Source organism: Eleutherodactylus coqui, chromosome 10, assembly GCF_035609145.1.
Source record: "Eleutherodactylus coqui strain aEleCoq1 chromosome 10, aEleCoq1.hap1, whole genome shotgun sequence".
NCBI lineage: Eukaryota > Metazoa > Chordata > Amphibia > Anura > Eleutherodactylidae > Eleutherodactylus > Eleutherodactylus coqui.
In genome coordinates, this window is record NC_089846.1 from 140,185,567 (window position 1) to 140,329,745 (window position 144,179).

Genomic DNA, 144,179 nt, shown 5'->3' on the forward strand with positions numbered 1-144,179 from the left:
ACACATGCAGTTTTTGTAGCAGACTTGGTTCCACTTTGTAGTTTCAATCAGTTGCACAGCCAGCTATTGACTATATATACCAAGCCAAAAAGGAGTGACATGGCACTTGTAGGGTCGGCCCTCATGGTGGCTGCACACCACAGGAGGTTCTCTGCTTGGCCTTTTCTTTTTGAAGGGGCAGGAATTCCAGTGTATTCCTATTCCTTCACAGGCAAGGAAGCAGAGAGTCTGTCTAGATGGAAAGACTAGAAGGACCACCATGGAAGGGCTTGAGTACCGATCAGAGGTTCATTTCTTCCTGCTCCCAGGCCAGCACCTCACAGGGGTCCCTTGGCCCTGCTCACATTGAACTGGTCTCTGGGTCGTTCCAGCAGCACCTCGGTTGGTAATCTGCTTCATGGAAACACTGAGTCCAACCTGCATCACACGTGATTTGTGGCCTTCCTCCTGGATTTGGCAGCAGCTCTGTGTGGCCTCAGAATGGTGGAAGGATACAGCAGGCAGTAGCCGTACTCTGCAACAGTGGCTGCATCACAGGAAGTGAGCCGTGTCCAGGAAGCCGTCCCTGTTAATACGTTTCAATGCACACAGGAACAGCAGCTGCAGCCCAGATTAGATGGGCAGGGCAGCGCCAAATGGGTATAGATCTTACTCTGTCCTGCTCATCCATCAGAGAACCCTGCTGCGGCTTATGCTGCTCATGTAAGTGTCCCCTAAACTGTTATGTCAGTCTTTAAAAATGGCAGGTCTTAATACAGCAACTATTCTGTTCAGCCAGATGAGGACTCTTCCTAAACCACCGGCCATAAGAGCTACATGAGCCAGAACTGGCAAGTACCAATTGGCTTGTTTCTAGTCTTTGTTACAAGGCTTGTGGAAAGGTCTCACATTGACTTATAGGAATGCTGCCTTCTAGTTACCCTTGGGGCGCTATCGCACAGAATGATTTATTGTTTCACAAGCGACAGACGGCGGGACCTGTACCAGCGAATAAGAACGACTCGCGTTAAACCGAGTGATCAGCGGAATGAGCCAACCATTTTATGCTTGCATGAAACAAATTATAAGGGAACACATTAATTCAATCATTGGCAGTCTTTACACTGAGCAATTATTCCAATGGGAGCGATGCAGTGATTTATTTTCCCCAACTAGAATAGCTCCATGTAAAGGCGCCCCCTATGGCTGGCTGGTGTATAGAGTCCCTGGAACTACTTTTGCATTTTCTTCTTTTCCATGGAAGTGGTTATGGTCTTCAGTCTCTTCACATCCTTTAGTGCTCTTCCCAAATAGGAGCTTCCCTGACCCGCGGCACAGGCCCCTCACACGGCTGGCTTGGTTATCTATTGCAGGTTGGTGAGATACTGTTTCTTCTGAGGTTCTAGATAGCTTAAGTGGAGAGAGACGCAATATGAAGATTGAAGATGTCCAGGAACACTTCATTTAAGAACGAGATGTTCGGCAGCCTCTGGATGAGGAAGAGAAGTGTTTTCTGTTATTGATTAATCTTGAAGCTCATCCAGGCAGCGTGGGAAGAAGCAGGAAAGAAAAAACTTTACATTCCATTCCAAAAGAACTTAAAAATCATCTTTAATCCGGAAGACACTAAAATTATGGGAAGACATTCCTAAGTTTGACATCCGATGCTAAAGGTCTCCAAGAAAACTCCTCCTCTCAAACATCTCGGTTATAGATCCCACAAATCCAGTAGCCTACGAGGCCTTGGAGCCTTTCTAAACCCAAACATTACTGCCGCTTTACCAAGTCAGAACACAAATAGAAGATGATTGACACTATTCTATAATTACAGCCTTATTGTCGGAGGCTTACAATGGAGAGAGACTTGGCAAAACATTAGGTGTAAGCGGTGATGTATTGTCTTATCTTCTCTACATCCCATCCAGCACATCAGACGAGGAAGCCAAGAGTCACGTCTGCAGTAGGGTAAACTGGCCAGGCATCTCATCAGATCCATAGGCGAACTTCCTGCCGTGTTCTCTTAAGCCCGTCTTGTATACGATTTTAGAAAAATTGTCTACATGCCTATTACATATAGACAGTCTATTGATTTGTGCTGGCGTAATTCTGGTTTGGCTCATCTCCAAATATTGGCCAGATCCCTAGGAAGGTCACACGACAGCTAAGAAACCGTTAGAGGGGTTTTCCAGGCAGCACCAATGCCAGGGTACACCAGCATTGCCGTGGTAGCCACTGATCCAACCTGTGTAGGGGTTGGTGCTTGTAATTGTAGGTGCAGCTCTCATAGAAATGCATGAGGGCTGTGACTGCATTTACAACTGCAGCTCCCATTGATCTCAGAGCTGCGTCTGCAATTAAGAGCACCGGCCTCTACATGGGTCAGAGCTGCGGTTTTCACTCCGATCCTGGAACTGACGGCAGGTGCTACCTGGAAACATTCTCGAGAAGACTTCAGGTAAAGGGTTTTTGGAAGGGAAATTAAAGAAAAAAAATCCTTAGGTCCCGCAATTAGTCAAAGAAGGGAACAAAATGGAATTTGAATCTCTTCCCCCAAGGAAGGTATATAGTAACAAATTACTAATCGGTAAGCTACTATAATGGGGGGGCCATTGTACCAGTGTTAAAGCCAGAACTATTCCAGGGTCGTCAAGGAGCTGTGACGGGGGTGAAAACCAAATGGTACATTGGGGGCTAGAAAAAATATCGGGTATCTCAACAAGTGGGTAAATTATAGAACATTTAAAAAGGTGGACCATCAACCCGAAGGACTTGTATTATGTACCAATACATGCAAAATATCTTAAAGTTGCAATCTTATAGGATTCTACTGTTCATCATTGACCGTTTCTATGCCTCCCATCCATGATTATGGCGGCCGCCTTCACGAAGCAATGGCTCCTCACCATATATTATATCTGAATGGTCTTTTAATATCAGATTCTTCAGAGATGCTGCAGGAACAGCTAACTTATGATCTAAATCTCCTAGAGCCGTAGGGATGGATAATAAATCTGATCTGATTCCAGACTCGCGGGAAAAGTTCTTAGGAGTGCGCTTAGGCCCAATGTCCACGGGCAAAATAGAATTCGCAAATCCAAGCGGGTGTCCTGCACACATGATCCGTGCCCATAGGGAATCATTGGACACCCGCAGGTAATTAAATACCTGCAGATCACACGTGTGGAAAAACCCCCGCAGCGTGCTCCAATTTGTGCAGGTCTCCTGCGGCTTCCATTGAAGCCGTCCGGTCCCACGGCACAACCGCAGCTGTATTTGTGTTGTGCTGCGGGAAAGCAGGAGTTCAAAGGAAAAAAAAAAAAAAAGCTGTGCATGGCGCATACACGCTGACGGCAGGCCAAGCACATCCGCCGGGCCGAAGAAAGAAGATCCGGCCGTGTCGGAGGAGAGATCTGTCGCATCACACAAATATTGTAAAGCCCCAACCTACGGTGCGTTTTTTAGAAAGTCCCATTGACAATCGAGTGAAAAAAACGTGCAAGAAAAACGCAAGTGTGCCGGAGCCCTGAGGGAGACCACGAGTATCTTACTTCTGCATTGTCAGTTCTATGAAGCCAATTTTGTTCCTGTCCACTCTAATTATAATTCTCCTTTCCGTATGGAATCCTCATCGCAGCTCCCTAAGGCCTCTCTCACACGAGCGTATATCAGCCACCATTTTCACAGCCGGCCGATATATACGCCACGATCTGATGTGCTGGATTCCAATGCATCAGATCACATGGCCGTATTCCTGCAGCGTAAAAGCTCCCGCCCGGGCCAATATAGCGCCGGACGCTTTCACACCAAGCTGAAAAGATAGCCCTGGAACTATCTTTCAGGGCAGAATACGTCGAACGCTGCATGGGCTCCCATGGGAACCAATGACAGCGGCCGGTGAAGGGAGGTGGGAGGAAGTTTAGCAGCGTGACTGCTAAACTCCCTCTGCTCTCCTCCCCCCGCCGGCTGTTTGCAACGGGATGGGGGGGAGCTGCCGGGAAGAGGCAGGTGTTTAGCTCTGCCCCTGTTCCCCCCACTTTCATTGCAAGCAACCGGAGGGAAGGAGAGAGGAGGTGAGCCGGCGAGGGGGAGGCAAAGGCATTGCGGCCTCGAGGTATATGCGCCAGGGCCCGTGCCATCTGAACAGGTGCACAAGCGTTAGATTTCTGCGCCCGTTCACACGTTTTTATGGCACCGATGGGTGCACATAAAAACTCCTATGGCCGTGTGAAAGAGGCCTTAAAGGTGAGGATGTTGATTCCCTACAGGGTAAAGCATCCCTAGATTGGTGGATAATTCCTTCTGAATTCCAGTTCCTTGGCATTTGTCCCCCCATATTCTCATGGTAACAGAAGTGAATCATCCAGGCTCGGGTGCTCACGTCGAAGACCAATATCTCCAGGGATCCCAGTACCACAAATACCAGAACAGGTCTCCCAATTACAGAGAATTGAAGCTGTACTTGGAAACCTTGAATGGGCTCACCTTAGACTACAAGGTGCTCACCTGAAAGTTATATCAGACATCAGGGAGGTACAAGATACCCACTGCTTCAGGCCCTTGCCTTCAACATGTTCCATTGGACAGAGAGACCGGTCCTTTCCATTTCAGCTGTACGTATAAAAGGGAGATAATCGAACAGAAGACTTCTGGGTTGCCTAAAACTTCACTCGGGAGAACGGTGCTTAAACCAGGAAGTGTTCTTCCAACTTGGTCACAAATCGGGACCTTTCCAGGTAGATTTGTCATAAGACAGAGCATAAAACGGAAACTTGTCTGGAAACTAAAGTTTTTTTCTAATATCTAGTTTCTTCAGTTGGGACTTGTTAAATATCGAAGTATCTGCTTTTAGTAGCTTTTTAAACTATTATAGCAGCAACCCTTCAAATTAGGCCAGCTCCTCCATGGGCTTAGTCCTGAATGGAGTAAGGGGAGGTTCATTTGAACAATTAACAGGGACAAGCATAAGAATGGTCTCTTCAGATGATAGTCTTAGTTGCTATAACAGTCAGAAGGCTTGAGAAGACAAAATAACGTCTGCCTAAAGTTGTCTCCCCTTCCCATCTTGGTCAGGAAATTATTCTTTCCTGAACTTTTACAAATCCAAAGAGTCCTGAGGAGTATATATATATATATATCACACTGGAGATGTCAGAAGGACCTAGAGGAAGAGCCTGGACCTGTTATCCAATTTACAGGGAGAAAATAAAACCACTTGCAAGATGGGTGAGATCTTCCATTCCCGAGGCATACAAAGTGCAAAGACTTCAGTATCACAAATTAAAGCCCATTTAACAAGAAGTATATCATCCCCGCAAGAAGGGCTGACGCCTTGTTAGAGCTAATATACAAGGTTGCTACTTGGAGCAATATTCACACCATTACTAAACACTGGAGACTAAATATAAGAGCCAATCAGGATTTAGCCTTCGTCAAAGAGTCCTTCAGGCAATTGTCCCTCCCTAAGCTCTACTAATTTAGTGCTACTCCTGTGTGCTGCCATGAGGGATGACCTGGAAAGTAAGAATGAGACTAACCGGTAATTGTATCCATCATGACAACACAGTATCTCCCCCCTAGGATTTATTAATAACTTAGAACAGTAAATACGTAAAAACATCCATATTGGGGTGGAAATTGACAAAGCGCGTGTGTTTTAGTGCACCTCGCAGATGTTCCATGTGGGCACCATTGGTGGCACTGCAGATGTCAGGTTGGTAGTCAGGTTCTGCCCAGACGCGTTCCAGCAGTTCTTCTGATGTTGATTCCACTGCAGCGGAGATGCGATGTTTTAGGTCGTCCGGTGTCACCAATGGCGCCCCCATCCAACATCTGTAAGGTGCATTAAAACTTGGAGTTCTTCTATCTTTTCATGCCAATTCATGTATGAAGAAATCAGCTTTGGCTTTGGCACCGTTCTGTTTTAATTGCCCCGTATGTGAGTGCTTATTCTCTAGATGGTGACATCCAACATTCGGTGGCAGTAGGGTCTATGGAAATGTTTTTAGACTGCAATATCTTAATGTAGCCTGAAGGGAGATGCAGTAGTCTATATGGTGGAACTGCTATTATTGCTACTCAGCGTCACATTTACTTTAAATGGTCCCCAAACCAGTCGATTTTTGGAAACCGTGGTGGTCTGGAGTCATGCCTTTCAGTGTTATAAGATGAAGTCAAGTGTTCTACAGTATTCCTATCTCTGCCTGGCCAAGATCACAGAAACAACAAAAGCTACCCTCTTTCCATAACCCCTATAGAAGTCAATGTGAGTCACAGAAACGGTGCAACTGTTTCTGTAATCTTGGCTACTTCAGCATTCTCAGTGACCGTTTCATCAAGCACAACGGGGTCTATCTATAAAGAGATACATCTTCCACCCCTTGGACCTGCACCCATCAGACATTTATAGCATGTTTTGCAGATATGCCATGAACAAAGGTATTTCTCAGACATGGCTGTCAGAACTGATGGCGCTTTGGGGTCCTAATAGTAGGTATATGCTGGCGTAAAATGCAACATTAAACCTTTTGCAAGAACTTCTGCTTGGTTCCAGCACCCTCAATGCCCCAAATAATCCCGAAGAAACATCCTATAAAAAGCCCTCTCAATACTGCACCGCCACTCCGTTCAGTCACTTGTCTACGATTCACCCAGTAGAATGGATGCCGCGTCTTTCACCTCACTTGCCCTTTCCAGACGTCCTGCAGACAGCAATCCTACTGGGAGAACAGGTGCAGACGAAACCTGACAATAGTACTAAGGCATTGTGACTCCCCGAAGACACAAGAGTCCAGGAGGATCCCAATCCGGTGCCAGCTCCTGTGTGTTCAGTACTTAATGGCAAATTTATCTGCTTCCCTTGAAGGTTTCCTCGCTGTTCTGGACTCGGAGCAGCTGTGTGTGGAAATGACAAGATGCCAAAATAGTTTGTACTTTGTTTTCAGCAACTGCTCACTGGCTTAAAGAGAAACTACTTAGTGCACTTCAAACTATGCATGGAAGCACACATGGCTGTGGTCATACTCTTACTGCTGCCCTTGTTTAGGTAGACCAGAGGTGCCGGCTGTCCGTATGGCTGCTAACTAGCCTGATGTTCCCTGAGTGACATACTAAAGCCCTCGTTACACCTCTTCCAGGATTGTTCTTGGTTGCCTGCCTAGTTTGGACCTCTTGGGTTATTCACTACAGTGAGGTCTATTTGCCGCCATACGAGGTGTCACCCAGTGTCTTCCCAGGATAACTACAAAAAGATTAAAGGGGTTTAAAAAATTGCCGTAGAATGTTGTGAAAAAGTCCTAGACTCCTTCAGTGGCTCCCGTCCGGCGCTGGACTCTTATTTCCTGCTGCACCAAATGCAGAAGAAGCTGCCATAGTAGAGCCACTGCTGAAGCCTGTGATTGGCTGAGTGGTCACATGTCCTACAAATTGCACATGATCGCAGCTGGCTGCTTCCACGTTTGAAGCGGTGGGGAGCCAATCAAGGTGAGTATTTTCCTTTCACAATATTCCATGGCTATTCTGCCCCCCCCCCCCCCCCCCCCAACCCCAAAGTCCCAGAAAGCCCTTTAAAGAGTGACTGCTCAGCTGAAAAGTACAGGACTTTAAGTTTCTTGTTGTTTTTTTTTTAAGTAATCCTTTAACCCCTGCAAGTGTGAATTTTCTTAAAAGAAAAGAATTGTAAGGAGTTCAAACTTCTCTGTTTGTTTGGAAAGTGAATTAAAGCTCCTCTTGCGTCGCAATATTTGTTGAAAGGAAACTCTACAGTATCGGCCGCACATTTCAGTTTTGCCGTCACCTGCACGGAGAATCCTCTTAAACTCTCCTTCAGACTGGCATAGTGCCTTATGGGAAAAACCACCAACCATAGAACATATAATGTGTCTTTAGGGAGGGAAACAAAAACATCCTGGACCCAAGACAAGTGAGGAAAAACACCACCAAATACTTACTTCACACTTTCTCTTGACCTTCTGACCACAGCGTATCTGCTGCAAGAAATGTGGCATTTAGTCATAAAGTGGTTCACAATATTGATGGCCTTTCCTTTAGGATCGGTGGGGTCGGCCTCCCTGCACCAGCTGTCTGAAGAGTCACTCACTAATGGGACAAAGCTGCAATACCCGCACCGCTGCTGCAAACTATACGGCATGCAGGCGTACAGAACAATGAAGAGGCTACTGCGCTCACCGGGTGCCACAGCCCCTTCAGATCAGCAGGACTCCCATATATATGGTGATTCAAAAAACCCACTTAATATAAAGGTGCAGGGACTCCTGTGTTCTGCCTTAGGCTGGGTTCACACGGGACGAACTTGCTGCGGAATTTCCGTGCAGAATGCTCACACAGCCGGACGCCCGCAGCTCCTAATCCCGGAATAAGCCAGCGAAGTGGTCGGGATTTTGCAAAAATCTCGCCCACACGCTCCATCCAAGTCGTTGCAGCCAAGCCGCGCGGAAAAAGACGCAGCATGTCAATTCTTTTTTCATTTCCACAGGGGAAATGCAGGCCGCGGGTTTTGAAGCTGCGCTTATCCCGTGGATATCTTGTGGATTTTCAGTGCGGTCATTCCCGAGATATCCGTGTGATTTCCGCCCCGTGTGACCCCAGCCTCATAGCTCTGCCGTGTGCATGGGGCCTTAATGGGAATCTAATACTCAGCATCAAGCTAAAGTAATGAATAAATGGTGGAAAGGATGCGGAGTGGCAATATGTAATCACATCCCTGTAAAACAGCCGTATGGATTTGATATGTGTCCATTGGTGATTTGTTCCGGATCTGATGCCACTTCTGTAGGGCTGAGACCTCCATGTAAGATGTGTAGATATTGCTGTGAACTACCAGCCAGCGGTGTGTGCGGCCGCTGTGTTCCCTCTTTCCTGCTTGCTCCAGGTATGTTGCCCTAATTTCTAATGACCACTTACCTTAGGTGCACGGTCGGCTCCAGCTGTATTTGGGCCCTTTGGGGAACGTGGTCGCAGTCGGCCATCGTCTATCCAAGTATTACCAAAGAAATGCAGAAAAAGCCAGCAAAAAGGGATTCTTTTATCTCAACATGTATAAAATGTTACATAAAGAGGTCACAGTTCCCACGCATACACGTTTTGGGACAGAAATGCCCCTTTTGAACCCATTGCATATTTTCCCTTAGTTTTAGCATTCTTATGTATCAAACTTCAGACTTTAAACAGTCAGATACAAGATTTAAATCCTCAGTTTCTTCCCTCCCTCAACTTACTACAACATATCCACTAGGTGGCGCCAGGAACCACAGGATACCTACACAGGAGCCCAATAGTCTGGGTGCCTGGGGTAATCACTATTAGGTTTGTACGCAGACCTGACGTCCGGACATGACAGAAAATAGAGGAATTATAGTTGTCGATGGATATTTGGGCATGTTAGAATTCATTGATTTTATGCAGCTTCAACTCTATATACAGCAAAAACTGAACCTCTCAAAAACTGACCTCCTGGTGTATCCGAGCTCCACTAACCGCCCTCATCCTGACATCTCAGTGTGTGGCACCATAACTCCCAGCACGCCCGCTGCCTTGGGGTCATATTTGACCCCCGATTTCTCCTTCACCCCCTACATCCAATCTCTGGCCCGAACATGTCAGCTGCACCTCAAGAACATCGCAAGAATCCGCTCTTTTCTCACTGTGGACACGCTAAAAACGCTTACTGTTGCCCTCATCCACTCTCGGGTCAATTACTGCAACTCGTTGCTGATCGGCCTCCCCTGCACCAGACTCTACCCTCTCCAATCCATCCTGAATGCGGCAGCCAGGCTCATCTTCCTGTCCAGCCGCTACTCGGACGCCTCTGCCCTGTGCCAGTCACTGCACTGGCTGCCCGTTACATACAGAATTCAATTTAAACTCGCCACCTTCATCCACAAAGCCCTCCACAGTGCAGCGCCCCCTATATTGTATCCCTCATCCACAGCACAGCGCCCCCTATATTGTATCCCTCATCCACAACGCAGCGCCCCCTATATTGTATCCCTCATCCACAGCACAGCGCCCCCTATATTGTATCCCTCATCCACAGCGCAGCGCCCCCTATATTGTATCCCTCATCCACAGTGCAGCGCCCCCCTATATTGTATCCCTCATCCACAGCGCAGCGCCCCCTATATTGTATCCCTCATCCACAGCACAGCGCCCCTCTACATTGTATCCCTCATCCACAGCGCAGCGCCCCCCTATATTGTATCCCTCATCCACAGCGCAGCGCCCCCCTATATTGTATCCCTCATCCACAGCGCAGCGCCCCCTATATTGTATCCCTCATCCACAGCACCGCGCCGCCCTACATTGTATCCCTCATCCACAGCGCAGCGCCCCCTATATTGTATCCCTCATCCACAGCACAGCGCCCCCCTATATTGTATCCCTCATCCACAGCGCAGCGCCCCCCTATATTGTATCCCTCATCCACAGCACAGCGCCCCCCTATATTGTATCCCTCATCCACAGCAGAGCGCCCCCCTATATTGTATCCCTCATCCACAGCGCAGCGCCCCCTATATTGTATCCCTCATCCACAGCACAGCGCCCCCCTATATTGTATCCCTCATCCACAGCACAGCGCCCCCCTACATTGTATCCCTCATCCACAGCGCAGCGCCCCCCTATATTGTATCCCTCATCCACAGCGCAGCGCCCCCCTATATTGTATCCCTCATCCACAGCGCAGCGCCCCCTATATTGTATCCCTCATCCACAGCACCGCGCCGCCCTACATTGTATCCCTCATCCACAGCGCAGCGCCCCCTATATTGTATCCCTCATCCACAGCACAGCGCCCCCCTATATTGTATCCCTCATCCACAGCGCAGCGCCCCCCTATATTGTATCCCTCATCCACAGCACAGCGCCCCCCTATATTGTATCCCTCATCCACAGCAGAGCGCCCCCCTATATTGTATCCCTCATCCACAGCGCAGCGCCCCCTATATTGTATCCCTCATCCACAGCACAGCGCCCCCCTATATTGTATCCCTCATCCACAGCGCAGCGCCCCCCTATATTGTATCCCTCATCCACAGCGCAGCGCCCCCTATATTGTATCCCTCATCCACAGCGCAGCGCCCCCTATATTGTATCCCTCATCCACAGCACAGCGCCCCCCTATATTGTATCCCTCATCCACAGCGCAGCGCCCCCTATATTGTATCCCTCATCCACAGCACAGCGTCCCCCTATATTGTATCCCTCATCCACAGCGCAGCGCCCCCCTATATTGTATCCCTCATCCACAGCGCAGCGCCCCCATATATTGTATCCCTCATCCACAGCGCAGCGCCCCCCTATATTGTATCCCTCATCCACAGCGCAGCGCCCCCTATATTATATCTCCATCCACAGCACCGCGCCGCCCTACATTGTATCCCTCATCCACAGTGCAGCGCCCCCCTATATTGCCTCCCTTATCTCAATCCATCACCCAGCATGCGCCCTCCGCTCTGCTAACGAAACCAGACTGACCTACTGACTGCAACCTCTGCTAGCAGTAATCAGCCACCCCCTGCAGTCACACCGATTCCGCCACTATACGGCCTGACCATTGCTTATGTGTATGGCACCCCTCACTCTCCACCTCGCCATACCGTGCCCATCTCCAGCCCCTCTACCTTCTGTATCCCCCCATTATCTGTAGTATGTAAGCTCGTTGGAGCAGGACCCTCACCCCTATTGTCTCCATCAGCTGATTACTATGTAACCGCGGTCTTGTTCTATAAGCGCTGCAGAATCTGTTGGCCCTATATAAATAAAGGTTATTATTATTATCACTATATTAGATACTTTGAATATCTTTTATAACTTTATTACTTTTACTATTTATTGAATGGCCTGTATCGGATTCAGCCTCATTGCATTGATATTTGTATCCCAATTTTTTAGTAACTATGCTTTTTTTTACAAATAGAACACAAGTGATCCCTTAATCATTTATTTCGTTTTTTTAGCATACTTGTATCTTTACTTCTATGAATTTCCTGCCATCCAACTATAAATTCTCCATGTGAGTAATTAATTACATATTTCAAACGGCTCTTCTTCAGCAGATCAATTCTATATGATTCCGCCCATGATGTTAGCTGTAATAGTAATCCATTGCGGGGGTGTCCCTGGTTCTCATGACAACCAGAGACTCAACTACACCAGCTCAGCAGACATCATGTTATATACATGACCTGGCCACGTTTCTACCCTTGACATACACCCCACATCAACGTAGTGTACGCCCTGAATAGGTGACTTGATCACATGACAACTTTCGCAGTACATTCTGTACCGATCTGGTACACGTCCTCAGCGGGATGCCATCACTGGCCTCTGTCACTGCCGGCGTGAATGTGCGCCATACCAACGTGGGGCTGTCTGCACAACTTGGCTGCTTGATCTTAATGGCGATCCTGTGTTCTGCGTTATTGTAATAATCTGTGGTAGCTTACACTAAAACCAGCAACAGATTGCAGAAGCCAGGAATATTTAAATAATACCTGCACTTTCATTTCGGAGCGCTCTTGCTCCGTCGCCCGTTTTCGGCTTCTTCAGACAGCTGAAGACAGCTGATATACAGTGCTATATGAGGCTGTCTTCAGCTGCCAGAAGGACCAAAAAATGTCCGATGGAGCAGGAGCGCCCAAAAGTGAAAGTGCAGGTACTCTTTAAAGAGAGACTAACCAATCAAAACCTCCTCAAATAAGCCTGAGCTGCAGCAGTGTGGTCAGCTGACCCACTATAACTTATCAGGTGTGAGACAACAAACAGCAAGTAACAATAAACTAGAAGACAGGAGATGATAAAACAGCAAGACAATTCCTACTGATGGTACTGGCGCCTGTGACAGATCCTCGTCCTGTTTTTTGGATGTTCCTCAGATTTGGCCCATAATTTTAATGAAGGATGACCTCACAGAATCCATCTGTAGCTTCTTCTTAGCTCCTTTGTTCTCCTTTACCTCCCCGATTTGCTTCTTGCACACAGAGCCCTATATAATTGTAGCTTCCAGCTGTGAAGGATGTATCTGGCTGACTACAGCTGAATTGTAGAGAAACCTAAATTACATGGATACAAACCAAGCCACTGTCAGAACCTTTCAATGTCTTCTGCAAGAGATCTGCTTAAGATATTACACATCGTGGGAGCATACTCAGGTCTATGACCGTGTTCACCAGCCTATAGACTGCCAGTAAGCACTGCTGGCCGACAGTCACTGTAAATCATACCAATCAACATTATCAAATAAGTCGGGCCCTCACAAACCACATCCTGATGATCCTGGCCTCAGACTAGCCATCTCCTGAAGAATCACTGCTAAGATGAAACCAAGAGTCTTCTGTGGTCATATACTTGGGATCGATCATTCAACCATAATCAGGGGTATTAGAAGATGTTTATCACTACCAGACAAGACTCTTTAAAACCTGAAACCCAACCCAAGACAACATAAATAAGACGTGATGCTGAATTCCTGCAACCTTTCCTACATTAGATACATGGCGCCTTCTGTTCACGACTTCAAATGGGTTTCAGAACTAGTATTTAAGACCTTGTCAGATGGCAATGGCGTACATTAGAATCTAGCTACTTCACTTGACTTGTCTGAGCTCCTTGCATGCAGCCTGACTGCCTTCTAGTCTGAGATTCTCCTATTTAAGGAGACCCATTATGCCTCTCTAGGGTTTTGTCCCTCTGAGCAGGGCCACTTTAATCATAGGTCAAATAGTGGACTTACACCAGTCCCCGTGGAAGTAGGGACCCCTACCTGCAGCACTCCAACGGCTTGAAGGAGGCCACAAATACTGGTGCCCATTAGTTTGGTAAATCTGGTGAGAAAAATAAAAACACAAACTCACCTGTTACGCTTCTTATGTTGCTCCATCTTACTTTCAAATAGACTGGCGCTTGTAATTTGCAGAAAACCACTGCTAGTTGCATAAGGCCTGCAAATAATTCATAGTGGCCACACTGAGACCGCTAACACGCACTGTGTGTATTTGCTGTTTTCCTGTCCAACTAAATAAGCCACAATCTCTGGGCGTCACGATATGTGAGAACAGAAGGCCACACGTTACAGCTTGTAGATTTGCTGCAGCGTAACTGAATTCCACTCACCCCACTGCTAGCTGCATAAGGCCAGGAAATATACTGTAGTGGCCAGACCGGCGACTTTGAACAACATCTGAGGCCACACACCGTGAACTGCAATATTTCCCACATCGAAGCATAATTTGTCTGTCTGCTATATACGGTGACTGCATATACCCTATCCCAATGACTGTTTCGTATAGGCATATAAACATGAAGCAGCTTCTATCTCTCTTCCATCAATTAGAATACTGTAGTGTACAGACGTTACTGGATGGTCTATGTAGTCTTGTGCCTCTGTGTCTTGTCAATGTGTTCCATGTGAGTGAATATGACGGGTATTGCAGAGCTGCAGCACTGAATGGGTTACAGTCTGGGTTATGTCTGGAAAAGTATCTATTTGTTTGTTGTGTTACCTTGTTTTATATATGTGGTTGCAAGGTGCATGAGTGAGGAGAGTGGCTGTTGGAGTTTGTTTTGACTGGTTCTATTCGTCTGTCCGTCCTTATAGACTCCAGCCTGCACTCAGACACCTTTAGTCTATGTGTAGAAGTTATAGAGGAGGCTGAACAGATGGACTACTGATACCGTGAACCCCGTCCTTCTTCCCTGCAAGGAGTGCAAGGTCCCGCCGTGCAGTGTGGAGTGCCATCCTACTACCCCATGAGTGTAGAGGAGCGTTAGATTGTCCTCGGTATATATACATAGAGGGGAGGTAGATTCTCCTCAGTATATACACACAGAGGTGAGGTAGATTCTCCTCAGTATATACACACAGAGGTGAGGTAGATTCTCCTCAGTATATACACACAGAGGTGAGGTAGATTCTCCTCAGTATATACACACAGAGGTGAGGTAGATTCTCCTCAGTATATACACATAGAGGTGAGGTAGATTCTCCTCAGTATATACACATAGAGGTGAGGTAGATTCTCCTCAGTATATACACATAGAGGTGAGGTAGATTCTCCTCAGTATATACACATAGAGGTGAGGTAGATTCTCCTCAGTATATGCACATAGAGGTGAGGTAGATTCTCCTCAGTATATGCATATAGAGGTGAGGTAGATTCCCCTCAGTATATACACATAGAGGTGAGGTAGATTCTCCTCAGTATATACACACAGAGGTGAGGTAGATTCTCCTCACTATATACACATAGAGGTGAGGTAGATTCTCCTCACTATATACACATAGAGGTGAGGTAGATTCTTCTCAGTATATACACATAAAGGGGAGGTAGATTCTCCTCAGTATATACACATAGAGGTGAGGTAGATTCCCCTCAGTATATACACATAGAGGTGAGGTAGATTCTCCTCAGTATATACACACAGAGGTGAGGTAGATTCTCCTCACTATATACACATAGAGGTGAGGTAGATTCTCCTCAGTATATACACATAAAGGGGAGGTAGATTCTCCTCAGTATATACACATAGAGGTGAGGTAGATTCTCCTCAGTATATACACATAGAGGTGAGGTAGATTCTCCTCAGTATATACACATAGAGGTGAGGTAGATTCTCCTTAGTATATACACATAGAGGTGAGGTAGATTCTCCTCAGTATATACACATAGAGGTGAGGTAGATTCTCCTCAGTATATACACATAGAGGTGAGGTAGATTCTCCTCAGTATATACACATAGAGGTGAGGTAGATTCTCCTTAGTATATACACATAGAGGGGAGGTAGATTCTCCTTAGTATATACACATAGAGGGGAGGTAGATTCTCCTCAGTATATACACACATAGAGGGGAGGTAGATTCTCCTCAGTATATACACATAGAGGTGAGGTAGATTCTCCTCAGTATATACACATAGAGGTCAGTTAGCTCCTCCTCAGTATATACACATAGAGGTGAGGTAGATTCTCCTCAGTATATGCATATAGAGGTGAGGTAGATTCCCCTCAGTATATACACATAGAGGTGAGGTAGATTCTCCTCAGTATATACACACAGAGGGGAGGTAGATTCTCCTCACTATATACACATAGAGGTGAGGTAGATTCTCCTCAGTATATACACATAAAGGGGAGGTAGATTCTCCTCAGTATATACACATAGAGAAGCGTTAGATTGTCTTCAGTACCGGTAGAGAGTTGTCAAGTTTGTTCGTGAGGAATTGTCCGGGACCAGAGAAGCACAGATTACGTGGCCTGTGAAAGTCCCTCCGTTCTCCCGTGTTTTCCTGTCTGTCACATCACGTGTTCTTTTGCACCACCTGTCCTGCCGGTGGATGTTAGACGTGGACTGTACTGAAGTTACCTAATCCCCGCTGTCTCCTAGGCTGGGGCCCACTCCTTGGACGCTGCAATACCCTTTAAGTTCTGTTAAGTTATAAAAAAGCTTTCATACCAGCAGCAATATATCCTCTGTGGAATATCTGTCCCTAACAACAGACCACGTGTTGTATAAGCATACGAATGTGATGCAGCTTCTCTGTCCTGTGCTTCACTGTAAAATGGCCACTGTTTACGCTGAGCCTACATTATATACCACTAGATCATGTGATGCAAGGGTCCAATGAAACTGCTGCCCATATACAAGGTGCAAGACACACTTGGTGACATCAAAGTGCCCTGGCTTCTGATTGGCTGCACTCTGCCCTCTGCAGGAGGCCTTTGGGGAAGTTTGATTTTTGTCAAAAATTGGGTTGGACTTGCCTGATTTAGTTTGGCGATTTTATCACCCGGCCGATCAAGACAAGATACACCAAGTATGACGCTTTACACTGAATATTCACTATACACTGCAGGTAGAAGACCAGCAAACAGTGGGTTGCCTAACTGAATGCTTAAAAACAGGCGAGTACTTGTCCCATATGACACCTGATGTAAGGAGACATTCCTGAGTACTTACACATCACATCACAGCCCGGACGCAGGTTCCCACCTTTATATGTAAACTTTCCAAAAGAGCAGAAAAGGGACAACATTCAGGAGATGAGAATCTGAACAGTAAAAACGGACCTACTGTGGAACACGACCACCGTATTAAATGGCCAATGACTCGGATTTTATATGACGGCCCGTGCGCTAACTAGAAAAAGGGCAATCCACTTTATTTAAATGACGATTTTTGCAGAAAAATCACTGTAAAATGCTGGCCACGAGTCGTCTTCCTTCCATCTAATTTGCTTTCCACTACCTGTTGCCAGGTGAAGTCTATTTCTAGTAAGAGATAAGAAGATGGAGAACAGGAAGTGAAAGAGGGTGAAGACTCATGCTGCCCATAGAAGTGTAGAGAGAGTAGCGGGACAAGAAAGACAGAAGTGGAGACTCACACCGATGCCGCCTATAGCTAATAGTAACTGATTGTTTCTTGTGTTATAGCTACTCAAAATAACATCTTTACTGCTCAGTACTCTCTGGACGGCAGGAGTAACAAACAGAGAAGTCCTGAACCGTATAAGACCCGATATATCACTGGAGGGCAAGAGGGCCGGACTCAGGCTAAAGCAGGGCAAGAGGGCCGGACTCAGGCTAAAGCAGGGCAAGAGGGCCGGACTCAGGCTAAAGCAGGGCAAGAGGGCCGGACTCAGGCTAAAGCAGGGCAAGAGGGCCGGACTCAGGCTAAAGCAGGGCAAGAGGGCCGGACTCAGGCTAAAGCAGGGCAAGAGGGCCGGACTCAGGCTAAAGCAGGGCAAGAGGGCCGGACTCAGGCTAAAGCAGGGCAAGAGGGCCGGACTCAGGCTAAAGCAGGGCAAGACGGCCGGACTCAGGCTAAAGCAGGGCAAGACGGCCGGACTCAGGCTAAAGCAGGGCAAGACGGCCGGACTCAGGCTAAAGCAGGGCAAGAGGGCCGGACTCAGGCTAAAGCAGGGCAAGAGGGCCGGACTCAGGCTAAAGCAGGGCAAGAGGGCCGGACTCAGGCTAAAGCAGGGCAAGACGGCCGGACTCAGGCTAAAGCAGGGCAAGACGGCCGGACTCAGGCTAAAGCAGGGCAAGACGGCCGGACTCAGGCTAAAGCAGGGCAAGACGGCCGGACTCAGGCTAAAGCAGGGCAAGACGGCCGGACTCAGGCTAAAGCAGGGCAAGACGGCCGGACTCAGGCTAAAGCAGGGCAAGACGGCCGGACTCAGGCTAAAGCAGGGCAAGACGGCCGGACTCAGGCTAAAGCAGGGCAAGACGGCCGGACTCAGGCTAAAGCAGGGCAAGACGGCCGGACTCAGGCTAAAGCAGGGCAAGACGGCCGGACTCAGGCTAAAGCAGGGCAAGACGGCCGGACTCAGGCTAAAGCAGGGCAAGACGGCCGGACTCAGGCTAAAGCAGGGCAAGACGGCCGGACTCAGGCTAAAGCAGGGCAAGACGGCCGGACTCAGGCTAAAGCAGGGCAAGACGGCCGGACTCAGGCTAAAGCAGGGCAAGACGGCCGGACTCAGGCTAAAGCAGGGCAAGACGGCCGGACTCAGGCTAAAGCAGGGCAAGACGGCCGGACTCAGGCTAAAGCAGGGCAAGACGGCCGGACTCAGGCTAAAGCAGGGCAAGACGGCCGGACTCAGGCTAAAGCAGGGCAAGACGGCCGGACTCAGGCTAAAGCAGGGCAAGACGGCCGGACTCAGGCTAAAGCAGGGCAAGACGGCCGGACTCAGGCTAAAGCAGGGCAAGACGGCCGGACTCAGGCTAAAGCAGGGCAAGACGGCCGGACTCAGGCTAAAGCAGGGCAAGACGGCCGGACTCAGGCTAAAGCAGGGCAAGACGGCCGGACTCAGGCTAAAGCAGGGCAAGACGGCCGGACTCAGGCTAAAGCAGGGCAAGACGGCCGGACTCAGGCTAAAGCAGGGCAAGACGGCCGGACTCAGGCTAAAGCAGGGCAAGACGGCCGGACTCAGGCTAAAGCAGGGCAAGACGGCCGGACTCAGGCTAAAGCAGGGCAAGACGGCCGGACTCAGGCTAAAGCAGGGCAAGACGGCCGGACTCAGGCTAAAGCAGGGCAAGACGGCCGGACTCAGGCTAAAGCAGGGCAAGACGGCCGGACTCAGGCTAAAGCAGGGCAAGACGGCCGGACTCAGGCTAAAGCAGGGCAAGACGGCCGGACTCAGGCTAAAGCAGGACAAGATGGCCGGACTCAGACTCACGGATTTTGGCCATGTAAAGCGAGAAGAGTCACTAGAAAAAACTGTAATGTTTGGACAGATCAGTGGCAAAAGAAGACCTGGGAGCTCGCCTTTATGGTCACCGAGGGTCAGGAACGACTAAATGGCTAACAACAACAACTTCTTTAGTGGCAATCATTATATTATTTCCCTGCGTAATAAAGATAGAGAACAGAATTTGCAGTTTCTCCGTGTGCAGTAGATAGGAGACATCATAGCAGCAGTCTCCACACCCCAGTTCAGAGGGCAGTGAGAATTAGAGATATAGCCTGCAGAGGAGAAAAGTGCTGATAAATGCAGAACACAAGTTATATAATGGCCAGAAGGAGTGTTATTCCTCATGTACACCTGACAGTGTATTCTGAAAAGTCATCTAAAAATCAGGGAGGCTTTAAAAAGATATTTCCATCTCAGCTTTTCATGGCTGAAATGGGAAAACCTGACCCTCTACTTCTGACCACTTGTCAGAAACAGCCGAGTGCTTCAGCCGAGTGCTGTTTCCGTAGCTCTCATTGACGTGAATGAGAGTTACGGAAACAGTGTTGCACGGCGCACTACACTGCTTCCTACGCTTTTTCCATATCTTTTTTATTTTCTGTTGGGTTCCTTTATTCTCGTATAATTATATTAACTTCAGGGGGTGCAGGGGTAGAGGTCGTATGCAATAGTCAGGGTGGAAGGTGTGGGGGGGCCATAGGGAGGGATGGGAACTAGGTCAAGGGATTTGGTATGCCTTCCTGAAGAGGTGCATTTTTAGGGCGTCTAAAATTTTGTGCATTGGGAATTGTCCGGATGCCTTGGGGTAGAGCGTTCCAGAGGATGGGTGCTGCTCTGGTGAAGTCCTGTAGGCGAGCATGTGAGGTTCGTATTACAGGGGTGTTTAGTCTGAGTGTGTTAGCCGATCGCAGTGAGCAGGCTGGGTGGTGTACGGACAGGAGGGAGGCGATGTATGGTGGCGCAGCGCCATGCAGAGCTTTGTGAGTGAGGTAGAGGAGTTTACATTTAGTTCTGCAGTGGATGGGCAGCCAATGCAGCGACTGGCAGAGTGCAGAGGCATCTGAGTAACGGCTGGATAGAAAAATGAGCCTAGCTGCTGCATTTAGTATGGATTGGAGCGGAGCGAGTCTAGTGCGGGGAAGCCGATGAGTAGCGAGTTGCAGTAGTCAAGCCGGGAGTGGATGAGGGCAACCACGAGTGTCTCTAGCGTGTCCGTGTTTAGGAACAGACGTAGTTTAGCAATATTTCTGAGGAGCATGTGGCATGTTTGGGCCAGAGATTGGATGTGGGGGGTAAAGGAGAGGTCAGAGTCCAGTGTGACCCCAAGGCATCGGGCATGCCGTCTGGGGGTTATTATGGTGCCAGACACTGGAATGCAAATGTTGAGGGAAGGTCAGTTGGAAGGCGGAAAGACGAAAAGTTCCATTTTAGAGAGGATAAGTTTGAGAAAAAGGGAGGACATAGTGTTAGAGACAGCGGACAGACAGTCAGTGATATTTTAGAGGAATGGTCCAGAGATCTCATGAGAGGAGGTGTATAGTTGGGTGTCGTCAGCGTAGAGATGGTATTGGAGGCCAAATTTGTGGATGGATTGTCCAATTGGGTCAGTATAGATAGACAAGAGAAGGGGACCAAGGACTGAGCCCTGGGGTACCCCAACAGCGAGAGGAAGTAGAGATAGAACCAGCAAAGGAAACACTGAAAGAGCAGTCAGAGAGGTAGGAAGAGAACCAGGAGAGAGCAGTGTCCTTTAGACCAATAGAGCGGAGTATACTGAGGAGGAGGTCGTGGTGAACAGTGTCAAATGCAGCGGAGAGGTCAAGGAGGATTAGTAAGGATGATATTATATATATATATAATATATATATATATACATACACACTATATATATATATATATATATATATATATATATATATATATATATATATATATGTGTGTGTGTGTGTGTGTGTGTGTGTGTGTGTGTGTGTGTGTGTGCGCGTGCAAGAATGCAGTGCAAAACAGAAGGAAAGAAAGGAAAGGAGATGTCAGTCAGCTGCACAGACACTACAGAGAGACTGTCAAATCGGTGTGTGTGTGTAGCAAGAAGGCGGCTGAGCAATTGCCTGATGCTCAGCCTGGGCCCGTTCAACCCAGGAGTCCTCTGTACTACTGCTGAGTACTGAGAGAAAGGAGCGCTTATCAGCGAGAAGATACGGAAATGAAATTGAGTGTTTTACCGGTGGAAATAGTGAAAGGACCTGCAGATAACTTGGACTGTGGATTGTTCCAATGCCCGTGAGTTCCACTGAGATAGAAAGTCTTGTATGCTGTGATTACTACTATAGTTATCAAGTTTATTGAGAAGTTTAGTAAATTGACAAGATCCACCGTTTCATGGTTTTGTTCCAAAATATACTCTTCTAGTGTTGGACTATATTATTCGTCTACAAGATCCATTCCAGTAGAAGGAATGCTGGCGTCACGAGTGACAATTGAACTTAAGGTAACTTCCGGTTACTATCCCTGTGATCTCCCCCAGCAGCCACGTGGTCAGGTCCCAAGCTACCCTCAGGGGAGGAGATGTTAGAGCCCTGTGACAAGGTTAACATCTCTACCCGGTGTCTCCTTGGCTGTGGCCCTGCTCCTCGGATGCTGCAGGTCTGCTGAAAAAACGCTAGTGTGAACTCACCCTTAGACTGACATAACCGATACGCCATTACCTACTAACACTGGTCATTGACAAATGTCGCTCCCTCCTCCGTGTTATTATAGGCTACCGTGGCTACTTTACTAAAAGTATTTTATAATTTTTTTTAAATTAATAACAATAAGCAACATTGTAATAAAACATTACTGGCCCTTTAATAAATGACACAATGATCACAGTGACTCTCAGGTCGGCCCCGGTGGAGACCACAGAACTTGCTGCTGCCATTCTTACCAATGTTCTGAGATGAGAGTCCCGGAGTGCGAGATCCAGAGGAAGGCGAAGAAAACCCCGAGAATTCTACCTCAGGGGAAAAAAAAAATTCCTTCCTGACCCCAGACGTGGCGATCGGCTGTCACCCTGGATCTAATCTGTCCTGCTGCATATTGCTGGATATCTGTGTATAACTGTAATCTCAGAGGAGCCTGTAAAAAAGACGAGATATTGTACAGCCTATTATTATACATATTGTACAATCTGCTCTTGGGACATCTGCAGCAGTTTTAGACATCAAGTCAGTAATTTCATGTCCCTTACAAGGTCGTCAGAAGCGCCATTTGTTTTATGCTCCTAACGAATGAAACAAAGAATTGAGCGTATTAAAACCCAGTGTTAGAACATTGGACATCGGCACCAATTCCGACATCGTGTTAATGACGCCAAGTGCCTTACGAAGTCATTTTAGCGCTATTTTATGCTCCTAACAGCTGAAACAAAAAATTTAAGTTTATTAAGGCTATTTAAAATAGGGCCAAGGACACACGGACAAACTACATTAACCTCACTGATATTATTGTGGGACGAGGGTGGGAACGCAGATCACTAAACATAAAGCATAGAGAACCCAGACGGACATAAAGAAGAGGAAATCTGATGCGTGGATTCCTCCAATATCAATCAGATCCACTCTTTTAGCAGAAAGGATCAGGGTCTGACTTAGGATCTGCAATCCGCAGTATTGGATAACAGTCATGAAATCTCTCTTGCTGATGATACATTCACAATCAATAAGGCAGCGCTCCAGAGATTGGGCTGGATAATTCAATACAATGCCAATCTCTCAATGATAGAAGGATAGGAATTAGGAGGTAAAGATGTAGTTTGACTCACCCCGAAGTACCGGGGTCTCCCTTGGATTAGGGAGCTCCGGTACGCCCACAGTCCTGGTAGGCAGAAAGGAGTTCACAATGCTGGTCCAGAAGACATCCAAGCAGGAGAGCCCCAATGGGAACCCAGGATACAAGTATGCCGGAGAGAAAGAACAATGCAAGCAATCAAAGCCAAAGAATCCCAGCGCTCCAGTATGTAAAACACAATATGGAAACTAAGAACTTACTTCACAAGGTGCACCCCTAATCCCATAAAGTATGTAGAGTCCACGTTCCGGAGGGATATGTAGATGTCCAATCTTGTTATAGTACCAATCTTTCTATTCCAGATACACTTACAAACAATACAACGCGTTTCTGCTCTTCAGAGAGCCTTACTCAAGTACATCTTAATACTTATTTATAAAGTAAGTTGGTTCGTGGTTCAACGCGTTTCCCTGCTCTTTCAGCAGTTCATCGGGAACCTTATGAACCTTCCCTGGATCAACCGAGAGATGGTAAGTACTACCACAATAAGGTGGGAAAAGTCTGACAGACTATGTACATGACTGAACCCAACCTGTGTGGTTTCTGAGTACCTGGTTTTATTAGGCAGTTAAGCTGGTGAGCAATTCTTTTAAAGGGTTCCTATTTGCAGTACTTATCAAATATAATGGGAATACCCTAAATTTCTTGATTCCCTAGATTAACGCTGCGTACTTCTCATATAGATCTCCATGTTAGTTGGTTTGATCTCAATAGAGATACGTGCCAAGATACAGAGTTTGCCTAGAATGGCTAGAGCACACAGACAAGCTTCAGCCACATTGGAAAAAGCCTGTCAGGAGTGTTCTAGGACAGGGTAGAATCAAGGGCTAGCTTCAGAGCAGATAAAGCCTATAGATACTCTGTAACTGGTGCGGTGTCCGAACCGGAGGCCGGCCGTTGTGGGGGGCATGGGGAAAGCAAGATGGATGTCACGGGTGGCTCTGCAATCTCTCCTGACAATGGCACACAAAGTGGCCTAGCTCAGTCGCACAGAGTGGAACAGGTACAATAGCTATAACAGTTTGTTTTAACGGTGTTGTCACGTGACGCCAGTACCTTTGTGGAGTGAACTCCAGTTGATTGTGTTAAAATAATTGAAATGAGTCCGTGTAGCTTTGTTGCAAACCAAAGATACAGTTTACCTTTGGTTCGTAACAAAGCTACATGGACTCATTTCAATTATGATGAAAATGATGAAATTGTAACACAGAGATCCAGTTGTAGCATCTAGAACAGGTGTATCTGTTTCCCATAGCAGAGAGCATAAGAGCCCAGACAAGATAACTAGGAAAAAGAGTTTACGCTTGCACAGGAAGGAGTAGTATTGTATAGCAAGAGAGTATCAGGACACGAGAAGTGCAGTTGCTGGGAGAGCAGAGTCACTAGTGGGGTCAATAATGGGCACTATAACGGAGATGGGACACAAAGAGCATGGCATTATGTAAAAGTAGTGTGGCCAAGTGAAAAAAAACGCCATTCTACCAATGCTTTTCCCTGTTTCCTTTGTTCAAAATTTGGGAGATATGTAGTTATATAATGCATAGAGAGATAATAGTTATCTTATGATTTTATTATGGAGTTACTACATACCAGAAATAGCTCTTCTATCTTTATACATCCACGTTGGGCCAATGGACTGCAAAAAATAGACACTCTGCTTACAACAAAATGTCCCCACTACAGTTTTCTGGTCCTAAAAAGCTATTTTATAGAAGAGACAACTCTCAACTTATTCTAAATCGTGGTAACCATGAGGCATATGCAGCAATTGAGCACCTCTCCTGGAGAAGACTGTGCAAGACCACCACAACCAGAAGAAGACAGATCAAGGTTAAACAGCAGGAACATGGAACAGAAGAGATGGCATGGCTTGGCACCTCCAAGGCTAAACAGAAGAACTGGCTTGGTACCTCTGAGTCAAACAGCAGCTAGCAGGAGGCTCTCAAGATGAGTGGCTGTGTATGGAAAGAGTATTTTTGCCTGTAACTCATATTCAGAAACTTAGAGGTATCTTACACCAGGCTTACTCAGAAAAGCATTCCTAAAACATGCTGTAATGGACTTGTACACTGCACACACCTGTTTGAGAATCCGGATTACAACTTTGCTTCACAACACTTGACAATATGGCTATAAAATGTCTCATTGGATATTATTAGTAGAAATATCCTGTAGCGTCATCCATGGTTTATACATTCATTGCAGACAAAGGCAGGGAGTCCTCCATGGAATGGTGCTGAAGTCTATTGAGCTCTGTGGGCCGATGAACATCGACTCTGTCCCCACCTCAGATTGATTGGCCACAAACCAACTGGGATGGATGCTAAGCAAAATATTGTTTTGCTTTTCAGTATCTTGCTGATACACTAATTCGTCTTTTCAAGGCATGTAACCAATGTCAGCCCACTGCAGGAGAGGGAAAATGTACTTTATTAACAAGCATACGTGCTGCACAGCATGCACATCTCCCTCAATCATTATCGAGGATAAACAGGAGACTTGGTGCACTTTGTGGGTTGGGCGGGTATTGTTGGAGACTATGCTAATATTGAGCTCTGTGCAGCCTTTTAACCTGCTCAGAACTGTCTGAAAAGCGCATAAAATGCTACCGTATAAAGGATCACTAACTGATTAAGTATTATTCAGGGGAAAAAGGGGTGACCAGTGCTGAGCGAGAGCTGCTGGTAACACAACTGTTAGAATACAACACCGAAGTCATCAGGCATAAACCAAGTAACAGGCAACCTGACTGTTGGGAGTGAACACCAAAAAGCCAGAGGCAGTGTGAGGTGTTTTGCTCTTGGAGCTAACGCTTTGGTGACATGCACCACATTTTATATATATATAAAATTCCTGAAGAACAGGAGAAGTCCCAGAAGATTGGAAAAGGGCAAATGTTGTCCCTATCTTCAAAAAAGGGAAGAAGGTGGATCCAGGAAACTACAGGCCTGTGAGCCTGACTTCTATACCAGGAAAGAACTCTGAACAGATTGTTAAACATCATGTATGCAAGTACTTGGGTGAGAATGGAGTAATTAACCAGAGCCAGCATGGGTTTGTAACAAACAAGTCTTGTCAGACTAATCTAATTTCCTTCTATGACAGAATCACCGACTGGGTTGATCAGGGAAATGTGGTGGATATAGTATATCTTGGCTTTAGTAAAGCATTTGACAAAGTATCTCATCCCATACTCATTGAAGAAATAACCAAATATGGGATTGATAAGGCAACTGTTAGGTGGATTCACAATCGGCTGAGTGATCGTACTCAAAGAGTGGTCATAAATGGCTGCACATCAAAGTGGAAGAATGTATCAAGTGGGGAACCACAAGGCTCTGTCCTGGGCCCAGTGTTGGCCAACATTGTTATAAATGATCTGGAGGAGGGAATTGATGGGAAACTGATCAAATTTGCAGACAACACAAAGCTAGGAGGGATAGCTAACACTAGGGAAGAGAGAGAGAGGATTCAGAAAGATCTAGAAAAGCTTGTGGGCAGCGACTAACAGAATGGTATTTAACAAGGAGAAATGCAAAGTCCTACATCTGGGTGAGAAAAATGAAGAAAACAGAATGGGAGGAATTGGGCTAAGCAGCAGTACATGTGAAAAAGACCTGGGTATACTAATAGATCACAGACTGAACATGAGTCAGGATTGAGTGGCCCCTGGGAAAAGGATCAATTGGAAATTTCTCTAGTTAGACGGGTGAAGGTGTCAACCAGTGTAAATTTGAAGTGCACAACTGAGATGAGGGATAGGCATAGGCCAGTCAGATGGGGGTGATAGCGAAGACAGCAGTCCTGGTGGCAGAGGTACATTCAGGGATGCTCCCTGGTGAAGCTTTTATCAGAGGCCCCCAATTTAATGGACATGTATGGGTGAGGTGATGAGCGAGACCACATTACTCCAATTACAATGCTCCAACAACACGAAATAGTGATGTGTTGAGCAGCTCCTACCGTATGGCTTCTTATCAGCATAGTTGGCTAGTGAGATGTTAGACTTCCTCTGCTGCACTCTTGTGATGGCTTAGCCTTTATGTGCAGACTCTTTAGCATTGTTCAACATGAAGAAGACCAGTGTCCCAGTCTGTACCACACTCTGTAGTGCTCTCTACTACTCAGCCCGCATACTTCTATCCCTCATACCTCCTGCTACTTACACCTGTGAGACTACCCAGCTAATCAAGGATTACATCTCCATTTCCCACTATGCTCTTAAAGGGACACTGTCCATTAATGCAGTTTAACAAAACATAAGCAAAGAACCTAGGATACTCCCAGCCAACAAACAAGGGCGTCAGCCTCCGAACATCTCGGATCATAAATCTGAGAAGGAGAACAAACGTGAACAATTATGGAATAACACTCAGTAATACGGAGGAGCAGGAGAGGTACTCTTCCCCCCTTTCACAACCAACACAGGGCTATGATTAATATTCAGTGCTGGCCCTGTTTGCTGTATCTGCCCCCCCCCCCCCCCCGCGCGCGCGCGCAGACAGCGAGCCAGTGGTCTTAGAACTGGATCCTTTCTTGTCCCTCACTCAACTTTCAGGGGTCCCCCTGGTTGTGAATGTCAAATAGAATGAGGGTTGGCCCAATTCGGATGAGTGGTGTGTAGATACACATATCTCAGGTCCAGTAGCTCCTATTTCCAGATCTGTCTCTAGGTCCCAGTCCTGTTCACGGACTGAGATACAATGCCCACTCTCATCGGGGCAATGGATAGCATCTGCCAAGGCTCTTCAGGGACGCACCACCTGGGTAAAGAAAATCTGTTCACCATTCAACAAAGTCATGTAACTCTATTTGTAGATCTGCCCAAGCGTACCCAACCTATACACAGTACACTTGTGCCCAACTTGTTCACTGCTTGTACACAACCACCCATTGCTTGAGTGTATACCACTCCAGGAGGCATTGCCACGTTTTCTTTCTTGTTTAATCTACAGTGAAGGAACAGTTGATGGCAGCACCCACCTCAGTGTCTCCCTTGCATTCATTACAAGATGATAATTATATTTCTGAAGTAGTAACCTCACTAATATCCTATTCTATATAACCCCTCCATATATTTTACATAGTCATGTGATTACATGAGTGTGCGGTTACTAGAACATTCTGTATTCCTTCCAGCAGGAGGCTCTCCAGGCTCGTGGCTCCTAGTATGAAGTTGATTTTCCAGTTTTCGGAGACCTGCTCTTTGCATCCGCCTGCCCCTCCTGCTCAGCATATAAAGCATCTTTCCTCTTGAAACTCTTCCACTTAGCTATTCATTACGGCAGTAAACATGGCGTTTGTACCCGCTCCAGGCTACCAACCTGCCTTCAACCCCGTGAGTACTGAGTACTTAGCCTCTAAGTAGCCTATTACTGTTTATACGTATGTAATAATATATCCTGCATTGAGCGTTTTCCTAAACCTAGAAGATGTCAGGAATGTTTCACTGACAATCATGTTCAGCATTTTCCTTGTAGAGTAGATTAGGATAGAACTTCTAGACAGTGTTAGAAGCTTGGCAACTACTCGTGTGAGGGTACAAGCAGAAGGGATCCATGTGGTGCGTATGAACCGCACCGACTGCCACTTCTTCTATTTGACCTGTGATGATTGGGGAGGCGGGAGGCACCTCAGTCTGTATTCCCCATCCCAATCGGTGGTGTGAATCTCTCCAGGGATCCACCTTATCGTATACACCCCAATATAAGGTGAGGGGCACCTGTAGTCTTCTCTAGAAATGGAAAGGACGAAGTGGAGTGATAGCGCGCCACACCCTTTTGTTCCGGAATGGCGGGATGTGGCGTCGTAACCAGCTGGATTCATTAATTATTAAAATTATAGACCTGTAGTATCAGTTGTGCATCGTCTAGACTTTCCTTCACCTGGGGCACAGATTCACTTTATCTGGTCCTATATCTAAGTAGTCTGGTCACAGCAGAGTGGCTTGTTGGAGCCCCACTAGCGCTCAGACGCCCCCCCCCCCCCCCCCCCCAAGGCTGCGCCCTTCCCATTTTTTTGCTTCCTCATTTACTGCTCTGAGGTTTTCTGGAATTTGTGAGTTATTTTGGGTGTGTCTCCCTTCTGTTCACAGTATGCAGGTATACATGTTTTAGTTGTCACAACTAGTTTGTGTTTATCACATACAACAGACGGGTTTTTCTAAACCATTTGGACTAGAAGAAGCGTTTTAATCCAGTATTTCCAACAACGATAGATCAATAGATGTACCAGGTTATTGTTGGATAGGATCAAGGAGTAAACAATAGGTTAGCAGAGGCCGGGTGCCCAGCACCACACATAACCTCGCCCAGTTATTGCCAAGTACTGTAAACAATGGTAGGGTAACACGTCACTGGGCATCTGTGCACAACCTCATCTGTGGTACCCGTGTAGTTTTTGCATTTGCTTTTACTATCCAATAGCTTTATTTATTACCTAGAATTTATAAATTATCTCTATTTGGACATTATATTTGCAACAGATAATAAATAGCATGGTCACTGAGGCTGTAGGGGTGCAGAGGCTGCTGCTGCACCAGGGCCTTGGGGCCTAAAAGTGGGCAAATGGTCTTTGAACCATATGAGGAGTCCAGTACTGTAAATAATGTATGATAGTTGCAGGGTTCTTTTACAGATTTTGCATTGTGGCTACTGCACTAGCTAGTTTGACTAGTTGGACTGAAATGTACGTTTCTAGAAGGGAGAAGGTATATCAGTCATGCACAGTAGTAGTAAGTGAACTTTTCAAAAGTTTGGTTCAACCGATTCACCAAATTTCGACAAAAAGAACTTTACCAAAATCCCTAAAAGTGGGTATAACACTGATGAGGAGGACTAACTTTAATAATTACGGCTGAGACGAACTGCCCAAGGTTTGAGTTTGTGCCAAACCGAACATTTTGTAAAGTTCAACCCAAAACTGGGTCTTTGCTCAACATTAATGCACAGAGCAGTTCCTACCTCATTAGCCCTGGAGTCTGGACATATTTTCAAAAAATGTAAAACAATAGTATCATGTGATACTTAATATTCAGCATACTCGACAGCTCCCCCCAAATATCTGGGAGACTCACCGAAAAAGGGAAGATTTCCCAGGTTCTCAAAAGAGTAGTCAAATCTTCTTGGCATGGAATATACTCCCCTCGCTCCATTCCTGCACCCCTTTCACTCATAGAAGCCACTGCAGGCAATGTTCCCATGTTGGCCACGGAGTCAGGACTTTGTCAGACATTTATCAAAGACCAGTGCTTTTTACAAGGGTTTTAGATAAGTAACAATGGAGTAAAGGCCTATTTAAACAGAGCAAAGATCGCTCAAACAACAGTCTGAGTGACAGCTACTCAGCTACTCAATAGCTATTTAGTGTACAAATGAAGCCTTCGCTGAATTCAGTCAATAGCCGGAGGGCTCTTATCTCCATTCAGCTCCCTTGTTCTCCGAAGGGTAACAATGCTATCAGCACTACCCTTGGAGAACTCCTGATTAGACCTTGCAACGACTTTTCGATTGGCCTGAATTTAACGATCAGCCAGCAGTGGGTCTTAAGATGCACCAAATGTAATGAGAGGCACAAGCATCCTATACATTTGTCGCATCTTGGGCTGGGCATACGCTATGTGCTGCAATCTGCTGCAGATTTACGCTATAGTTTATACCAGTTCCTGGTGTAAATGATAGGGAATTTGATACCCCCAAGCATTGCCCACTTTTTACAAAAGTGGTAAGGGCGGCATAAAACTGCTGCCAAGTTCCAAAGTTTTGGCCAAGTGGGACTTGCAAGAAAAAAAAATGGTGACTTTTTAGAGCCAGAATTCTGGTGCAAACTCTTATGATTTCCCGTATTGTCTGCAGCCGCACCTTCCAGTGAAAAGGATGCCAGGAATGGGAAGAGCTGATTATCTGCAAGTCTGATCTGCTGTCTGTATATAGGGGTAATCCGAAATGGAGTTTGTATTAATGGCAACTCTGGGTAATTAATTGATGGCTATTTGGGTGGTCTGGTCTGGAGTCTGTATTTTGGGGGGACCCATTGATTAAGGCTTGCTTTGGCGTTGCGGATTGGCTTACATGGATTTGCATATTTATGCGGTTAGTACAAAAATAAAAAAAAAGTGTGTAAGGGTGCGTTCACACGAGCGCATAAACGGCGCATTTTTGCGCCCAATCGTATAAACGTGACCATCTGAGGCATTGGTTTTTAATGTATTCGTTCGCACGGGCGATTTTACGGCGCGTAAAAACGGCAACTCGAAAAAAAAACGGAACATATGCGACCGAAATACACGCCAACGCATATTCGATGGCCGAAAAGATAGTTTGCAAAGTAGGAACAAACGAAAATACGCTTTATAGCTCTGGTCGTAATCGGCGAAAAACGTTCTTTCCAGCGATTATACGCTGCGCTCGTGTGAACGCACCCTAAGGGTGCTGAAGCACGTTTGTTACTGTATTTTGGGGGAGTCTGCTGTGGGATCTGTATACAGGAGGAGTCCGATCTGTCTGGCCTGGGGTCTATATTTAAAAGTAATGAGGTCTGGGGTCTGTATTTTAAGGTAAGCTGGACTGGGCTCTGCATTAATGGGGAGTCTGCTGTTGGGTCTGTATCTGGGGGGATTCTGGTCTAGGACCTGTATTTATTTAGTGGGAAGTCTGGTCTGGGGTTTATGTTTATTTAGGACATACAACCCTGAGATCTGTTTTATTTACGGGGGTCTGCATTCATTATAGGATTCATTATTTCAGAGTCATATGAATTAGTTGGGGTGTGTTACATAAAAGAGCAGGGCACGGGGGTCAAACATTTCGCACGCGGCGCAGAGCATGCCACTTTATGTGTGCCGCTTTTAGAATTTCCCTAATGCCCATTCTCAAAGGTGGGTAAATATTATATTCAGTGATGTGACCGTATTCCAAATGTTAACTTATTTTTCCACCTTGGGTTTCGTGAGCATCAAAAGGGACATCAGAGGTAGACTAAAAGTATCTTGGGCCCCAAACTGGAACACTTTACATTACTGAGCCTACAAGTGGACATCAGATAACATGAGATTCTTGACTAATTGACCAAAATTACTGTCAAAAGCTTTCAGAGAGTAATGTCTACGGACAATTAAAGGTGGAGATCCACCTCTCAACCCTCATCAACAACGCTCCCTGGCCGACCTCCCATTCTAACCTTGGGTTTAACAGAGTTTTCATTCTTCTGTGCTGACATCTTGAGAACAAGAGCTAGAAATAGCTGAGAGCTAAGAGTGAGCGAGTGGCTATCAATGAGGATGGGATAGTCCGGGCGTGTCCACCTCCATTGTGCTCTGTTAGTTCCATCATTCTTATTAACCACTGAAATAAAGCCATAATTCCCTGCCAATAGATGCAAAGAGAAGTCTTTATTGAGAACCAAATGGAAGACAAGCATATAGTACAATGTAGTTGGAGCCATGTTGTATCACTGTATTCTCCAAAGATTTCCGTTGGAGGATCCTGACATTTGGGCAGAATCTACTAACATCGATGTGGCCTGTTAGACGTCTGCTGTCAGGAGTAACATGGGTTGGACTTGTTGGACGCTTTCTATCTAGATCTAGTGTTTGCTTAGGAGGTAATCGCCATTCATCACATCCTTCTTTTGGTTGAACCTGGATGTTATTTGAAGTGGAGAGGTTGCAATACAGTAGGATAACACCTAACTAATCCAATCCATGTTACCATCTTGGATTTGTCTGGGAGACCGCATAGACATCATATTATAAGCACATCCTCCCTCAATTGGTGCAACCTAACTGCTAAAATCCAATATCTATTGTCAGCGTTAATGCGGCCATACACGTTGCATACACGTTATCTAAAACCGCTGATAGAGGATGCACAGTTGCTCTTGGGTCTTGGAGCCTGAGGAGATTCAACGGCCCCCCTGACACATTGGAGCTCGTTCACATCAGCACTAAACGGCAACCCTTAGCCAAATGGATTTCTCTAAAGAAGGAGCCAAACGGCACTCATTGACTGTAATAGGGTTTGTTTGTTTGCTTACTTGGTTCCACCTCTGTCATCACATTAGCACCACTGCCTTTGAATAAGCCTTCCACACCAGCACTTCAACACCAGCACCCCCAAGCAGTTAACTTCCTCCTCTGAAGTCTTTGTAGCAGTTTGTCTTTGCCTGCAGCCCTACGGTGCTGTGTCCATCCCAGAGAATGGGTGCCAGTGACGGTCTGGGTGAGTTGGACCTAATCCTGAGTTGTCCAGGTTTCAATTTCCACTGATAGAACTTTGGGTAGTGGTAAAAAAGTAAATGCCTAAATACCTGCTGATTAGTGGACTGCTGGGCTGATTAGTGCACTGTTAGCCACTAATCAGCCCACCACTACCAATTAATAGACTGCTGGGCTGATGAGTGGCTAGTAATCCACTCATCAGCCCAGCAGACCACTAATCAGCCCACCAATGCTGTAATGTTGTAAGCTTGGTTCTGGAGCTGTATTGATGGTTGAGCTTGGCTCTGGTGCTACATTTATTTACTGAGCTTGGTTCTGGGACTGCATCTATGTACTGATTTTGGTGCTGCATTTATGTATTGAGTTTAGAAGTGATTTCCTGCAGCATGCTGGGTCACGGGCACTTTACATGCAAATTCTAATCAGCCAGGTAGGAAACATGTTACAAATTTGAGCCCCACACCCCTGAAAGTACCTTTGTCTCAAAGTTCTGCCACCAGCAACCATCAGGAGATTCTGTGCAGGCTGGTGAGGTCTGAGTAGAAAGAAATGTAGAAGTCCTCATTTATTATATTTACCCAAAAGAGAACAGCCAATAATACGCTCAACTCTAAAGTAAAGCAACATTAATCGCAGCAGGTATTGCGCACCATGATTTTTCCCGATATTGGTGATATTGTATGTCCAACCTTTTGGCATTTCTGGGCCAGATTGGAAGATGAACTGTCCTGAGCCACATATTAAAAACCACAAACACTAACAATGTAGGACATCCTTCTCCACTGTCCTCTTAACAATTCCCATCGTCCTCCATTGTGCCCCCAAAAACCCTCATCATCCCGCAAATAACCCTCTCTGCCGCCAGACTAGACTGGAGTCGGTGCCTCCGTAGCGAATGGAGAAAGTTATGCTCCCTCCTGCACTAATGTTTTGTGTAAATATAGCACCAGGTACATAATATTAGTAAAAGCATAGACCTTTACTTCTTAACTCTTTCCAATCCAATTTGTATCCTGGTTTTCCTAGGGGGCTTACTCTTTTTCTACTGTTATACAACGGTGCTATATGCTGGCTAAAGCCAGTACTGCATCAGCTGACACATTGGATAGGCTCCGACAGCAGAGAGGCTGGCAATATACAGTAAGAGAACCCCCAACGGACGTCTTCCAACATCGGAGCTGTACAGCCTTAAATCATAATGTCTTTAGACGTCAGACAGTGGATTGGAAAGGGTTAATAAAAAAAAATCATACAAGTCAACTATGTCCAAAGCCCATAATGGGAGTTACACTTTCAATAACACTATGAGAGTGGATGATGGGATTAGTACTGAATGCAGGCATAGGGGCATTCTTCTACCCCCAGGGCCTGATTGAGGTGTTGTGTAGGCGCCCCTCCTGTTTCCCAGAAAGAAGATAAAAAGATGATACAAAATCAGCCTACTAACTGCCATACTGTACCCCACAATATGATCTTGGCTTTGGTGGCCCGGAGTACAGATGTCCATTTTAAGGCAGCCTTTTGTGTGGGCTACAATGGTGGAAACAGGATGACAAAGGCCTTGGCATCAGAATATAGGAGCAGTTCATGGTACTCGTATTCTCTATAAGGGCTTCCGCACACTGGCGAGAGCGATAGCGGGATAGGATTGACGCCCCGATATCGCTCTCACAATCCTTCTGAAGCCCTGGATGCGAGACGCTTCCACAGGAAAACAGCCTCCCATCCCAGCAGGGCTGAAGGAATCTCCTCTTGTGGCTGTCACAGCCATGGCAGGAGATAGTGATCTTCTCCCATTGACTTCAATGGGGCCAGCGGCAGCAGCACCAGACCCATTGAAATCAATGGGTGATGATCGCCATCCTCTGCCACTGCTGTGACAGCAGTGGCAGGAACTTCCCCGCGGTGAGGATTTTCACTGGGGAAAGGGGTCCTTAAATTATATAATCCGGACCCCAAAAATAATCCATAACTGTAGAAAAAAAATAATAATACCTCACCTTAGAAGCGCTGTCATCTCCGGCGCATCTTCTGTCATTCAATGAATGGCTAAGCACGCTCTCTGATTGGTCACAGTGCTCAGCCAATCAGAGGCAGCGCTTTCAGGAGGTGGGGACTTTTCAATCCCTGGCCAGAAGAGAAGCTAAAGAAGAGTGCTGGGGGGTTTGTTAGAAGACGCGCCGGGGATGACAGCGTTCCTAAGGTGTTGTATTATTAATTTTCATTTATTTTTTCTACAGTTAGGGATTATTTTCGGGATAGGGCTTATATTTCATGTTTCTAATGCCACCGGCCCATTAGAAACAATGGACGGGATCGCAAAAACAATGGGCATGCCGTGATTTAGTTTTAACGCTGCATTACAAGTGTTAAAACATCGCACATGTGAATGGAGCCATTGGAAGCCATTGGCTTCATAATTTTGCGATTTCTCGCAGCCTCGTAGCGCTGGGAAATCGTGCGATTTCATTGCCAGTGTGAAGTAGCCCTAAGAAGAAGGGGGAAGTTTCAGAAGAAACATGCAGGTACTTTGATTTGCACGCTATTGTTCTCGGCTTCTTAGGTCACTCCTACTCATACACTGTATATCCAATTCCCCAACCTACAAGAGAAGGTTCATCAGAAAGTATCTTCTACATGAGGCTTTTACCAAGCACGAACCCCTTCCTGAGGATTATGCTCTTCTCTGTATCAGCCTGCCCGTACTATAGGTCTAAGCTCTGGACCCTTTCTAGGGAGGACTCGGGAGGAGGCTACGGCCACGTTTCTGCACACTATTATAGACATTTGCTGATCCAGTATAAACGTATCCATCATAGATACATTGTCTAACTTCTACAATGTTGCCAGCCGACACTGAACGTTGACGTCCTTCATGCCATGTGGCTTTATCCGGTAATAGTGCTGAACTTCCTTACTACTCATTTAGGTTTTGTCAATGCGTTATCTCCACAGGTTGTACCTTCTGGCCATCTTGGCCCATTTCCTCAAAAATTGTATAATGACTGTTCATTACATTATTGCTACTTTATGCTGTAAGTTGTTCCCAGTCACCGGAAAGCTTCTGTTGCCTCCTGTGTCATCACGTATTAATACTTAGTAATGTTAATCCCAAGTGTAAACTGTTATCCCATGATCAGGGCTGTCAGAAAAAATTCAGTAAGCTTTGGTCCACTCGGCTCTCCAGTCAGATTCATTTTCTCCAATTGCCTCCCTTTTAGAATATGAAATATTTGTTTGACCACTCCCCAACCTCGTTAGCTTTATTAATGGCTGCTGATTGTTCCCAGCATTGATAAGTACGGACATGCAGTCTCTTGGATAGGCTCTGACATGCTCGGCTTCTCTCTCACAGGTTCCCATGTTTTATGACAGCAAGAAACATGTCCTGTCATGGAGAAAAAAAATCCCTCCACTTTGTATATCAGACGGGTTTGAGTCCACGATGTGAGAGTATAGATGTGCAATACCTCTGCAGCACCACCTACTAGAAGTAGCTTTAATGTCCAACCTTCTAACAGGCCTTGCAACATAATTGGGAATAGAAGCCAAACCAGAATCTTCTGCAGAAAGAAAAGTGGATAGAGAAGAAAAATCCTGATCGGTCGGCCGACCTTTTAGATGCGCATGTTTAGGCTTAAAAAGAACATAAAAACCAGCGTAATTATGTGCACTTTTAAAATTCAGATAGCTGCGGGTATCCGTGGGTTTAAAAAAGGTTTTTGTTAAGATGGTGTTTTTTTCATGGTATAGGACATACCGTATTTTCCGGCATATAAGACGACCCCCGACGTTTTGTCTTATATGCCGTGAATACAGTGTGAAAAAAAAATTTAAAAAAAAAACAATTCTCACCTCCAGCGGCGCTTCTGCAGGTTGTCGCTCCCCCGTGCACACTGGCAGAGCATTGCATTCTGCAAGCGGGGCTTGAATGCCCCGCCTCCAGAAAGCTAATGCTCTGACTGGCTAACTTAGTCTGGCGTTAGCCAATCACAGCCATTCAATGACGTCATGAATGGCTGTGATTGGCTAACGCCAGACTAAGTTAGCCAATCAGAGCATTAGCTTTCTGGAGGCGGGGCATTCAAGCCCCGCTTGCAGAATGCAATGCTCTGCCGGCGTGCATGGGGGAGCGACAGCCTGTAGCAGCACAGCGGGAGGTAAGTATTCTTTTTTTTTTCTGGACACTGTATACCCGGCGTATAAGACGACCCCCGACTGCAGAGCAGATTTTTCGGGGTTAAAAGGTCGTCTTATACTCTGGAAAATATGGTAGTCTAGATATCCTATGTGGGTACTAGAACATTCACCAGAAAAAAAGGTGAAAAGAGTTATTTCGATACGTAGTAAAATGGTTAAAATCTTCTTCTGTGCCCTCCCAGATAAAAACTAAATCATCTATATATCTCCTATAAAACCCAATCTTCTTGGACCATTCATGTTCAGAGGTGATAGATTCTTTTTCAAAATGCCCAACATATATGTTTGCTAAACTAGGTGCAAACTTCGCCCCCATTGCGGTCCCCTTGATTTGTAAGTAGAGCTTTGAGTTAAAAGAAAAATATTTGTTTTTTCAAATGAATTTAATACTATTTAAAATGTTTAGTCGGTATGGTGGGTTCTGTTGTAAAACGGAGCAAATGACTTTAAGACCTCTCTTGTGTGGAATATTCCAGTAGAATATGCAGAGAAGGCACTGCAGACTGGAGGAATGAAATTAGAGCTCTTCTTTGCAATGGGAGAGAGCGGGCGGGGTGGAGCTAAGCACCGCCCTGTCCTAGCTCCTCCCATTGCTGGCTGCTGACAAGGGGTGGGATGTGGGTGGAGCTAAGCTCCCACCCCTTGTCCATAGCCATCAATGGGAGGAGGCGGGATGGGCCGTCGCTTAACTCTGCCCCGCCCCCTCCCATTGCAAAGAACAAGCTATAATGTCATTCCTCCAGTCTCCGGTGTCGGGGGAACAATACAAGCATAGAAATCAAACAATCCAAAAATTCTTTTTAATGAAAACCAGTTAGAAAAGCCTCAATTTTCAAAAACACATTGATTATAAAAAAGTGTAAAACTGTACATAGTCTTTAAATCACCTTAAGAAAATCCTCAAGACAAGGCCTGTTAGATGTTCCTTGAGGACAAGTTTGGAACTGCGGTCCTGAATCACAAACCGGTTATAGTTATGACATCTCTCAGAGATTCTACAGTGTATTATCATATCCTAATATTACACAATGACATGGTTAATAACGATCTACACTTCACTGTAGGCCACGTACACCAACTCCTGCAGTGACATGTTCGCAGCCCCAGTGTCATGTCATGACTTACATTAGTGAAGAAGATGGCAACTCGAGGTTTACAGTATCAGCACTCAGATGATTGGAGGTTCGGTGTGAAGGCAACAACTGGGAAACAGAGTTCGGATTTTTATATTTCTGTGTTTTTTTGCAGCCCATCCCTTACTGCACCATGATTGCTGGCAGCCTGCGCCCGGGGATGGTGGTGTGTATCCAGGCCAAGCTCCCCGATAATTATAACAGGTAAGACCGATCATACCGGGTGATTCATTATCAATTCACTCTTATTTAGTAACTAAACTTCCATTCAACACACAATAAAAAAGGTAATTCATAAATGAAAACAACCAAGCAGCCAGCATCCACCGGCGTATACAGAGAGACACGTACAGCTGCGCTGATCCTTTCCCCATATCTTCAGTGGACTAGGCGATGGATGACTGGACCTAGATTAATAATTGTACCTTCCCTTATATTATAAATAGAATAAAATCCAAAAAAATCAGAGAGATGCGATTTAATATTCTGCAATGAAATTAGTTGTCTCAGCACAATATTCTGTCAGGCGGGTGGATGTGGATTCGCCTCGCAAGACATTGATTGGACTTGGTGCTATCTAAGAAGGCAGCACCTGGGGAACCCCAGTTTTGACCCTTTACCCCTGCAAGTGGGATTTGGTCTTTGCTGCAGGGTCTGCAAGTCATTGCTTGCAGATCTAGTCTCAGTGGTGAACTGCTGCCACTGCACAGGGCCAAAGTACGGTACCTGATGTGTGAACTGAGACAGAATCGTGAAACTTGCAGTGGTCACGGCTGGTAGCACAAATACAATAATAGGTCCAGGCAAAGGTCAGGGCAGGCAGGAACACTACCGGGGCTTTGTCATTACAGTATGGAACCAGTTGCCTAGTCCATGGGGGGAGGATGCCTAATACAGCCAGAGGTGTGTAGTTATTGGTGGGGGACTGGTTTAGGGAGCACACGCTAGTCCGTTAAGAGAGCGCATGTGAGCCCTTCATGCAGAGAGCAGAAGGGCAGCTGAAGAGTTAGTGCGGCATGCAGAGCGCGACTGACAATGGTGCTCAACCAAGGCCCCACAGCAGGTGAACTGGTTAGACATTGGCAGCGTTCTGTGATCTGTACTCTCAGCCCATGCCTCTCATCACTGAAATAGTTCATCAGGGCTGTACAGAGACCATATAATAAGTCAGGGTCATCATAGATGTCTTCCACGAGTAGCAGTTGGCTTCTCTCAGCTTAAAGGGGGTTATCCAACATAAATATTGATGAGCTATCCACAGAAAAGGCTATCAATATCAGATAAAGAGGGTCTCAGAGGCCTATTTGGAAGGACCGTGGTGCTTAAGCAAACGCTGCGGCCTCTTCTTTCACCTGTGATGTCATGTTCATTGGCCACCTGGCTTTTCTACAGGTCAATCCCATTGAAGTGAATAGGAATAAGATGTAATACCAAACACTAACACTATACAATGTACAGCGCTGTGGCAGTCATGCAATCAAAAGGCTGCAGTGCTCATTCGAGCACTATGGCCTCTTCAAACAACTGATTGGCTGTGGTGCTAGGAGTCAGACCCCACCAACCTCATATTGATCACCTGTCATAAGGATAGGTCATTTTCATAAAAGTCTCAGAAAACCATTTTGGGCTGGACATACATTAGGGATTTCAAATGCCCCCTCATAGTTAGTCTGTTAAGGTTGTCTTCTTACACAACATTGCCATAAGCTAAAATGACGATTCGGACAAAACGACCGCTCACTTTGATGACGATTTGGACAAAATGACCGCTCACATGATCTGTGGCCAGTGCCAATAATGGAATGCAGATCTTTCCTTCTGCATAAATGACCTTTCTACTATAGAACCTGTAAATGACCAAAAGGATCCAATACAGAAAATAAACTTCCACTATGGAAAAAGGACAGATGATTGGCAGAAATGGTCTAAATGGGCCTTTTCAGCTGTTGAAAATCTCTACAACCAGCTTTAGAAACAAGAGCTCCTCCGTCCATGAGACCAGGCCCGCCATGCTGGCCACTCGTGTGGTGGAAGTATGAGATTCTGCACCAGCCAATGAGTGTGCGTTCCACCTACAGCATCATTCTGGCGGCTGCTAATCAGCAGTGTTGAGAAAATCAAAAAACTAGAAACCTGCTTCGGCTTGAACTTTGCTAAAAGTTCAGTTTGGTGCAAACTCAAACCTTAGGTGGTTGGTGTTGGCTGAACCCACTTCAAGAAGAGGAGGAAGAAGATAAAGAGAAAGGGGGAAAAGAGGAAGAGAAAAAGGAAGAAGAGGAAAACTTTTCCTCTTACTCTTCCTTTCCCTCTCCCTCTTCCTTTTCTTCTTCATCATCCTTTTATTTTTTTTCTCTTTTTTTCCTTTTCTTCATTTTTTTTCTTACTTTTCTTCTTTATGAACTTTGCCAAAACAGCTCAAAACTACTTTTATACACAACTAGGTGACCTAAGAGTGTCATACGGGGCTTTTAAGGCTCTGACAGTGTTAAACACCAGTTTAAGGGGGATTGATGAAGTTTTGGTTTTGTTCAAAGTAAATCAGACTGAACCAAACGTTTTGCTGAAATTCAGCGAAGTGACGGAACTGAACTCTTGTAAAACTCACTAGACAGTCCCATCAGTGATGGAGGTGCGGCTCCTAATTTTGCTAGTGCTATGATTTCATTTTAACGGGCTGTTACTCTTATTTTGGTTGGTCAAGGTTCGCTATTAACTTTGCCACTGGACAGGAGGAGAGTTCAGACATTGCCTTCCACTTGAACGCTCGGTATGATGGCCGTGACCGTGTTGTCTTCAACTCAAAACAAGGCGGTGAATGGAAAAGTGAGGAAATGAAGCGAGACATGCCTTTTAAATCCGGGAAGGTCTTCTTCATTATGTATGAAGTGACTCCTAGCAATTATCTGGTAAGATGGACACAGGTATCATAATCAGAATATCACTGTGAGAATGTTACCCGTTTATGGACCTGTATCTCATGCTGTCCTATAGTAGATGCGCATTTATTGATGTTACGTCTATAGAGAGCTTTACAGATACAAGATGCTGGAGCTTTTATTCAAACCATCATTTGGCCAACTGCAATCTTCTCCAACTCCCCAATTAATATGCTCATTTGGCTTGGTCAAAATGTCAAGTTAATGACCTCGGAAGCTCCTAGCCTTTGGGCAAACAAAGGTTAAAATTTGCCGGGTCTGTATTCTTGTCTCCTAGACAAATGGTTGAATGTGACGTTATCCCCATGAATGTTCATATTGCCAAAAAATGTGCAAGATCCACTTTCCAAAAGCAGGCATGAGATGAGCTTCGTATTACTACTCCGGCAACATTAGTCAACCAGGGTTAGTTAATGGCAACCATAACCATGAAGACCAATGAAAACCCTGCCAGACCTGTCCAGATCAGACGACTTCGGATAACGTTTAGAGCCAATCACAAGATTCGTAATTGCAGAAGTGTGTGTCCTGCTTGTGTAGTAAGACTGACAAAAATGACGTGTGCCATGCTGCAGGGCCCAGAGTGACTGGAACTCCACTTTTCCCACACAAAAGTAAAGAGGAGTCGAGTTCAGAGTTAGGGATGTGATGCCCGGAGTCGATTTCATTCAATGCTACATTACGAACCATCATTTCTATGTACACATTGATGGTGGAGTTGGTCTTTAACCGCCAATCTGGTACACAAAAAAGCCCGCGTTGGTCGGCCTGACGGCCTACAGGGATGCAGAATACGTTATACTACTTGTTCATTCTTGCATATGATTCTCTGTATTATCCAGGTGTTTGCAAACGGAAAGCCTTTCTATGAATTTGCACACCGAATTCCTATGGAGAGAGTGAACTGGCTGCAGGTGACGGGAGATATTGTAGTCCAAGAGCTTTCCATTATTGGCAATGGGCCTGGTGTAAAGGGAGGCGTAAGTATCAAAAAAGAATCGTAACTGTAGTATTATCACTAAGGCGACTACGAAGCAGGAGTTCAATGCCGCTGAAGCAAGCCTTAACCCCTGACCATATACTAACTGCAAACACACTCGGGTAAGGGCCTCTCACATGGCCTGATGATCGGGAAGGAAGGCGCATTCATTTTCCTGAACATTGGGCCTTTTGGAGATGCCGCCGATCATTCGACATAGGAGCAAAAACTCATTTATTGGGTGATCTGATCTCTTATGTTAATGGGAGATGTGCTGCTAACAATGGTGAGACTATATGGGCACGGACAATTGTATCAACTATCATTGGTTCCCTAATAGTGACCTACTATGTTAGGCTGAAAAAAGGCATATAGCCATCTAATTCAGCCTATTACCCCCAATGTTAATCCAGAGGAAGGCAAAAACCCCAATGAGCAAGAAGCCAATTTTCCCCTCTCAGCCGTCTTTTTTCTAAAGTGAATATCCACAATTTTGATCACCTCTCTGGGTGTTGTAGTCCGCCCATTCCATTTATTACTTTAGTTGCCCACCTTTGTACCTGCTCAGGCTCTAATATGTCCTTCTTGAGTATCGGTGCCCAAAACTGTCCACAATATTCCATGCGTGGTCTGACCAATGACTTATAAAGAGGAAGAACAATGTTCTCATCATGTGACCCTAGACCTCTTTTGACGCCCCCCCATGATCCTACTTGCCTTGGCAGCAGCTGCCTGACACTGGTTGCTCCAGTTAAGTTTACAGCTAACTAAGATCCCCCAGTCGTTCCCCATGTCAGTGTTCCCACTGGTTACCCTTTAGCATATAATGGTGACACGTATTTCCTGCCCATGTGCAGAACCTTACATTTATCAGTGTTAAATCTCATTTGCCACTTTTCTGCCCAAACCCCCAACTTATCCGGATCCATTTGCCACCACCTTCTGTCCTCTCGTGTGTTAATTACTTTATATAGATTTGTATCATCTGAAATATTGATATTTTACTGCATGATCCTTTTATCAGGTCATTAATAAATATATTAATAATAGGGCCCAGTACTGCCCCCTGTGGCCCCCACTAGTAACGGTGACCCCTCCAATGCTGCATCCTGTGGCCCCCACTAGTAACAGTGACCCCTCCAATACTGCCTCCAGTGGCCCCCACTAGTAACGGTGACCCCTCCAATACTGCCCCTTTGTGGCCCCCCCACTAGTAACGGTGACCCCTCCAATACTGCCCCTTTGTGGCCCCCCCACTAGTAACGGTGACCCCTCCAATACTGCCCCCTGTGGTACCCCACTAGTAACGGTGACCCCTCCAATACTGCATCCTGTGGCCCCCACTAGTAACGGTGACCCCTCCAATACTGCCTCCTGTGGCCCCCACTAGTAACGGTGACCCCTCCAATACTGCCTCCTGTGGCCCCCACTAGTAACGGTGACCCCTCCAATACTGCCCCTTTGTGGCCCCCCACTAGTAACGGTGACCCCTTCAATACTGCCCCCTGTGGCCCCCACTAGTAACGGTGACCCCTCCAATACTGCCCCCTGTGGTACCCCACTAGTAACGGTGACCCCTCCAATACTGCATCCTGTGGCCCCCACTAGTAACGGTGACCCCTCCAATACTGCATCCTGTGGCCCCCACTAGCAACGGTGACCCCTCCAATACTGCCTCCTGTGGCCCCCACTAGTAACGGTGACCCCTCCAATACTGCCTCCTGTGGCCCCCACTAGTAACGGTGACCCCTCCAATACTGCCCCTTTGTGGCCCCCCACTAGTAACGGTGACCCCTTCAATACTGCCCCCTGTGGCCCCCACTAGTAACGGTGACCCCTCCAATACTGCCCCCTGTGGTACCCCACTAGTAACGGTGACCCCTCCAATACTGCATCCTGTGGTACCCCACTAGTAACGGTGACCCCTCCAATACTGCATCCTGTGGCCCCCACTAGTAACGGTGACCCCTCCAATACTGCCTCCTGTGGCCCCCACTAGTAACGGTGACCCCTCCAATACTGCCTCCTGTGGCCCCCACTAGTAACGGTGACCCCTCCAATACTGCCCCTTTGTGGCCCCCCACTAGTAACGGTGACCCCTTCAATACTGCCCCCTGTGGCCCCCACTAGTAACGGTGACCCCTCCAATACTGCCCCCTGTGGTACCCCACTAGTAACGGTGACCCCTCCAATACTGCATCCTGTGGCCCCCACTAGTAACGGTGACCCCTCCAATACTGCCCCCTGTGGTACCCCACTAGTAATGGTGACCCCTCCAATACTGCATCCTGTGGCCCCCACTAGTAACGGTGACCCCTCCAATACTGCATCCTGTGGTACCCCACTAGTAACGGTGACCCCTCCAATACTGCCCCTTTGTGGCCCCCCACTAGTAACGGTGACCCCTCCAATACTGCATCCTGTGGCCCCCACTAGTAACGGTGACCCCTCCAATACTGCCCCTTTGTGGCCCCCCACTAGTAACGGTGACCCCTCCAATACTGCATCCTGTGGCCCCCACTAGTAACGGTGACCCCTCCAATACTGCATCCTGTGGTACCCCACTAGTAACGGTGACCCCTCCAATACTGCCCCCTGTGGTACCCCACTAGTAATGGTGACCCCTCCAATACTGCATCCTGTGGCCCCCACTAGTAACGGTGACCCCTCCAATGCTGCATCCTGTGGTACCCCAGTAGTAACGGTGACCCCTCCAATACTGCCCCTTTGTGGCCCCCCACTAGTAACGGTGACCCCTCCAATACTGCATCCTGTGGCCCCCACTAGTAACGGTGACCCCTCCAATACTGCATCCTGTGGCCCCCACTAGTAACGGTGACCCCTCCAATACTGCATCCTGTGGCCCCCACTAGTAACGGTGACCCCTCCAATACTGCATCCTGTGGCCCCCACTAGTAACGGTGACCCCTCCAATACTGCATCCTGTGGTACCCCACTAGTAACGGTGACCTCTCCAATACTGCATCCTGTGGTACCCCACTAGTAACGGTGACCCCTCCAATACTGCATCCTGTGGTACCCCACTAGTAACAGTGACCCCTCCAATACTGCCCCCTGTGGTACCCCACTAGTAACGGTGACCCCTCCAATACTGCATCCTGTGGCCCCCACTAGCAATGGTGACCCCTCTAATATTGCCCCCTGTGGTACCCCACTAGTAACGGTGACCCCTCCAATACTGCATCCTGTGGTACCCCACTAGTAACGGTGACCCCTCCAATACTGCCCCCTGTGGCCCCCACTAGTAACGGTGACCCCTCCAATACTGCATCCTGTGGTACCCCACTAGTAACGGTGACCCCTCCAATACTGCCCCCTGTGGCCCCCACTAGTAACGGTGACCCCTCCAATACTGCCTCCTGTGGCCCCCCACTAGTAACGGTGACCCCATCAGACTATGTACCATTTATAACCCCCTCTGCTTCCTGTCACTGACCAGTTACTTACCCCCTTACACATTCTCGCCCCGACCAGCATTCTCATCTTATATACCCTGTTTACCAGAATGCATTGCTCTGTGTGTATATATGGGAGTGCGGCGCTCACGGAACTCGCATGGTAAACGAACCCATTATTTTCTATGGGTTTATAGACTCGGGCGATTTTTCTCTCAGACTGAAAGTCCAAGATAGAAACACTTCAGCGTGTCCCATTTCTGGGTGATTCTTGTTAAAGAATCTCCCATTATCTCCTATGGAAGCGTGAAGCTGATTTGCATGCGAGTGCGATGGGTGTTTAATGCCCAAACCTCCTGCAGTAAAACTGCACGTTTACCAGTGCGATAGACAGACTTTATGATATGTACAGTTTGAAGTTTCCAGCGCAGTGAAAACACGTTTGGGCATTTTTCAGCAATCTCGGCCGGCTTTAACACAATTCACATGGCTGTGAGCGGCGGTTTTAGCAAGAAAATACACCGCACCCCGGAAAACCTTCACTCTGCAGAAACCCTCGGGATGCCTTCCATTGCTTATATAGAGGCACCTGTAAGCTTTTCGTAGCGTTGGACGCTGAAAAAATGCCTCCCCCCTTCCTTTTCCCCCTGCTCCCATAGAAGTCTACGGACCGCCGGCGTATGTTGTCCACAGGATCGTTCCAGAACCTTCTTTTTGGCCACAGTATATACGCCGGATGTGTTTCAGTCGCGTATGTTATGTTTTCAGCGGGTCGATGTTTTTACGCACCGTATATTCACTCGTGTGAATGAATGCATTGGAAACCGATACCTCCCATGGCCGCGTATATACGGTCGGGCATACTAATGCGGCATATGTGCGCTCCTGTGAATAAGCCCTTACAGTGTATATACTACACGTGTTATTTGGTAGAAAACTCCGTTGATGCGTAGCAGTTAATGAACACAATCACTCAGGGATTTGACGAGGCACCTAATCTGCGTATTGCGTCCGTCTGCGCATAGGACTGTACTTTTTGCGCATTCAAGGCCAGTTTTCGTGCGCGTGACACACCCTTTCTGTGGATTTCATGGCTACTTAAAGCCTTATGGGGTTTTTTCCTTGCGTTTTGGGCAGTGTCACACCCGTCACCTTACGTATATTCGTACATCCTATAGACTTCTACAGAACTGCGCAAAATGCAGGAAAATAGCGCAGGTCCTAATTTTTCCCGCAAGCACAAAATGCAAAACATGGAAATAAACTGGTCCTATTCTTTGTGTTGTGTGTGTGCATGCGCAGATATCCGTGCAAACACGGTCGTGTGAGGAGGGCCAAAGCGGAGAACTCTTTTCGCAAAGGCCGTCGGCTTCCCTGCTGCTAACCTAGAGGTTCCAGCAGCCGGACCCCAGGAGTGAGCTTGTGGCGAGGGGTCTGCATTAGGATGGGGGTAGTCCTGATGGGACACAATCATGTAAATTGTGACCGTTTTGCTTCTATGCTCTCTCACATTTGCCATTGTGTGTTCATTCCAGAATCTTCTGATGTCTGAAGCCCAGCGCCAGCTCCTGGTCAGTATAATTAGGGTGGCGGGTTTCTGTTAGTTGCATTTAGAAATTTGTATATTTAAGTTAATATATTATGTATAAATACAGATGTAGCAAAATGTAACCCATCACTGATAACCTGAGGCAACAAGTTATCTCATCACAACTAAAGCCATTGAAAAGCTATTGAAAAAGCAAGCAAATTGTTTTGTGCCGTCGTTTAGATAATGCATTAAGTGTCAAGTTAAACTTTGCTACATGCGTACTTTGTACAGTCGGCTCCATGGCAGGGAACAATAGTTAAAAGCATGCCTGATACAGCAGTTAAAGGGATTGTCCATCTGAAGAAACCCATTATGAAATGTATCCACTAATGTAATGCTGATATGTGTTGAAAATGGGGCAGCAGCTCTAGGACTTCGCACTGAATGTGACAAGAAGTGTTCCATGAACTGGTTCTCAAGTCTTACACTCTTTCCTTCTTTTCATACAGCCTATGATGGGACCTTGTATCGTAAATGCAGTAAGTAGCCCGTTGTTCCCATTATAACTATTAGACTTTATTCCCATGACCAGGGGATTGCAGATGTGTCCCCCTACATGTGACCCCTTAGAATAGAGTGAGGTGTGTGACGATGGGTATACAGGCCCCACATCCTTCTTCATTACTACACGCACATATAATTACATTACACACCATCATAAAAGGACTGCGTCACTAACACTGCACCCCTGAGAAACCTATCTTGGGAGTCTTGGGAAGACAAAGGGCCCTTTTACATGAAACGATCATTGTGCAAAAAAATGGATTGTGTGAATTGGAACAATAATTGTTCAGCGTAAACACGGCCGACGATGGAAGGGGCCGACGATGGAAGGGGCCGACGATGGAAGGGGCCGACGATGGAAGGGGCCGACGATGGAAGGGGCCGACGATGGAAGGGGCCGACGATGGAAGGGGCCGACGATGGAAGGGGCCGACGATGGAAGGGGCCGACGATGGAAGCGGCCGACGATGGAAGCGGCCGACGATGGAAGCGGCCGACGATGGAAGCGGCCGACGATGGAAGCGGCCGACGATGGAAGCGGCCGACGATGGAAGGGCCGACGATGGAGGGGCCGACGATGGAGGGGCCGACGATGGAGGGGCCGACGATGGAGGGGCCGACGATGGAGGGGCCGACGATGGTTTATTCGCTTATTGTTCACCATTTATTTTATGCAAGCATAGAAATCATTGTTACAGCAGATGCCAATGGTTCAGGGGTTCCCATTTACTGGTACAACGAATGTCAACGACTGAACGATCAGCTAATGAGATTTCAGTGATTTATCTGCATGTATAAACTGTTTATCGCTCTGTGTATAAGGAGCCTGGCAGTGCCCCCTCCCCAGCTGCACTGTGCCACATCAGGGTGGACAAATAGGTCAGGCACTGCAATCACCGGTCGTTTTAAACCTGTCCTCTGGACCGCCCCCACCAGGACCACTAAGGGGGCCTTCTTGCATAAGAGGGTCCCACCCTTCAGTTGGGCCCCACCCTCTTTCTAATAAGACCATAAGACTTCCTTCTGCTTGCTGCTACAACAAGCTTCCTGTGCTTCATCTGTACAAAGACGTCTCTCTGGTTCCACCAACACCAAGGGGCGGGCAGGCGGTTCTCTGGTTTGGGGCCTGTGTTCTAAAGGAAGGTTTCTCCTCTCTCTTTATAAGGTACTTCTTTCACCCCCTTTCCTGTCCCTAGGCCATCACTCTCTTAACCTGACTCTTCTCCCTTCCCTTTTTTAACTTTAATTACACCCCTACCTTCTGCATTAACCCTCTAATGACCAGTCCTCCCTACAAGCCCAGCCATGGCAGGTCCTACGCTAGGCTTTCACCCGCACTCTGTCCCTTTAGTTATTGTAGGAGCTCCGTATGATTCTCGCTGCTAAATAACCTTATCATTATTTCCAGCCAGTTCCATTTACTACAAACATCAGAGGAGGGATGATTCCGAAACGCACCATTGTTGTGAAGGGAATTCCAAAATCTAGAGCCAAAAGGTGAGGAGCAATACTTCACTAAGGCCCACAAATGGATTCATGTTCCACAACTACTAATGATTTATTACTAATTATTCAATATCAGTGAGCACCATGAAACAAAAAAACAAAGATCTGGTTTAGAAATGAGTGAATCCTAAATAACGACTTTCCTTTCTAACTCTGGTAGACAAGTCAGCTGTGAAGGGGGGGGGGGGTGTATAGATGGGGGTTGTGGGGTGCATTTCCTCTACTCCTCTCCACCAGCATTCCTGTGATGAGGAATAGCTTGTATGCTGAAGGTGTAACTGAGGATTCAAGATGTCCATACCGGTGATGTTAGGAGGCTTCCACACCTGCACTGGGGATTCTGCTTTCCTGCTCCATTCGGGGAACGGGAAAGGGGAATCCCTGTGGCCTAACAATTCCATCTCTAGACAGAACCGAACATTCCCGGGTGGACCCCATTGACTATAACAGGGTCCGCCCACTTTCCGCTCTGCTGGCTGGCTTTTGGGCGAAAGAAAAAGTGCTGCATGCTTTTTCTTCCGGTATTTTCAGCCGCATCTGTGATGGAACCTCCAGCTAGAGGGGAGTTCTCCTTCAATGGAAGTGTTCAAACAAAGGCTGGACAAATATCTGGCTGGGATGATTTAGTGATCCTACATTGAGCAGGAGGTTGGACCCGATGACCCTGGAGGACCTGATGACCCTGGAGGACGCTTCCAACTCTACCATTCTATAAGGGTTCTAACATAGATGTGAAACTACTGTGATCGGGCCCAATAGTGGAGCCTGGAAGAACATTTATCACCTATCCCATGCACACCTAGTGTTAAAGGGGATCTGTCATAAGGATATTTGCCCCCAAACCACCCCTGCCTCTCAATTCTTTCTCTTCCTAGGTGAGGCAGCTGGTGGCCACCTCATTGGGTGGGTGGGGAGTCAGGTGAGGGTAGCAAGAGAGGTTAGAGCGGTTGAGATGGGAATACGCCTTTTAAATAGCTCTACTTGGCCGAGTGTGAATCTTTTTCCAATGGGAGGAGGGACATAAGTGGTATCTGGGGGCATTATATCTCTTGGGAACTAAGGATGTTTTCCAGATCCCCCCCCCCCCCAACACTTGCCATATGGGAATGGTTGGGTCATACATATCAGAAAGTTAATCATGCCCAAACTGTCTCCATATGCATAGGAGGCCAGGCCATAGCATCAGTTGTGCCCCAATGCTGTACAGTGTTTTGGGGACATACCAGTAGTGGGACACCCGGAGCAAGAGTTTGGGTTGCTTTCATAGTTTGGTTGGTTCCTTTTCTAGTTCATTTGGAGCTCAATGATAATATTTTAATGACCCATCTCCTATGTTTTTCCAGTTTCACTGTTAATCTTAAAGTTGGTTTCAACAATGATGTCGCTCTTCATCTGAAAGCTCAACCTAACAAGAAAACCGTGGTCAGGAACAGCTATATAAATGGGGCCTGGGGAGAGGAAGAGACCGAACTGGCGAAAAATCCCTTCAAAGACGGAGAGTACTTCGATGTGAGTCACTGGAAAATGAAATCAGACAAAACTAAGTCTCCCATAATGCAGTGCAAAATAATACATTAAAGGAGCTAATCTAATCTGTCAGAGATGTGTCTGTTAGATGTCTCACAGAATCACCAAAGATTGAACAAATATTGTCTAGTGACAGACATAAGTTCAAATATCACGGAAGGGCATGCTGTATAATAATGTATTATAGAACATAACTTTTATGAATTCTAATAAAAAACCTATGTGCACCATAATCCGTCCCAAGCACTAACCTATAGAAGATATAGTGGAGTGACCGCTCTGAGAAGGGCGACCCCGAACAGGAACCTAATTCTACCCCACCCTAATTAAAATAAGGAGGAAGGGGGGGGGGGGATGTAGCTGTTAAACTATTGCCGCTGCTAAACCCAATTGTAATCGGTAGAATTGTAAATGCATCTCTTAGGCTGCATTCCCACGAACGTATATCGGCTCGGGTTTCACGCCGAGCCGATATACGTTCTCCTCATGTGCGGGGGGGGGGGATGGAAGAGCCAGGAGCAGGAACTGAGCTCCCGCCCCCTCTCTGCCTCCTCTCCGCCCCTCTGTACTATTTGCAATGAAAGGAGGTTGGGTGGGGGCGGGGCTAAGTTCAGAGAATTAGCCCCTCCCCCTCTCTCCCTATTGCAAATAGGGCAGAGAGGAGGCAGAGAGGGGGCAGGAGCTCAGTTCCTGCTCCTAGCTCTTCTATCCTCCCCCCCCTGCACACGAGGACAACGTATATTGGCTCGGCGTGAAAACTGAGTCGATATACGTTCGTGGGAATGCACCCTCAGAGTATACTTATTGTTACAAATCAGTAGTATGTGTGAATATATGAAACTTTGTAAATGTATCTGTGGCTGCTTTCATAGGGGCAGAATTAGCCTGCATTATGCACTTTAGCACACAGTAGATTCTGTCTTTGTGTAGATTTTGATGCAGAATTGAAAACGGCCTAAATCTGCCAGGGATTCCCCATCATAACCTGCACTTGCGAGACTTGTGAGTTTTAGTGCAGAATTCCACAGCGGTGGATTAAGCTGCGTGTTGGGGTGCATAATGCAGACTAATTCGTCCGTGTGAAAGCTCTGACGCTCGTCTGTGAAGCCCCATTGAAACCAATAGAGGTTCAGTGCAGCGTTTTAGCAGCGCTGAAAATGCCCGCTAGACTGCTGTAAAAACCGCCGGTGTGCGAGCGGCCTCGATGCTTCTGGCTTCCATCATGTGTAGTGATAAATAATTGGGGTATCTATTTGTATGTAGCGCTAATCTGTTGTCTCATTTCCTCCAGATTTCTATCCGCTGCGGAGAAAAGCAGTTTAAAGTCTACGTGAATGGATCCCACTGCTTCAACTACGCTCACCGGCTCTGGAACCTGCAGCAAGTGGACAAGCTGGAAGTGGAGGGCGATGTGAACATTGTTTATGTGTTTATGTGAATGGCCGGTCGCTGCCCACCAGATATATCGCCATGAAGATATGAGTGATCTGTCATAAAATGTATCAATACGAGTAAAAACATCACTTTAATTTTTAGATGTATCGTCCAAAGTGAACTGTCTTTTCTTGTGCATCAAATGACGGGTATAGAAGGTCTATCTTACAGTCAATGTCCGATGCGATACTTTGTGTAACATGAAAACGCCTTGCATCCTGGGGATTTCCCATGGTGGGGAGCGCGATATGGGGCGGGATTCATGGTGCCATGTGAAGTTAGACTTCGGGCTTAAACAGATGGACTGATGCGCTCGCCGCCACACAGCATATTGGCCTATAGACCTATAACTATTCAAATTCTATTGCATGCGAGTTTGAAAAAAAAGCAATAAGATGGAGAAGAACTACCTGCCTGAAACATACACCAAGTCCTGCCAGAAACATACGGCACGTCCTATCTTTTCTCATGCGTAGTATTAACACGCGAAACTCCTGCTAGTGAAAATGAAACTTTTGAAATCAATTGTTTCGTTTCGTTTTGTGGCCGTGACTCTTCACGGCCATCTGAAGAAGCACTAAGTGACTCCCTTAAAGAGGTTCTCCTGGACTTCTGCCCTTAATGACCTGTCCACAGGAGAGACAAAAACAGAGAAAAACAGCAAGAAGCCCGACTTCACAGATATTGTGGGAAAGATGCTTGAAAAAGTCAGTCAAAATCTGGAGGAATAAGTTGGGTTTCACACGGACAAGAATCTCGTGCGAATGTGCTGCGATGCGAGAGACACAAAACTCACGAGAATATGATGCGGTAAGGAGAAAAACGCGGCATGTCCTGTCCATTGTTGGCAGTAAAACAGATGCGAGTGCGATGCAAGGTTTCCCATTAAAAGCAATGGGAAATATTTGCTGATCCTCTAAGATGCCTGAAGGCCGCGCTGGAGGGTCGCTACTTCACAGAAGTGATGGGAGGCGGTTTTTTTACCAGGAAAATGCACGTTGGCGAGCGCGATAACAGACCACGTTCCTCAGCCCGATGCCGCGCACACCCGTGTGTTGATAGCCTACAGATGAATGTTTCATGCACCCAGGGTACTGCGTTTGCAAGTTTTTGTGGACTATTCTCAGGATGTGGCATCAATAGCTGATCTTCAGGTGTCTGTCGCTTCAGATCCCTGCCGATCATCTGATCCCCTGACCTGCTATCAGTATAGACAGAACTGGAAGCAGACAGCGCTTTCTGTATTGCAACAGCCCAGTTTGGTTCTGCAGACACAACTCCCACTGAACTTATCCTTAGGATGGGTCATCAAGAGTAGAAGTGTCAGAGAGCCCCTTTGATACTGATATCTATTGGGTTCTCTTTGCCAGTTGGTGATGATACAACCTTTGCTCAGAGGGAGTTGCGCCATTGTTCCTCCAGAAGGCACATTATACAGACACCAGTGATACACGCAAACACCAGTGATACACGCAAATGCCAAGTATGTCATGATCTGGAAAAGCAAGAAAGGGGAACCCTAGAGATCTTAACACCCAAAGTGAGTAACACTGTAGGAGTTGGAGAAGTGTCATGAAGGCATAAAGAAAGGGTCTGATTGCTCTAATTCCCATTGATCAGCTATTTACACTGGGAGATACTTTGTCAAATTAATGGTCGTCCCTGTAATAGAAGAACACGCCGAGTCCGCCAAAGCTGCCCTTCGATTTTGTCATATAAAGGGGATTTACAGCAGGCGAGGAACCTCTACAACATTTTCACTTTATAGGGAATCTTAAATGCGATCTGGCAACACTAATGATCTGTTAATCTAATATTCTGGGTGCTGTAAGGTTAATTTAGTGTCCTGCTCAGCTCATTAGCTAAACAAGAACCACGTGGCTGTTGCTTTGACACTGCACAAATCACTGTGGTATGAATGCAGGTATGTTGATCCACTGGGTTAAGGCCCATTTACACGCAATGATTATTGCTCAAAATTCGTTCAAACGACGACAAATGAGTGATAATCGTTGTGTGTAAATGCGGCCAACATACACTTTTCGTCGGAAAGATGATTTTAAGGTGAGCTTAAAATCCATTGTTCAGTCGGAGAGAGAGATAACACAGACTACATGCTATGTTCTTTGAGGGTGCTGGGAGATTACATTGTATTCTGCTGGAAAACCCAAGGATAACAATGTAATCTGCTGTAAGCAGCAAGCAGAACAATGCAGCTGTGTGCACAGCTGGGCGTGTGACTAATCACATGCTGGGCTCTGCAAACAGCTCATGGAGGGCCTTTTAGATGCAAATGAAAGTGATAATTGATCGCTAAACTTTCAATCTTTCAAAATATTATTTTAGCGTGTAAATGGGCCTTTAGTCAGCTATGCTGGATGCTCAATTAACATAGAAGACAAAAAGGTCCTCGCTGACTTGTTCTAGTAAGGGGGTCAGTCCTGATGGCAAATTCTGCTCAAATGTGCCCTGCATTAATGCTACAGTCTAGCAGGAAAACTATAAATCTAAAGCAGAATGTATTTAATACTGAATTAACGAGAAATGACAAAATATTCTAGATTGTTAGAAAAATAAAACTATCTAGAACTTACTTCTGGGGTAGAGAACGTCCGGCAAAAGTACCTAAAATAAAGCTGCCGCTATCACGTTTGTTCCGGAAGCCCATTGATAACAACAAACAGCAGCAGAATCACAATTCTAATAGACTTATGTGTGTCCTTATGGGGGGAAAAACATGCAAGTCCCCCTGCGACCGCCGGGATCACTTGTTGTGACCGACAACCTCCAGTGCTGGCGGATGGGGCGCATACTTGATAACCTCCGTCAGTCTGCATCCAGTCTGATGATAATCCAGACACAGTGTGAATACAGGGCATCTGACCATGGAGCAGCAAAGTGGATGGGATTATAGCAAAAATTATCCCGATGCTGCAAAAATGTACCTGCGGAAATTAACCTGCGATGCAATTTCTTAAATCCACATGTCACTGTCCTCGCCTGTCAATGCATGTGGATTTACAAATCAGCACCACAGAGGGGTGAAATCAGTCCAAAGTACATATCCTACACAGGCAACTTTTACTGCAGATTCACACCAGAATCCCCGTGCCGACTTTTCTGCCTCATGTGGATCCACAGCATTTTCATTGGTGCTTTTAACATCAGTTCACTTTGATCACAAGGGCAGTGAGCAGATATTACAGGAAGGTCCCCATACGCGGGCAGTGAGCAGATATTACAGGAAGGTGCCCATACACGGGCAGTGAGCAGATATTACAGGAAGGTCCCCATACACGGGCGGTGAGCAGATATTACAGGAAGGTCCCCATACACGGGCAGTGAGCAGATATTACAGGAAGGTCCCCATACGCGGGCAGTGAGCAGATATTACAGGAAGGTCCCCATACGCGGGCAGTGAGCAGATATTACAGGAAGGTCCCCATACGCGGGCAGTGAGCAGATATTACAGGAAGGTCCCTATACGCGGGCAGTGAGCAGATATTACAGGAAGGTCCCCATACGCGGGCAGTGAGCAGATATTACAGGAAGGTCCCCATACGCGGGCAGTGAGCAGATATTACAGGAAGGTCCCCATACGCGGGCAGTGAGCAGATATTACAGGAAGGTCCCCATACGCGGGCAGTGAGCAGATATTACAGGAAGGTCCCCATACGCGGGCAGTGAGCAGATATTACAGGAAGGTCCCCATACGCGGGCAGTGAGCAGATATTACAGGAAGGCCCCATACACCGCATTTCTGTGGCGTTTTTCGAAATTCAGCATGCTCTGAATATGGTGGTTTTTCTGGAGTTTTTCCCAAAGGCCTTCTCATAGAACTCAATAGATCTTCAGCCGTCCATGCCTGAGGAAGAATCCTGAGAGGTCTGAAAGCTCGCTGTAACATCATGTATTTTTGTCAGCCATTAAAAGCTCTCGTATCTACAGGATCACTTGGTTTGTCTCACTGAGAACAATCACATTTTACACCAAATCTACAGCAGCCATGAACTGGCCTGATTCAGCTAAGCTTTATGTTGGCTTTTGACACAAACTCCAGTAAATCTGCCGATCGTTGATCAGCTGCGCCCCTGGCGGGTGACCCTCATGCACATTTTGTCTCACTAGTTAGCATGCAGCACATTGTCTGACTTTTCCACAGCAGAAACCTGGCATGAGCCGTTTATTACTGCGGCCCCAAGGCGTTACTAAACATGTATTCAAAAACACTGCAAACATTGTGTCTGCGAAGGAGATGACAGAAGTATACGGTACAGAGAAGCAGACGGCGGGATATACTGAGCGTACAATATAAACCGACCCCCATGGGACGAGCTAAGGTTGCTTCAGCTGAACAACAAAAGGCTCGGGTGTTGGGACCCTATATGTGGCTGCATGATGGCCACCTGAAGTCACCCTTAAAGGGACACTGCAGGCCGGGAGAAACAAAGATGGCCGCACTGCTTCTCTGTTTACCTGATGCACGCTGTACGTCGACATGCACAGATACTCTAAGACACCGCATGCTGATCTGACTGCTAGCATGTTGCGTCTTATGCGAATGATGTATACTATTGCACAAGGTCTACCAAGTAGTCAGAGAAGCTGTGCAGCCATCTTTGTTTCTCCGAGCCCGGCGGATCGCTTTAAGCCAATTGTGCATGCAACAAGATTCGTGTCCTAATATTTAGGCACATCTCTAAAAGTAACTCCCAGGACAGTAGGGGGCGTATTACCTGCAGGTGTTCTTCTCTGCTGCCCCTCTGATCCACCAGTTTCAGGACCTTTTTGTACTTGTCCAAGATGGCTGGGGGCATTGTTTAACCACCTAATGCCCACTGGTTGGCCGCTGCTGGTCGTGTATGCAGCACATTAACACTAGCAATGCACCGTGCAGATTACATGCGTCACAGTAAATGGCCGTTCCTTACTGAGTGAGGAGGGCATATAGATGCGTCCTCCTCTCACCATGCAGGTAGCTGACTACCAAATGAGGGAGCGAATAACACCTGTGAGGGCACCGATAAGACACCCACTCACACTGCCTCCTGATAATGAGGGGGGTGGATGCTTGGTGTACACTCCCACACATAGTGGATACAGGGTGCCAGACCATTCTGATATATGTAGTTCACCATGCAGACCAGCAACCTATTACTTTGGCAGTCAGCTCCCTGCATGGTGAGAGGATGCAGCTATATACCCTCCTCACTCAGTAAGTGCAGGTTAGATGGTACAAAGATTGCTTCAGACATCTTGGATGCCCGAAAACAAGACCCAGAAGCGGTGGACTGGAGGGGTGGCAGAGGAGGACAGCTGCAGGTAATATACGCCCCTTCCTCTTCGGTCCTGGGACAGAATTTTGACCCCTAACCAGAGGGCCGCTTTAAGGTCCTTTAACACTGGTAGATAAATTACCCTTAAGGGCTCAGTCAGACGAGCGGATATTCGCACGTTTTTCCGTGCGGAAAAGAAAAAATTTGCACCAAAAAAGAAAGAACCTATGGGTGGCAATGGACGCGGTCATGCATATTTTTTTCCACACGCAGTGCGGGTTTTTTTTTCCGCGCGGGAAAACACGGGAATATCCACTGGTCTGACTGAGCCCTAAAGGGTTGTACCAAAACTGAAGGATAGGGGATAACTTGCTGATCGTTGGGGGTCTCACTGCTGAGACCCCTGCCAATCTCAGCGGGGTTACTGCACCCCTTGCAGCGAGGAGGAGACTGAAGAAATTGCTGACAAATTTCATTCAAACTTTTCTCATCTGCTTTTATTTTTTGATTTCTTTATTCTGTTGTCGGTATATGATTATAGGGGCGTTATTTAGGTTGTTATTTACCAGCATGTAGAGATATGCTTTACAGCAGTCTAATGGGCCAGACAGAATGGACAGGAGGGAACCCATTGACTTCTATGGGAGGGTGTTGTGGGCATGCTCTGTGATCTGTGCAGGAAGAGGGGGGAGGTGAGCTGTGACATCACCTATTGTGAATGGTGGATCCTGTATTATCTATATATTGGTGTCACCTCTCAGTGTAATCCTGTCTGTACAGGGAGGGGAGGAGGTGAGCTGTGACATCACCTATTGTGAATGGTGAATCCTGTATTATCTATATAGAGGTGTCCCCTTTCATTGTAATCTTACCTGTGATGATAATAAGATTACTGCTGAGAAGTTTAACAGTTTTCTCTACAGAATGGGAAGTGTCAGTCTATTATAATCCTTGGTGGTCAAAAACTGCAGGATGTTTTTTCAATGTAGATCTTGATATTAAAAAATCAAAAACAAATCAACAAAAATTCTTTAAAATGTTTAACGTAAAAAAACCTGATTTGGACAATATGTGAATTCCTGATGACGCCTTCCCTTCAAGGACCCTTTACACCAGACCGCTGCGGGGAACAAGTGCCGGCCAGTTCACAACTTCTGACAGTTTGTCCAGCCATTCGTTTCCATGGTCCTCGGCCCTTTACTTCTAGCCTTTGGCAAAATAATTACATCAAAAGGCCCAATCTGTCCAAACTGGTTTGTAGGAGGATCTTGTAAGGGTGCGGCAGATTGCGACACACACAGCATAGGAGAACTGTCTGGAGTACAAGAGTCAGGCACATATGTCTGGGAGATTGGAGTTGGGATCACAAACCTAAAGCAGAGACTCCTTATTTGCTGTATGATGCCCCATTTACACGGGCCGACTGCCGGCTAAACGATCGACACAAGCGGGTGACATTACTGCTAGTTGTTAGCGCTCGTGCAGAGCGTTTAGACAGGCAGATCATCGCTGGTTCGCTCACTTCTCATTGGCTTCTCGCTCAGCGCTTCACAATAATCGCCCTATAGAGAAACTGTAAGGCCTCATGTCCACTAGCCAAATGGATTTAACAAATCCGCGCGGGTGTCCCGCACACGTGATCCGCGCCCATAGGGATGCATTAGACACCCAAGGGTAATTAAATATCTGCGGATGTCATTTTTCCCCGGCGTGTGGATTGCACATGCAGGAAAACACCCGCAGCATGCTCCATTTCATGCGGGTCTCCCGCGCGGACGGCCCCGCGGCTTCCATTGAAGCCGCAGCTGTATTTCTGCTGCGCTGTGGGAGTGCGGGAGAGCAGGAGTTCAAAAAAAGAAAAAGATGTGCCCCACCCATGAGCGCAGCACGCTGTCAGCGGGCCGAGCACATCCGCCGGGCCGAAGAAAGAAGATCCGGCTGCAACGGAGGGCAGAGCCAGCGATATAAATGAATAAAGTACAAGTTACACCAAATCTTCTCCCATAAAACTATATACAATCTGCTCGGCTCCTCCGGCTCTGTAACACGATGCCTGCAGATTGGACCGCTTGTTCCCGCTGACAGATTCCCCTCCATAAGACTCTGTAACCATCAATCTTACACGGACTGTAATGGCACAATGAGGCTCCTAGGACTTTCCTTTGGTGAGATCACGTAGCGTGGCACCGAGGTCATGCCGTCAATACCTCAGATAATGCGCCCCCTTCTGGTCTGTTATCTAACAACCACTGTGCCCTCTGCGGTCTCTTCCAAGCAAAACCACCTATAGGCACATACCTACCAGACCTAAAGGGAATCCAGCTCTAATTACAAGGGTGGAGCAGTATATATGTATACTGTATAACATCACTACCACCTTTATATATACAGTGCATATATCACTTTACATTATGGGTTCTGCCCCGTTGGAACGCACCATATTTAAAAAATCCACCTATTAGCATGTTTTTGGCGTGTGGAGGGAAATTAGATTACTAGGGGGAAATCCACGCAAACACGGGGTGAACATACAACAGATGTTGTTTTAATCAGATTTTGAACCTAGGATCTATATGTATTATATATTCTATCCCGAGTATATACTCCAGAGGTATTACTAGACCCAAAGGTAGGAGAACACATTGTGGATGGATCACCACCGCTGCCTGCAGATAAACTGGGCAAAGCCATAGCGGTTACTCAGAATCCACTCATCCCAATACTGATAACATTGCTCTCTCTCTCTGGTACATACAAAAATTCAAAGCCGTGGATGAGGCAAAGAGCGCCCCCTATGACAGAAGTCATAGACCTACCCCAATGTCCATGTACTACCTGACCTCATGGTCCAGCGATGGGAACCTCTGACGGGCAGCACTATGGTCCTGGCTACAGAGACAATCAGGCTTGGCTTAAGTTTCCAGATGCCAAAATCATACAGGTAACCAATCGTCCGCCGTAAGCATCTCAGGAGGGGTCCTCATCCAGCTCTCCTCCCAGAATTTCCCATTATTCCTCTATTACAGCCGATAAATTCCCAGCAGACATTATTCTCATTATTGGACTACTCAGCAGATTTTCATTGGTCTGAAACAATCAGGACCACAGACCCAAAAACTATCACCCTGATGACAAAATCATAGTTGGATCCTCACAGCAGGGGGCGCTATGCACGGGGCAGGAACTCAGTAGCACAATATTCATTATCAGTGCTTATCTCCTTTTTCCTCTACATGTATCATCTGACCAGTAACATATAATCAGTGCTGTTCATGTAGATCCAGTACTGCTGTTAGGAGGAGACGCTGCAGGATATGGAGAGCTGTTAACAGGTCATTCTGGTACAACCCCTTCAAAAGAGCTATAACTTTATTATCCTTTGTGAACTGCATGAGGTTTTGTTTTTTGCTGCACGAGTTGTATTTTTAGTAGCACCGTTTAACATTCTCTATGGTATATGGAAAACCTTAAACTTTTTTTAAGGTGGGAATGGAAGAAACAGTAATTACACCATTTTATTTTGGAGTCTTATGTTGTTTACTGTGCAGTACAAACGACGTGTTAACTTGTGGATCAGTAGGATTACAAATATGCCAAATTTATATAGTTTTAGTACTCTTAGGCTTTATTCACACGAGCGTATACTGTATCAGCCGCGCTTTCATGCCCAGCCAATATACGCTGCCCATCTGATGTATTGGTCTACAATGCATCAGTTCAGATGGGTGTATTCCCACAGCGTAGCCCATCACAGAATAGACGAGAATCATTAGAACTAAATGGTATTAGATTAGCTACAATGTAACACACACGGGGCGCAACAAACAAAAGAAACACAAAAGTTAAACCCTTCTGGACTATGGATGATCGGCCCTGATGGGGGATGTCTGTCACGATAGACAAGCAGAACACATGCATCTGTGTCTATCTACCAGTCCTTCACACTGACCTAGGCGTATCCAGTGATATATGATATTCTACTTCTGGATATCAGCCAGAGTACTAGATGAAGACTGAGCTGAGACACATCCGTCCGTTGGCTCACAGAGGGAGATACCGGAGTGTGATTTGCCTGGATATATATGCAGTCAGTTACACCTAGTCTATAAAACTATTGGTGTGCTTATTATATATGACTACAACGCGTTTCACCGCTGATTACGCGGATCATCAGGAAGCAGAATAAGCCCCTTTTATTTGGGTTTGATGGTATTCTACAAAAATCATTTTTTGGAAACTCTCTTATCACCGCCGATCCGCACCGCATAATCTTGTGCATCAATTCACTCCGTCTCGTGGCCGTTATTGGGAGCTGTTGGAGCGTACACTCCCGTCTACCATCCAGACTATGACTCACTTTTATTTTTTCTTCTTCTTGTTTATTTGAATCCTTTGGTGGGGGGATACTCTGCTGGAAATGGGAGGCAATCCTTATGGGGTCAGCAAGTTCAGACAATAGTTAGCATAGAAGGAACTATCTCGCTGGGTAGTGTAAATTAGAGAATATCAGACCAGCGAGGATAGCTCAATCGCAGCAACGGCTAGGCAGCAAGCCAGTTCTAAGATTTAAGAGTCCTATGTCTGTAATACATGATGAGATACAACAAGTAGAGGACCTTTTAGATCAGGTTGCCCAAAGTATATGGGGCAATATTAATGATACCCCTAATATATAAGACAGGACTCTTATCATGGAGTAGAGTTAACGATTGTATTAACTAGACAGGTTTAGCCAGTAAACAGCGTCTGGCATATATTATAGATCCTCTCAATCTTTGAGAAGCGGTACGCTCCAAGAGCTCCCAATAACTGAGACGGAGTGAATTGACGCACAAGATTATGCGGTGCAGATTGGCAGTGATAAGAGCTTTTTGTAGAATACCATCAAACCCAAATAAAAGGGGCTTATTCTGCTTCCTGATGATCCGCGTAATCAGCGGTGAAACGCGTTGTAGTCATATATAATAAGCACACCAATAGTTTTATAGACTAGGTGTAACTGACTGCATATATATCCAGGCAAATCACACTCAGGTATCTCCCTCTGTGAGCCAACGGACGGATGTGTCTCAGCTCAGTTCCGTTGACACAGTCTTCATCTAGTACTCTGGCTGATATCCAGAAGTAGAATATCATATATCACTGGATACGCCTAGGTCAGTGTGAAGGACTGGTAGACACAGATTCATGTGTTCTGCTTGTCTATCGTGACAGACATCCCCCATCAGGGCCGATCATCCTTAGTCCAGAGAGGCTTAATCTCTGTTTCTTTGGTTTGGTGCGCCCCGTGTGTGTTACATTGTAGCTAATCTAATACCATTTAGTTTTAATTATTCTCGTCTATTCTGTGAAGGGCTATTACTCTAAAAGTAGACTACGGCCTCTGTGATTTCCTAATTCCCACAGCATAAAGGCACCCGGCCGGCCAAGATAGCGCATACAAACGCCTTTTGGCCGGGTGCTTTTACGTCGACCAGGAAAGATCTTTCTGGCCAGAATACAGCGGCGGCTCCATAGACTCCTATGGAAGCCAGTGGTAGCTGCCGGAGAATGGAGGTGGGAGGGAGTTTAGCAGCATGTCTGCTAAACTCCCACCCTCCCTCCGCCCCTTGACGACTGTTTGCAATGGAAGAGGGCGGGACGGGGCACGAGCTAGTTGCTAAACTCCAGTCCCGTCCTGCCCCCTCCCATTGCTGGCAGTTGACAAGCGGTGGAGAGGGGGCAGAAGTTTAGCACACTAGCTCAGGCCCCACCACGCCCCCTTCCCTTGCCGAGAGTCAGCAAGAGGGCGGTAAGGGGAAGGCAGTTTAGCAGAGCTAAATTGTCTCCCTCTGCCTGACGGTAATCCGGGCTCGGCGTATATGCGCCAGACCCCGGCCGTCTGAATGGGCCCACAAATAGTAGATAACTGGTGGTGATTTTTTCATTTTTTAACCTCACTTGTCAAGAGCCCTCACCTTTTACATTTTTCATTGACATGGCCGTAGAAAGGCTTGTTTTTTGGACAAGTTGTATTTTTTAAATGTCCCATTTCATGCACAATATAATATATTTGAATACTTTTTTATTGGACTGGAAAAAACTGTAATTGCAGTTTTTTTGGCTATTTTTAAGGATGACGTGCTGACGATGTTTGGTCTGATTACGCTGTTTGGCGGTTACATTTGTCTGATTACTTTGTTGTTGTGTTTTATGACTTAGAAAATAGAAATCTTTTTGGTAAAATAAGATAAGCTTGTGTTGCTGTCAGTGATCTAAGGCTATTGGTTTTTCATTGATGGGGCTGTATGAGGGCTTGTTCTTTGTGGGGGGAGCTCTAGTTTTTATTGGTACCATTTTGGAATATAGAAGACTTTTTGATCCCTTTTTACTCAATTTTTTGGGGGAAAGTGAGGTAACTAAAAACAACAATTCTGGCACTTTTTGTAACCCCTTCCTACGTGCGTGTACCAGTGTAGTTGTAGAATACTTGGAGCCTTCTGGAGTTGGGCTTGAGTTACAAGAAGATAATGTTGGTGTTGTCAGGGTGCGTTCCATGCTATCAAAGCAATACGGAAGTGATGACATTTTAGGTGCAGGTTTGGCCTTTTTGTGGTTTTGGACATTCGCAGACACAGCAATACCAGTTGTGTTTATTTTTTATTGTGCCTATTTCATAATTATTTACATAATCAATAGGAAATATTACTTTCACTTTTTATAATGTTTTTTAAACCCTTCTAGGGGACTTTACCATGTGGTTGTTTGTACAATAGACTGCAATACTTCGGTGCTGCGGTGTATTTGACTGTCAGTATTAGTAAGGTCAGTAATAATGGCCCAGAAAAGGTAGTGTGAGACCGCAGGTGAAAATAATAATAATAATCTTTAATTATATAGCACCAACATATTCCGCAGCGCTTACAAGACAGGGGGAATAAAAACAAAACCACGGTTACATAGTAATCAGCTGATGGAAACAGTAGGGGTGAGGGTCCGGCTCCAACGAGCTTACATACTACAAGTAATGGGGTGATACAGAAGGTAAAGGGGCTGGAGATGGGCACGGTCTGGCAGGATGCCATACACATAGACAATGGTCAGGCCGTATAGTGGCTGAATCAGTATGTCTGCAGGAGTGGTTTATTATGGCTAGCAGGGATTGCAGTCAGTAGGTCAGGGAGCATGTTATCAGGCGGAGTACAGAGGGGTTTGGTTAGGGTATGTGGTATGCCTCCCTGAAGAAGGGCGTTTTTAGAGCATACCTAAAATTTTGTGTGTCAGTAATTGCCTGGATACTTTTGGGTAGCGCGTTCCAGAGGACTGGCGCTGCTCTGGAGAGGTCTTGGAGGCAGGAAAGAGAGGTTTAAATTAAAGGGACACTTTGGGCTTCTACCCACTAGCGTTTTTTTAATGTTGCGATATGGCTGCCTTTTTTTTTAAAATGGGACTTTTTTCTTTAATGTTAAAATCGCACAAAAATCGCAAAAGCACAAACTTTCAGTTTTTTATGCGATGCGATTCTAACATTAGAAAGTCCCATTGAAAAAAATGCAGCGTTAAAAAAAACGCTGGTGGGTAGAAGCCCTAAGGCCGGCTGCACACGGCCGTGACGGGCTCCGCCGCGGAATATTCTGCGGCGAAGCCCGTCACGGCGCCCCCCAGAGACCCCATACTTACCAGCGGATCCGGCGTTCTCGCTCCTGCATGACGCTTCCCCGCCCACCGCCGTCGCGTCATGTGACACGCAGGCCGCGTCACATGACACGCCCACTGCGTCACATGACGCGGCCGGCTGTGTCATGTGACGCGTCGGCCGTGTCATATGACGTGGCGGCGGTAGGCGGGGAAGCGTTTCCACGCTATCTTCCGCTGTGCTACAGCGGAAGATAGCGTAAACAAACGGCTTCCATTGACTGCAATGGGAGCCGGCCGCGAGTAAACCCGCGGCAAATAGAGCATGCCGCGGGTGAGGACGGGAGATTTAGCATTGTGCTATTAGGTTCAATAGAACCTAATAGCAGTGGGCAACGCAGCGGATTTTCGCCGCGAATTACGTGGCGGAAATCCGTTCGTGGGAATCAGGCCTTAGTCTGATTTTGCTAGCAGAGCTGAGGGCTTAGTGGTGAATTGAGATGAGGGAAGCAATGTGGAGCGGTGCTGGGCGGTGATTTGGAGAGCTTTATGGATGAAGGTAGTGAGTTTAAATTGAATTCTGTATTTATCGGGCAGCCAGTGCAGTGACCGGCACAGGGCAGAGGCGTCCGAGTAGTGGCTGAACAGGAAGATGGCAGGCAGCACTAGGGAATCAGCGGAGTGCCCAAGCAAAAGTCAAAAGAATCCAATGCTTTATTTTCAAACATCTGACATGTTCACAGACGACGTTTCGACCATCCAACTATGGTCTTTGTCAAGCTTGGGGATTGAGGATCCTTGGTGTCCAGGTCCTGGACTAGGCGTGCACAGATAAGTACTCCCACACGTGGTCTGTGTTTTCTATATAGTGCTGCTGAATATCTATACTTCGATTTGGACAGGAAGATGAGCCTGGCTGCCGCATTCAGGATGGATTGCAGAGGGTAGAGTCTGGCGCGGGGGAGGCCGATCAGCAGCGAGTTGCAGTAATTGAGTCGAGAGTGGATGAGTGTTTTTCCACGGGGAGAAAAGAGCGGATTCTTGCGATGTTCTTGAAGTGCTGCTTACATGTTCGAGTCAGAGATTGGATGTAAGGGGTGAAGGAGAGAATGGGAGTTATGGTGGTGCCACACACTGAGATGGAGATGTCAGGATGAGGTCCGTTAGTAGAGGGCAGAAACAGGAGAAGGTCAGTTTTTGAGAGATTCAGTTTTAGTAAGAGAGAGAACATAGTATTAGGGACAGCAGACAGACAGTCGGTGGCATTCTGGAGGACCTGCGCTGTGATGTCGCAGGGAGAGGTGTATAGCTGGGTGTCGTCAGCGTAGCAATGGTACTGAAAGCCAAATCTCCTGATGGCTTTTCCAATAGGATCTGTGTAGATGGAGAAGAGGAGGGGGCCGAGGACAGAGCCCTGGGGGACCCCAACAGCAAGGGGAAGAGGAGGGGAGGTAGAGCCAGCAAAGCAGACACTGAATGAGCGGTCAGATAGGTAGGAGGAGAACCAGGAGAGGGCAATGTCCTTTAAGCTGATGAAGTGAAGCATACTAAGGAGGAGTTTGTGGTCAACAGTGTCAAATGCTGCGGAGAGGTCGAGGAGGATCAGTAGAGAATAGTCACCCCTCAATTTAGCCTTCAGGAGGTCATTTGACACTTTAGTCAGGGTGGTTTCTGTCCAGTGTAGAGGGGGGAAGCCGGACTGTAGGGGGTCAAGAAGAGAGTTTTCTGAGAGATAGCTTATAAGGCGAGTAAACCAGGCATTCTAATAGTTTTGAGATAAAGGGGAGGTTGGAGATGGATCGGTAGTTGGCAGCATCAGTCGAGTCAAGAGTCGGTTTCTTTAGCAGTGGGCATATGATGGTGTGAATGAGGAGGGGAAAATGCCAGAGGTCAGAGGGAGGTTGAATATAGTGGTGAGGTATGAGATGACCACTGGGGAGAGGGATCGGAGGAGGTGTGAGGGGAGAGGGTCGCTAGCGCAGGTGGTGGGGCGAGCAGAGGAAAGCAATCTGGAGACTTCTTCCTCTGTCGTTGGTCTGAGTGTAGACAGTGAGCAGGAGCTATCGGTAGTTTAGGGTCGGGGCTACTCTGGGATTGGGAGGTTATTTCCTGACGGATGTCATCAATTTTCTTTTTGACGTAGGCAGCCAGCTCTTTAGCACTGAGATCCATCATTGGAGGCTGCAATTTTGGGCTGAGAAGTGTTGTTTAGGATTGTGCGATAGTGAGGAGACGCGAGAGGTGAAATAAACTTGTTTGGCGTGGTGGAGGGCGAGGTTGTAGATTCTGAGCATGAATTTGAGATGGAGCAAGTCTGCGGACGTTTGCGATTTCCTCCACAGCCGTTCAGCACTTCTAGAGCACCGCTGGATGAAGTGCGTTTTAGGCGTGAGCCAGGGTTGCCGTGGTCTGCATTGGATGGCTCGGGTCACAGGGGGTTCCGCTTCTTCCAGGGCATGTTTGAGAGTAGTGTTGTAATATGCGGCAGCCAGGTTGGGGCAGGAAAGGAGAGAGGTAGGGGACAGAGAGGACTGTAGGGACCGTGTATATATGTGTATATATATATATATATATATATATATATATATATATATATATATATATATATACACACACACACAGGAGAGGAGAGAGATAGAGGACAGAGAGGACTTTAGGGACTCAGCAAAGTCCTGGGTGTAAACAGCCTGAAGGTTCCTGTACGTACGGGAGGTAGGAGGGTCTGGAGAGATACTACGAAGCTTGACAGTGAAAGAGAGAAGGTTAGGGTCCGAGAGCGGGAGAGGGGAGTTAATGAAGTGGGAAGCAAAGCAGAGACGGAGGAAGACCAGATCCAGAGTATTGCCATCCCTGTGAGTGGGAGAGGCTGTGAGAGACCAAGGGAGGAGGTGAGCGATAGAAGCTGAGGGGCAGATGGGGTCATTAGTGGGGATGTTAAAGTCTCCTAGGTTGAGGGTTAGGATTTCGCAGGAGAGAAAGGGGTGGAGACAGGCGGCAAAGCGGTCCAGGAACAGGAGAGGAGCACCTGGGGGGCGGTAGATAACTGCTACTCGCAGGGACAGCGGTTAGAAAAGTCGTAGGGGATGTACCTCAAACGATGGGAAAGTGAGTGAGGGTACGAGGGGGATGACCTGGAAGGTGTATTGCGGGAAGAGAAGGGCACCTACTCCTCCACCACGCCTGTCATCTGATCTTGGGGTATGGGAGAACTGCAAGCCATTGTAAGGCCGCCTGCACACGGGGGCGGAAATCCCACGGCGGGATGTCCGCCCCTCAAAGCCTGCATAGGAGTGCATTACAATACGCACTCCTATGCAGACGGATGTGGTTTGGCCGCGTGAAATGTCGTGCGGCAAACAAACCGCGGCACGTCCTATTTTTGTGCGGGGCTCGCAGAGCCTCGCACAGATACGTCACTCACCCGGCCGCCGGCTCCGGTCTGCGCATGCGCCAGCAGCCGGCACATGAAAGAGCCAGGGCCGCCGGGCGCGGGTGAGTACGCGCTCGTCTCTGCAGGCGCTCGGGTCGGGTCCCGCGGCGAGAATTCTTGCCGCCGGATCCGACCCGCTCGTCTGCAGGCGGCCTAAGTGTCAGACTGCTGTATCTACATTTCTGTTAGAGCGAGCAGCTTTAGCAATTTAGCAGTGAAAAAGTCATAGATGGTGGGGAGTTTGTTGCATGTCACTGCCAATTCCAGAGAGCACATTGAAAGGAAACCGGGGAGGGTATGCACTGACTAGTAGTTGGGCTAAAAGGGTGTCTCAGTAGGGCAGGTTGAGGCAATAGTTAGGGGCACTAGAGAGTGGACCCAGATTGGGAGAAATATCCCCTGTTGGTAGTAGCAGCAGTATAGCGAGGGTGAGCAGGTGGGTAGGGGATTTAGGAGGGCAGTAGTTATGTTTCACTGTGCCTTCAGGGAGATTGAGGCATCTTAGGAAAGTGAAGAGTGCATGTGAGCTGTACATGGGTGAAGAAAGGAGAGAGGAGCTGATATGGATAGAATGCCCCAGAGGGGGGCGCTGGAGGTAAGTTTGAAAGAAAACAGTCAAGATAAGAATAGAGAATAGAACTAAGAAACTGGCAGCTGGAGCTGATGACGTACTCTAGTAAATAAAAGGAGAAGTTCCCCAAACCTTTGGTCCCTTCCTACTTACTTTAAGCTGGAGTGTTGCGTCTTCTCCGCTGCCAGTTTTAGTCCTATTCTCTTACTCTATCACGCCCCCTGGTGGTGCGTCATCTGGTCAGGCAGCACCTCCACTATTGAAGTCACCACTTCACTCTCTTCACCACGTATGTAGTATCGTTTTTCACAACAAACACAACTGTACGGGTTTTTCTCCACCCCTCGTTTTCCTCCTTGTCCACAAGTAAGAATAGAGACTACAGTAGAAGTGATGGTCAGGGAGTGCAGGGTTTTAAGACATTTTTTGCGGCATACCTGTCTCTTGCCATGTCGAACTGCATAAAAGTACACTTGATCCCGGTCACACTTCATCACAGGGAACAGCCACATGCATGTCAGTGAATGAAAACTACTTTTAAAACCAAGCAACAGCCAACAGCTGGGAGAGCCGAGTTTAACTAGGTTCATTAAGTAACCAACCAGTGACCCGCCCGGAGGTTTATGGCAGAGTACCTTATGTAGGAGTACATTCACTTATAGAGGCCTTTAAGGGATGGCGGATCCTTTCACGGCCACCAATGGGGCAAAAAGAATGATTCTGCGAATCTGACCAGTGGATTTCAGCAAGTCCTGGGGGGTCCAGCAGGAGATCCTCTTCAGATGTTTTAGTAAAGTGTCCACCCCAGATAATGGCTCTGAAGCTCACAGATGACAGTGAAAGGTTTTACACCGAGTGCTTAATGTTCATTACTGGTCCACTAGGACTTCATTCATGGGGCATTCCCATTTAAATTAGTTTGCAAATCATTTGAATACGAATGACTGACTTTACACGGGACGAGTTTTGATCAACCAGCAACCATTTTTTAGGTGAGCTGAAATGACTAGCGACTAGTGAGCAAGTCATCGCTCATCACCCTGTTGGTGGCCATGTTTACACAGAACAACGGTCGGTTGAATTTTAGGCGATTATTCGAATCATAGACATTTCATGTGAAACCACCCTTAGTTACGTGAAGTTAGGTCAGGCATAGCCCTGTAAACTTAGGTATGAGATTAAAGTGAGAAGAGGATTGAGTTTGTGTGTTCTGATACAATAGCGACCTCTAGTGGACAGAAATAAAAGCACTAATGAAGTTTGGTTTTTCAGCAATACTTCGAGTTCTTAGTAAGGTTCAGTGTAGTCAAAGTAAAGTTTGCCCCTAACAGTCTAAATCAAATAGTATGTGATTCAAAGTCAGGGGCTATATTCTTCTTGATAAGAATAGAAGGCGTCTGCAGTTCAGGCCGAAATTGGAAGGGCCTTCCCAGAGGGTTTAGGTAGTTATCGGTAAGCGTATAAGGGGAGGGGGATCCCTGGTTGATTTACAGTCTAGCCAAGGGGTAAAGTGCTGGCAGCTACCCTAGATGCACCCGTTCTGTTGGTCTAGCTCTTACCTGTAGACAATGAGGTTGTGCATGAAGCCACACTGGTGCAGGCAGCGGGTCTCAGAAGGATCCAATATGGGGCTCTCTCCGACTTTCAGGCTTTTTCCCTGGAGAGTCTGGAGTAGTGGCCCAGAACGTAACCCCTTCAGGTTCAGGATAGTAAGGAGGCTTTTCAGCTGTATCAGAGGGTACGCCCTCACTGTAGTGGGAGATTGATACATAATGGCCATCTAGGATGTTCCGCCTCCAGAAGTCACAACATGATGTTTATTAGTTTGAGCATTTGCAGACACGGCAATATTAGTTGTTTATTTTTATTGCTCCTATTTTATATTTATTTACATAATTAATGGGAAATGTTTTATTTCACAGTTTAAATATTATTGAACATTTTATTACACTTTTTAAAATGTTTTTTAAACCCTACTGGGGGACTTTTCTATGTGATTGCTTGTACAATAGACTGCAATGCTTCTGTATTGCAGTATATTATGGCTGTCAGTGTTATCCTCACCAGAGTGCCACAGACCCTTCAAAGAGCTGATTGGTGGTGGTCCAACTCTTGGCACCCATGCCAATCTAATAATGGTGTCCTATCCGAAGGATTGGCCATAAATTTAAAACCAAATGACCCCTTTAACCCCTTCAGGACGACCTTGTTTTGTACCTAAAGGGACAGACGTTTTTTAGGGATTTTACCCCTGTGGTGGTTTTATTGCCCTTTTTTTTTCTTTAGCTATCAAAATTATTTTTGTTTTGTTTTTATCTGTAACATATGGGGCGATTTTTATTTTTTTTTAGATCTTTATTGGAAGTAAAAAGCTAAAAAAATGATTTAAAAAAATTATAGCTGTTTATTTTTAGAATTAGAATATTTACGCTAAAATACAGTGTATGAATGGGGGGTTGGTTTTCTTTCGGACAGTTTGATATAGAATTTGTATAGTTTGGGATTACAGAGTGTATATGGTGATGGTTTTGGTTGTGTCGGCTTTGGGTTATTTTCTTTTTTATGTATATATTTTTATTTCATTCTGCAAATTTTTATTTTTGTAACTATTTTTTTTACCATCTATGTCTCCATAGGAGCCCCATTTATAGAGCAGAACACCCCCCTGTAGTGACAATAGTCACTAACAGAGCTGATCAGGGTCTGCTACGACCCTGCAGCTCTTTTGTGACAGAGGGCATCAGGCAGTCATGTGATTGCCAAGCTGAATATCAGAAGAAATACTTTGACTTTCACTCTTTAGTACATAGCACTCATTGAGAGCTATATAGCTTGGGAAGGAGAAGGCACAAGTGGTTAAAAACTACTCTTGCCTTCTCCTCTAGGTTCCAGGCTGTGTCTGACAGCTGAGGACCCATCCTGCTCCTGCTTAATTGCAGGAGCAGAGGTTTTAATCCTGTGCATTACTTCTGCTATCGGCTGGGATTAAAGCCCAGGACCAAGCACCTTATATTTACCGCGCTTGGTCCTTAAGGGGTTAAAGGACATGTCTTTCTAGAAATGCCCATATATCAGTATTATTGCTGTATATTTACAATGAGAAGTAATTCAGGGTGACGTTTCACATTTGACAAAAACATTGAACAAATATAATGCTATCAATCTATACATTATATCATTATGAATGGCCGGCTTGGTATATCGGCTTCATCTTCAGCAGAGGACACTCTGCACAATAGTGTAATGCACACTAGGGGACCCATCATCTCAGGATAGAGGGAAGGGACTTGTTATTTGTATAACGCCAACTTATTCCGCAGCGCCTTCAGGTCATTTATTTATTACCCCCCACCAAGCTGGGGGCTCATCTTACCGACCTCCGAAGAATGGAAGGCTGAGTCACCCTTGAGTCGGCTACCTGAACCATGCGGTGCTTGAACTCACAACCTTCAGGTCGCGAGCGAGGGCTTAGGACTGCATACTGCAATAATATAATACAGAATACTCTGCATCCAATAGACATTAGATTATTACTCAGGCAGATTCCTTTCCCTTCAAATCAAGGATCTTATAGATGGGAAAGTGTTTATTCTCACAATATTTCTCTTGTGTTTTCAGATCATTCTTGGAGTCTATAAGCCTGGAGCGGAGAAGTCAAAAACGGAGATGTCTGTCGGTCATCAATAGCAAAAAGAAAATGCTGATAACACACAATATTACCGGTAATAATACAATCCCAACTTTAACACAAAGTAACAACAGAAAATCAGTTTAGTTCACACAGTCCGCCACTAGAAAAATAACCCCGCGCTGACTGCGGACTCTGGAGCTTAATTCGCACAAGTACTAATAACTATATGTCCATAAATGTTCCCATCTGACTGCAAATAATGTCCCACTGATAGCCCCGTCCTAACCAGTTGGCCTTTTGTTAAGCACTGGCTAAGCTAGCTCACAAGTCCTTATTGTTGTGCACACGGATCGGTTTTTAATGAGGCCAGCCTCACTTACGTGCTTTGTGCAGAAGTACTAGCTTTGATTGACTTTGGCTAATCTAGCAGTCCTAGCAGTGGTCCAGACGTCTTTTGATGTAGAATATTCACAGGACTGCACATTCCGCTGTGTCTTGGTGGAATAATTCTGCAAGTTTAAAAGAGCTCCAAAAGTGTTGTGATTTTCTTACTCCTGTGTTTTAGGCCCCAGTTCACCCTACATGCACTTTATTCCTAACCACAGTTAGGTGTCTTTGCAAGGAGATGTGTAATTTCCGTTTCTGCCATTAGGTGGCAGCATTGCTATATGACTGTTTGAAAGATGTGTCCTTGTCAGCCCTATGAAGACTGTAAGGACATGTTCACACGGGGCAATCCAACACTGATTTTTCTTCACAATTTCCACCTCATAAATCCACAGCTGAGGGCTTCAGGAGACAAATGTATGCGCAAATACACTCGCCGCAACCGAGCACATTAGCGTAGGAACAAGGGTTGAGCTCCGGGTCCACTAGCTTTTTTTAACCTGCCATAGACTTTTATAGCAGCTTTCTGTGTAAAGAGCAGATAGATGGGGCAGGGACTATTTTTCCTTGTGCAGGAATTGCATCTGTGCATGAATGGTACATAACTGCTGAAGCCAGTGATTGGTGAAGCGGTCATGTGAGCAATCAATGGCACATGCCCACTACTGTCAGTACCAGGATCAGACTGGCAGGGACCGTAGCAGCGGTGGCGGGCGGAAGGGCAGGCCATTAGAGATTGAATGTATTTTTCCACTTTACATCATCTGCTGCCTATAATTTTTTTAACGTCCCTTTAAAGAGATTTCTCCCGTCTTTGGCTTTGGATCCCGGCTCTTATATACAGTATATCCAATGCATGGACCAAGCCACAAGCAGGCTAGGAGAGGTCTCTACTTACTGTGATACCGGGAATCTGCCCCCTACTAGTCACAGCAATCCCCTCTATTAATCAGCTGGGTATCAATATATCCCTAAATGTGCGTCCGTTCCTGTTATTACAGGTGATCAGCGCCTCTATGGGGCAACACAAGTGTAGCAGGAATAAACTAGAGTGCTTGTAAAGCCGGCCAGCCTGCGTCACGGTATTTCTGGGTCGTCCGTGGTTATTACTAGGAATGTGATGTCGGACTACAATAAGCCGAGGATTATCCATGTGGGGCAGTGGAGCCATTCAATCATCTCTCCTGCCATCACGACATCCCATCAGAGCGGCATCAGGGACGAGGGCAAACATCCATCTACGGCCTTATATATGTGGCTAATTCAGCCGCGCTAAAAAAGTGCGACCATCCGAAGCATTAAATTCCAATGTATCCATTCAGATACGTGATTATTGGCCGCGTGAAAACAATGTGCCGGGAATAATAAGACATCGGCGACCGAAAACACCGACCGATTTTATATGCCGCGAGAAAAGATAGGTCTTGCCCTTTCTTTTGCCGAGATGCGCTGTAGGCTCCCATAAGGCTTCAATGAGAGCTGAAAAAAAGGGAGGGGGAGGAAGTTTAGTAGCGTCCAATGCTGGGAAAAGAAGACCGCTGGCTCTATTTAAGAATTAGTACTCACTCCAAGGATTCCTGCTGACCGAGGGATTTCTGCGCTGCAGCGTATTTTTTCGCCAATTCACCGCAGCCGCCGTCTGAATGGACGAGAAAACACTCATTTAGATCAGGCTTGATTTCCGCTATTCTTCATTCATGCGATGTAAGCCCACGATGCAGCGAGCGTAAAAACGCAAACGCTTATGTGAATGAGGCCTAAAGAATTACTATTAATGCTTTAAAAGGCGTAAATAGGCATTTAAATTGGGGTGTGTTTGTCTGCCGAGCGCAAATGAGCGCATAAAATGTGCTGATGCACACAAAAACGCCTCATTCATAGCGCAAATATGTTGCGTTGAGGAGTGTGCAAAAACACATACGCTCGTGTGAAGCTGAGCCTTATTGTAGCCAAACGTCATGCTCGTCAGTAACCATATTTAATGGCGGCTCCTGGAGCCAAAGGAAAATGCGCAATACGTAGAGAATGGGATGCATTGATTTCAGGGGGCTCATTCGCATTACATTTTTTGCGCACATTTCTCAGGCGTAAAACAATAGGGCGCGCTCTATCATTCTGCGCACCAAAGGTTCTCATAGAAATCTATGGGAGGTGCGCAAATGCACACGCAAAGCGTAACAAGATGCGCAGTACAGTGCGCAATTCCATGAAAAAAAGAACACATGGAACTCATTAGGCTAAAGAGCTATTTAAATCTGGGTGTGTCCATCTGTTGCGAGCAAATGAACATGTCCTGCGGGCGCAAAAAGTGCAGTAAATTATGCTGATACGTGCACAAAAAAGCCTCGTAGCGTAAATATGTTGCACTAAGGCGTTTGTGAAAATGCATGTAAAGGAGCCCCTGGTGAGTTGGGTTCGTTAAAGCCCATTCACTTACTTTGTACTGTAGATTGTTCTAGAACTTCATCTCACATTCTGCAGCCGCAGTAATTGCGCTATGTGTGGCATATTACGGGGGTCCTCTGACTTGGCTGCTGGGCCTACGGACCCCCAGGGACACCAGGGTGTGGGGTCTGTGCGGATATGTGTGTCCATCTAGTTTTCTTCTATGACCTTCCAATAATCCAGAATTCTTTGGTGCACGGATGCCACGAGATGCACTAAATTTGACGCATACTTTGGATTAACATCAGCATATAAAACACGGGTCTAAATCCTTTTTTAGTTTCCCCCTAGGCCTGCGCTGTCATTTTCATGTATCCAGAGCTGAACCTCGGCTCTGCATGCTGGACCGGCGCTCTGCATGTATCTGCACCCTGCATTTGAATTGTGACCCTGTACCCCGAAGCTCTTTGGGCCTGTCTCACACTGAACCCTTGGGGTATAAACTTGGGGCTGCACTCTAATTCTGAACCCCAACGCCTGCCTGTTCTGGGTTGCCTTCTTGGCTCTGCTACTCCTGAAGTGCTGACCCCACTGTTCATGGTTGCCAGCTCGGCTCTGCTGTGTCTGAGTTGCGAGACCCTGTTATTCCTGTAGGGCTGACTCTGCTCCACTGTTGAACGGGTTGTACCAATATATAAAATGATCCCCTATCCACAGGACAGGGCTAACTGTATGATCAGTGCGGGTCAGACTGCTGGGTCCTCCAACGATCCCAAGAATAGAGGTGCTGCCGGTCCCCACTTGGAAGAAGTGGCTGTTGTACATGTGTGCCACCTCTCCATTCATGTCAATGACTGCACCAAAGATGCCACAGTACGGGTGACCTGAAATGAGTGGAGCGGCAGCAGACGTGTGGGACTGTAGGAACCCCTATTCACAGGATCTGTGGGGTCCCAGCAGCTGAACCCCAGCAATCATAACATCCCCTATCCTACAGGTAAGGGAATCCAAACTCTTCAATGGGTGCAAACTCAGCTCTGCTATGTTCCTCTTTCCTATTCCTTGGGATCTACAGTGCTGTGCAAAAGTTTTAGGCAGGTGTGTAAAAAATGCTGCAAAGTACGAATGCTTTTCAAAAACAGAAGACATCGGATTGGCTCCAAATGTATCCAGCAGCAGGAGAACAGCCCCAAACATACAGCCAATGACAGTAACAACTATCCAAACTCCTGGAAGTCATGATATGGCCCCACAGAGCCCTGATCTCAACACCATCGAGTCTGCCTGAGATTACATGAAGGGACAGAAGGATTTGAGCAAGCTATATCCACAGAAGATCTGGGGTTAGTTCTCCAAGATGTCTGGAACAACCTCCCTGCCGAATTCCTTCAAAAACTATGTGCAAGTGCACCTAGCAGAACTGATGCTGTTCTGAGGACAAAGGGTGCTGACACCGAATATTGATGTGATTTACATTTCTCTTTTGTTCATTTCTTTGCAATCTACTAAAACGTCTATTTTTGAAATCATTCTAATATTCTTACTTTGCAGCATTTTTTCTACACCTGCCTAAATATTTGCACAGCGCTGTATGTGTGTATCCTGAACCCTGAGGGTCCCAAGCGTTAGGTGGAGCTAAAAAGCTGATTATAGTCTCATTTTTAGCAGTATTCCCCTACTTTATGAAAAAAATGTAAGGTCAGTGGACAACCCCTTTAACTCCAGGACCCAGAAGGTGCTGAGAATGACCTCTGCGGGCCGGCACCGCTACCTGTGTAGGTACATTAGTGCTCCCAGGTCAGAAGCAGGAAGACTTGATTATAACGAGACAAGTCAGTCTACGATTAACAGATAGAAGAGGGGTATTACATAAGTCTTAGAAGGGATTGGGTGAGACCTTTAATTCCAAGCAGAGACTCAATGGGCAGCCTATGGGAGTCACAAAAGGAGGGGAGCGCGCTTGCCTGGTCGGGGGGCCCTCATTGTACCGATAGGTGGGTAGGACCCTCAGACATTTATAACATATGTCATACACGGCTCAGATGGGAATGCCCCTTTAAAGCCGATGCGTGATGGACGCCTGGCAGGGATGCCCTGGAGTATTTTGCTCAGCGGGTGGCTGCGCCGATCAGTCGCCGGGGCTGATGACCCATTGACTATATCTACGTCTGTACATCCATTCAGAAAATCCTCAAAACAATGCCGTTCTGCGAAACCCGTCTCCTAAGAAATGCTGAGGCATTTGTCCGTGTCGTAATCAATGATCATCAGGCCATGAGCGTGTTTGAAGACTCCGTATATATAAAAATAAGTCTGCAAGCGCATCCTCTCGGGGTTCTGAATGGTTTTGCAGATCAGTTGCTATGGAAACCGGCGTGAAGTGCGAGCGACGTCTGTGTGTGATGGTGGGGGGTCTGTTTGCACAGAAACACAGTCTGCATCCCGCAGAAGACAGGATCCAAGGCTGCACGCTGTGTAAGATGACGGAAGGGGTGGGGAATGGAGCCCAAATATAGCGCTGGTTAGGACATGCATATATAATATAGCCGGGAGGGGAGGGGGGCTATTACTTTACGCAGTGACATACATGGGGTGAGATCACCTAGAAAACCGGTAGACAAAGGATCCACCTGTCATTCTGCAAGAGGAACTCAAGCTATGCAACCAGAGCAGATGGCAGCACACCGGCGCAACAGACAGACCGCCATTCACAGGACCGGTGGGATGATCAGCCTAATAGTATACCCCCTTATTACACCTCACATCCAGCAGGAAGGTGAAGCACATATACTCTCAGCATACCCCTATAGATGCTATGCTGCACATATAGACTGATTCATGGTATAGAAGACCTGCTATACTAAGCAGATGCCTGGACAATATTAGGTTAGATTACAGGGGGGGGGGCTGTTATCGCACATGTGACATGTTATCCATGGAAAGCATAGTCTATCTAGAGGGTATTATCACAGTAGAGTTTAACCCAAAGTCACCAGCGCACATGCTAAAAGCACAGAACATTATAAAGTAAAGCCAAAGTGCTGAAATACCACATTAATTCACATGCAGAATAGGGGACACCCGCTCTTTACCAAGAATTACACCGCATGCTATACGAGGAGGTGGGATGTTGTGCCCTGCTGCAGGTTAGGAAGAAATATATGGGGGCTATAGATGGTAAATGGGGGAGTGGGCTATTGTGCATGCAATGTAAGATGGGATGGTCTTTGAATAGTATAGTCTTTGGGGTGATTGTCTGTTATGGGGTACATGTGATATCTACTAAGGTGGACCTTGCACCATTTCCTTTTACAGCTGACGCTTCATCTCTAGGACCTCTCAAAGAGCGGTGCATGGAAAAATAGCTGTCTCTGATTGGACGGCCCAGAGATTCAATTCAGGTATGAAGAGGGGGTTATTAAACTGTTAATGGTTATTGGGGGTCTTCAATGTGTCCTCGTTGTTATTCTATGTTATAACCCCGTTCCTCATGCAGTAATATAACTAGCTGGCATATACTCACCTCTCTCTGCTCCGCTGCTTGCTCCTCCGCTCCTGTTTGTTTATAAGCTGTAGTCCCGCCTATTTATGGGATGTTACAGGCTGCTGCAGCCAATGACAGAATTCAGCAATCGATCATTGGGCTCTGTCATTGGCTGCAGCAGCCTGGGATGTCCCATAAACAGCCTATAAATATGATGCACAAGGGACGACCCGGAATGGTGGTGCAGGACACAGCAGGGAGCGGTGAGTACATGCCAGGTAATTATGTTACTGCATGGGGAACGGGGTTTTAACATTAAAAAACAACTCGGACAACCCCTTTAAGGTCGTTCTACATGGGCTAATTAACGGCCCAAATGTTCCTCCGCACATCCCGTCATCCCTGCGTGAACACGAAAGTGTACATCCAGAATATGGGGATGAATAGTCATAGCAGCGGTAGCCCCCATAAGCCAGTTCTCAGATCATGTAAAAGAGAGTGAAACGAGCGCCAATCACATTCATGTCTCACAGCGCTCATTACTACGGGCCGGGAACTTGGCCTGTGTAAATGGACCATTAGCCCCAAGTCATATCTAGTGTGCCTTTAAAGTGGACCTGATAGCTCTTCTGTCTGTTTAGTAAATACCTGTATTCCCCGTGAAGCGGTAACGCTAGAGCAAACGTTTCTTAGCTCTCTGTATTGTTCTGTTCCTCATGGAGGTTTATCAAAAAATTAACAACTGGGTATTATGTCCTTGTAATGGCGTGTATTGCTACATGTATGTAGTCTGATACTCTTGGCACTGGTTGGATAGTGAAAGACTGAGTAGGAACAGAATTATTGACGAGTGGAATGATAATACCCAGTTGTCAATGTATTCATATATTTCCAGGAATAATAACTGAGGAATGACATGCGGTATTCTCAGAAAGGTAGTTTATCATGCCATAGTGATCTGTAAATGTGTCCTATCGGTCCAGCTCAGCTTCTTTGGTCCCTGACACTCTGGTGCCAGAAGCTTCTGCTGCCCTTCATCATTCATGTGAACACTGCAGCCAATCACTGGTTTGAGTAGTCATGTGTGCATAAATAGCATGTGATCTCTGAGGCCAGTGATTGGCTGTCACAGTCACGTGACTAATGCACAGACTGTGACCACCGCAGGAGCTTCTGGTGCCAGAGTAGCAGGGACTATGGCAGCTATGCTGGAGCAGCATGACATTTCACAGGTGTGCACGGCATAGTTTACTATTTTGCCAAATTCCATGCCCTTAACAAGTTTTCCAAAAATCTCAGAAAACAACTTTGAGGATTATTGAGCTGCCGTTCTACTGTATTGTGATGCGTTACGTATTAGTCTATCTGGTTATACAGTGAACGATCACTGCATTAGAACTAGTTGGCTCGTGACGTCTTGTGATCAGTAACATGGTACCAAGTGATGGCCTCGTCACCATCTGTTCTCCAATAATGTGCAGATTTCTCCTCTGCAAAACAGTAGGCATAATTTGGCAGTCATTGGTAAACACGGTGATTTGAGTGACTTTAGCCAGCTTGTTGGTGCCCAGCGGTGTAGTACCAGTATTTCTGAAACAGTCATACTTGTTGGCTGTTCCTGAACCGTGATATCAAGATAATATGAAGACTGGTTGAACCATGGACAGACATCTGACAGAAGATCATACAGCAGAAGGCCATGTGTGGTTGAGCCTAGGGGCAAGCATCAGATGGCACGTCTGGTATCTCAGCAATGACATGCCACAGTGGACCAACTGACCCAGGAGTACAACAGCGGGGAAGTTAGACAAATTTCCATAATGACTGTGCGGTGTAGCTTGTGAAGACTGGGGTTCAATACTCGAAGACCGACAAGAGTGGCCAACAACGCCTCACATGGGCCCAGGAAAGCCCTCAGTGGACCTTGGATACATGGCAGAAGGTCATGTGGAGGGGCATGTCCCATTTCCTGCTGAACCATACAGGTGTCTGGGTTTACATATGGCATAAACAGCAGGAAGCAGTATCCCATGGATGCATTGTTGGAATTCAACAGACCATTGGTGTCGATGCCATGGGAAAGGGAGCGTTTTTTCTGGCATAGCCAAGGACCATTGGTCATCATACCACAATCCTTGAATGGTGAACACTGCCTTCCCTGAACAAATGTGATATTTTAACAGGACAACGCTCCGTGTAATCCAGATCGGATCACTAGCAAGTGGTTGGAAGAACACAATAATGAATTCTCCATATTGCCTCGGCCCCTGAACTCACCGGGCTGTAACCCCATTGAACATGTTTGGGATCTGCTGGAAAGGGCTATGAGATCCACTCACACTTATCCACAAAATGTGCAACAACTGATGGATCTACTGCAGTGGGCATGGGTCAGGTTGAGTATGGAGGATGTTTGCAAACTTGTGGCACTTGTTTTCCAATTTCTGAACACCATGATTTTTCAAAAAAGGTGGACCAACCTGTTATTCAGTAGGTGTTCCTAATGCAATGATCATTCAGTGTATATTGTCAATATGTCTGTAGCTGCCATCAGACCCTTCTTATTCCAAGCGTCTAAGACCATACAATTTCCACAGCATAGCATACATGTGACAGGATACAATGCAGAATGCAGTCATTACAACTGTATAAAACCTGTTCTTATTCATTTTAGGTAGCCAAAAGACCTTGGACTGTGAAGACATGGGAGTCTTACAAATGGCAGAGTCAGAGCGTTCTGGAAACACAAAATCCAAAGATCAAGAAAAACCACGTAAGCCATCTACAGAAAGCAGCCAAAGTCCAAAAGCAGCTCAACCATCCTGCCTAAGAGAAGCTTTCATTCGTATCTTTCCGAAGAGAGCAGAACCAAACAATAAGACAGAAGAAGACCCATCAAGCAACCAAAATACGGATGATCAGGCGGGTGTAAGAGGCAAAAGACGAAGAGTGACTGGAAGCATCTTCCGACTACCATGCCTGAGACCTGCAGAGACAACAGGTAATGACATTCAGAATAAGACAGAGGAACAAAGTAATGATGTTGTTCAAGAAGAAGAACTGAAACCCTATTCTAAGGCGTCGTTTCTTCGTAAAATTAGATGCTATAGATTAATGCGGGAAAAGGATGCTACAGAGAAGGAGAAAGTAATAGAAATGGCCCAGCGTAAGCATGATAGGGAGAATGCAGAGGTGAAACAATGCAAGGAAAGGGTAATAGAACAGAGTGAGGAGGGTCTTCAGAGTATGAACCAGGATGAAGTGGTGGGAGAAAAAGAAACAGAGACAACAGAACAAGGATGCCATGCAAAAAGTTTGGGAGAAGTAGGTAATGATGTTAAAAAACAGGATTTTAATGTGGAGCACGTAGAACAGGACGTCAGCTTAGGAAAACAGGAATGCTGCACAGGAAAGTTACATGAACTCGGGAAAGACTCAGTGAAAATAGAAGATCCTGCACAAGATCTGGGGGAAGTGGGCAAAGACTCGGCAGAACAAGAGAGTTGTGTAGAGACTTTGAAAGAAAAGAGTGTCTTGCTAGACGTTGATGTGAGTCTTCCGTACGACAAAAACTTGGCAGAACAGGAGAGTCAAATAAGAAAAGTAGAAAAGTTGGAAAATGTGTTAGATGAGGTAAAAGAGCAGAAGAAAGAGGTGATGGAGCAAAAGTTGGGGAATGTAGATAATGCTTTGTCAGATAGTATGGTCCAACCAGAGGAGGTGAGGAAGCAGGAAAAACGCACACCTAACCAAAAGGATATGGAAATAGACCTACCTGCGAAGGAGAGTCGTGACCTTGTGATTGTGAACACAGGAGATTCAGAGGGTACAATGCAGAAATGCTCAGATGAGTTGCGAGATGCTGGGAATTATTTGTCGGAGCAAAAAGAGCGTACAGAAAAAGTGGGAAATACTGAAAATAATTTATCAGGACAGCAATGTCTGGAGGAAGACATGGAAAACACAAGAAATTGCTTGCCAGAACAAGATAGTCAAAAAGAGATGAAGGAATTAGAGACAAAAGGCACGATGACTGGGCAGAACAGTCAAGGAGATATTGCTGACAAACTGAAAATCAAGGAAAGTCATGGAAAGAAGGAGGACCATAGCGAGAGAGGTGGTGACCAAAAAAACAACTTGGTAGATCAAGATGGTCCAGTGGAAAACACTATGAAAGAGATATCAAATCAGGATAGTCAATACACTATGAAAGACGCTGAAGCCGAAATATTGGGAGAATTAGTAGACAACACCACAAAGGTCTCAGGGGTCTCCTCAGATGCGCAAAACGTTACAAACACCATGTCTAATCCAGGGTTTATATCAACCATCTTGAATCAAGAGTTTGTGTCCTCAGAAACATTTCAACGACAAGATTCACCTGTTAAGATGACACTGGGCTCTGAAGACAATGAAGAGCTTGCATCCGTCAGGAAGAAGACTACGACCAACGACATCATTACTTACACATCTTCTGAGGTGGCACACACACAAGTTCTGGGGTTACAGAAAGAGGTGCTAACATCAACAATAACAATGGACCTTACTTACCAGGACCCACATATCCATACATACGTCAATAATAAAGAGGATGATATGGGATGTGAAAGCAAAGATTTAGGATCCCTAAGAGAGGAGGTGAAGGACATGGTTGAATGGCTGGTACAGGAAGCCTCAGATAGACTCTCCCATTACGCGCAAGAAGCAGAAGGTACTGGATAAGATGATCAGTTTTGTTTTAGCTATATCAGGCTAGTGTGATTCTCACTTTTCATAGGAGGTAACAAGTCTTAGCGCACTTGTGTGTTTGAAGAAATAGCAGTAACACATTTTGAGTATCTAGTTGTGAAGACATTTTTAACTCAAGCATGTGTCTTAGAATAAACTATGGTAAAAAGAAAAACGTCCTCAGACAGAATAATCAGACATGTTTACACTCCACGGTACGTGGAACATATGTCTATGAAGTTACTAGAAGAATCACCGCACATGGTGAAAACTGCCAGAGTAGAGACATACTGCATGCTGCACAGGAGAGCGTGATGTAAGCACAGATTCATGACATGTAGGGATTAATGCCACACAGCCATATCACTATAGGATGACTGCAAACTGCACTGTAAGGGAATATACATATATACCACTATAGGATGATACTGTATCACAATGCCGGATACCATAACTATTTGATGTAACACGTCTTGGTGGTGCCGTCCTGAAGATCTTCACCAAAGCATTTCACATGAGGTGATCCCTCCAATTATGATACATGTTGCTTCACTTCTTCATAAAATGGATCAGTGTATTTCTGCTTTGTACCATTTTAGTACAATGCTATTTAGAATATCACTGCATTAAATGTTCCTAAATGTGTGCACATCTCCTTTTGTGTGATTTATTCTTGGTGCTTTGTCTGTACCTTTTAGGCATGTTTTACGATTGCAATCCAGAGAAGCCTAGTTTTCCAGTCAGCTGTATGTTCCATTAAGTATTTCTAAACTGCTGAAGGTTTTTAACCTTTTGCAAGGCATTGCAAGAACACCGGGTCAGACTGTCCCACCAGAGTACCAGAGCATCCTCCAGTGGGTCCAAACTGGGACACAATAATGATTCCCAAAGATCAAGCAGAAGACAACCCTCATTAGGAGGCGACGTTGGAGCCGGTCACTTACCACTAGGGCCTACTTCTCATAGGATGATCGCAAATAACCTATTAGATGTTATTAATGATCCTCCTGTGTGTACAAGGAGAGCAACAAAGTTTGGGATAGAACGTGTACATGTTCTGTATACATGGAAGGTGGATCCTCAGAAACATCTCCTCTGGTGGGCCCAAGGAACCACAGTCTAACATAAGATGCCCAGAATAAAATTCAATATTGCTCAGGGTGTTGGATCGTGCTCTCCAGCCCACCCCACATGAGTCTTATGGCTTATGGTTCTGTCATTGGAAGATCTATGAGGGTAATGGAACAAAAATCATCCTGTCGTTGCAAAGCCTTTTTTGCCATGTTTTGCCCCATCAAAGACATGTACTTTCATAGAAGTGAGAGGGGTGCTGCGTAGTAGGAGGGTTTTTAAGGCTCGGTTCAGAGCCTTGAATGCAGATTGCACTATATACAGTATGCCATGTGACGGATCTGGCACTCCATTATTTTTGTTTTTCTGCTGTTAAGACTGAACAGGAAAATTTGAAAAAATGACGCTGGTGTGAGCAATGCCTTCTGTCCCATCGCTGCCATAGATCTTCAACACCATGAGTTGTATGAGTTACGGGGAACTTGTCCGGAGTTATTTTTGAAGATCATACGAATGGCACATGTACCGTAGAGCAAACTGTGCAGCTGCTTTTGGGCTCATGGAAAAAGGGGGGCCCAATGATGTTTTGCCCCACACCCTTTTCTACTGGCTGTCTGGAACCAGTGCAGGACTCCCTTCTCCAGAAGAACAAAATTACTCAAAACAAAGGGGCTGGGAATTGCTTAAGGGTCATGGAAGTGGAGCGGAAAACAAACACCAGAGCCTTCTGTCCTGGGTGTCAAAATCCAGCATTAGACAAGGGGCCCATGTTGATCTTTTCCCTGTATATCACAGCGTGATACGATATATCCCAAAGTCCAATGCTTTATAATATTAGTTCAGTTGCAAGTATCACATGTATCTAGTTATCCAGCGACTGTCAGCAGCGACAATACTAGATGCAAATATCTATGCAAATACCCATCTCATTTGCATTTGTGACTGTTTAATCACAGCTTATTACCATATTTAAGCAGACCTTAAGTGTTTTCCTGACATGTAAATATATGGATTCCCCATGAACTAACAATTTACAGCACCCTTTCCTAGAACTCTACATTGTGTCGTTCCTCTGTCATTCCTAGGATTGCCACCCGGCCGCTAAATGACGAGCCCGGCCAGTAATTATGTCCCGAGGCCGCTATTTATTTTTTGCTGACAATATTAATTTCCAGCAAAAAATATTAAAGCTGCAGTGAAGCACATGCCAAATGGCCCCGTTCCACCACTGACTCGCGGTGTCTCGCCCCCTCGTCTGGCTGGGCAGCCAGGAGTTAACAAGCAGAAATCTGTCACTCACACAGTATCACAAGGAAATACCCTGACTCCTCTCCATTGTCTCCTGATCTAACCTGCGGTACTGCAGTAGATGGTGGAGCCTCCGGTACTGCAGTAGATGGTGGAGGCCTCGGACCTTGTGATAGTGTGAGATTTCTGCTATTTGTTAACACTTTGCTGCCCGGCCAGAGGAGAGTGAGTAGAATTAGTAAGCAGCCAGGGCCACATAGGGGGCAGCATTACTAAGTGGGGCCACTGAAGGGGGCATTATTAATAAATACAGCCACAGAGGGGGCACTATTACTAAATGGGGCCACAAAGAGGACATTATTACTAAATAGGGACACACAGGGGGCACTTTTGCTAAATTATTTTTTGTGAAGGCTACAATTCTGAGTTTTGCTATGGGGCCCTATGAGTTCTATGTATGCCCCTGACTATAGTATGTCATAAGTAACCCCTGAACCACCTGTGCATTTTTATAAAGGTGTCTATGACTAGTGTACTAATATGGGGGCATCGTTTGCTAGTGGAACCAATGCCAGCTGGCAACACAATACAACAGGCATTGGTGGCTAGCAGCTTAGTACAAGTGGCCCTAGAGCATAGGGCCACAATATAAGAATGATAACAGCCCGTTGTCAGTTTATTCATACATTTTAAGGAGCAATAAAAAAATAAAAATTACACGCCGTACAAAGCCGCACTCCTTTTACCTTGGCTGGTATTTTTGTTGAGGTGACAACCCTGGTTACTCCTCCTGTAACTGTAGGAATAAGTTGACTGCTAGGTGCTGCCATATCTCTTGTTGACTGGCTGTGTCCCTACACAGTCTGGCGGTGTCCAATCATTGCTCATAGTTATAGTAAAGCCAATACGCAGCATGCTGATGCACTAAGTGGCGCTAAGCTGCATTATAAAGTATTGTTACTATAGGTAATAAAGTAAATGTTGATGTCCCTCATCTGCAGTCATGCAAGCCAAGTTGTCACGGCAGTGGCAGAACAACCTGCAGTTTGTGCTTACTAGTGCTGCTTATGATACCACGGGCATTGAAGCTGCTCTAGTGTCTTTTTGACTATGTGGCCTATACATAGCTGCTTGTTAGGGTCCGTACTACAGCTGCAACATCTAGACTTTGTGCATTTCTACTGGACAGAACTTAGATCCAGATTTTATTGCAGTCCCATCAAGTGCGTCAGTCTAACAGTGCGGGCTTTTGGCCATGAGTTTACTGAATCAATAACTCCCCCGATGCACTGTACATCTGATATACAACAAACAGAAGTTACTAAAAACTGAAAGCTTAAGCAGATGGCCACAGCATGTGTACTGGCTTTTAGTGTGAGTCCAGACATAGCACAATAGTATTGACCAGGGAGGAAATGGAGGGTGAAAGGAAGCAGATGGAGCACATGCTGATCATCCCAAATACAAGCCATTTAAGAAGGAAGATGAAACCTTGAAAATAAATTAGTGATAATAATGTAAGTGACTGAATGTTCCTCCGATGACATCATAATCACATAAAAACTTCCAGTTTATATGATAAGACCAAGTTTTAACAATGGTCACAAGTAAGAACTAAAGATACATGAGCAGTGGCAAAGCTATAGGGGGTCGCAATTGTAACAGGGTCCCTAAGCCTGGGGGGCCTGGAGGCCCCCTTCACTATACTGGCATTGGGCTGATTGGTCTGGTACCTTCACGTTTTTATTCTGTCCCCCCTACACAGTTCCACTAGCACATGGCACTGTGAGAGGCCTGGATCCTCCTTCTCTGACTCCTCCTTGGTTCTTCTAGCATTCTCTAAGTTGATGAAATAGAGAAGTCATAGAAGGAGGATTCGGGCTACAGCGATGTGCGCCAACAGCGTGCTGCATGAAGAGGAACAGAATAAAAATATGAAGGTTCAAGACAAACGAGAGTCCTAGAGAACCACTATTGGGTATCATGGGGACCAAGGGAGCACTATCACTTGTAGGGGGAAGATACAGAGGACGCTCTAATACATGGCATATAGCGAGCACTATCAATTGGGAGGATCAAGGGCACAGAGGATGCACTATTAGGGGGCATGGGCACAGAGGGAGCACTATCACTTGGAGGACTGGGGCACAGGAGACACATGATTAGATTGTGGGGGGGGGGGGCCACAGGGGATGTATAATTAATTAGGTTGCAGGGGGGAAACAGGGGACACATGACTTGATTATGGGACAGTACAGGAGACACAGCCTTGAACCATGAGGTGAAGCTGCACAGGGAAAAGTAAAAGACAAGCGCCCTTAACTTCAGTGGAGGTTTTTGAAAGGGGTTCTCTGCTTTGGACAACCCTTATGTTTTGGAAGGGCCCATTGACAATAAACAGATGAAAAGATCCTCCCTACCGGGACCGTAGTGGTCTGGCGTAATCTGTGGGGAAACTTTCAGTGAGTGTTCCATGTCCCTGTAGCGCAGTGCCCATTCAAATCAGCACCTCGTACAGACCCTCCACAGCCAGAGAAGCTCTTTGAAGCTTCTCTCCACTCAGTCCAGGAGTGTAAATCTTGTCTCTCGTCTATCACCCTAGAGTTAAAAAAGGCTGATGTGCACTACAAATCCGATCATACCCTGCACTGCTGCGTATTACGAACACGTAAAAGATGGAAATAGAAACTGTGAACCTTGTCTCCATCCATGATAACTGCGCCCCATTGCCATGTCCAAGACTTCTCCTGCGCTGCACTTCTTCTTTGCAATGCTCTACCTCACTCCATAGGACTATCCAGCAGACTAAAAAGGTTTTGGAGGCCTGTAGAAACTCAGGAAGCCTACAACAAGACATAATAAACTATTTCACTAATGCCGGCGTCATACGGACGTATTTGCGTGCGCAGTACACAGTGAATAGAACCCACTGATTTCAATGGCTTTGTTCGCATGCACGTATTTACTGTGCTGATAGAACATGCGCTATTTTTCCGCATATTTGCGCACAACAGATCCCCATAGAAGTCATTGAGGAAGGGGGCACAAATGCGCACTCAGTATCAGAGGAGATGCGTGATACACTGCATAATGGCTCTGGAAAAACAACACTTCTGGAGCTAATTGGCCATTTCAATCTGTGAATTTGTGGGGCACACATGGGGCACAAATGAACATGCCCTGCGGGCAGAAAGAGTAATGTAAGACGCTGATAGGCACAGAAAAAGTCTCATTTAGTGCGTAAAGATGTTGTGCTGAGGTGCGCGCAATTGCGCTAACGTCCGTGTGAAGCCTACGGATCCCTTTACACGGGACAATCATCAGGCACTTAAGTGCCCAACAGCCACCCCAAGGCTTATCGCTGCCGTGCTTCACACAAGAGCGATTACCACTCATTAGAGGTGGAGCGCGCCAGAGATCTCTTCCAGCCGCCCGCCTCCCTTCAGAGTGAACAGGCAGTCCTTCATAGAAGAACAAAGAACGATAAGTCAACGAATCCCACTGAATGCATCGTTCAGTTTTGTACGATCTAACGATCACCTAATGATAACTGTACTGTGTAAATGACCCTGTGGCCTCATGTCCGTGGCACACGTGGATTCTGCATGTGGAATCCCGCACGGAATCTGCCTGTGCCCTCATCCGGTGACCCCGCGTACCGGTCCGTGTCTCCTTTCTTCTGTACTGCGTATGTGTGCAGACATGCCGGCCGTTGTGCCGATACACATGCGCAGCACAGATTATTATTATTTTTTTTTTTTAATCTCCGGCTCTTTCCGTGAAATCCACAGCCCGTTCCCAATGTTAATTGCGGCCTGTCTGAGTGTCGGATGGCTTCCATTGACTTCAACCTACAACCATTTTCCCCCTACATTTACTCTCTACAGCGGCATTCGTCACCACAGGGCTCCATTATAAAACACGTGTACCGCACTAGATGTACTTTTCTCTGTCGCGGCTTTGTATATAGAGAAGCGCAATGTGTGTGACGACATATACTGGGCAGAAAGAGGCCCAAAGGACTCACTGCTGCCCTCCACCTGGTGAATGGGGGCCTAAAGAACTGCGACCAGACCATTAGTATAACCGCTTTATGAGAAGGTACACATGGATATGGCCAGTATTTTGCTGCTATTAATAAAACGCGTATTTATTTATATAATAACACGTATATTTATATAAAACACTATTTTTACACAAAGCAGCTCGTTTTGTGAGGAGAATCACTTCAGTACTAAAAGTACTGCACATCTACAGAGAGAACAGAACACGCATGCGCAGACAGGCGAATGAAGCCTTCTTTTGAATGGACATTGTGCCGGTGAGACAGTGGGCGTGAGGGTACACACTGCGCCTGCGCATTACGCTGACTGAACCAGGGCGAGGGCATCAGACATGCGCAGACAGCACGCTATGGCGGTGTGATGGCAGTGCGCTGGGTGGGCGGGATATTGCGCATGCGTGGCTTGTTTCGGTGTGGTTCTGCTGCCCGCCGCCCTTCCGATTCCGGATCAGGAGCCGGGACCGCTGAGAGCCAGGAGCAGCTGTGACACCGGGTGGCATGTATGTGCTCGGTTCTGTATGAGGCGGGTGTGGGAAGGGCTGTAAGACCGTAGTGGGGCAAGTGTTGGGGCAGGCTGTCATCTATCACAGCTGTGCACTGGCTGGGGGCATATGTTGGCCCTTTAATAATTGGCCATTGTTTGTGATGTGCCTGTATAGGGCGGGGGAGATGATGGGGGGGATTCTCCGCAGGCTGATGTGGGTAAGTGATGTGTGAAGGGTGGGGAGGGACCCTGCAGGGCACATTCGGGGCTGGGTGGGTATGTTCTTGGGCACTGGCCATAGAAGTGATTTCCATTGAATCACATAGAAGTTACAGCCAACTTTGGTGGCTACAAGCTTGAGCTCTGCTACATGGTGTAGTGATCTGGTACTGCGGTGTACAATCTGGGGGGTGGGGGAGGCATCAGATCAGAGGGGGGGGGGGCTGCGTTATTAAACGGGGTGCCCAGTCCTATGTAATACAGAGTAATCTGATATACGGAAAAGTTCAGCAACTTCGTAACATACCCTGCTGTTCAATTCCTTAGCATTTCTTTCAATCCCTGCTTGCAGTCAGTGAATGTGTCTTGCATTCAGAAGCTGGTAACTTGCCCAGAACGAATACTTCTCACAATGGAATGTTTGCATTTGTCGTATCCATTCCAGACAGTTGGATGGACGGTTTGGACTCCAGACTGATACATTGTAGCAGAGGAGAAATGTGTGTGCCGCTGCTGGAGGATTATTGAGAATGGACACGACTGTAGCAAACTCCCAGCTGTGAGGAGTATCTGACTTTTTCAGGTTTTCAGTCTCTAGATATTCATGTGAATGTTCCCAACTCACCAAAGCAAGCAGAGATCTTGAAAATGGTGAGTATGAAAGTTGCAGAGCTTTTCGTGAGTCAAGAATTAAAGGGGGTTGTCTTGGACCTTTACTACTGAAGACCTCCAGATAGGTCCTCAGTAGTTGATTGGCTGGAGTCCCGCTTGAAATCCCTGATGATCAGCTGATCCCTGAGCCTGCTGTCTATATAGCAGTGGCCCAGTTTGGTACTACAGGCACAGCTCCCATTGACTTCAATGCCTGCAGTATCAAAATGGCCACTGCAGTGTGGACAGCGCTATCTGCTTCCAGCTCTGTGCGCACTAACTGCAGACCTGGCTAACAGCTGATTGGTGTGGATCCTCGGAGGTGAACTCCCACCATCTAAAGGTCCCGGACATCTCCTTTAATCTTAAGGGGTGTATTTTTTTTTCTGCATTTGTGCTATGTATTTGTGAGAAGTGCGTTGTGTTTTTGCCCACGTGTGTGTTACAGTATTTTTTTTGTGCGCACATGTCTTGTGTATTTGCGTATTCGAAATAACGCCCAAGCGCGCGCCCATTTATATCAATGAGCAATTACGTTTAATGGGTGCGATGTGCACAAACATGGAACACGCTGCGTCACTAAAATGGGCCTTATTCACTGCGTCTTGTGCGCACAAATGTCTTCATGTGAATAAGCTCCAAGGGCTCGTTCCCAGAAGCGTAATTTAATCGCGTATGCAGTGCGCAACGTATGTGCTCTTAATACGCGGTGAATGGAGTCGATGAAAGTACATTGATTTTCATTGATCCATTCGCACCTATGTATATACATTGCCTGTAAAAAGGAACGCAGCATGTTCTATTTTACCGCATATTGTTCACTGGGGCGCGTAATAAACGCTGTACATATATGTCGCATCGCTAAGCAGAAGAGTGGGGGGGGGGGGAAACAGGATTGCGTGAGATGCGCTGTTTTGCGCAGCCCAAAATCGCTGCCCTATGCAGCGAAATGCCAGCTGACATATGCGCAGCGTCTTACGGTTACACCCGTGTGCGCCCTACTGCTGTGTTTCAGATTGTGTTCACACTTTGCGTCTGTCGTGCGGCTGAGGTGAGGCCGCGGTACGTGTAAATTGTCGCAGTTGTGCAGCCATGGGCCGGTTGCCTATAAATGGCCTCTGTGGTATTGTGAATAAACCCGCAGTCCTGCCGATCCTACAAGCGGGCAGCTTTCATCTGCGCCTAATTAGAAGACCCTGGCGACTTAAATGCGGAGCGGTTTCAGCCGCGTGTGAGCCCGGCCTTATACTGGACGCATCCGTGACACCATCTGCATGCACCACATGTGGATCTGCCGCGGGGCTCACCCCATGCGCTGGACATATCTGTGCCGCCTTAGCAGGAAGCCATGCTGGACTTTATACGACGCCTTCACACGGACGTATTGTTCATCAGTATTCTGTAAGACAAAAGAAGTGGCGCGCAGAGACGGTGGAAGGGAGCGATCCGGATCTCATCCGTATTCTGGACCCGCTCCAGGTTGTGGCTCACAAAGTACTGATGAAAAGTACGCCCGTGTGACGGAGGCCGTAAGGCGTGGGTTCAGTTTCGTCTCGTGGCGCGGAGGGCTGTTACTTGACATGGATTTTGCATCTGGGTCTCTGCACACAGATTGGCCTCTTCACAGCACGATTTTGTGTCCCCCGAGGGCTTCAGCATCTTATTTGCTGCCTCCCAATAGGTGGCGCTGCAGAGGTATTGTTCCATCTCCCTTATTTGCATATTACCCAGAGGAGCATGCATGGCCTTATAAGTCTCCTCACTCACCTCAGCGCTCTCCCCAAGGAGAAAAGATGGCGTTCCTGACGAGCATCTAAAGCGGCATGCTGTGGATTTAAGTTTCACGGATGAGCTTTACTAAACGCTCGCCCGCTGGGCTGTTTTTGGAAGTGCTGGGGATTTTCCGCATGCAACTCCTCTGTTGAAACTTCTCAGCGTTTGTCCCTTTGTGGTCTTTTACATGGGCAGATAATAATTGGCGAGCTCCAGTCAGCGGTATAGCACATAAAGGATCCAATCAGCTAGTCGTTTGCTGCTTATTTCGACGACTGATCATCAGGCTTCGCCTATGTGAAAGGTCGTTAATGTTCGTGTTTCGGCCGCCGCGCCCCGCGGACCTCCGGAGCTGAATTTAGTTCACCGTAGACCGCTGCATTTTGGCTGAATCAGGCCGGGCTCACCCCAATGGGTCAGACTCCGCAGTGGAAGATCTGCAAGTGATCACGGAAAATAATTGTGCTCGGTCGTGTATGCGTGCCGTGTTTCTCCGTGCGGATGTTTGTGTATACAGCGTATCGTCCGCACAGAAAGTACTATACCGCCGCCCCGGCGATCCTGATCACCCTCCAGACGGGATTCTGGCTTTTCCATCTGGTCTCCTAGCAAGTTGCGAGCGATTCCGCCACCTATCCGCAATGTTAATTGTGTCTGGACTGCAGGTTGCAATCCTGCATAGACCGCAATGGAGCCGATCCATGCGGAATCCGTGGTAGAATAGAGCGCGCAGAATATGCAATTCGCACCCACAGGTGTGGGGGAAACTTCAAAACTACATGCTTTTCGATGCCCGCATATTACTGCGGATTGTCTGCGCGGATGGTGACTGCGGAATTTGCAGTTCCAGCTGTGAGCCCCATCGGTGACTCGGTGTACGGCGTGTAAATGTACTGTGTATGGCCGCGGACGCACGCAGGCGGTCATGTGCAATACAGCTGTTTTTTTCCCTTTAGTATTTCCCGCACCGTCGCATAGTGATGCGGCTTCTCGCTGCCCGTACGCAATGTAATTGTATGCGCTACGCATATATCCGCGACTACAGAGCACAGTGGGCTCCGTGGTCATGGATATAATTTAAATCTGCTCTTGTGGATCGGTCTGGAGGTCCCTTTATGACTGTCGGGTCCAGCTGGGTCACCCGCCCAGAGACCTTGCACTGACAGGTTGCGATTGGTGACTCTCGCACACCACTTCCTGGTCCCTCCTTGTGTGGCCATGAAGAGGACTTCTGTGAAGATGCTAAGTACTCCTCCGACTGGGATGATGTGTTATATGCTGGAGCAGGTGAACAAGGAACGGGCACGGTGCCTCTGAAACGCCCACACTGGCATCCTGATGGCATGACCGGTGTCTCTTCTGGACTGCTGTGGCACATTTGTGGTCCTGATTTTGGCTAAAAGGTTTGGAGACCCCCGTTCACGTTTCATCCTCTATTTGGGTGCGTATTTTCTGGATGGAGTAGGCACAACAAATGCGCCACATCGGCACCCATAACTCCGTAGTGACTTTGTCGCTGGGGCCAAGTATTGCTGGAGTGCGTCCCGTCGGAGCAACGCAGGGAACACTTCAATTATAATTGGCTTTGGGAGCTATCTGCATTCCTTCCCCTGATTGGATCCTACACGTGGTCCCTGGCACCGCTTGTCTCTCCTACAGACTTCCAGTCGTGCTGTGCAGGTCGTTGGATGCGTGGCAGACCCCCCCCCCCCCCCCTGCCCACACACCCCGACCCAGACAAGCAAAATCTGCTTTTGAAAACTCTAGGGGCAGATCTCTGCCACAGACTTTCCTTACACGTCCAAATCCACGGCTGCCGTATTGGGTCTCTCTCTCACGGTAAAACATGATTTTATTTTTTTTATCAGCATGTTCGAATGTAAGTTACTGCGTTCAGTGGTTTTTAGCGCACCCCAGCATTCTGATGGGTGATGAGATGCATTAAAATGTGCCAAAATAGAGCAGACAACGCTCAAAAGTCGGGTTCAAGCGCAGGTCTGCGAGGCCCCATGGAGATCCATGGGAGCAAAATACTGCGATTAGCCTGCGTTCAAAACGCCCCGGATATCGAGGTAAAAAGCGCATGTGAGAGAGTGGCCCGAGTCTCATTGTGTGCAGCATATCTGATGCCGAATCTGCATTGAGAAGGAACTTCTCATCCCTGGTTTTTCATGAGAAGCAGATCTCTATCTATCCTCGCCACTAATTCCCTAACTTCCCGATGTCGTACAGACATGAAATTTGGCAGGAGCATTCTTTTAGGTTCTAAATATGAAAAGTAAGCCCCCCTGCACATGGGCGAAAATTCCGCAGCGGGATTTCCTGCAGAATTTTCACCCCTGCCCGCCTGCCTAGGATTGCATTACAAAACGCAGTCCTATGCAGACGGCCGTGATTTGTCCACCTGAAAACACACACGGAAAACAAATCGCAGCAGGTTCTATTTCTGTGTGCGTCTCGCAGAGGCCAGCACAGAAATGTCAGTGGTGATGGGGCCGGCTCCACTCAGCGCATGCGCCGACAGGCCAGCAGCCAACGCATAGCAGAAAACAGAAGACCCCAGGAGCGGCACGGGTCTGCATCCTGCAGCGGGATCCAACTCAGCCATCTGCAGGCGGCCTAAAGGGGCCACAACTTGATTATTCAATGCTAATTGCGAAAGTAAGTGCACCCCTATGTAATGTAACTTCCCAGTGCCGTACAAGTGTGAAATTTGGCGTGAGCAAGCTTTAGGTCCTAAGTGAGTAGAGTGTGAGGGGCGGCACATTCTGCAGAGGGACATCGGTACATGCAGTCTGAGGAGAATCTATGTTCTATGTGGATACATATTTCTTTCCTCGGTTCCTCTGAAGTAACCACCACTTCATAAAACTTTCCATGTGAACAGGTAAACACCTGGACCAAGCTAACTCAGGCGAAGCCGGGTACATCAGCTGGTTTTAAATATGGACTACGTTACGGATTCGATTTCATACAAATGGGTCCCTTATTTGATGCAGGGTTTGCGTCGGATCCACAGTAAAATCCGTTGTATTAGCAGGGACCTAAGTGCCTGACAGCCGTACCTCCTGCGCCTGCGCTGTACACGGGAGTGATAGTTGTTGAAGTGAAGAGGCCCGCTGGTCTCCATTCACTGTAGGTAAGAGGAGTTCGTAGATGGAGTTCCTGCTGTTGAGGGCCCGGGTCCACGGCCGTGGTTTCACCGTATATTTGTACGACGCTCAGCTGCTTGATACGTGGTGAATGGAGTCAAAGGTCTTGCATTAATCCATGTGCGTGTAGATACACGTGACACATGGATCGAAGCATGCTCTATCTCTGTGTACCACGTAGTGTGAGCCCTATATTTTCGTATGGGCCATGTAGGCAACGTTGTCCAAACGCAGTACATTGCGTATTGGCGGGGATTTCATACAAAGTCCCTCAAAAGGGGGATTAAAAAAAAAAAAGTGTGCTGAGAGGGGAGAGGGCTGCTGAGATCTCTGGCGGCGACTGTTCGCTCCAAGACAAACGGTTGGGTGAATGAAATCTAGCAGACGTCTGAGAGTCCGGAGACCCCAAAACACAGGAAGGGCTCCTTCACACGAATGTGTGGTGACAGCATATCGTATGTGCGGGCCTTCCGTGCGTAATACGCTGTACCAATCTGCCACGGACGTCCATGTTGCTGCTCACGCAATAAAGATCACCGGATGTCTCTCTTAGCGTGTATTAGGTGCTTATACACGCCAAAACAGTGCATGTCGCTAGGCGACACGCAGGAAGCATGCCATGTTATTGCATAAGTGCTGCACGACTTTCATGCGGGCAGCATGCAGCGGATTATGCTGGCGTGAAGCCGCCATACATGATCAGCCTGACCTGTCAAAATAGTTGGAGGCGGCTGATCTACATCTAATGTGTATAGCTGGCCTTAGTTTAAAGGGAATCTGGCATGGATCTGCACAGCGCCCCCCATGTAAGTGGTGGTCTGGAGCACTGCGGTGTTTCAGAATAAACACACTTTCAAGTTTGACTCGGGAACCGATGGTTCGGGCAGCATGAATTCGGTGACAGGGTCCCTTTAAAAAAAAAAAAAGAAAAAGAAAACTACTGTATGTACTTGAGTATAAGCCGACTTTTTCAGCACATTTTTGGCCCCCTTCGGCTTATACGGGCGTGAGGGTCCTGAAAATTTTTTAAAAAATCTACACTTGCCTTTCTGCTGCTGCCGGGGCTCAGCGCATCTAGCCACTTGGGTCCCGGCACTCCCGCAGTGATTTTCGGGGAAGGGCTTTAAATATATTTTTTTACTAGGGACAATGCTGTCAGCTCTCCGGCCGAACAATGGATTTTAAACTCAACATAAAATCATCGGCCAAAAAGCTAAGGGTGGCAGCATTTATACGCATCGATCGCTGAAAAGACATCGCTTGAGCAGTAATCGTCCCGTGTAAGTGGGGCTGTACAGGGGAGGACCTCGCTGTATCACATGCACAGTTCATTGATATAAAGGGTACTGTGTAATGCCTAATCTCCCCTGTGGTGGCGCTGTAGGAGAGTTGAACACTTGCTGCTAAGTATTCCTTCAGGGTTCGTTCACACGTAGCGGATTTGGGTACTGATCTGCTCCAAAATCCTCACTATTTGATGCGGATCTGCAGCTGATAATGGGGGGGGGGGGGGGGGGTCTGCTGCGGGTCTGCCTCAACATTCCGCTGTGGAAAACTGCTAATTCCATTCCGTGTGAACATCCCCTCAGGTGACAGCTGATCGCTGGGGGTTCCTGCACAACTTCGTGACTTGCTTATTGTCAGGGCGCCTTTCTAAAAGTTCAGATTGGACCCAAGCGAAGGCTTTCTGTCTTTCCAAGGTAACCCCTACCAGTTAGCGCCCCGTGCCAGGGTGGCAGCTGTGTGTGCGGCACGCCGCTCCAGCTCTTGGATCATTTCTGCTTGGAGTAGGAGGGATTCCTGCAGTCGCCTAATAGAAGCTCCGTATTTTTTTCCGTTCCTCTTGTTTGGATTGTAAATCATTTTTGATTGTTTGTGACTCATTAGAGAGTCGTTGGGCAGAGCCGGACCTCTTGGCTCGTGGACAAGCAGCCTGCTTTGTCTCCGCAGTAATGTCTCCTCTGACCTTCGCATACAGTGAGCCCATTGTCTGCACCCATTCCCACTACATTTGTTCCATACTTTGTTTTGCGCGGCAGCGGTTTGTGTGTAGTTTCACTGTTGGGTTTTACCGGACGCCTTACATGAGAGCAGCGAGGTATGGCCCCACCGGACGCCTTACATGAGAGCGGCGAGGGATGGCCCCACCGGACGCCTTACATGAGAGCGGCGAGGGATGGCCCCACCGGACGCCTTACATGAGAGCGGCGAGGGATGGCCCCACCGGACGCCTTACATGAGAGCGGCGAGGCATGGTCCCACCGGACGCCTTACATAAGAGCGGCGAGGCAGGGTCCCACCGGACGCCTTACATGAGAGCGGCGAGGGATGATCCCACCGGACGCCTTACATGAGAGCGGCGAGGGATGGCCCCACCGGACGCCTTACATGAGAGCGGCGAGGGATGGCCCCATCGGACGCCTTACATGAGAGCGGCGAGGCATGGTCCCACCGGACGCCTTACATGAGAGCGGCGAGGCATGGTCCCACCGGACGCCTTACATGAGAGCGGCGAGGGATGGCCCCACCGGACGCCTTACATGAGAGCGGCGAGGGATGGTCCCACCGGACGCCTTACATGAGAGCGGCGAGGGATGATCCCACCGGACGCCTTACATGAGAGCGGCGAGGGATGGTCCCACCGGACGCCTTACATGAGAGCGGCGAGGGATGGTCCCACCGGACGCCTTTACATGAGAGCGGCGAGGGATGGTCCCACCGGACGCCTTACATGAGAGCGGCGAGGGATGGTCCCACCGGACGCCTTACATGAGAGCGGCGAGGGATGGTCCCACCGGACGCCTTACATGAGAGCGGCGAGGGATGGTCCCACCGGACGCCTTACATGAGAGCGGCGAGGGATGGTCCCACCGGACGCCTTACATGAGAGCGGCGAGGGATGGTCCCACCGGACGCCTTACATGAGAGCGGCGAGGGATGGTCCCACCGGACGCCTTACATGAGAGCGGCGAGGGATGGTCCCACCGGACGCCTTACATGAGAGCGGCGAGGGATGGTCCCACCGGACGCCTTACATGAGAGCGGCGAGGGATGGTCCCACCGGACGCCTTACATGAGAGCGGCGAGGGATGGTCCCACCGGACGCCTTACATGAGAGCGGCGAGGGATGGTCCCACCGGACGCCTTACATGAGAGCGGCGAGGGATGGTCCCACCGGACGCCTTACATGAGAGCGGCGAGGGATGGTCCCACCGGACGCCTTACATGAGAGCGGCGAGGGATGGTCCCACCGGACGCCTTACATGAGAGCGGCGAGGGATGGTCCCACCGGACGCCTTACATGAGAGCGGCGAGGGATGGTCCCACCGGACGCCTTACATGAGAGCGGCGAGGGATGGTCCCACCGGACGCCTTACATGAGAGCGGCGAGGGATGGTCCCACCGGACGCCTTACATGAGAGCGGCGAGGGATGGTCCCACCGGACGCCTTACATGAGAGCGGCGAGGGATGGTCCCACCGGACGCCTTACATGAGAGCGGCGAGGGATGGTCCCACCGGACGCCTTACATGAGAGCGGCGAGGGATGGTCCCACCGGACGCCTTACATGAGAGCGGCGAGGGATGGTCCCACCGGACGCCTTACATGAGAGCGGCGAGGGATGGTCCCACCGGACGCCTTACATGAGAGCGGCGAGGGATGGTCCCACCGGACGCCACACATGGGCACTTCTTATATTTGCAGAATGTGACGCGTCTGTTCCTTGTATATTTGCACACATGTGCGGTTTTCACAAGGTACCTTATAAGGGCCGGTCGCCTGCAAATTCAGACGTTGGTTTTCCCGTATACAAGCGGCCGCCAACAAATCACTCACTTGGTAGATTTGCTAGATTTCTAGCTCATCTAAAAACCAAGTGACTGTCGGCCCATGCAGACCAAGGATAGCCTAGTGATACCCGAGCAGGGGAGCAGATAGGTGTGCGGGCTCTCCGTCACCTACCTGAACAGCATCACAACTTAGTCTTTACAGGGAACCTGTCACCACCATAAACTAAGGGCTCCTGCCCACGGACAGGTATTTGCTGCGGAATCTGCAGCGGGCGTCCGCACCGCGGATCTGCAGCAGATAGCGCCCATAGCATGCTATGGGAAATCGATTCTTCCTGCACGCTTGCTGAAACCAATTATCGCAGCATGCTCCGTTTTTGTGCGGATTCCACACTGACGGTTTCCATTGAAGTCAGTAGGAGTCGCTAGGTGATGACGTGGTAAAAGCAGGACTTTAAAAAAAATATATATATATAATACACTGCGCATGTCTGACGGCTCGCCTTGCGGACCGTGCGTGGCACAGATGAAAATGACAGTGATCAGGTACGCGCAGGCGCCGCTGCTGACAGGGCCGGGTTCTGCTGTGTGCAGGGGGCCTAAGGACAACGTTTTGGTCCAATTTGTTTTTCCCCTGAGTATATGTATCTTGGACTGACTATCTTTCTTACAATGGGGTTTAATTAAAGATATTGTACCATTTGTCCTCTGCAGCGGCTACAGTCCCTATCGCTGCAGTCTGGTGATCCGTCGCTGAGGCTGGACTAACGCTCGGTTCCCTCGGTTCTCTCCTCTCCTGTACCTTTTTCTCAGCTCCTTTATGACCACAGAGGTAAACTCTGGGTGTTTCACACCGGCTGACTGTCCCTCCCATGCTTATACACCGGTGATAGTCATGCAGTGAATGGAGGCAGAGCGCGCCGCAGATTTCTTCCAGCCGCTCGCTTCTATTCACTGTAAACAGGCAGTTGTTCAAAGATGAGCGACTGCCTGTTTACACTGAGCAAGAAGTCGCTCACTAGTCGTTCCGTGTCCGTGACTAGCGAGTGGCTTTTTGCTCAGTACCTTGTTGGACGCCGTGTTTACACGCGCCAACAGTCGCCCTAATCGCTTATTTGAGTGACTTATTTGGGCGGTTTCGGTCTGTACAAACGTCTTTATGGCCCATGTAGACGGGACGAGCTGTTGGGCTTCGTCTTGGTGATCACTCCTGCACTGTTACACTGGCACAAGTATCGTTGGCATGGCTCACAGCGCTGCGAGCATGGAGGTACAGCTGGCCGGCAATGTTCTCTGTCCCACCTACCTCCATTCACAGCAGACGGTCGTTCAGTCTTCTGCATGCCTTTACACGGGACGTTCATCGCTCAAGTTCCAGGAGCGTAGGGATTTGAACGATAATTTTCCAGTGTAAACGGGCCCTTTAGTTGTGGTCATAAATTGGCTGATGAGTAGGGATGAGCGAGTATACTCGCTAAGGCACTGCTCGCTCGAGTAATGTGCCTTAGCCGAGTATCTCCCCGCTCGTCCCTAAAGATTTGGGTGCCGCCGCGGAGCGGGGAGAGCAGGGAGGAACGGAGGGGAGATCTCTCTCTCCCGCCCGCTCTCCCCTGCTCCCCGCCGCAACTCACCTGTCAGCTGCGGCGGCCCCCGAATCTTCAGGGACGAGCAGGGAAATACTCGTCTAAAGCACATTACTTGAGCGAGTAGTGCCTTAGCGAGTATACTCGCTCATCCCTACTGATGAGGTGCAGGAGAGGAGAGCGCAGAGGGAAACTAAGCCATCGGTCCAGGACACTGACAGATCTATTGAGATTTAGGGCCCCTTTAAATGGAATATCGACGCTGGTTGGTAGTCGCTCGTTGTAAACATGGCCAACGACTGACCGGCAGATAATAATTTGTTCACTTACAGTTTGTCATTCATACAAAAATGCAATAATTGGCGCCGTTGAGACGGATGCATGAAGAAGTACTTGACGAGCATAACCCTGACGTACTCATTAAGTGACCTTTTTGATGGTTTTTGGATTTTTTTTTTACTAATCCTGTGCTCTGTCCCTTTCTCTCTCTAGCCCAGCTGTATGGACTCTAAGCCTCCATCATGGGGCATATGCTATCCAGGGTGTTTGGGAACAAGGAAATGCGGATATTGATGTTGGGCCTGGATGCAGCCGGGAAGACGACCATCCTGTACAAGCTAAAGTTGGGCCAGTCTGTTACGACCATTCCCACTGTTGGCTTCAACGTGGAGACGGTAACCTATAAGAATGTTAAGTTCAACGTGTGGGACGTTGGTGGCCAGGACAAGATCCGTCCTCTCTGGCGACACTATTACACAGGCACACAGGGCCTCATATTTGTGGTAGACTGTGCTGACCGAGATCGCATCGATGAGGCGAGGCAAGAACTCCACCGCATCATTAATGACCGTGAAATGAGGGATGCCATTATTCTGATTTTCGCCAATAAACAGGACCTGGTGGATGCAATGAAGCCTCACGAAATCCAGGAAAAGCTGGGACTAACCCGCATCAGGGACAGGAACTGGTACGTCCAGCCGTCGTGTGCCAACACTGGAGAGGGACTGTACGAGGGCCTCATGTGGCTGACGTCAAACTACAAATCTTAAACTCCTCTTTTTATGGTGGTTATTTTTTTAATATGATTTTTTTTTTCTTTTTTTTCCTTAATTTTATGGTTTCAGTAGAGGAGTTTTGAAGGAGTAATCCTCATCAACCAAATGTGGCTGACCCATTTTGTTATGTAATGGAAGTTAAAGGGAGATACTGGAGTTGCAGGGCTGCGAGGGACTTCTGCTTGGTCACTGACAGCCCCCTGCGATACCTGCCTTAATAAGTAGCGTGAAGCGATTAACACGGTTGGGCGTTTGCTCTTCCTTCAGACCTCAGCAACCAACGCTCTGTCTGTTGCCCTAATGTTAACACACAGGGCTGGTTACCTCTTGCTCAGCAGCATTCATTGCACAACAGCCCGATTTACTAAAAATCCCGTTTCCAACAAGAGGACAAACAGCAAAGTCTGTGTAGGGTGAATGTTCAGTGTTACGTTACCACGGGTGCAGTATCCTCCTAACGCGTCGTTTCTCATACCAGACTGGTGCCTGTACTTTTAAAGCGCTTGATTGTGTTGGTCAACTCCTTAAAGCGGCAGTCCTACAAGGACAACCCTGGTCCTTTTATGCCTTTTTAGGGCATTTTGGATGTCAGAGGGGGTTCCCCAGCTTACAGGGGAAGGTTGCGAGCCAGAACCTAGCCCGTCCATGCATTAAATGAACGACCGTTAATTTGAATGGCCGCATGTAATGCTGTTTCCCCTCCCCCCCCCCCCCCCCCCCCCTTCAGCATTCCCTTTACCCCTTTTCGATTAATGGTGGTTAATGACCTTCTTCTTTCCATACGCTACACATCGTACGATTGATCAGACCATCATTCCATGTTTTTTTACATTCCCTTTGTTCAGAATGACCATGCCCTAATTCTGTCCCTAAATCTAAGTTCACCTCTTATGTTTGTAGCTTGGAACATTCTGTAGCTGGGATTTGCGGTTGCCTTTTTATAGGCTTTTACCCCAGAACATCCAAATCTATACGGACACCCCAAACACTTGCACACGAAGCATACATTAGGAGCTTTTTGTCACTTTCGGCACTAGCCTCCCCTTCTACTCCTTCACCTTGTTGACAGGCATGAGACTAAATATTGCAGTCTGACATGGTTGCACTTGACTGTATGGACAACGACCATTGTCCGTTCCCGGTGTTCATAGTTTTTGCCATGTCTTCGGCGTATTGTTATAATGCAGTGTTGATTATGAGACCAACATAGTTGTTTTGTTTCGTCTGGCTCAGTCTTCCAGCCCCCCTGGGCAATAGTGTCCGACATTAGCCCTGCCACCCCCTGACCCCACAGGGTTAATCTTTCCTGACTGACGTCCGATGCTGAGCTATGCAGCCTTCCTCTTCATTTCTGCTCCTGTCCCGTGCACTAATGCTATTCCTGCTCCAAATGTTTTACTTTCCATAGGACTTGTTCCATGTTGTACTGCTTAAGACTTCAACTGATCAATAAAAGCTCAATAATGCATCCAATGGTGGGTTCTGTGTGTTGGGATGTGCCGTCCTCGGGTGTGTGCCTTGGATTTCTCTCCAGTTGTAGGTCCCTGCTTGGCCCTATGGAGCTGTGAACGCGCTGCACGTTTGTCCATATAGTTGGATTCAAAACTCGTTACAAACTTTCATCTGTTTACAACACATTGATGGAACCGGAGTTGTAGCCGCAGAACGAGCTCTGTTCATCTTCATCCTGCAGAACGAGCAGAGCTCCTTCTAAATTGTAGGGGGGGTAAACTAAATTTACTTTCAAGTTGCTGTAATCTATTATAGGGAACCTATCACCACCATCTCACCCGAAAACTACTTCACTGGCTGATAGGGGACAAGAAATTGATCACTTCTAATGCCTTCTTTTCCTAATGAGCCCATGTGCCTCTGCCATTAGTTTTCAAAGTTACCTTGTGCCATATGCAAAAGAGTAGAGAAGAGTCATCTGGCCAAGAAGAGTCCTGCTGATCCATCAGCTGCCGAGCTAACCATGTCCCCTCTGTTGATAAACTGCTTAAAGCATCCCACATTGCAGAAGAAACCCTGCCTATTAAGAAGAAAGGAGCGTGGTTAGCGTGGACGCTGATGAATCGGTGTGACTCCTCTCTGCTCACTTGGATATGGCACAGGATAACTTAGGAAGCTACTTTTGGGGGTACATGGGCTCTTTAGGAAAAGAGAAGCCATTAGCAGTGATTGATTTCTCATTCCCTGACGGCCGAGGTTAGTTTTGGGGATCAGATGGTGACAGGTTCCCTTTAACTCCCAGCATGTTGTGATACCTTCAGGACCTACGGGAAGGTGTAGTTTTTTCCCATAGATTGCGTTCTTAAGGTATGTTCACGCACAGCGGGGTTGATGTGTATTACCTGCATTGGAAAATCGGCACCATTGGTGCAGCAGACTTCACCTCCGCATCAAAAACGCACCAAATGGTATGGATCTGCTGTAAATTACAATCCTTGTGACTGTGCCCTATGGCCAGATTCACATGACGGTATTTGTGCACGTAATGCGCAGTGAATGGGACCGTTGATTTCAGCTCACCGCCTCATTTTATGTGGCACACCAGCAGAATTCTACTCTCCCCACCAGCGGCAATGGTCAGACACCGCAGCGGCTGCTGCAACCAATCGGACCGGAGCTGCAGGCTGGGTGAGTGTAAAACCTGTAGGGATGCTGCCCACCCAGAGGGCAATAGGGGGGTTGGTACTGGCCAGGCAGCATCCCTGGGACGACTATGGGGCACCCGGTTACTACTGGGGACCTCTATGGGGCACCCGGTTACTACTGGGGACCTCTATGGGGCACCCGGTTACTACTGGGGACCTCTATGGGGCACCCGGTTACTACTGGGGACCTCTATGGGGCACCCGGTTACTACTGGGGACCTCTATGGGGCACCCGGTTACTACTGGGGACCTCTATGGGGCACCCGGTTACTACTGGGGACCTCTATGGGGCACCCGGTTACTACTGGGGACCTCTATGGGGCACCCGGTTACTACTGGGGACCTCTATGGGGCACCCGGTTACCACTGGGGACCTCTATGGGGCACCCGGTTACCACTGGGGACCTCTATGGGGCACCCGGTTACTACTGGGGACCTCTATGGGGCACCCGGTTACCACTGGGGACCCCTATGGGGCACACAATTGTTTCGTTCATACGAGACACCCCTGGTATAGAGAATGCGGCGGTTGGGAATTTGTGAACAGGCAAGGCAAAAACCACTTGCTTTTCTGCCACAGTTATCAAGTTTTTCTATTTTCACAGGTGAAACAGTAATTGTAGGTGATTCACCTGTAAAGACTGCGGCCACAAGAATGCAGGCAGGTTTTCTGAGGTCACCGAGAACTTGTAAAAACACCCTTAAAACTATTTACGGAGACAAAAACCTGCCTTGTTACAGTCCAGGTATAAGCTGATGGATTCACACAAGTGGAGTTTATTAGAACATTTATGACAGTTTCTGGTGTATAGAAGTTTTGCTGTGAAATTTGAGACTTTTACCTCCTCTTAAAGGGGTTGTCCCGCGCCGAAACGGGTTTTTTTTTTTTTTCAAACCCCCCCCCCCCCCGTTCGGCGCGAGACAACCCCGATGCAGGGACTGAAAAAAAGAACAGCACAGCGCTTACCTGAATCCCGGCGCTCCGGTGACTTCTATACTTACCGGTGAAGATGGCCGCCGGGATCCTCTACCTCCGTGGACCGCAGCTCTTCTGTGCGGTCCATTGCCGATTCCAGCCTCCTGATTGGCTGGAATCGGCACGTGACGGGGCGGAGCTACACGGAGCCCCATAGAGAACAGCAGAAGACCCGGACTGCGCAAGCGCGGCTAATTTGGCCATCGGAGGGCGAAAATTAGTCGGCTCCATGGGAACGAGGACGCTAGCAACGGAGCAGGTAAGTAAAAAACTTTTTATAACTTCAGTATGGCTCATAATTAATGCACAATGTATATTACAAAGTGCATTAATATGGCCATACAGAAGTCTATAGACCCACTTGCTGCCGCGGGACAACCCCTTTAAGCATTTCTACAAAATTGTCTGATAGCGAAGGGGGCGGCTCTTCTGGGGACTGACAAATTTTAGTAACACTTAAAGTATAAATTTAAAGGGTTTGGGTTCTTTTACACGGGCCAATATATTTAGATTCCTGTGATCAGGGGGAATCTGACCGATCTTGCGTCCGACAGGTCATCCCGTGTAAACGCACCTTTAGGGCTCTTTCACACGAGCGCAGTTTTCGTGCATTAGAGGCTCGTGAAGAGCGCTTCTATGAGAACCAATGGTTTACTAGAGAAGCGTTCACATGATGGAATTTTAGACTCTCTAAATCCTCGCACCAATCCAAGATAGGACATGGGCGGCTACAATGCCCGCATAGGACCTCACTCATCTTTGGTGCGAGCTGCACATGAGTTTCCATAGACTCCTTTCGGAGCAGTAGTCAATGGAAACTCCTGTGCAGGAAAAGAAGATTAGAAGTCATTAGGAGGATTACAGCGGGACATTTAAAACATGCCGCCCAGAAGCACATTCTAAATGTCACACTGTAGTCTCCTGTTAGGCCCCACGGGATGAGGGGACTCCCCGAGGGTTTCCTCAATCCCTGCAGGGACTAACAGGAGTTAACAATGGAACATTTAAAATGTGCTTCTGGGCAGCACCTTTAAATGTCCTTTTGTGACTTGTTCGCGGGGGCGTGGCTAGCGGATGGCCGAGCAGGGCGCATAAGGAGAGTGCTCCCGGTCATACCTCACCCAGAACACTGAATCAACCTCCACAAAAAGGCGATATCGGGCAAAAATGAGTCAGGCAAGGAAGCGGGCGACAGCGGAGACCAGAACACCGGCGGAGAACAGAAAGAAGAGCGGCATGGAGCGCTACCTTGGAGCGCCGGGGCCGCATGTAAGAAGAGGCAAGATGGCGCCGGAGAGCACCGAGACCTCCCTCCTACAAGCTGCCGGCACGGCACAGCAGCGCTCATCCCCGCAACCCCCGCTGACAGAAGTGAGGGGGAGAGCGGCGGCAGCAGTGAAGCACAGCACCGATAGCACACAGAGGGAAGCACAGGAGACAACGGAGAGTGCAGGGACCTCCCTCCTACAAGCTGCCAGCACGGCACAGCAGCGCTCATCACCACAACCCCCCCTGACAGAAGGGAGGGGGAGAGCGGCAGCAGTGAAGCCCAGCACTGATAACACACAGAGGGAAACACAGGAGACAACGGAGAGTGCAGGGACCTCCCTCCTACAAGCTACTGACACAGCACAGCAGCGCTCATCACCACAACCCCCCCTGACAGAAGTGAGGGGAAGAGTGGCAGCAGTGAAGCACAGCACTGATACCCTTCAGAGAGGCACACAGAAAACAAAGATGGCGCCGTCCACAGGGCACACACGTGGAGCGGAGCTCCCTGCTGAACACCCAGAACAGCAGCACTCACCCCTGCAGCGTTCACCAGCCAGCAGCTTCCCAGGAGAAGAGGATGAACACAGAGGACTGCAAGAGACAAGCAGCAAGGAGGAAGAGACCCCACAGACTTCACCAGAAAGCAGCCAAACAGTGAGTAAAAGGCACAATAATACACCTACACTCACGCTGCACAAAACATCCCACAGCAAGTCACAGGCGGCCCCCGCATCAGTAAAAAACAAGACCGACGCCACGGGGTGGTCAGTATCACCAGACCTAAGCCCCTATAGCAGCCCAGAACGCGCCACAAGCACAAAAAATGTGAGCAGGGAGGAAAAAGATGCATGGAAGGAGCGCATCATGTCCATACCCACTAAAGATGAATTGTATGCCCTATTCGCCAGATTTGAGTCATCTAACAAAGAAGCGCTAGAGCGGATACACACAGATATACAGCATATGGGTCACAGACTCATAGAGGTAGAGGAGGCCCAGGAAGAAACAACCGCTATTCTCGAATCGCACAGACAGGCCATTCAGTACCAGGCAGACCAAATCCACAACCTTACAATGCACCTCGATGACCTCGAGAATAGAAACAGAAGAAACAACATACGTATCCGAGGTCTAACAGAGGAAATCGAGGGCCACCAACTAGAAAACTGGGCACAAACGTTTTTCTCCCAACTCCTGGGCCGCTCACCTGAAAACCCCATCATAATGGACAGAATCCATAGGGCACTAGGGCCCAGAGCAACAGACCCAAAAAGGCCCCGAGATATAATCTGCAGAGTTCACTTCTATAGAGAGAAAGACGCGATCCTGCGCGCCGCTAGAGAGAAAGGTGAACTCATACATAAGGACAGACCAATAATTATATTGCAAGACCTCGCGCGCCACACTCTCCGGCTTAGAGGAGCCCTCAGACCGCTCTTGACAGCACTTAAAGACAACAATATACCATATCGCTGGGGGTTCCCGTTTTCCCTGACGGCCACAAAAGAAGGCAAAACATCCACATTACGCTCACTGGGAGACTTACCCAAGTTTTTAGGAACATTCCAGCTCCCACAGATCAATCTCCCAGATTGGCCCACTTTACCGAATCTACTCACGGAAAGAACCAAAGATCAGTGGCAAACTGCACAACCCAAGCAACGCCGTGACCGGCGCAGAGGACAAACAGCAGACACCTGAAAATACAGTACGACAATCCAGAGAACCTACGCAACCACAGGACTCTAACTAGGGATTCATATTCTGCCACTGAACGGCCCAGGACCACAGAAGACACCACCCGCCTGTTGAATGTTTTGACTTAATTTGTTTAAAGTTTCAACTCAGATTATACTATGACTTTAGTTCGCCAAAAAATTCGGAGGAACATATATGAAAAGGACCCCTTACGGGTTCCCTAGCTTGCCAATACTCACTCTGGGGGGGAGGGTGACCGGAGACCAATTCCATTCTTGCGGACCTCCCTCCACTTCCCACCCAGGGTGAACCGTCGCGCAACACAGCGACACCTAGCATTTTCGCTAGCATATCACCACGAAGTTACACGCAGCAGCCTTTAGCTGCGCAAGGTTTGTTTGCTAAACAAAACCTTACTTCTCCCTCTTTCTACCTTTTCCTTCCTAACTCTTCCCTTCTACTTGCCCTCCCTGTCCCCCCCCCCCCTCCCAAAACCAACCTCTACCACCCTTAACCAACTTAAGAGTAACAGCAATAACGAAGATTATAAATGGAAAACATCTCGTTTGGCACATATAACGTGAGGGGTATAAACAACCCCGCTAAGAGGGGACAGATATTGGACCATCTCCACAAACACAAAATCATGGTAGCTCTCTTACAAGAGACACATTTTCAGGCTAATAAAATCCCTAAAATGAGAAACCGCAACTATACCATATGGCACCACAGCCCTCATCCTACTAAAAAAAAGGGAGGCACTTCGATTGCAATTCATAGACAGTTCCCCCATAAACTCATCTCCTCATCAGTAGACCCGGAAGGACGCTACCTCTTCTTAAAAATACAAACTGGAAGCGAAATTCTAACCTTTGCCAATGTTTACTTCCCAAATCAAGCACAGGTGCGCTACGGAATCCGGATACTGGGGGCATTGAGGGCCTTCGCGGACGGCTCCAACGTTATCTTAGGAGGGGACCTCAACCTCAGCCTGGACCCCGCGCTCGACTCCTCTGGGGGTAAGTCTAAAACTACACACATAGCACTACGCAGACTCCGCAGGGAGATCCACAGCCTTAGGTTAGTTGACCTTTGGAGGACACTACATCCAAAAACAAAAGATTATAGCTTCTTTTCCCCCTCCCATGGCTGCTACCAGCGTTTAGATTACCTACTAGTCTCACATAAGCTCTTGGACCGAAATCCCCTCAGCTCGATAGGATCCTTTATATGGTCGGACCACGCTCCGGTATGGGGATCGCTTAAAAGAATACAGAGGGAACAGAGGGAGTTTAACTGGCGTTTAAACGACAATCTGCTGAATGATGCAATATGCGTGCAGGAAATCCAGCAGACTGTCGAAGACTTCAAAAATAATCATACATCAGACACCACCCCTGCACCAACTAAGTGGGAAGCACTTAAGTGTGTGATACGCGGAATACTCATTTCGCATGGGGCAAGGCTAAAAAGAGAAAGAGCTAACACACTAAAGGATTTACTCAACCACCTAAGTCACCTAGAGAACCTAAACAAAAAAGCAACCCAAGACACCAGGACGGCAGAAATATCCGCTGTCCGAAACAAAATACTCCTTCTAATGGACCAGATCTCACTATGCCAACGGGATCGAGCTCGGGGGAAATTCTACGAATATGGCAACAAATGCAGCAAAGGTCTAGCCAGAGCCCTGAACCCTCGAACACCTCAGACATACATATTCGCAACACAAACCCCAGGGGGAGACCTAACTCACACCAACTCTGGAATAATGGAAAATTTTTATAATTACTACCATAGCCTATATAATCTACCAGACAAATATAGGGAACAAAATAGAGAACTGATCAAAGACAGAGATGAGTACCTAACCAATCACGCCCAAAAACGGATATCAGAGACTATACAGGAGACCCTGGAGGAGGACATCTCCCTTCAGGAAATAAAAGAAGCGATCCACTCCCTCAAAAATGGCAAAAGCCCAGGACCCGATGGCTATACCCCACGTTTCTTTAAACTCATGGGGGAAAAACTAGCCCCCTTGATGCTCAACGCATTCAACTCCATATCAGAGACCTGTCCCTTCCCCGCCCAGGCACTGCAAGCAGTGATAACTGTTATACCCAAACCGGGCAAAGACCCAGCGGCCTGCGGCAGCTACAGGCCAATTTCTTTATTAAATATAGATACGAAAATATTCGCTAAAATTCTGGCCACACGCCTCCAGGCACACATCCCAGCCTTGGTGCACAGGGATCAGGTGGGCTTTGTCACGGGGAGGGAGGCAGGGGACAGCACAATAAGAACATTGGCCCTCATGTCCAGAGCTCGCAGGAATGGGGAGCCCCTGTGCTTACTCTCGGTAGACGCCGAGAAGGCGTTTGATAGGGTGAGCTGGGGATTCATGGAAGCGACTTTACAACGCACAGGCCTCGGACCCAGGTTCATGGACTGGGTGATGGCACTTTATAGAGGCCCCTCAGCCCGTGTAAGGGTTAATGGCCTGCTGTCACGCACGATTGACATCCGTAATGGCACCAGGCAAGGCTGTCCCCTGTCCCCCTCCCTATACATATTAGTAATGGAGACGCTGGCGAGCGCACTTAGGACAAACCCCAACCTACAAGGAATTAGAACAGGTGAAACTGAACATAAGGTAGCATTATACGCAGACGACCTGCTGATCTACATTAAAAACCCAAGGATAGCACTACCCAATATATTAGAAGAATTTAAACGATTTAGCAAACTATCTAACTTCAAGGTCAATCTAAGCAAATCACTGATTCTCAATGTAACCCTACCAAACATAGAAGTCGAGACCCTAAAGCCATCCCTCCCGTTCCAATGGAAATCGGAGGAGATGGGGTATCTAGGAACAGTACTTACCACAGATCCAGACAAACTTTTTGCAAAAAATTACATACCCCTCATAACTAAACTAGAGTCTGACTTTACTAGGTGGAAGGGAGTCCCGTTATCTTGGTTCGGAAGGATCAGCACAGTAAAAATGAATGCGCTTCCGAGGTTTCTGTATATCCTCCAGACGGTCCCAATCGCTATACCGGGCTCCTTCCTGGCACGGGTTAGAAAGGTAATCATGAGTTTTATATGGGGAGGCACCAAACCTAGACGCAAATGGAAAGCCCTAACCAGCCCGAGAGAACTAGGAGGCATGGGAGTCCCGAACATAGCCCTGTACTATAGGGCGACGTTATCTAAGCGCATTCTTGATCTTCTCCACGGTAGAGCACAGAAGATATGGGTGGAAACGGAACAAGACATGACACTCGGCCAGGGTAGAGGGATCATATGGCTACCCGGTAGGGGGAAACACAGAGGACTGGGATTGTCCCCATTCATTGAAGATATGGTGACAGCCTGGATGGGCCCTGCGACTAAGACAGATCTGATCCATAGACCGGGCCCACTCACACCCTTGATAGGAAACCCAGAAGCTCCCCCATTTTTGCGAGGCTTTGAGGTGACTGACACGACCATAGACACAATCCCTAGGGTACGAGACGTGATTTCTAGCACTGGCCTTAAACCATTAAGCGAGATCCTGGGAGGGAGGCGGCCCCATCCCGGAGCGTGGTTTCAGTACCTACAACTGGGCCACTATATTGGCTCACTGGGGGATATGCAAGAGCTGAGGCGGCCCACTACCCCCTTTGAGAATTTATGCACCTCAACCCCCACAGATCAACATAAAATCTCAAATCTATATCGGATGCTCCTAACCGAAGACACACGACATTGTAACAGAGCGCTGGAGCGGGAGTGGGAGGGGGAACTGAACACCATACCCTCAGAGGAGTCATGGGCAAAGGCCTATACATTAACCCACAAAATAAACATGTCCAGCAAACTACAAGAATTAAACTATAAAATCTTAACACGTTGGTACCAGACACCTGCGAGATTGGCGAGAATATTCCCCCAGTATCCGGATACCTGCTGGAGATGCACGACGGGAACTGGAACACTCACACACATCTGGTGGGGGTGTCCACTGATCTGTCCTCTTTGGCGGGAGATCAACTCCCTCTACACTGCAATTAGTAGGAATCAAATACAGCTGACTCCTGAGATTGCATTACTTTCAATGTTCCCGGGCTCCCAGAAGCAAGCAAAAGGTTCTCTATTGAGATTTTTCATTCAAGCAATGCGCCTGGTAATCCCAAAAAAATGGAAGTCATCAACTCCCCCCTCCAGGCTAATGTGGTTGGAGGAGTTAGATCACATAAAATATATGGAGGAGCTTTGTGCCAGAGACGAGATGAAACTAGAGAATTTCCAAGCCACCTGGACGCTATGGAATCAGTTCCGTTTCTCCCAAGACTTAGGCCCATGGCTTGAAAGGGGGTCACTCCCCAACACAAACACAACCAATGACCCTTCGGATACTACCAGACCCTGAAAACGTAACCCTCAAATCAAGATACGAGATGACTTCCCCCCCCCCCCCCCTCTTCTCTCCTCTCGCCCCTGACCAAGCCTCCCCCCCCCCCCACTCTCAACATTCCAGCCCTCTTTACTTCCCCCCCTTCTTTCCTCAATCTTTCTTCATAAGAAGCTGTTATATTAGATATGTTTAAGTTTTCTTTTTCTCAGTTTAACCAATCAGTAACTGAAGCTAGAGTTACCAGAAATTAATCTGAGAGGTTATAAGCTATGAATGTTGATAGCAGAGTTCATACTTGTATTTAAAAAAAAAAAAAAAAAAAAAAAGAGTCTGTTTCAAAGAATAAGACAGAAAACTAGACAAAGGAAGACAATTGAGGTTAATGTAAGAATGTTTGATGAAAATGACACCACAATTTTGTAATTTTCATATCTGCATAACAGACAAAATAAAAAACTTTTGAACCATAAATGTCCTTTTGTAAGCAGCGGGGGTATTTCTCTAGTCCCACAGCTAGGCAATTCCCCAGCAGCTGGGGGCAGTAGGGGACTCCCTCCACCTCTCTTCCCAAGGGATTTCCCTATACCTGGGAGAGAAAGGGGGCTTACCCAAGAGTGTGGGAGGCGTGGAGCTAGAGGGATCTGCCCTCTAGCCACACCCTCTGTTGGCTATGGGGAATCTCTGTGAGAAGCCCTATAGCCCCGCCCACTCTCTGTGCTATAGGGATAGCTCTGCTCTCTTTCCCTGCTCTGGGGATCCCCAGGGGATATCTGTTAATCCCCCATAGCAGGGAGAGAGCGCTATGGAAGATTAACCCATTGCAGGGGGAGAGAGGGCGGGGCTATGGGTTAATCCCCTGTAGCCCCGCGCGTGCTCTCCCTGCTATAGGGAAATCCCAAAGCCCTGCGGGACTGCCTCTGTCTCCTCTCCTGGAGCAGCTGCCTGTTCACGTGATTTTTAGCACATTATGGGCATGATTTTTTTTTCACACACCTAGACTGTGCTAAAACAGCGCTCATGTGAACAAGGCATTAGACACAACTCAGCCGCTCTGTGTGCCCGCACAGAAATGTACACTGGGTCCGACCTGGTGTACATTTCTGGTATAGGAACTAATGCATGACTGGATTTCTGCCGCCATTTACGCGGTGGAAATCCACGGTGGTGTCCCGCAACTATTATGTTCTATTGAACCTAATAGCTCAATGTTCACGCTGCAGAATTCCCTTATAAGAGGGACGGCATGCTGTGTTCTCCGCGGGCGGCGCTGATGGCATTGTATGCAGCCAGCCGCCCACGGCAGAACAAAGCAGATGTATTTAGAGAACAGACCACCCGCTGTTCTCTAAATACATGCAAATAAAGCTAGTTAGCTACTAATGGGTTGATTAGTCCATTAGTACCTAATGCTAAATGATTGATCAAAACTGACAGTTTCTGACAAATTTAAGCGCTCATCTTTACGTGTAAATGGACCTTAAGGGTACGTTAACGCATCGCTGATTTGCAACAGATTTTGCTGCAGATTCAATCCCTTCAATTTGAATTCAATTGAAATGGTAAAATCTGCAGATCCGTGACAATCCACACCAAACCCCCTGTATGTGAATGCACCCTAAGGGTAGGTTCACTCAGGTGGAAATGTTGGCGCTTTTTTGCAGCATGTGCAGTGAAAGCGATGGAGACAGGAATTTTTTTTAAAGTTTTTTTTCCTGTGGTGCAGAAAAATTCTACACAGAATTGACAAGCGCTGCAGATTTTTTTTACCCTTTGCCAGTCTGCATCCCATTTGGCATCATGAGGTGTGGATTTGGTCACTGTGGTTTAGCAGAATTTCTAGTGTCAATCTGCCGTGACTATGCCCCATCTGAATATACCCTTAGGCCGGTCACAGACGGGTGTATTAGAGACACACTGCACCCTTGGGAGGACCTTCCACCATTGGACAGGAAACCTGAGAAGATCTAAGCGGGACATGCCTCTCCCTACCCAAGTTCGAGTTTCCTGTCCAGCCAGATAGATCCTGAGAGGCTGTCCTGTATATTAAGGGACTTGCCTTCGGCTCCTTTCATGAGGCAGATTGCTGGGGAGTCTCTGTGAGGCATAAGTCTCCTTTAAGGAGCTGTCTGAGAGCGGTGTCAGGTATTCAGGTGGTCCCAGGGTCCACCTTATTGGTAGCAGCTCTTACCCACGCTAGGACTTCTAAGATGCTCACCCTTTCTTTTCTTTCAGGCCCACATAGCCACCTGGCAGGCTGGAGCTCAAGGAGGCAGATTGTTTTTGGCCAAGGAGGGGTGAAGCTGCGGTGGATAGCTTGGGCGATGCCATGTGCTGCCTTTGTTTTTTGCAAGGGATTCTGGCTGCCTCTTCTCTTCTGGTGGGGCAGCACTCGGGTCCCCGTCACTTCCAGGTGTGCTGGTCTGCTCTGGCATCATTTCCAGCTGCCCCTGCTGTGTGGCACCGCATTACTTCTGGTGCTGTTTTTGTGGTCCCCTTTTCTGACCCCAGACAGCTGCCTCCCTGTCCAACAGGCCATTTACCTCCAGCATAATGAAGGTGAAGGATACACTGGATCCAAATCTACCAGCCCAGTGAGTGTCCGTAATGGGGGGATTATACCGATTATATCCGGTTATTGATTTATCGCAGGCTAAAGATGGACCTGCCAAATCGAAAACGGGAAATGTCCTATAAGCTTGCTTATACATATCCGGGACGGATAACCTATATCTGCTCGGGACTTTATGGAGGAGGGGAGATCCAAGGGACAAAGAAAAGAAACTAATGGCGTCAACTTGGTCCAAGGTTTTTGACCCGTAATGTGACCCCATGTTTTCCAATATCCAGCCCACCTACCCCCCCCCCCCCCCTCTTTTTTTTTTTTTCCTTTTTCTTCTTTCTTCCCGGTCCCTCCTTCCCTCCATATGAAATGAGAAGGCAGGAAAACCATATTCAAGTATTGATCATCGAATTTACTGACGTGTGTGTATAGGAAGTATTTCCCTAGAGGATAAATATATACAATTGTACGTATCAATATTTGCTTTGTAAAAGTGGGAAGCAAAATGTTTAATAAACACAAGTTGATAAAAATAAGCCCCTCCTCATCCCAAACAGCTTGATAATGATGTCACAGATGAAACTTCTTCCTTGTCTCAATCCATTAGAAACCACGTCAGAAAGTTAGAAGCTCTTCTAGCTGAAGGGAGATCTAAGGAGTTCTGCGCTGTCTGTGCATCATTCAGGATGGACCGCTTCTTCCTTAGCAGACACTCCCACCAGGAGGAAGGAACGTTATGTGTCTTATTATTCATCTTTGGATAAAGATATTTTGTGTAGGTTGTTATTTTCTGCTAATGAGTCGGATCGTCTAGTTTAAACCGTTGGGCTATTATGGACATGAGGGAACCCAGATGGATGGAGGACGCCATGTTTTCAGGTCTCGGCCCTGGAACACAATCTCTTTTTTCCGGTTAATAAAAATGATAAAAGTCTTATCAGAAATTAATGGAAAAATCTTGACAGGAAACTTTTTATCTCAGGATCTTCAAAAGGAAACCTTCTGTTAGTGAGGAATATTCTCTAGTCTGGAATTGAGAACCTAAAATTGATTCCCCTGTGGCCAAAACGGTCTGGAGAAAAGTCTTTCTTTTTGGTGATCTTGGTTCCCTTCCAGATCCCATGGACCACAAAGCAGACCGTTAATTGAAAAAACTCTTGGGAAGCCAAGAGGCCTAAAGGAAGACGTAACATTGCAGCCCCTTCATTAAAAGTTTGGATGAAGCGGTTAGAAGTGAGAATTAAAGATAAGACACCCAGAACACACTTTATCTTTTCCCCAAGGTTGGCTGTTGTCTTTCTAGCGGACTCCTCACTGGATGTGGCTAGATATCAGCTGGATCTCCGCTCTCTACCGAGGCCCCGAGGCCTGATGCCGCGGCTTAAAGCACGAAAAGGAGGTCTGCGCTAAAAAATAAACTCAGTGCGCTGCTCCATTCATGTGAACACTCGTTTGGTCCTCCATTAGATGAAATTCTGGATAGAGCGTCTGATAAGAAATCCTTTTCCTTTGTTAACCCCTTAATGACCAAGCCTGTTTGTGCCTTAATGTTACTTTAACATAGAATAACTCCGTTTTGCATATCCCAGTGATTCTGACATTGTTTTTCGACACATGTTGTACTTCATTTAGGTGGAACAAATAGACCGATAGAATTTGTGTAGATTTATTAAAAATGCCAAAATAGTTTTTTTTCACATTTTCAACTGCAAGATCTCACATATGCAAACCTACTGAACACATTTTTGATAAGCTATATATTTCTATCTCTTTATTCTGGAAGCACATTTGAAAAACTTTCGTGTCGTTTTTTTAACCGTTTAGGAGATGTACAAATGAAACATTAATTATCAACATTCTGAGGAACATTTTGTTTTCCTGCACCGAGCCAAGATTGTAAAGGCTCATGGGTGTCAGAATGATAGATTCCCCCCCCCCCCCCATTTTAAAAACTACACCCCCTAATGTACTCACTGACGGGGTCAGGAGGATTTTGACACCACAGTTTATTTTCAGGAGTTAATAAATTAATTTATTAATAAAATTTCGTATTTTTGCAAATGTGTCATTTTGAAGACAGTGGGTTTTTTTCCTACATTGCACACGAAAATGAGGATTGATACCTCTGTTTGTCCCGTGTTCAGAAACATACCCATTGTGGCCCCAATCTTCTGTCTGGATGCACAACGGGGCCCAAACCGAAAGGAGCAGCGGGTGGTTTTCAGAACAGACAAATGCTATTTCATCCTATTTTGTTACATCAGTCAGAAATGAAGAATCCGGACAGCAACTCCAACGCTGATGTGAACGAACCCTAAGACGTGTGTTTTGGGTTGGAATGTCGGACTTCCTGCAGATATCTCCTAGATCTGTGTTACTACATCGGTGTGTCACAAATGGTTAGTCTTCTTGGTTTTGTTTGAGTCATGGAGCGCGAAGAGTTCCTCAAGGATTTCGTTGAAGTCTACTCTTCTCTCCCTTGCTTGTGGAAAGTAACTGGCCCAGAGTAAGCGGTTGAAGAAGGAAGACCCTTCTAAAAAGCTGATAGACGTTGGGCAGAAATATTTCCCTGGACAGCAGATGGATGTAAAAGTTGTCAAGGTAGAAGTTCAAAGCCTGCAGACCACCTGTAAGAAAGAACTGAACAAGGGGGAGAGCAGCAAAAGACCCGGGGGTGGTGTGGATGATGTTTAAATACCAAGCCTGTGGCACTACGACCTTCTGGCTTTCAGGCCGCTTCCACATGGACTACAAAATCGCACAAATTTGTAGCAATGTGACAGTGCTGCAAAACGCATGTATGTGAAGCCATGGTTTCCAATGGGTTCTTTTACATGAGCGATGTTTTGTAGCCTGCAACTTTGCTAGAATACAAAATTACGACATGCTCTATACAGCCGTGATTTGCGTGTTTTGGGTTTTTTTGTAGTCCGTATTTCCCTATGGAGCCTTCCTATGTGTTGCATTGCACAAATCCTGCTGTAAAAGCTCTAAAATAGCGCAAGCTGGATAAAAAAAAAGAAAGCATCACCTCTCAGACGCTGCCAGCTCCCCACGCGTCTCCCCTGAAGCTCCCTGACACATGCTTGAAGTTCTCTGAATCAATGAATGGCTGTGATTGGTCATCGAGCGCTGGTTCTGATGGTTCTCGAGTGCCATGGCTCAGCCAATCAGAGGCAGAGCTTCCTGGAGGCGGGGATTTTCAAAGTCCTGACCAGAAAGCTCTGCCGGAGAACTTCAAGCAAGTGTTGGGGGAGCTTCAGGAGCGACTGGCGGGGAGCTGACAGAGCCTGAGAGGTGATGTATTTTTGTTTTTGTTTTTTTCTTTGCAGGTAGGCCTTTTTTGGGGGGTAAGGCTTCTATGTCAAGCCCTCCCTGAAAATCCCAGCAAAAGAGCGCTACAATGTCACGTGACTTTGTAGTGACACAAAACCATGATATTGCAGTGAGAAAACACAGCGATGTTGCACATAACACAGATGCGATATCGCTGCAATATCTCGTTGCCCGTGTGGAAGCGGCCTCACCAAGGACCAGGAGGTCTCACGGTCTTCACAATGTGTTCCAAACACTGCTGAAGATGTTGCATCGGAGCTTGGGACTGACACAGCACAAGCAGACCGCCTTGGACAGCGTAAGTACCTGACGGGCCATACCGCAGTATGAGCTCACTGGTATCAGCATTGCCATAAGTGATTGATCTGCCAAACTGTCTCTTTAATTATTTTCTACAGAGCAAAACGATTGATGGAGAAAACCTCAACCCCCCAAGAACAGACCACCCCCCGATCCCGTCCTCCGTGGTGTTAAGGCCATCTGGATACACCACCCGACCCCACAGAGCAAGCGCAGCTGAAAACAGCCGGAATGAGCTACTGCCAACAGCCAAACAACTTCCTGAAACCCACCGGCTGATTTTGGTCACATTGCACAGAGCATTGCATTCAAATTGAGGCGCATGACCGAGCATCAAAGGATTCATTATGAGGGTCTTCGACAGACTTGTCTGCTATGGGGCTACTTGGCAAACTTGATGAAGATGTTATATTGCCAACCGGAGCCGCCTGAACAGCCTTCGTGCCAGGCTGTCTATACCATGAGCTGTCTGGGTATGGCGGCCAGCGCACAATGACTGTCCCTCCTAATCTGCAGCCACCTCCTTGTACAACTCCAGTGCATGCAGACCGGGACACTGGATGCAGCTACCACATGTAAGGGATTGCCATTTGCTCAAAGGTTATGATGGGATCCCTTTAACCCCTTAATGCCACAGGACGTAAACGTTGGTGAGAGCACTAATCTATGCTGTTAACTCCTTACATGCTGCAATCAATGTAGATCATAAAAAAGGGGAAAATAATTTCCACAAAATCCCTTTAAAAATAATGTAAAAAAATACATATCTGGTATCTTTGTATTCGTAATGACTTGTACAATAAATGGAACAGCGTATGTAGCATAGACTGTAGAAAAAATAAAGAAAATGGCCAAACTAGCCTAAGTGTTTATTTTGTTCATTTCGCCTCCCAGAAAAGCCAATAAAAGTGAACAAAAAAGTTTGCCCCCTAAAATTGTACCCATAAAAGCAACAGCTCGTCATGCAAAAAACACGTCCTCAGAGCTCCGTTGTTGGAAAAGGAAGAGTAGTAGGACTTAGAATGGAATACAAAAAAAAATTAATTTGCCAAAAAAGGGTTTTTTTTATGTAGAAGTGGAAAAACTTATAAAAAATATGTTAATTTTGGTATCGTTTAGAGATGAGCGAGCCCCCAAATGCTCGAGTCCGCGTTAATTGAGTCGAGCTTTTCCTAAAATTTGAGAGCTCTACTCGAGTAACGAACCCCATTGACTACAATGGGAGACTGGAGCATTTTTGTATGTGGGATGCTGGGTGCCGAGCTTTTTTTTTCTTCTTCGTTCTCTCGCTCGCGCTCTCCCTCGCGCTCGCACACTCTCTCCCTCTCTCTCCTTGCCTGCCATTAAAAATTTGCCACTGACACGCGCTGTGTCGCGGTGAGGGTCCAAAGCAGGCACGTTGCAGCAGGGCGGGGTCGAACACGACTTGATGCTCGTTCGAGTAACGAGCACCATCGAGTGCGCTAATACTCGAACGAGCATCAAGCTTGGCAGAGTACGTTCGCTCGATTCTAGTATCGTTGTAATCGTACCAAACTCCAGCCCCGTGAATGTGAGACATTTTCACATATAAACAGCCTCGCATCACTTCGGGGAATGAAGGGAATCCCTGATGTGGCTGTCCCAGCCGCGGCAGAGCATCACAGAGTTCTCTCATTGCCGCTGCTGCTGCCCCCGGACCCATTGAAGACAATGAGGCTGCGATGTGAGATCCACCGCCAGATAGAACATGCTGCCGTTTGTTTCCTGCATAACATCGCGGTGCCGTGCAGCATCGCTCGTGTGTGTGACGCCACTCAAAAGAACGGGGGTCACAGTTGTGTAAGATTTGTGTGTCTCACAATGCACAACTGTTGTGTGATTTTTCATGCCAGTGTGAAGGCCGGCCGAGGGGTTTACAACCAAGCTAATAGTTTTTATAGCAATGTACTGTGTTGTTTCTGATGTGAACATTGATTGTCTTGATTGCCGCCGATTTGGCCACTGAGGTCTGCCATCCGGGTGACCTCCGTGGCCATATTGCCATATCGCTCTCCCTCCAGTGGTTGTCGGTGGTGTTAAGCAGTTATTGAACATGTTATTTTCACACCTCCACTAGGGCTCAGTTCAGAGTTTCCATTTTTTGAAGGAAAGAAACTGAAATAAAATGGAAAAAAGTGATTTGTTCTTTTCCCCTTTGATTTCAATTGGTTTACAAAGAAAAAAATCCATTCTGTCCGATTTCTTTCTTTTGGGATGGAAAAATGGAAACTGTGAACTGCGCCCTAATACGGGTGTGAAGGCAGCCCAGTCGGGTCAGCAGTGTCATCCTAGTTTTAAGTAATAGTTGTGCATTGGTGCTCCGGATTTCGCAGCATATCCTGTCATGCTGTATATTAAGCACCGTACTAGCCCATAGAAGTGAATGGCATGCGTACAAATCCAGGAAACGTATGTAGTGCAATCTTATGCATGAAATGAATGTGATTTTGTGTTATTTTTATGCATGTAATAAACGCAAGCGTATTTGCGTTGCATATTGGGAACAAAACATTTGTGCGCACAATACGCAGAGAACAGGACACATTGACTTCAGTCGGTTCGTTCACAAGCGCGTATTTTGCATGCTCTATTTTTCTGCATATTTGAGCATGGAAAGAATATTATATCGAACTTATTACACTTATTGACCATTTCAATGGATGGGGACATGGTTGCAGTAGAAACCGCACTTGTGTCCATCCCACAAATAGACACGTAAATACGCATGCGCTGGTAATTGTAATCACGCTTTTCTGACATGTATCAGTGATCCGGCAACTCACTGGAACCGCCATGGGCAGTAAAGTGGCACTGCAATATGCCAACCTTTTCATGGCAAAACGGGAGAGTGACTTTCTGGCCTCCTGCCCCAACAAACCAATGGCCTACTTCCGCTACATTGATGACATCATAATCATCTGGACAAACACCGAACAAGAACTTATAAAATTCCATGAGAGATTCAATGCATCCCCCCCTCCACCACCATAAACCTGACATTAAGCTACATGTATACCGAAATCAACTTTTTGGACACCACCATAAAGAGTTCAAACAACTCAATACAAACATCCTTATACTGAAAACCAATGGACAGGCCCATATGGGACCTCAGATGGGACAGTTACCATCCTAAGCACATCAAATAGTCCACAGCCAGGCCATCAGATACAACCGGATCTGCACCAACCCAAGAGACAGAGGGGAACATTTACTCAATCTCAAAAAGACATTTTTAAATCAGGGCTCCCATCCCACCTCAATTAATGACCAAATCACCAGAGCCACCAGGATAACCAGAAATCACCAGAGACACCGGGATACCTAGGAATCACCAGAGCCACCAGGATACCCAGGAATCACCTACTCCTATACAAGGAGAAAGAAAAAAACAGACATGTGCTTCTAGTAGTGACCTACAATTCACAGCTAGAGGTACTAAGGAAGACTGTAAAGAAACTCCATCATACCTACACAAGGATGACCGTCTGACCACCATATTCCCTGACCCTCCCCTCTCCTTCTGTGTTACAGGAACCTCCTAAGTTGAGGAACTTTATAATCAGGAGTGCATTACCCTCTGACACACAAAAAGGAACCTGTAATGTAAGGAGCTGTAAGACCTGCTGACATGTTTGGACCGCGGACAGGATACATAACCCCAACACATAGCAGGACCATAAGATCCCTGTAATGTAAGGAGCTGTAAGACCTGCTGACATGTATGGACCGCCGACAGGATACATAACCCCAACACACAGCAGGACTATAAGATCCCTGTAATGTAAGGAGCTGTAAGACCTGCTGACATGTATGGACCGCCGACAGGATACATAACCCCAACACACAGCAGGACTATAAGATCCCTGTAATGTAAGAAGCTGTAAGACCTGCTGACATGTATGGACCGCAGACAGGATACATAACCCCAACACACAGCAGGACTATAAGATCCCTGTAATGTAAGGAGCTGTAAGACCTGCTGACATGTACGGACCGCAGACAGGATACAGATCCCCAACACACAGCAGGGCTATAAGATCCCTGTAATGTAAGGAGCTGTAAGACCTGCTGACATGTACGGACCGCAGACAGGATACATAACCCCAACACACAGCAGGACTATAAGATCCCTGTAATGTAAGGAGCTGTAAGACCTGCTGACATGTATGGACCGCGGACAGGATACATAACCCCAACACACAGCAGGACTATAAGATCCCTGTAATGTAAGGAGCTGTAAGACCTGCTGACATGTAGGGACCGCAGACAGGATACAGAACCCCAACACACAGCAGGACTATAAGATCCCTGTAATGTAAGGAGCTGTAAGACCTGCTGACATGTTTGGACCGCGGACAGGATACATAACCCCAACACACAGCAGGACTATAAGATCCCTGTAATGTAAGGAGCTGTAAGACCTGCTGACATGTTTGGACCGCGGACAGGATACATAACCCCAACACACAGCAGGACTATAAGATCCCTGTAATGTAAGGAGCTGTAAGACCTGCTGACATGTTTGGACCGCGGACAGGATACATAACCCCAACACACAGCAGGACTATAAGATCCCTGTAATGTAAGGAGCTGTAAGACCTGCAGACATGTACGGACCGCAGACAGGATACAGAACCCCAACACACAGCAGGACTATAAGATCCCTGTAATGTAAGGAGCTGTAAGACCTGCTGACATGTACGGACCGCAGACAGGATACATAACCCCAACACACAGCAGGACTATAAGATCCCTGTAATGTAAGGAGCTGTAAGACCTGCAGACATGTACGGACCGCAGACAGGATACATAACCCCAACACACAGCAGGACTATAAGATCCCTGTAATGTAAGGAGCTGTAAGACCTGCTGACATGTACGGACCGCAGACAGGATACATAACCCCAACACACAGCAGGACTATAAGATCCCTGTAATGTAAGGAGCTGTAAGACCTGCTGACATGTACGGACCGCGGACAGGATACATAACCCCAACACACAGCAGGACTATAAGATCCCTGTAATGTAAGGAACTGTAAGACCTGCTGACATGTACGGACCGCAGACAGGATCCCCAACACACAGCAGGACTATAAGATCCCGGGGACATTCACATGTTCAACGTCCAATGTTGTGTACCTGATCCGGGGCTGTAAATGTCCTGTTGGGGGGTTTGTATTGGGGAAACAGGACAAAAAACTGAGAGCCAGGATGAGAACTCATCGCCACACAATTAGAGAGGGAAAACAGAATTATGTGTGGCAAAACATTTTTCTAGTCACGGACACAACATAGGGCAGATGAGAGTTATCATACTGAAGGGCAACTGTAAGTCACAGTGTCACAGAAGAATTTGGAGATATAATTTTATGGCCATGTTTGATACCCTCAAGAATGGAATGAACCTCAGCCTGGGATTCTTGCACAAGAGGAGAAAATGAAAGCTCTGAAGGAGGTGAAGATGGGTGTCCTCTGCCCAATCATTGTTTGCTTTTTGTTTTCATAAAAATTCAGAAATTGGTTGTAAGAATGTTGCCATCCAATAGGTGGCGCTGCAGAGGTAGTAGTTCCATCTCCTATGTGCAGTTTGTAAAGTAGAGATAACAGACATCCTAAAACTCTCACAATCCTCACCTCAGTGGACTAATTAAGTATTTATCTCTTTGCTCAGATTGTCTGGTGTTATTTTAGGTCTCAAATTTCTGTGTGTGAACATTTATTGTGGGAGAGTCAGCTCAGGTAGAGCGTGGGATTGCAGTGTGAGCGGCAGTCAGAGACCAAGACACAAGGTATAGTCCAAATACAGGCTTGGCCTGCGTTCATTAGAAAGTCCAAAGATAAGCACAGCCTTAACGTCAGGCATAAACTAAAAATGCTGCTTCTCCAGCACTTACTAAGCAGAGTCCTTCCCTGACTATACGTGGACGGCTAGCTGCAGCCGCATGAACACCAACAGTTTGCAGAAAGTCCAGATTTTCTCGGTCAGGAATAGAGATGAGCGAGCATACTCGTTAAGGGCAAATACTCAAGTGAGTATCGTCCTCTTCGAGTATCTCCCTGCTCGTCCGCAAAGATTCGGGTGCCGGCGGCGGGGGGCTGCCAGGGAGAGCGGGGGGTCTCTTTCTTCCCCGCTCCCCCCTGCTCACTCCAGCAACCCACCGCTCCCCCCTGCCGGCACCCGAATCTTTGCGAACGAGCAGGGAGATACTCAAAAAGGACGATACTTGCTCGAGTATTGTCCCTTAACGAGTGTGCTCGCTCATCTCTAGTCAGGAATAACGCGTTACTTGAGGTCACCAGCCTCCGGCATGCTCAGCTGCTCCCGTGCCTCCTCTCTATCTGCAGCTTGCAGACTTTTATAGGCTGGGGTAATTACCCAGTCTCTACACCTGGGGAGCTAATCCCCCTAATAAGACCTGGGTGGAGGGGGGTTAAATGGACAGCCCCACTGCCAAGCCTGCCATCCAGTCCAGAAAAACCAGGCCCAACACATTTTATAAAAAGCATCTCCAACAACTATATGCTGGAGATCACATTGTGTCCCTGGTTTTCCCCGTGTCCCCCGCTGTGAGATACGGACTCCCTTCATACCCACTGGGCATAACATCTGAACCGGGGTGAAATATAGCGACCGTCCGCCATTAACCCCTTCAGTGTCTCACATTTAGATCAGGAGGGGTGTCCCCCCTCCCCTCTGCATTTGTATGGTTATATCTGTGTCCCATCCAGACCAGTTTATCAGCCTGTAACATCATGTATGTTTGTAGCCATTAAGAGGTCTCATATCTACAAGATGACCGGGTTTCTCCTACTGAGAACAATGCCCCTTTGATGTACTCACAGGACGCGCTGCCATGTTTGTGTGCTTTTACATAGGGTTGTGCTTGTAAATCTCCACAAAATCTCATTTGACAAAAGGAAAAACTCCCCGTTCATCTATATGACTTGTTAGCATAATAAATCTGTGAAGGGCGCTCATCGCCCCCAGCATGGGCGTCCATTGGGCTCTGCATATGAAAAACAAATAGTGGCCCGCATCTATTAGTGCGACTGATCATTATTTTTTTCTTTGGTGATTTTGGGTTAAATTGAGTGCTGGTCCCTTCTGTATAACGGGGAAATCTAATTCTAGCAAAGTGGAAAAACGTCTAAAACGCATATTTTCAGCAAAACCGTTGTGCTGAGTTCAGAGCTGTAATTTCTATATAAATAAAGACTAGAGATGAGCGAGCACGCTCGGATAAGTCAGTTACTCGAACGAGCCTCGCTCTTCTCGGGTAACTGCATTCTTGTCCGAGCGTGCTCGGAGGGGGCGGCGGGGGTGAGCGGGGGGTGGCGGAGAGAGAGAAAGATAGATCTCTCTCCCTTACTATCCCCTGCCGCCCCCTCGAGCCTGCTCGGACAAGAATGCAGTTACCCGAGAAGAGCGAGGCTCGTTCGAGTAACTGATTTATCCGAGCGTGCTCGCTCATCTCTAATAAAGACACTTTAGCCGCGTCAGATTCCGCATCGGGAGGCCCACAGTGGATTCCAGCCGTGAGCCCGACCGGTGACCCCACGTATGTCACATAATTGTATTGTTTATGATTGCGGAGGCACGCCGGCGGTCATGCGCAGTAGAGCTTTTTGTGTTCGTATTTCCTGCACTGTTGCGTAGCGATGACGCGGGTACCTGCAACTCATACGCAGTGCTGCGATTTTTCTTCTGCTCGTGGAATACGCAATTATTACCCGCAATTGTGGACGGAAACACATGCCTTTCAATGGCTGCGCATTACTGTAGATCGTCTGCGCAGATGGTGATCGTGGAATCCACAATTCAAATCCGCTGGTGTGAGACCGGCCTTATGCTTTCAGTACAAATATAGAGAGTTCTTACAGCACTGAGGCTTCTGATCGCCTCCTGTAGTAAATAGTGTTCTTAGAATATATCATGTGCAGATCAAGTCAGTAAACTCTTTGGAATAACCTGCACTGATTAATTATAAGATTTAGTCTGATTGTTATCAAAGTCAAAATTACACACTATCCGACCAAAAGTAAATTGGACTCCTGAGCAAGAATCAATAGTGTCCATCTACAGATGTTAATACTTAGTGCAACTTCTTTTAGCTCTAATGACATTAGATACTTTCCCTTGCAGACTTTCTACTAAGGTCTGATACACTTCAGCTGGTATTTCCCTCTGTTCATCCTGCAAATGTCTGGCGAGTTCTCTCAAAGAAGATGAACACTGTTCATATTTCTCCGACGTTCCAGTTTGTCCCAAAGATGTAGAGTCGGGTTTAGGTCGAGACTGCTGGCCAGTTCAATCATGGAACATCCATATCCTCAAACCATAAAGGAACCTCCACTGTACTTTACGTGTTGGCACAACACACTCAGGCAGAAGGCGTTCCCCAGACATCCTTCACACCCAGGTACGGCCATGTGAAGATGGAGTAACACGATTCATAAATAATTGCAGATAGATGTCTCGCCAGTCTCTGTTTGAACACTTAAATTGAAGGCGAACTTGCCACCTCCTGTGGCAACCTGTTCCACTTATTGATAACTCTCACTGTCAGAAAGTTTTTTCTAATATCTAATCTGTGTCTCCTCCATTACAGTTTCATCCCATTGCTTCTAGTTTTTCCTTGGGCAAATGAGAAGGTGACAGCCCTTCAGATATTTGTAGACAGCTATTAAGTCTCCTCTCAGCCTTCTTTTTTGCAAGCTAAACATTCCCAGATCCTTTAACCGTTCCTCATAGGACATGATTTGCAGACCGCTCACCATCTTGGTAACTCTTCTCTGAACTTGCTCCAGTTTGTCTATGTCTTTTTTAAAGTGGGGTGCCCAGAACTGGACCCAGTATTCCAGATGAGGTCTGACTAAGGGAGAGTAGAGGGGGGTAATGACCTCACGTGATCTAGACTCTATGCTTCTCTTGGTACATCCCAGAATTGTGTTTGCCTTTTTGGCTGCCGCATCACATTGTTGACTCATGTTCAGTCTATGATCTATTAGTATACCCAAGTCTTTTTCACATGTGCTGCTGCTTAGCTCAATTCCTCCCATTCTGTATGTGCTTCTTTCATTTTTCTTGCCCAGATGTAGGACTTTGCATTTCTCCTTGTTAAATACCATTCTGTTAGTCGCCGCCCACTGTGCAAGGTTTTCTAGATCTTTTTGAATCTTTTCTTTCTCTTCTCCAGTGTTAGACATCCCTTCCTTGCTTTATGTAATCAGCAAACTTGATCAGTTTTCCCTTAATTACCTCCTCTAGATCATTTATAAAAATGTTAAACAACACTGGGCCTAGGACAGAGCCTTGTGGTCCCCACTTGATACATTCTTCCACTTGGATGAGCAGCCATTTATGACCACTCTTTGAGTACGATCACTCAGCCAGTTGTGAATCTACCTAATAGTTGCCTTGTCAATCCCAGATTTGGTCATTTTTTAAAATAAGGATGCTATGATATACTTTGTCAAATGCTTTACTAAAGCCAAGATATACTATATCCACCGCATTTCCCTGATCAACCCAGTCGGTGATTCTGTCATAGAAGGAAATTAGATTAGTCTGACATGACTTGCTTGTTACAAACCCATGCTTACTCTGGTTAATTACTCCATTCTCATCCAAGTACTTGCATACATGCTGTTTAATAATTTGTTCAAAACTCTTTCCTGGTATAGAAGTCAGGCTCACAGGCCTGTAGTTTCCTGGATCCACCTTCTTCACTTTTATGAAGATAAGGACAACATTTGCCCTTCTCCAATCTTCTGAAACTATTCCTGTTCTCCAGGAATTTTCAAAGATTATGGCGAGTAGTACATCTGCTGCTTCCTTCAGTATTCTAGGATGTAATTCATCTGGACTTGGAGACTTGAATTCATTTAAGTTAGGTAAATGCATTATTTTATTTCCCCAATAGCACAGGGAAGATCAGCTGATGTTACATCTACTTTCTGAGAGAAAACAGATACAAAATATGAATTTTAAAGTTCGGCCTTCTCAACATAATTTTTAACCAATTCACCATTTTCATCCTGTAAACATACTATAGCATCTTTGACTTTTCTTTTGCTTTTGACGTACCCCCCAAATCCTGTTGTATTGCTTTTGTCCTCTAATGCAAGCTTCAATTCATTCTCAGCTTTAGCTTTTCTGACACTTGCCCTACAGTTTCTGCAGACTGCATTATATTCTCCTTTAGATATTCCCCCCACTTTTAAAAAACATATTTTTCTTCCTTTTTAGCATGTATTTAAGTTCTGTGTTCATCCATCCGGGTTTCATTAAATGCTTCCCATTCTTCCTTCTTTTAGGGATTGGTAATGATTGTTCTTTGTAAATGAGGCAATACATCTTCTTTGATTGAACTTGTCAGATGTTTTTAGGATGAACAGAGTGAAATACCAGCTGAAGTTGTATCAGATGTTAGTAGAAAGTATATCACAGAGAGCATCCAATGTCATTAGGACGATCGGTGGCCCCAATAAGTATTAACATATGGAAATAAACACTTTTGATTCTTTATCAGGTTTCTAATTACTTTCGGTTAAGATAGTATAGTCCGGTGATTCCCAACCAGGGTGCCGCAGCACTCAGTTTAAGAAAATTAAGAATCAGCTGCCCTGGAATCAGTCACCCTGCACTTTCTTCCCCCTCCACTCCTGTGTGCTGATCTTGGAAGAAGAATGTGAAGAGCTGAAGTACCACCCAGAAACTCTCTGACCTCCAATAGGAGCTGAGACAAGAGAAGGCGCCAATGAGAAGTACAGTACCGCCACGACACAGTCTTTCCATAGAGGAGGTCAGTCTGAGGGATTGGCTGGCCTACATATTGTCCAGTAAGTGGCCACTACACAGGGAGATCAATAACCTCCTGATAAGATAAGGGGGAATACGTAAGGCCCAGATATGACTGCTACTGAGGAAGGGGGGAATGTGAGGCCTGCACAAGGGTGAACATGTCTGCTGATGGGGGCAGCGATGGTACAGTTCTGGAGATTTTATTATACTGTGGAGGGAAGGGATGGTGAAGTCCTCAATGCCATCATTATATGTTGCTGCTTCACTTTGTTTTTTCACACACTGCAGTTCACCTTTATGTTCTTCTTCATGCAGGTTGAACTGTGGAATTGAACCCGTCTCCGCCTGTCATTTACCCTGCCTGCTGGACATGTGACTGCAAGGCTAGCCCAAGTGTCCCAATGACTATCACTTTCACACAGGAGTGATAGTCCTTCAGTGAATGGAAGCGTTGCAAGTCATTCTTTAGTTGCCTCATTTCAGCTCAATGAAATGAAGCGACTACTGACTAATGAGTGATTTTTGTTAAAGGTACGCCAAGGTAAATCTTTCTTCCCAAGGGTGCCCTAAGGCTGAAAAGGTTGGGAAACACTGGTTTAGACAAACACATACCATAACACAGACAGGTGTACCAGTTATGTATTTTATTGAGCTACTTATGTAAATATCCACAGTGCATGGGGAAAAAAGTAAGTGGACCCTTAAATGTAATAATCTATAGATCTCTTATTACAGCAATCACCTCCACCAAATGTTTCCTCTAGGTAAAAATAAGATTTGCACAATGTTGAAGAGAAATTTTGCACCATTCCTTCCTGCAAATGTTTTTTCAGTTCATCAATATTTCTGGGATGCCTTCTGTGCACAGCTCTCTTCAGGTCATGCCACAGCATCTTCATAAAGTTATGGTCAGGACTCTTGACTTGGCCATTCCAAAACACAAATCTTTTTCAACCATTCTTTAGTTGATTTACTTCTGTGGTTTGAGTCCTTATCTTGTTGCATCGCCTAATGTCTCTTCAGCTTGAGATCATGAATTGCTGTTCTTACATTCTCCAGTAAACTGTTTTGATACTCCTTAGAATTCATTCTTCCATCAATAATTGCAAGGCATCTAGGCCCTAAGGAGCAAAGCCACCTGAAGCCGTAGTGCCCCCTCTACCATGCTTCACAGTTGAGATGCCGTTTGGTGTTATTTTTCCTCCAAATACAGTATTGTGAATTTGTGCTAAAATGTTCTGCTCTTCTCTCATCTGTCCATAGAATATTTCCCAATGTGAAACATCCCGATGGTCTTGGATCAAAATATTTTTGGACAACAGCAACTTCTTTTGTGGTGCCCTTCTATGCACACTGTTACGTCATTCATACTCATGAGCTGGCAAACTCCGGAGGAACTCAGAAACAGCGGATATAACTCACGGATAGACATAACACACTGACTGACAAACACTCTAAACACTCACCTGCATAGCTGGAATACCTGCACACACAGCCAGATGGAATGACTATAGAATTTATGTGGTATTATTTCATATTTAGGCCAAGATTCTTAAGCCCGCAAGCCTACTTCAAGGGTCCTCATTGTCTTGTGGGTCCCTACACTAACGAAACAACTAACCCTAGGAAACCTGCCTGCAATGTGGAGTGATCGTCCCAATAGGGACAACCCTGCACTGGAACCTTGGGACCTACCTCATTCTAGATGATAAAGGACCCACAGCAAGACACTGTTCACATCACACGTATCTAGAGCCGCACAGACATGCAGGAGCAAGACACTGTTCACACCACACGTATCTAGAGCCGCACAGACATGCAGGAGCAAGACACTGTTCACACCCCACGTATCTAGAGCTGCACAGACATGCAGGAGCAAGACACTGTTCACACCCCACGTATCTAGAGCTGCACAGACATGCAGGAGCATGACACTGTTCACACTGAACATTCTGAACGCTGCACAGACCCCTCATGTCCAGCCACATGCACAGATGACACTGCCCACACTGAACAAACAGAAAAACCGCCAGCAGCCTCTAGCAGAGGAGCTGGTATATATGGGCAGCAGACCTGGGGGATTTGCTGGCTGGAGCAATCCACACCCAGCCAGCTCAATAAACACAACCTGTGAACTATGCTGCTGAAAACCTACGTAGTACAACAGATCCCAGCAGCGAACGCTAACACACACCATTCTTGTTTTTCTCATGGTGGACACATGAACAGAGGTTTTTACAGTTTGTAGAGTTCTCTGTAGGTATTTTGCTGTTACCCTTGTGTTCTTTCTCACCTCCTTCAATATTGTAGGCTGTGGCTTAGGCCTCGTTCACACGAGCGCTGTTTTTGCGCGTGAAAAGACCGCATGTAAACAGAACCCATGGTTTCCTATAGAACCGCTCAGATGAATGAATTTTAGACACGCTAAATCCTCGCACCAATCAGAGATACGACATGTGACTGCGGGGTCGCATCTAAGGTCCGTGCTACGAGAAGAGATAGGACCTGAGCCGTCTTTGCTGCGTGCTTTCCATAGACTTCTATCGGAGCTGGATTACACCACGGATCGTGTGAATGGGCTAATTAGAATAGCCGGAACTCACCCGTTCACACCATCTATAGTGCAGTATAGCCGCCATCTTTTTATGCGCCTCTATTGCATGAAAGCAGCGCTTGTCTGAACGAAGCCTTTTACTTCATTGCTAAATGAGTCCAGGGTTAGACTAATTATCTACAAATGGAGACACTTCAGGACTGCAGCTACTTCCCTTAGAGCGGACCTCCTGTTAAGATCACTCTAAGGGCTCATTCACCTGTCCGTATATCATTTGGGTTTTCACGCCCGGCCGATATACGGTGTCCCTTTCTGCAGGAGCCGGGCCGGGAGCAGTGCACTGAGGTCTCGCCCCCTCTCCGCTCCTCGCCAATATTTGCAATGGGAGGGATGGGGCAGGGACAGAGCTAAGTTCTGCCCCGTCCCATTGCAAATAGTGGCGAGGAGCGGAGAGGGGGTGGAAGCTCAGCGCATTGCTCTGGGCCCGGCCCGCCTCCCCCTTCCTGCAGAAAGGGTCACCGTATATCGGTCGGGCGTGAAAACCTGGCCGATATACAGAAGTGTGAATGAGCCCTTAAAGGGGTTGTCCCGAGGCAGCAAGTGGGTCTATACACTTCTGCATGGCCATAATAATGCACTTTGTAATGTACATTGTGCATTAATTATGAGCCATACAGAAGTTATAAAAAGTTTTATACTTACCTGCTCCGTTGCTGGCGTCCTCGTCTCCATGGTGCCGACTAATTTTCGCCCTCCGATGGCCAAATTAGCCGCGCTTGCGCAGTCCGGGTCTTCTTCTTTTCTGAATGGGGCTCCGTGTAGCTCCGCCCCGTCACGTGCCGATTCCAGCCAATCAGGAGGCTGGAATCGGCAATGGACCGCACAGAAGCCCTGCGGTCCATGAAGACAGAGGATCCCGGCGGCCATCTTCAACAGGTGAGTATGAAGACGCCGGACCGCCGGGATTCAGGTAAGCGCTGTGCGGGTGGTTTTTTTAACCCCTGCATCGGGGTTGTCTCGCGCCGAACGGGGGGGGGGTTTAAAAAAAAAAAACCCGTTTCGGCGCGGGACAACCCCTTTAAGATGAAACTCCTTTTGCCAATTAGCGAGTTTGAATAAGACATGGGGGGGGGGGGGGGGTCGGTCCTGCCTTGTCTTTCCCACACCCAGATACTACTGCATGCAGGAAAGATGGGGCACGTCCGCTGGTGAAGGTGAAACCATTGAAATCAACGGTTTGTTTCGTCCCGTTATGCACTCGTGATTATCATGGCCGCATAGCGGGACAATATCGCGCCCGTGTGGAGAAGCCCGACGTCCGCGGAGCCAACATACGCACAGAGGGTACTCCTCGTCTGCCGGATACCTCAGGGCATTTTTAAGGCTCTGTTCACATCTAAATGAAGGCTTGCATATATAATGGAGCTCCACCGCTGGGCCTGTGCGATGGCCGCCAGCGGGGCCCAAAGAATCATAATGGGGCCCAAAGACTTATAATGGGGCCCAAAGACTTATAATGGGGCCCGACTCGTTCTGATCGGAGACATAGCACGACATGTAGCGCTAATTTCCCAGTCAGAAGCCATATGTGTGCCGGCGGCTCCTGGCGCGGCCTCCCACCAAGATGTGAACGCGGTATTAATAAGTGGGACCCCTCTTTTCATCATTTCTCCACCCTGCTCATTCCAGGCTATCTGGAGATGTTAGGTCTGTTATCAATAGGTTTATACTTTATTACACAGCTGTTATTGCACACCCATCACAAATGTGAGCGCAGACAACTTAGCATCTTTCTAATGAATGAGGCGCCATTACACAGAAGCTGAGCGCGCACAAGATGGCGGCTCACCGCCTCAGATAATTTTTGTCGCCTCACTGACTACAGCCAATGGGAACGCTGGAAAACCGGGACAAAGGATGTGACTGACTAGTTCGAGGGCCAATCACAGACTCCTTCGTTAAGTTCCCTCCCCTTTTATTGTATCCAATAGGCGCTTCAGTATTTGATCGACGTTCTCTTACAACCAATGAATGGAGCAGCTACGAGAACAGCATTTCTGTAGACCAATCACGTAGCGCTAAGGGGGCGGGATGGTGTAGGTTTAGCCCCGGCGCCATGTTACGGAGCTATCAGTCCCGGCGGAGCTCTGAAGATGGCGGCAGCTGCAGCTGTGGGAGGAAGATCAGCTTATTACGGGACCGAGGGTGGCCGTGCGCCAAAGAGGCAGAAGACTGACGGGACCGACGACAACGTGGCGGCCGCTGCGGTGGGTTTGGCGCGGGTGGTGGCATTAGCGGAAGTTCTCCCATTGTACGGGTCCGGCGTGGTGTTGTGTACGGCCGGCACATGGGGGCCGCACGGAGGGAGATAAACAGCGGTCGGGGATTCCCGCTGCATCGCCTATGTGGGCGGGGGTCCTGAGCGAGGCCCCCGGGGCTGCCCCCTGTGCTGCCTGTCGGGGATACCACCGCCCGTTATCTTCTACGGGAGCCGTAAAGCAAACTCCACGACTGTTTGCCCTGTGATAATTGATTTTTTTTTTCTTTAATGCAGGTTACTATGGTAACCACACCAGGAAGGGGGCTTTGTTTTTTTTCACTGCTGATCGCCGCTGCCCGTGTGACCCCAGCCGCCTCCGGGGGGCGATCAGTGACCCCAGCCGCCTCCGGGGGGCGATCAGTGACCCCTCCGGGCGCCCGGCGGTCCTGCTGTGTGGAGACAATGGCTGAGCGGCCTCCTCCATCAGTGACCGCTCCGTTACAGCGAGCGCACAGCTGCGCCCTGACAGCGGGAAATGTACCGCCGCCCCTGTAATGGGAAAGGGTCATCGATGGGCGCCGGGCGGAAGGGGGGCTGCCGTGTCATGTGATCTGCTGGGACGAGGCCGGACGCCAACCTGGCTGTATGCTCCCCTTGGGCCATGTTCACACCCCACAGATCAGCTTCTTCACCCCTCCCCATCTTACAAACTTTTACTGCACTTCTGACGCTCCTCGGCCCTCATCTGCCTGCGGGCACGGTGCGCTGCATTACTCCTGATGGGCTGGGGTACCGGGCAGACATGGAGGCCTTTATCAAGCCTCTTGCTGCCATGGTAACCTATCTGCCCCTTGCAGGGTGCCAGTGGGTGATGGGAGCCTCCTTCCATGCTGCGGTCGGGGATGGCAGACGGTCGGGCAGCAGACCCGCCCCTGCTGGCATAAAAACCCGCCAGAAGGGATGCATGCTGGGTGGCCGGGCATATGGGGACCCGGCCTTAAAGGGGTCTTAGTGCTACAGTGAAAATCCTGCCAGCAGATGGGCCCTTTAGAATGAAGCCTCCTCCCCTCTGCTCGGCCCCCCTGGACAGGGGTCAGCCTCTTCCACCGCGCCTCCTGGTGTCTGTACTCCAGGAAGGATGACCTCCCATGGGGACCTAATGTGACATCCAGGCGCTGCTCTCCCAGTAGGAGTAACCTGCAGTGATCGGCCTCGCGTCCCCCTGTGACCCCAGATTACTGGTCTGCAGACTATATGGGGGAGCCCGTAGAGCGGCCCTCTGTGTAGGGGTCTGTCGGGATGACACAGAGGGGTGGCGCTGTAATCACGGTCTGTCTTGTAGTTTCGGCTCTGGGCCCTGCGACGTTCCTTCTCCTCACATTAGTGGATGTGACTCAGACTTCTTACATATTGGCAGCCGATGTATCTCTGAACGAGGAGATTAATGAAAACAAACCAGGAGTGCCGAGCGTGGCAGACGTCCCAGATGCCCATGCCAATGTGGCTGCCATATAGACATGCCAGCCCGGGCGTCGCACTGGGATCTCCCCCACGGGAGGTGTCTATCTAGTAGGCAGCGCCACAAGTCATGGCATACCGCAGCTTACTAACCTCTCTTTGTCTCTAATGATTAGGAAGGATACGAAGACCCTCACAAGACCCCGGCTTCTCCGGTGGTCCACGTGAGAGGGCTAATTGATGGTGTGGTAGAAGCTGATCTTGCAGAGGCGCTTCAAGAGTTTGGGACTATCAGGTAAGCGAGGCATCGCCTCACATGGGGTTCTGCTACAAACCCCCTCCCCTCCCCTGACCGGATGAGTGTATGCGCTGTAGACGGCCGCGTCGGATCCCGCTGCTAGAATTCTCGCAGTGGGATGCGGACCCGTGCCCCTGCAGAGGCCTGCGGCTCACCTGCTCCCAGGGTCTTCTGTCTCTGCTATGTGCCGGCTGCTGGGGCATGTGCAGAGCGGAGCCGCCCGTCACTACTGACCCGCACAGACATAGAACGTGCCGCAATTTGTTTTCACACGGACAAATCGCAGCTCTGTGCGTAGGACCGCGTTTTGTAATGCAATCCTAGGCGGGCGGAAGTTCTGTGGGAAATCCTGCTGTGGAACTTCCAGCCATGTGCGGGGGGTCATAGAATGTACTGAGACTGTCGAAAGTAAATGAGGTGTAACAACCCTAATGGACACCTCATTGGTGAAGTGCGACGCGGAGTTTGAGAAGGCGACGTTCACCAGAAATGGAGCATGTTGTGAATTTAAAAATCCAGTTTGACCCTTCCGAATAGTGTGGGGTGTTGTTTTTGTGGGTTTTTTTGCGCCGGAGGATCGTAACTCCACTGAAGTGACTTGAGTCATTTCTGCATGAAGAACTCCTCCCATCCGGTGGTAAAGGCCAGATAGTAAACCATAAATCCTCTATGAAGGAGTCTGCGGTTTGGCTGACCGACTCCTCAGCCCGTGATGATTACTCCTTCCTCTCTCCATAGTTTGACTGACTTGCGCTCCGCTCTTCTCTTCTCTTCTCTTTGCAGTTATGTAGTTGTAATGCCTAAAAAAAGACAAGCCCTGGTGGAGTTTGAGGACATCCTGGGAGCCTGTAACGCTGTCAACTATGCTGCGGATAACCAGATCTATGTCGCCGGCCACCCGGCTTTTGTCAATTACTCCACGAGTCAGAAGATCTCGCGCCCTGTAGACACCGGCGATGACTCCAGGGGGGTCAACAATGTCCTCCTCTTTACTATTCTCAACCCCATCTACTCGATCACCACGGTAAGGACAGCCGGGGGGCTGACAGGTTTACGCGGAGCTCCAGCTTCTTGCTTTACTTGGGAGATTCTTAATTTAATTCATCCGACTTGCCCTGGATGAATGCGCTATTAGGGTTACATCGCCATTTCTCTAGTTTAATTACTTTGGTGGGCTTCTCACACATGCGCTGCGCAGGGAGTCTGACGTCACGGGCGTGCATGGTGCGTTCCCACCCCACCAAATGCCTGCGGAGCCCATAGGAGGTCTGTATCGTACGCAGAGAAATGGTGTGTATGGATGCCCAGCGCCCGTGGGTCACCACAATCTTCTTCATTTGTTTTTTGAGATGACAAATGAGGGCAGACTTTTTTCTTAGCACCAATTTAAAAGCTATATAACATTTCCTCTAAAGAGATTTTTTTTTTTTTCTTTTTATTGCCCCTTTTTCAACCCCCCCCCCCCCCCCTCCCCTCACCATAGCGTATTGTGGTTTGTTTGTTTTTTCTTTGTCTTTTAGGGTTGTATGAGGGCTAGTTTTTTTTTTGCAGGGTGACCTGTAGGTTTTTGTCAGTATTTTGGGGTAAACAACTTAATGCCTTTTTTACTCAATATTTTTCTTTGAAGTGGCCAGACCAACAAAAGTTGACTTGCGGCACTGCGTACATTTCCGCCGCCGCCACTGACTGCGTTCAGTGTGGGATTTATAATATGCCCTCTTGTGCATGCAGCTATGCCGCTCTTTAAATTTATAGAGGGGGGGGGGGGCTTAAACTATAAGTTTCTATAACTAAGAACGTCTTTACATTTTTTTTTGTCCTGAGCTTGGGATTGTTTTGATCGCTCCTACAGTATAATGCATTGCATAGTACTTGTATTATGCTGTGTTCTGACTGGCAATCATTCATAGTAGCCCTGAGCCTTTAGATGGCCTTGAATCCAGTATGCTTCCCCACAATCTCATCACAGGAGAGGCTCTTGTGCACCTCCTGGCACTGATTCGGGTATTTAGAGGGTTAGTGGCTGCGATTGGTCTAATCTCAGATTCCTCTGTTGGCTGTTAAAGATTTCGGACACCCTCCATGTGCACCATAGACGTTCGGTGCATGTCGGGAAGGGGTTAAGGAGAAACCCTGATGGGGACATAAGTGAATAGTTCCTAAATTCTAATGATCAAATGGGGATTTGGCATAAGGACCCTCATCTATTTTCTCTTTATTGGACTGGTGTATCTCTGGCTGCTTATTACAATCTCAGTCTCTCGTGTTAATAAAGATCTATCTTGACTCGCTATACCTGTATGCATCAGTCCCAACATGTTACATCTGATTACTTCTAGGATGTGTTGTATACCATCTGTAATCCATGCGGACCGGTCCAGCGGATTGTCATCTTCAGGAAGAATGGAGTTCAAGCTATGGTGGAATATCCTTTAGAGTCTTACTTGGTGTTTCTGGTTTATATTGGCTGTTTTCCAAAAAACTCCCCCCAAAAAGCCAATCCTTAAGGATCCCCAATATATTCTGTAAAGGGGTTATCTGGGGAGACTTTATCTGTAAATCTGTAGTGGTAACACAAGGCCCTCATTCCCTGGTCCCAGATTGTCTTTACTCGCAGGTGCGGTGCGCGGACATCGTGACACCAGGTAATTGCCCACTGCATGGCCTTGGTGTTGGCGATGTCAGTGGTGCCTCCCTGCACCCAGAAGTGACGATGAAAATGGACTGGGCGCGTGCTGGATTACAATCATCGGGAAGGAGGTTGTCTTTTCTTTTTGGGATTCTCCCTGGATATCTCCTAAAAGTGGTGGCATATCACTAGTACATACAATCCCTTCATGATGGTCCTGAGAATGGAGCACTGCATCCTCTTCCAGGTTTTCCCTGCAAAGCGGTGCTTCCAGCCCACCTAACTGTGCGGGGCTCTGCAGCGCAGCCTCATTCAACTTGGAGGCGAACATACTGCTAAACCTGAGCTGTCCCTCTCATTCTCCGTATTGGTGGGGACCATTACTGACTTAGAAGATGATGATGGACTGCCATTACTTTCCTACTTCATATCGGGAGGGGTTGCTGTTGGTGGCATCCAGCTTTGCAGGTAGCTGTTTTGGCTTATGCAGTATTGTGATGGGGATCAGGTTTTGTATCGCAGTGCACTGATGCACACCTTACTACACGCGTGCTGTACAGAAGCTGTGGGATTGCTGTAACTTGTACAAAGTGCCATATTATTCTTTAACCTTCCTCACGTTTGATTCTGTGCAAAGTGCTCAGCGTGCGAAGGCTTCTCTGAACGGAGCGGACATATACTCTGGATGCTGCACTTTAAAGATTGAATATGCTAAGGTAAGCCCCGCATGGAACCATAGGGGTGTTAAGCGTTCTGGCTCTGGGGTCCACATTGTAAATGTTTTTTTTTCCCATTTTCTTACTAAAGCCTACAAGACTAAATGTCTTCAAAAATGACCAGGACACTTGGGACTATACGAACCCGACGCTGAGCGGACAAGGTAAAAACTTCTCTTGACGTCTTTTTCCGTATACATTCTCTATTCATTAGTTTGATCAACTGCACCAAACTGGCACGTCACACTCTAATGCCATTGCTGTGGCTCTTGGCTACCAAGAAACATGGTCCCGTTTTTTTATTTATTTTTTTTTGTTTTTGTCCAAACCTGCAGCTTTTTGCTCAGTGTTGCGTTTTGAGAAGCGCAAGTTTACGGCGTCTCTTAAATTCGTTCTATTTTTTTATATATTTTTTTTTTATTCTTTTGTACATTTTTGCGTGCATCCTGCATGTTATAAGCAGTAATTCTGTACAAGCCGTTTGGCTCCTGACCGTTTCTCCCTAGAGCAAGCAATGGCATTACATGTCCAAACCTAACACATTTCTTTTCCAAGGTACATACTAGAATCCATGTGCAGGGGCCAGCTCAGTGCTCAAGTGTTAATCTGTAACTGACCCTTGAGGTGACAGTATTGGTTTTCAGGGGTATCCCAGTAATGGGAAGTTTCCCAGCTCCCTCTTGGGGTCCAGGACTGACAGGCCCTCGTCTGCACATTGTCGTTTTCTAATAAACACACAGTGTAGTGAGAAAGCATGGAGACACTCATCGCAGAAATACAAGGCCTTCTGCAGAGCTCACACACGGAGAACATCACACGGTGAACCAAGAGAAAGACGCTGAAACTGGGGCTTCAACAGGCATGTAACAAGTACAGTGATGCTTTCAACACGCTGCAGGCATGACCAGTACAGAGACCGTTCTCCACATTACAGCAGACATTTTACAAGTACAGTGAAAGTGATGGTTACATGCCATAGCAGTGTATTCACAATGAACACAGTCATGTAACGGGCACAGAAGTGGGTCTGCACATGCCACGGCAGGCAGAGACGGGACATGCAACAACATTAGCACCATGCGAACCTCCATTTCCCACAACAGACAACCAAGTCCAGAAGAGCCGAACACAACCTCTTACACCTCTTCAAGATACAGGACGTGTGACAGACACCAGCTAGCAGCAATCACAAGAGAAACATGCACATGGAGCACACAGAACACGGAGAAACATTCTTTTTTTTAGCAACTTGTCCACCTTTTTACAGAATTGTTGAGTTGTGTTTGACCTTCGATGTAACTCATGACTGAAACCATGTGATGCAGGGTCGCAACGTGTGTATGGCGGGGCGGCACCTTTCAGAGCTCTGCTTACGCACACATGAGGTATCCACAATGGTAAGAAAAATGCAGATATGTTGTTATCACTGGGACACGGCTATAAGTAAGTCTTTTCTCAATCTTCCCAAATGAAATGTCTTGTGCTCAGTCAGTTTTTTTGCTAAGGGCTGGTGGCTGATTTTTGGGGTAGAACGGGTGGATCTGTGTATCAAGGTCACTTTCCTTGGTTTGGGAGGTGTTAAGGGATGTTGATCTTTTATGCCATTCTAGTACGGATTAATGTTTAGTGGGCATTTAGTAGTAAGTAAACTTTATCTGCTTCAAAGCCTTGATACACAGTTCGTTTTTTTTAATCAGGGCAGGCAGCAGTACGTTTACCCCAATTTTGATTAGTTGGTGGGGGTCTTTGAAGCAAGGGTTCCAAAAATATTGATGTATGTACTTTAATTTCCAGGAGATGGTGCAGGAAATCCTAACAAGCGACAGCGAAACCCACCATTATTGGGAGACCATCCAGCAGAGTATGGTAAGAGGACTTTCATTTATTTGTACACTAACATGTAAATTGCTCACTACTCCAAAGCATGTAAGATGGAGATGACCATTCCGTGGACTTAGCACAAGTCCCCGAAATATCTTTGTAAATCCGCGGACAACAGTAGTTTATGGGGTCACATACGTAGACACTCTTCACACGGACCAGTGGTTCGCATGTCCTATTCCTGTCCGTTTTATTCCCATGTATGCAAAAGCAAGTTGTACCTGAGTGTTTTTGGTGCAAATGGCGTCTAGGGCTGTTGTGCACCCAGCCTATTGTAATAGTGGGTTAAAACGCCAACAGGATACAGACAGGCCACAATGTTATGAGGTAGGCCATACAAGGCAAAATGCCAGTCGTCCATCACTGGGGTTGGTGCGGAAAGTCGTTTTCTGAAACTAAGCTACTGTTCTATTCTCTGGGTAGGTTATCAGTAGTTGATCAGCAGGGTTCGTCTCTTGGGAACTGAGATGCTCTTGGGCCATATGACTGAACATTACATGTATGAGAAGAGGCTGTTGATAACATGCAAAATCCTGAAGTCTCAATGTAACATGCTTGTGTCCCACAGGTGGAGGCCCACATGGTGGATACCATGGTCACTATCATGACGAGGGTTACGGCCCTCCACCCCCACACTATGAAGGCCGCAGAATGGGACCTCCTCCAGTTGGAGCCCCTCGCAGAGGACCGAATCGCTATGGTCCTCAGTATGGTCACCCTCCACCACCACCCCCAGAATATGGTCCCCATGCAGACAGTCCGGTGCTCATGGTGTATGGTCTTGATGCAAACAAGATGAATTGTGATCGAGTGTTCAATATTTTCTGTTTATACGGCAATGTAGAGAAGGTAAGGCCTCCTGGACACTTGGCACTTCATGGCTTTGGTGCCCAATGTATCAGCCTGTGGTAATATTTGGCATTGACTATTCATTAGGTGAAATTCATGAAGAGCAAGCCTGGGGCAGCCATGGTGGAGATGGCTGATGGGTATGCTGTGGACAGGGCCCTCACGCATCTGAACAATAACTTCATGTTTGGGCAGAAGCTCAGTGTATGGTGAGTTATCACTAGTCTTGGGCCAAATTTAGTTTGTTCTTGGAAGTTTTCTAACTATGTTTACATTTCTAGTGTATCGAAGCAGCAGTCTATTGTGCCTGGTCAGTCGTACGGCCTGGAGGATGGCTCGTGCAGCTTCAAGGTGTTCAGTGGTTCCCGAAATAATCGCTTCACTTCACCTGAGCAGGCTGCAAAGAACCGGATTCAGCAGCCAAGCAATGTGCTTCATTTCTTCAATGCC

General features: G+C 47.2%; 4 protein-coding genes across 8 annotated transcripts in view; all 4 read left to right on the forward strand.

Moving 5' to 3' along the window:
* The first annotated feature begins 19,957 nt into the window (after nt 1-19,957).
* LOC136580987 (golgin subfamily A member 6-like protein 7) lies at nt 19,958-84,598 on the forward strand. Of its 5 annotated transcripts, none has more exons than XM_066581942.1 (4): nt 68,094-68,230; nt 72,962-73,065; nt 79,062-79,147; nt 81,905-84,598. In XM_066581942.1, the coding sequence occupies exon 4, from the start codon at nt 81,934-81,936 to the stop codon at nt 83,950-83,952; it is 2,019 nt and encodes a 672-aa protein (XP_066438039.1). In that variant the 5' UTR covers nt 68,094-68,230; nt 72,962-73,065; nt 79,062-79,147; nt 81,905-81,933; the 3' UTR covers nt 83,953-84,598. The 5 variants fall into 5 exon arrangements, with proteins under 5 accessions (XP_066438043.1, XP_066438039.1, XP_066438040.1 ...); XM_066581943.1 differs by lacking the exon at nt 68,094-68,230 and adding an exon at nt 69,263-69,367; XM_066581946.1 differs by lacking the exons at nt 68,094-68,230; nt 72,962-73,065 and adding an exon at nt 19,958-20,046.
* Nucleotides 28,193-52,553, forward strand: LGALS4 (galectin 4). The gene is made up of 9 exons (XM_066581941.1): nt 28,193-28,348; nt 38,675-38,763; nt 41,261-41,465; nt 42,338-42,475; nt 47,426-47,461; nt 47,931-47,960; nt 49,394-49,482; nt 50,835-51,000; nt 52,310-52,553. The coding sequence occupies exons 1-9, from the start codon at nt 28,304-28,306 to the stop codon at nt 52,454-52,456; spliced, it is 945 nt and encodes a 314-aa protein (XP_066438038.1). The 5' UTR covers nt 28,193-28,303; the 3' UTR covers nt 52,457-52,553.
* A 6,105-nt stretch (nt 84,599-90,703) lies between the features above and the next one.
* LOC136580988 (ADP-ribosylation factor 6-like) lies at nt 90,704-103,759 on the forward strand. The gene is made up of 2 exons (XM_066581947.1): nt 90,704-90,840; nt 102,485-103,759. Exon 2 carries the CDS (start codon nt 102,514-102,516, stop codon nt 103,039-103,041), a length of 528 nt encoding a protein of 175 aa, XP_066438044.1. The 5' UTR covers nt 90,704-90,840; nt 102,485-102,513; the 3' UTR covers nt 103,042-103,759.
* A 31,989-nt stretch (nt 103,760-135,748) lies between these two features.
* HNRNPL (heterogeneous nuclear ribonucleoprotein L) overlaps nt 135,749-144,179 on the forward strand; it is a 10,650-nt gene continuing 2,219 nt past the window's right edge. Inside the window, exons 1-10 of the mRNA XM_066581948.1 lie at nt 135,749-135,905; nt 137,533-137,651; nt 138,438-138,678; nt 139,994-140,079; nt 140,903-140,999; nt 141,091-141,163; nt 142,794-142,865; nt 143,449-143,729; nt 143,817-143,938; nt 144,011-144,179. The exon at nt 144,011-144,179 is cut by the window's right edge and continues 33 nt beyond it. Of these exons, the coding sequence (XP_066438045.1) occupies nt 135,792-135,905; nt 137,533-137,651; nt 138,438-138,678; nt 139,994-140,079; nt 140,903-140,999; nt 141,091-141,163; nt 142,794-142,865; nt 143,449-143,729; nt 143,817-143,938; nt 144,011-144,179 (1,374 nt within the window). The 5' untranslated portion in view covers nt 135,749-135,791. The remainder of the gene's footprint in view (nt 135,906-137,532; nt 137,652-138,437; nt 138,679-139,993; nt 140,080-140,902; nt 141,000-141,090; nt 141,164-142,793; nt 142,866-143,448; nt 143,730-143,816; nt 143,939-144,010) is intronic.

Coding starts and splice junctions, on each gene's coding strand:
- LGALS4 (XM_066581941.1), top strand. CDS start 28,304: ATGGCGTTTGTACCCGCTCCAGGCTACCAACCTGCCTTCAACCCC. Junction 38,764..41,260: donor CTCCCCGATAATTATAACAG/GTAAGACCGATC, acceptor TGGTTGGTCAAG/GTTCGCTATTAACTTTGCCA. Junction 51,001..52,309: donor AAGACGGAGAGTACTTCGAT/GTGAGTCACTGG, acceptor CATTTCCTCCAG/ATTTCTATCCGCTGCGGAGA.
- LOC136580987 (XM_066581946.1), top strand. CDS start 81,934: ATGGGAGTCTTACAAATGGCAGAGTCAGAGCGTTCTGGAAACACAAAA.
- LOC136580988 (XM_066581947.1), top strand. CDS start 102,514: ATGGGGCATATGCTATCCAGGGTGTTTGGGAACAAGGAAATGCGGATA.